At 39.9% G+C, this 138759-nt stretch overlaps 1 protein-coding gene across 9 annotated transcripts; it reads left to right on the top strand.

Annotated features, from left to right (window-relative positions):
• Positions 1 to 26733: 26733 nt before the first annotated feature.
• DNAAF11 (dynein axonemal assembly factor 11) lies at positions 26734 to 130615 on the top strand. 9 transcript variants are annotated; one of them, XM_063816028.1, is made up of 13 exons: positions 26734 to 26867; positions 39376 to 39581; positions 40630 to 40797; positions 45257 to 45334; positions 63983 to 64155; positions 69096 to 69319; positions 76606 to 76788; positions 79354 to 79431; positions 86943 to 87002; positions 90676 to 90745; positions 91780 to 91875; positions 118862 to 118947; positions 130207 to 130615. In XM_063816028.1, the coding sequence occupies exons 5-13, from the start codon at positions 64087 to 64089 to the stop codon at positions 130379 to 130381; spliced, it is 1041 nt and encodes a 346-aa protein (XP_063672098.1). In that variant the 5' UTR covers positions 26734 to 26867; positions 39376 to 39581; positions 40630 to 40797; positions 45257 to 45334; positions 63983 to 64086; the 3' UTR covers positions 130382 to 130615.
• Positions 130616 to 138759: the final 8144 nt, after the last annotated feature.

Genomic DNA, 138759 nt, shown 5'->3' with positions numbered 1-138759 from the left:
GGCAAAAATACAGATTTTGAGGTCAGATAGACATATATGTAGACTTAGACACAGACACAGACTCTGGCAGTTCCACCATTTCTAGCTTTGTGATATTGGACCTATTAGTCAACTTCATTGACCCTCACTTTGCTCATTTATAAAACAGACCTAATTTCACGACTTGTGGCCGTCTCTGAAGTGCTTGCTGCAGTGTGGAGTGATCGTGTGGCTTTATTGTCATAGAGAAGACCAAATAAGAGAAAGTAAGCTTATATAGTGGCATGAGAAAAGATGGGCTGTAAAAATAACTTCTTTAATTCAATTTTCTTTATTTTGAAAGTGACTCACCATCATTTTATTTAAATAGGAAGGAAAGAATTCAAATAAGCAAAAGAGAAGAAATTACACATCATCCCTCAACTCAAGAATAGCCAAGGCCAACATCTTGATGTTTATCCAAGAAAATTATCTTGGCTGCAAGGTTGATGAGATATGAAAGCAGGCCACCTAGAGAGGGGGACTTTGGGCCTAGGAGCTGCCACCATCTGGGGTCAATCATGTGGCCATTGCTCTGGTGGAAGCAGAGGGCTCTACCAGATGACAGGCTCAACCCCCTGCTATGATTTATTGTAAGGGAAGTGCCATCAGCTGTCACACTGCACCAGTGTCATCCCACTTCCCATCCCCAACCTGGGGGCAAGATGGCCACACAATAAGTTAGTTTTAAAGACACTTTATCCAAAGGGAAGCAGGACATAAACTAAAATCTAGTGCATTCGGTGTGTCTTCCCACCTTCCTTTTCTTCCTCCCTTATTTTTTGTTTCAACTCTCAGGCCTTTGTTAGTTCTGGGGTCCATGCAGCTCAGGAGCTCACAGTCAAGATGGAGACAACTCCAGGTAGCCCTTCCCACCTCTGCCTGAATAACAGAAAGGCAGACAGAAAAGCTTCCCAGGCATCCTCTGTACTTCACTGCACAGTGCTCAGCACACTGGTCTAAGTCCAGTGTCCATCTTTCCTCATGACTACAAGCTCCAGGAGGGAAAAGATCATTTCCTCTGTGGTCATTACTCTATTCCCAGTGCCTCTGGTGAGGCACTCAGTAACTGTTGATCAGAATGCTGCTATTGAAAGAATATATGAGCCGGGTGGTATTTGTAGTGAACATTTGTTGTCCTGTTCTGTATCCCAGTGCTATGGTTTGAATGTTTATCCCCTCCAAAACTCATGTTAAAATTTAATTGCCATTGTAACAGTGCTAAGAGGTGGGACCCTTAAAAAAGGTGATTAGGCCATGAGGGCTCCCTCTTCATAGACAAGGTTGGTGCCATTATAAAAGAGTAAGCCCCCTCTTGTTCATTCTTGCCCTTCCATCTTCCCCCATGGATACCAAAGCAAGAAAGTTCTTGCAAGATACCAACCCCTCGATCTTGAACTTCTCACATTTCAGAACTGTGAGCCAATAAATTTCTGTTCATTTTAAATTATCAAGTATGTGGTATTCTGTCATGGCAGCATAAAAATGAGGAAGACACTCTATCACTTTGTTTTCTATTCTGATTCCTATAACACCCTTTTCTTTGGGCAATCACTCCTCCTCAGTCCATACATTTTGGTAAGGCTACTGATCTCAAACCCAGACCCCAAACCTTGGGGACGATGGATGTATAAGACACAAGCTTGGGCAATCAGATTCTGTTTCTATTTCTTTTTTTACAGACAGGATCTCCCTCTGTCACCTAGGCTGGAGTGCAAGTGCAGAGGCACAATCCCAGTTCATTGCAGCCTAGAACCCCTGGGCTCAAGCAATCCTCCTGCCTCAGCCTCCCAAGTAGCTGGGACTACAGGTATACACCACTGCATCTGGCTAATTTTTTTTTTTTTTTGTAGAGGTGGGGGTCTTACTTTTTTCCCCAGGCTGGTCTTCAACTCCTGGCCACAAGTAATGGTACCACTTCAGCCTCCCAAAATGTTGGGATTACACATGTTATTCATTAACATGAACTGCTGCGCCCAGCTATCAATCAGACTCTTTTTCTCCCAGAGCCAGCTGGTGATGAGAGGAAGGCCATGACCAAGTCCAGGGGATTGAGGGCTGCACTCATTCCTGCTGGCTTCTCCCAAAACTTGGTTGATTGGGTCTGTCAAGGAGTCTCTGAGGAATCTCACTGCCTTTCCCAACAATCTCTCCTTTTAAGTTAGTCAGAACACATTTATCTTGCTTGCTACAAAAAAGAAAATAATATATATCTAATATGCTCTTTTTGGCTTTAAGAAGTTTAATTGAGGTGAAATTCATATGGCATAACATTTACCACTTCAAGGTATACAATTCAGCGTCATTTAGTACAGTTGCAGTGTTGTGAACCACAACACTGTGGTTCCAGAACACAATCTATCAAGTTCCAAAACATTTTTGTAACCTGAAGAGAAAATCCTGTACTCATTAAGAAATCACTCTCCATTCTGTCCTTCCCTGGCCCCTGGCAACCACTAGTCTTCTATCTATGGATTTGTCTATTTCATATAACTGGAATCATATGATATGTGACCTATTGCATTTGGTTCGTTTCACTTAATATAATGTTTGTGTGTTTATCCTACTCACATCTTAGCATGTATTAGCACTTCTTTCCTTTCCATGGCTGAATAATAGTCCACTGTTTGGATATAACACATTTTGTTTATTCATTCATCCACTGGTGGATGTTTGGGTTATTACCACTTTTGGGGCTATTGTAAATGGTTGTGAAGTGCTCTTGAAAAAAAAAGAGTGACTGAGTGAGTTTGGCAGGTAAGGAAAATAGGAAAGGATATTTGAAGGAAAGGGAGCAACTTATTCCAGGGCAGAGAAAGTTTTCTACCTGGCCTTCCCTCTTTTCACTCTTCCAGGCTGCAGTCTCCACACAGCAATTACAGTGATCTCTCTAAAGCTGACATCAGGCCACATGGCTTCCTTGTTAATTACCCTCAATCCCACCTTACATTTCCTCTTGCTTAGTACATCACAGTGCCTAGCACTGCTCCCCTTTCTGTTCTTATAACGTCACCAAGCTCAGCTCTACCTCAAGGCTTTGGCACTTGTAGGACACTCAGGCAGAAACATTCTTCTTTCTGAACTTCTCAGGGCCAACTTCCTCTCATCACGCAAATACCTCCCCCACAGAGAGGATGTCCCTAGTGTCTTAGGGATGTTCTCCCTATTCATGCATGCCACCCCTGGTCACACAACTATATCATTATCAGAAATTATCATTTTTTTTTTTTTCTTTTTGAGATGGAGTTTCACTCTGTTGCCCAGGCTGGATTGCAGTGGTGTGATCTCAGCTCACTGTAACTTCTGCCTCCTGGACTCAAGCAATTCTTCTGCCTCAGCTTCCCAAATAGCTGAGATTACAGGCATCTGCCATGGTGCCCGGCTAATTTGTGTGTGTGTGTGTGTGTGTGTGTGTGTGTGTGTGTATTTATTTATTTAGTTTTTTTTAAGTAGAAACAGCGTTCGCCATGTTCACCAGGCTGGCCTTGAACTCCTGACTTCAGGTGATCAGCCCGCCTCGGCCTCCCAAGTGCTGGGATTACAGGTGTGCACCATCGCGCCCAGTCAGAAATTATCACTTATTCATTTGTGGTGTGTGATTTTTGTTGGTTTGGTTTGGTTCTTGGTTCCTCTCTGTTCTGCTCTATTTTTTTCACCAGAACAGAAGCTCCAGAAATAAGTAATTGCTTAAGGAGTGGATGGCTGGATATGACCCATTAGTGAACTGGCAAGGAATATATTGTGTCTGGTGCAGAGGAAGAGAGCTTCAGGTGGCATGGCGTGTGGTGGAAATATTGACTGTGCCCAGATTATTCAAGATGCCCTCTTTATACCAGGCACATTGTAATTTAGCTTTAGAAATTCTCTGGTGTGATGATTTCACAGTACCAAAGGGAACTGAATGCTTGTCTATTATTTATGTTTCAGAGTCAGCATAGAAACCCTGGAAGAGAGTTGCCCCTGAGAAGCAGCTTTGCAAGGGGTGGGCAGCTGTCTGGGAGGGGTCAGAAGATCTATGTTCTCTTGTAGTGCTGTGTGGTTTTGGGAAAATCATCTAACCTCTCTGAAATTCAGGTTTCTCATTAGCACAAATGAAGAGTATATGAGGATAAGAGCTTTCCATGGTCTATTACGAAGTGTGGGATAGGACTTACTCTAGTCTCATGCTCAGAACACTCTGCCTTATGTTGTGCTGCGAGGTTGATAGGAATTATAGTTCTCATTTTACAGGTGAGGGTCCAAGAGGGTGAGTCGCTTGCTTGAGGTCAATTGTCAACCACTGGAGGAGTCAAGGTGAGGTCTGCCTCCAAGCCCAGGATGTTTTCCACTTGTGCTTCCCTGTCTATCTCACAGGGGTGTTGTGATAATTAAAGACAAGTTATAAATACATACATTTTATTAATATTTTCTGTCCCATTCTTACTGTATCACTGGCCCTAGAAGTAAGATTGAGGTCCTCCTTGCTTCTCATTGCACCTACTGGATGATTATCCCCTCTTCTCCCCTAAAACCTCCAGTTTTGAAGCTCATGACACCAGACTGCACCATCTGCTGCCGCTTCTACGTGCAAATACTAACTCCTCATTTCTTGAAGACTTTAGCACCTATCTCATTGTCAGTCTCTCTACTACAATTCCAGTCATTCTTGGTGAGCTCCACATAAACATCGATGTCCCCTCTCATACTCTGGCCCATCAGTTTCTTTATTTTTATTTTTGGATTTTTTTTTCTTTTTGAGATGGGGTCTCACTCTGTCTCCCAGGCTGGAGTGCAGTGGCAAAATCTCAGCTCACTGCAACATCTTCCTCCCAAGTTCAAGCGATTCTCCTTCCTCAGCCTCCCAAGCAGCGGGGATTATAGGTGCACGCCACCACACCCAGCTAATTTTTGTAATTTTAGTAGAGATGGGGTTTTGCCATCTTGGCTAGGCTGGTCTCGAACTCCTGACCTCAAGTGATCTGCCCACCTCAGCCTCCCAAAGTGCTGGGATTATTTTGGATATTTTTTAAAAACTGCTTTATTGAGTTACGATTTATACGAGGTAACATTCAGTTGTTTCAAGTATACAATTTAATGATTTTTAGTTTTACAGTTATGCAGGCATCACTGCAGTCCAATTTTAGAAAACTCATACACCCCCAAAAAGATCCCTCTGCCATTTGCAGTCACTTGTCATTCCCATCCCTCAGCCCCAGGCTACTAACCACTAATCTACTAACAGTCTATAAAATTGCCTATTCTGGACATTTCATGTAAATGGAATCATGCAATATGCGGTCTTTGTGTTTTTAACTTTTTTAACTTTTGTTTTAGGCTCAGGGGAACATGTGCAGGTTTGTTACATAGGTAAACTCATGTCATGTCATGGGGCTTTGTTGTACAGATTATTTCGTGTCCAGGTACTAAGCCTAGTACCCAATAGTTATTTTTTCTGCTCCTCTCCCTCCTCCCACCGTCTACCCTCAAGTGGCCTCAGTGTCTGCTGTTCCCTTCATTGGGTCCATGCGTTCTCATCATTTAGTTCCCACTTATCAGTGAGAACATGTGTTATTTGGTGTTCTGTTTCTGCATTCATTTGCTAAGAATAATGGCCTCCAGCTCCATTCAAGTTCTTGCAAAATACATGATCTCATTCTTTTTTGTGGCTGCATAGTATTCCATGGTGTATACGCACCACATTTTCTTTACCCAATCTTGTCATTGATTTCATGTGGCATAATGTTTTCAAGGCATACCCATGCTGCAACATGAATCTCTACTTCGTTCCTTTTTATAGTAGAATAATATTCTACTCTGCAAATATATCACATTCGTTTATCCATTCACCAATTGATGGACATTTTGGCTGTTTCTACCCTTTGGTTATGAAAAATGCTGCTATGAAATTCACATACATGACTTTATGAGATACCTAGGAATGAAATTGCTGGGTCATATGGTCAATTTGTGCTTAACTTAAAAAAAAATGCCAACTGCTTTTCAAAGTGAGTGTACTATTATGTATTCTCAGCCACAGCGTGTGATTGTTCCAGTTTCTCCACATCCTCTCCAATGCTTCATAATGTCTATCTTTTCTATTCTAGCCAACTCTGAGTGGATGTGAAGTAGTATATTATTGTGGTTTTGATTTGTATTTCCCTGATGGATAATGATGTTGATTATCTTTTCATGTGCATTTTTCCTGGCCACCCACTTTCTCTGCTTCTTTCCTGCTTATAACTTTGTATCCTAACCCCAAGTTAGGCATATGCACTCACAGTCAAGCCTGGACCTTGTCATTCCCATAACTGCACCTCCCCCATGCCATCAATATTGAACATTCCACTTTTAACCATCACCATCTTTCCAGCTCATTCTTTCTCCCAATAATTTTTCAATGACTGGGATCAAATTCCACTGGTCCTGACACCTTTTCACTTATCCTCAATCATATATTCCTTTGTGTTCTTATTCAGCTTAGATTCCATGTGCTGTCAATAAAATCATTCCCTTGTATCTCTCTTCATTCATTGTACTTTCCGGGTTAAACTCTAATTCTGGTTGAATCGAATACTCTATCTATTATTCAGCTTTACCCACATGGTAAACATGCCTTGTGAAAAAAACACACATCCGGGCCTTTCTTTGAATTCATAACCACAGCCTCCTGGTGTGTTTGGTGGTGCCTCGCAATCATCTTACTAAGTCCTATTAATTCACTCTCCCATTCCCTGGGTGATTATTTCATACGTATCCTCTCTCCTCAAAGCTTCAGTACCTCCTCGCCCAGTCTCATTCTTAGATGATGTCCTTCGTTTCTATTTTACTGAGAAAATAGAAACAATTATGAAGATACAGCTAGCTATTGCCACCTCATATATCCCACCTACGGGCATCTGTTCCTACTCTGCCTTCCTTCCTGTTTCTATAGAAGGAAAGTTCTTGCTGCTGTCTAAGGCCAATTTACCACTCATGCATTGCAGCCCACCCTCTCTTATCTACTTATAAAAATGGCTCCAGGAATTGTCCCCTCCCTCCTACAGCAGCAGCATGCCAGCGTGTTGTCATAATACCTGTCTTAAATAAGACCTCTTTTGATTCTTCGTTGCTTAGAACAATTCCCCTCCTCCATTCCTCTGCTTACAGTAGCAGCAAAATTCCTTGGTAGACTTGAGTTCTGTGCTTATTTGTCTCCATTTCTTCTCTTTCAAGTCTTTCTCAAACCCACCCCAATTAGGATTTGACTCCGACCGTCCATGCAAGTAGCCCATGTTAAAGACGTCAACAACCTTCAATGTTGTTAAATCCAATGCTCAGTTCTTAGTCCACATTTTGACTTGACCTAGCAGTATTTGAAGTAATGACTCCCTCCTTCTTAAAGCACTTTTCCCACTTGGCCTCTCAATTTACCAAACTCGTTTTATATCTCTTTTGGTAATTCTTCCACATGTTTTCAGCATTTAAATTTTGGAGTATGCCAGACCTCTTCTCTGCCTAAACTCACTTCTAGAGTGGTGCCATCCACACTCACGATTGTAAACACCTCTGTAAACCATGACTCCTCCAACTAGATCTCCAGCCTGGACCTCTGTTTCTCATGCATATGCCAAAGTTAATTCTCAAAATTTCCATCTGGATGGCTAAGACATATCTCAAACTTGACATGTCCAAAATAGAGTTTGTAGTTCCCACTTCCTCCAAACCTGTCCCTCTACTGTCTTCACTATCTTAGTTAATGGCAGTGGCATCATTCAATTTTACAAATTAAAAATTTAGGATTCATCTTTGCCTTGTATTAGTTTGCTAGGGTTGCTGTAACAAAGTATTATAAACTGAGTGGCTTAAACAACAAAGCTGTATTTTCTCACAGTTACGGAGGCTAGAAGTCTGAGATCAAGGTGTCGGTAGGGTTGGTTTCTTCTGAGGCCTCCCCTCTTGGCTTGTGGATGGCCATCTTCTCCCTGCATCTTCACATCATCTTCTTCCTTATGTGTCTGTGTCTGTGTCCAATTTTCCCCTTCTTATGAGGACACCAGTCATATTGGATTAGGCCCACACTGATGATCTCATCTTAATTTCATTAACTCTGTACAAATTTGGGTGGGAGGACACAACTGAGTCCACAACAATTCCTTTCTTTCTCTTACAACCTATATCCACTCTAATTTCTTTTCTATATTAATTTCCATATCCACATCTGATGCACAGGATCCTTCAGTTGGGTCCACCTTGAAAATATAGCTTACCCCTGCTTACCAACTTCACGGTTATTATCCCCTCTTGTTTAGTTTACTGCAATTGCCTCTTCAGCTGATGTCATTGCTTCTGATCTTTGCTCCTAGAGCATACTGTCAACATAGTAGCCACAGTGATCTCGTTATAATAAAAATCAGAGTATAACATTCCTTTGCTCAAATCTTCCAATTGCTCCCATGTCCCTCAAGGAAAAGCCAAAGTTCTCAAAGCCTTCAAGTCTCCACATGCTGTGTCTCCAGCTCCATCTCTGTGCTCATCCAATACTCACTTAAGCAGGTGGGTCACCATGCCCTTCCCTGGGCATGTTTGAGCACTCTCCTCATCAGGCATTGCCATTTGCTGCTCCCCTGTCTGGAACTGTCTCCCAAGACATCCATACTGTCCATTCTCAAATGTCACCTTCTCCTAAATAAGGAAGCAACCCTCCCAGCACTCACATCTCCTTCCTCTGCTTGCTTTCCCCCACCCCAATAGCACTTAGTAGTACCTGACATGCCATGAAATTACCTGTTTATTAGTTTGCTATATCTTCCTGTATTAATATAAGCTTCTTGAGGGCAGGCACTCTTTTTTGTTGTAGTTGTCTTACTGCTGTATCTCCAACACCAAGAATAGTGCCCAGTACCTAGTATAACTATGTAATATACACAGGCACACACACACATACACTCACATACATTACATATACATAAAACATGTTTTTATATACTTATATACATTCGTATTGTGGATATACATAAATATGCACATACACATGTATGTATTCTATATTTGTTGAATAAAGCAATGGCATCTGTCCATATGGAAAGAATGAAACAATAGTAGTGAAATGCTTTCTCCCTCCATTTTTCCTTTGTCTTTTGTTCCTGTGTGCATATGCTCACTCTGTATCTGTGGCTTTTTTTCATCTCCCATGTCTTGCTTTCTCTCTGTCCCTGGGTCCCCTTCTCCATTGCCCTTCATTCTCCTTCCTGGTTCTGCAGTCATCAGAGGGAGGGCACTTCCAGCCTGCTGCTGCAGCCACCTGCATTCTTCGTCCCCACCTGGCTCGCTCACCAGCATAATGGACTTGGAGTCACCAGGATGTGATGTGGTTCTGTTCTAGAGTTGTTGATGTGTCCATTTTCCATTGATGGAAGCTGCTCCTTATAGATACATGCATTTGTAGATGAGAAGAAATCAGGAATGCTTTTTTGGTTCTGAGCTATAATAAGCTCATGTGTTGTAATCAGCTTAGCATGTTTCTATTCCTTCTGCCATCATACACGATTGGTTCAAATGGACACTTTTCTCCCCTCAGGGAAACAGGGAGGAAAGGAAAGTCAGGAATGAGTAATGCTTGCCCTTGGCAAGGTGGAGGTTGCGAATGGACCTGGGAAAATAGGTAGCTGGGAATTGGGAAAGGGTCAGGTTGGAGATAGAAGACCTGCACAGGGTGAAGAAGTGGTTCAAGGGTTTGAGCACCTTCACAAGGCACTGGGTCAGAGCTGGATTTTGGCTGCCTAATGACTAGGGTATATCAATACCTACATGTCAGAAATACCACTTGTTCTGCGTGCATTTGTCTTCACCACTGACTCCTTACTCCTGGATCAAAATCTCTCAGTGCTAACAATTTAAGAGCTGTGCCTGGCTGCATGCAGTTCTGCAGGTTGGCCAGCTTGGAAGCTCATCAGGCTGATGGACACTCTAAAATGATCTGATCCAACCTCCTCTTTTATTGATAAGGTAACTCGAGCCCAGCAGGGGAATTGAATGACTAACGTCCCTGGGAGAGTTAGGCATATTTATGATACAAATTGCTTTTTAAAAGGAAATTAGTTCATTTCCATGACTTGGGTGGTCATCCTTGAGTTCTCTCTTTACCTTAACCTCCAATCAAATAATCAGGAAGCCCTGTTGGCTCCCTACCCCCCCACCCCAGTTTATACAACAGTCACTACTTGTCACTATTTTCTCTGTCACTACTTCCGTAAAACAGTATCATTAGCCTCCAAACTGGTCTCCCTACTTCTACTCTTACTTTCTCACCCAGCCCCCTACTACTCTCTTTTTCATATAGCAGCCAGAAGAGTCTCTTTCAAAGTAAATTATATTACATCACTCTCCTACTTAGACCATGGGTTTGTTTCTCCATGTTCCAAAAAATGATCTCCAAACATTTTGATACGGACCATAGGCGAGGCGGCTGCATCTCCCATGTGGTCTGCTCTGTAGTCTCATCTAAAACCACTCATCCCCCTTGTTCATAATCCTCCAGCCACATGGGCCTTCCTCTGGTTAGGCTTGTGTCCCCACCCAAATCTCACCTTGAATTGTAATCCCCAGGTGTTTAGGGAGAGACCTGGTGGGAAGTGACTGGATGATGGGGGTGGTTTCCCCCATGCTGTTCTCATGATAATAAGTGAATTCTCACCAGATCTGATGGTTTCATAAATGGTAGTTTATTTTTTAAAAAGTCTCTCTCTCACCTGCTGCCATGTAAGACTGTGCCTGCTTCCCCTTCTACCATGATTGTAAGTTTCCTGAGGCCTCCCTAGCCATGAAGAACTGTGAATCAATGAAACTTTTTTCTTTATAAATTGCCCAGTCTCAGGTATGTCTTTTTAGCAGTGTGAGAACCCATCTTGGTTTCCAATACCATTCTCCAATGAAAGAAACCAAGGATCCTTGGAGAATAACTGATTCTAGGACTGGAGATATGAAACATACAAGATGAGCCTGGGCTGTCTTGTAGTGCCAGAAATTAAGGAAGTGATCAAAACAAAACAAATAACCAAACTCATAATGACAGGTGTAGGTCAAAATGACCTAGAAACCAACTGAAAGAGTTTCTAATGGTCAAAGATGAACTAATTTGAACAATAAATTAAAATAATAGTGGATTCTAACCCAAAGTATAAAGTAAATATCCATGAGTCTATACTGATATAAATAAGTAATAAAATAACTAAGTTAATGGAGAAGAGTAAACTCTTCTCCTATGGAGAAGAAGTTCAAATAATCTACATACACTACACACTGAGGAGTGCAGCACAACTTCCCACTCCTTAAGTGTGGGCTACACATAGTGACTTTCTTCCAAAGAATATAGAATGGAAAGGAGGCAGGGAGGAGGGAGGTGGAAAGAGTTACTTTACAGAGAAGAAATCTGACAAATACTACTTTAGCCAGGTGATCAAGGCCAACGTAAGCAGTGACACGTCATGTGGCCAATACCTGTGATGTTATGAAAATGGCACTTTATCTCTGCAGTCTTCCTCTCAGAAACCCATTACCCCAGTTTAATCACAAGAAACACAGCAGTCAATCCCAACTGAAGGACATTCTACAAAATACTTAACCAGTACTTTGTAAAACTGTCAAATATATGATCAAAAACAAGAGGAGCCTGAGAAACTGTCATGGCGAAGAGGAGCCTAAGGAGATGGACTAAATGAAATGTGGTAATCTGGGTTGGATCCTGAAATAGAAAACTGACATTAGTTAATGGCTAAGGAAATCTAAATAAAATGTGGAGTTTATTTCATAATAATGTATCAACATTGATTATTTGATTGTAACAAATATAGTATGCTAATTGTATTAGTCCATTTTTACACTGCTATAAAGATACTTCCTGAGACTGGGTAATTTATAAACAAAGGAAGTTTAATTGACTCACAGTTCGGCAAGGGTAGGGAGACCTCAGGAAACTTACAATCGTGGTAGAAGGGGAAGCAGACACTTTCTTCACAAGGCAGCAGGAGAGGGAAGAGTGAAGAACTTCCAAACACTTATAAAACCATCAGATCTCATGAGAACTCACTATCACGAGAACAGCATGGGGGAAACTGCCCCATGATCCAATCAACTCCCTTCCTCGACATGTGGGGATTACAAATCAAGATGAGATTTGCGTGGGGACATAGAGTCAAACCATATCACCAATGTAAGATTTTAATAACAGAGGAAACAGAACACCTATATAATGGGACCTCTCTGCACTATCTTTGCAATTTTTCTAAAAATCTCAAACTGAAAATCTAAAAATTAAAATTTAATTAAAAATAATTCAGGTAACATAACTCAAACTAATGCATATTAAGCAGTTTTTAAAAATATGAGTCAAGTGTGTGGTTCATGCCTGTAATCCCAGCCCTTTGGGAGGCTGAAGCAGAAAGATCACTTTAGGCCAGGAATTTGAAAACAGACTGGTCAACACAGTGAGACTCCATCTCTACAAAAAGGAAAAAAAATATTCACAGGATGCAATGGTGCGAGCCTATAGTCCCAGCTACTTGGGAGGCTGAGGCAAAGGATTGCTTGAATAAGGCTATAGTGAACCATGACTGTGCCACTGCACTTCAGCCTGGGTGGCAGAGTGAGACACTGTCTCTCTCTCTCTATATATATACACATACACACACACACACACACACACACATACATACACACACACATATATGTATATGAGTCAAATCACTATTTCTTGTCACAGAGAATGGTCATAGTATATTTTAATTTTTTAAAAAAGCAAATTTTAAATTAATGTATATAGTATATTCCTATTGTAATAAAAACAATAAAAAGAGTGTGGAAGATACACAAGAAACAATACAGTTCATTTCAGGGAATGACATTGAATTGCTGAGGTGATATTATTAACTTTTTCCTTGTGTATCTTTGTATTTTTGACATGATATAATAAGCATATATCAATTTAAATTGGTTAAAGTCAATAAACAAAGAAAGCAAAACCCCAGATGATTCTGATAATCAGGTTTGGGCACCAAAACTCTAGTTCCCCCCATCTCTATGATTTCAAGTACAAATAAGGGCAGCTGACATTCGTAAGTACTTCATAGCTTCTAAAACCCGTCAATAGAAATACTCTAATGTCCAACCAGCTCCTAAAAATAAGTTTTATTATCATCCCATTTTACAAAAGAGGCTACTCAAGGACTTGCCCTACAACTCATCAGTTGGAGAACAAGGAGTAACTGTAGATTTTGTGACATGTGCCATCTTTCCTCTCTAATCACATCACCCTGGCACGAATACCTCCTAGTAGCCTATACAACAGAAAATAAAGAACAATTTCTGAGACAGATTCAAAATCTTCTAGAAAAAACAGGCAATGCTATTTTAAATTATCTTGAATTAAACTCCTAAGGAAACTGGCAAAACACTCTTAGTTTCCTTACATGAATTAGAATAAATATCCACCAGTCTTTTAAACGGTATTTTTAACGTAAGTGATTCTGAGTATATTAATAAGGGATCTGTCAGTTGCAAGTTAGTGACATCCAACTCAAACTAATTTAAGGGAAGGAACATTAAGATCTCATATATACAAAAAGTCCAAGAGTGACTTTCAGGTACAGCTTGATCCAGATGTGCACACCATGTCCTCAGGGATCTCTCTCCACCTTTTTGTTCTTCTCTCCCATATGTTGGCTTTATTCTCATGCAGGCTTCTCTACTTCAGTGGTCAGAGAGCTGCCAACAACCTCAGGAGAAAATAAGTGTCCCTAAGAGTTCTAGCAATAGTCTCAGGTTTGACTCTCATTGGTTGTCATTATTTGAGTTGTTGTCCCAGCTTGGGTCATGTGTTCACCCGTGAACCAAATACTGTCATTAAAGAAAGGCAGAATTGTTATTGGCCAGGCCTTAGAGAGGGTATTTTTCTGCAGCCTGGAGTGGGGTCAGCCATACAAACCCTCATGGAGAGTAGAGGGGAAGCTCCTTCGTGAAAATTCAGGGTGCTGTTACCAGAAGACAGAATGGATGCCAGGTAGGCAGAGCCAAGATATGTCCTCAATACTGAGTGTAAAATATTCCCCACAGGGAACCAGATGTCTAGATTACTGGGTTGGATAATATCTAAAGTGCGAAAGAGAAATTGCTGTGGTTTGAATGTGTCTCCCAAAGTGGCTGTGTTGGAAACTTAATCCTCAATGCAACGGTGTTGAGAGCCGGGACATTTATGAGGTGATCAGGTCATGAGGGCTCTATGTATTAATGCTGTTATCGCAGCATTTGAACCAGATTTGAACCAAAACTTTATTATTTGCACGATATTAAGAATTAGAAAAAAAGAATTACAAATATGAGTGGTAATGGAGTAGATATCAGGATGTTACATTTTTATATTGCTTCATTGTTTACATGAAGTAACTTAGTATCCTAACTTAGCGGTAATTTAATGTCCTATATGATTTGTATCTAGCTTAAATACTCTCAAGAAAGCTAAGAAAACCATGCAGTTCCTGGGGGACTACTTCACAGTTGCTGTGTAATGGGCTCTGTGGTATATTACCATACAGTTAATGCAGGTCAATATCGAAGCCAAAAGCAGCATAATTTAGTGATTGAAAGCATGAGCTTTGGAGTCAGGCAGATTTGAGTTCAGGCCCTGAGCTCTTACCTTGGGCAAGTCACTTATCCCTTAAACTTCCATTTCCTCATTTGCAAAACAGAAACAACAATGCCAACCACACAATGGGTGAGGATTAAACAGGAGAATGCACAGGAAGCTTGCAGCACCTGGTGAGAACTCAACGAAGGTGTGGGTCCGCCTTCTGATGACGGAACCTGTTACAGCCGTCTGTCTGAAGCGATGAGATGAGGCAACCCTTGCTCTGGGAAGGCAGAGTCACCTGGCATCATCAAGGTATAAGAAAAAAGACTCTCTGGAGAGCAGGATAATTATGACTTCATTATTCTGCTAGAATGTAAGCTTTCAAAGGGCAGAGATCTTTTTCTGTGTTATACATTGATGCCCCCAAGTGCTTAGAAGAGTGCCTGGCACAAAGTGGCTGTTTGGAAATTATATGTTGAATGAATCATTTCCATTCTGATATTTGATCACTCATGTAAGCAGGCACTAAATGGAAATAACTGTAAATATATATAGCCAAAATCTAAATATATTGTCAGTATATTATCCTTTGTAATTTTTATTAGCTTTCCCTTCTTGATATCTGCTTTGCAACAGTTAGACTACAACTGGGAGTAGACTCCTTCATGTATTCTTTTATTTAATTATTCATTCAGCAAATGTTTCCTGGTTCATTGAGTGTCTTCTATGGGTGAGGCACTGTGCATGGTGCTGGGAAAGTGAAAATGGAAAAAGCAAAGTTTTCTGTCATCATGAAGTTCACAGTTCAGCAGAGACAGACTAGTGATGGGATAGTTAATAAGCCAAATGTGATCAATGCTACATATAATAGTAGCAATACAGGAGCCAGTGGGAGGACAGAGGCAGGCATCAAAAACTTAACATGTTCCAAATCTTCATTTACACACCTTCAAATCCATTCCTTCTCCATTCTTCCCCTTCAATCTTCATTTCAGGAAACACAGTCAGCAAGAAAGTAGGAGGCTTCATTGATTCCTCCTCTTTTCTCAAAGTAAGTTCCAGGGTCTCTTCTCTCAAAACTGTCCTAAACATCCCCACTTCCCTCTATCACCACTGCTATCCTCCTAGTCCGGCTGACTCATGATCTACCTGGGTGTCTGCTGCAGAAGCTTCTTTCTTGCTCTCACTCCTCCCAGCCTTTCCACTCATACCCACCACCATAGCATAATCCAGTTTCCACAATGCAGTAGTGTTGGAATACTGCACTCCACAATCCAGTATTGTGGAAATACTGCATTGTGTAGTAAAACAATATTTTAAAGATGTGAATGAGAACAAATCATCTCTAAACCATGTAAAGATGTCCCATCCCATTTGGAATGACACCTTGTCTCCTTACAAACATGATTATTTGCTTCCTGCCCAACCCTTCCATTCCTCCCTGCTCCCCTGCCTCACCATGTTGGGCTCCTTTTTCTGTTCTTTGAGCAAACCAGGCTCTCCCAGTCTAATAATTTTTTGCATTTTTCTCTCTCTGGGAAAAGTCTTCCTTTGTTCTTCACATAACTATTTCCTTCTCCTTCTCAGGTCTCACTCCAATTGTCATCCGTTCAGAGATGACATTTGATGACCTTCTTTGACTACCCAAATAAGCTCTTCACTCTCGTTCTATCATCACTCCACTTTTCTTTCATAGCCCATATCATCATCTTCAGTCTTTTCTTGTGGTATTTATTTGTTGACTCGTTCATTTTATGTTCACTCTGAATGAGTATAGAAATTTCAGGATGATCAAAATCTTTTCAATCTTGGCTACCACTTTATTCCCAGCCCCCAGGGACTCAATACTATTTGCTGGGGAAAAAAATGGGTCATTGGATTAATGGGACCCTTATGCCCACCCAAATTAGAAATCTTTACACTAACTACACCATGTTCTTGAAACACAATTATTTGGACACACACACATATTCAAGTAGGTGAGATACAGCGCAGGTGGAAAATTAGATTAAAAGTAGAGCTCAGAATAAATATTGTCAGTCTTCTTCATTAAGGCAATGAAAGCCTTGAAAATACGATTCTCTCTAAGCTGGAAGGGGCAAGTGTGAACTGTAGAAGATTCTGGCTAAGACCTCTCTCTGCTTTTGGACAAATGGTGCCTAACAGAGCTGTGTGACAGAAAAAGGTGAGATCATTTTTAGCAGATGCCAGCCAACGTGAGAAGGGTTGACTGATATGACAAAGTCTTTTCATAAAAAACTCAAATCAAAGAAGACAACTGACAGTGAAGTAAACATTTTAAAACTAGAGTAATTAGAAATATATTAGCAATTAAAATAAACTCATTATCATTAGCAAAATTGGCAGTTACTGGCAATTTCCCCAGGGGCCTCATTTCAAGTTTATCTTGGTTGATTATATTAAAACGGATTAATGTGTTCAGAGATATGGTTTTAATTTTTGTGGATTTCATGTACTCACATCCCTATGCATAATTAGTTGAACTTAATGGTTCTGAAATAATAATCTTGTGGATACCACGTTTTCTATGAGCTGGACCCAGGTGTTCTAACACTAAAACTGAATAAAGCTATTGTTTACTCACTTCTCAGAGAAAATTAAATTAGTGGATATGTTTCTTAGTTTTTTTCTGTTATAATTTCTTTAGGCCTTTAGCACCTGCTACCACTTCTCTGCTAGGAAGTACCAGAAAATGACAAAAACCTCGGACTTGAAGCAAATAAACTAACTAAGTAAAAACTCTGAACACCACCCTTCTCGGATTAATAGGGTCTTCATCGTGTGGAAATGTGTGTAATGGATGAGACACCACATAGTAAGAGGGAAAGGATTGAACTCTCCATTTCCTTCACCCTTTGGTTCTTCTCTTCTCACAATGGGGGTGCTACTTTTTAGCATCATAGGACATCAATGTTTTATCACTTAGCATTCTTTGTTGTTAGCAATGAAAATGACCCTGGCAACAGAATCAAAAGGATTAGAAGAATACTGGGGAGCTCATATGAATTATGGAAATCTGAGTAGGTTTGTAGCAAAGAATTTGTCCTTCACCAAAGAGAAAGACTGGCCTTTGTCATCAGTTTCTAGGAGGCAATCTCTAGTGTCTTTATTTATCTGGGTACATTGGGTCACAGTGGTTAGTCCAACAATGTGATCTAGGGCAGGTGCTAAGCAGACTCATGTAGTCTTAGGTTGGGGATTTTCCATGCCAGAAAGACCAATCATGTAACTTAGTGTGGGGGGGGGCGGGGTGAGGGCTTTGGATCACATGATATCAATCAACCAAGAGATTGAGATTAACTACATGGACTATCAATCAGTCAATCAATTATGCCTATGTGATGAAACCCCAGTAAAAAGTCTGGACAATGAAACTCAGGTGAGCTCTCTTGGTTGGCAGTGCTCCATACATGTGATCAAACATTGGTGCTAGGAGAGTAATGTGGACTCTATCCCATGTATCTCTTCATTTGGCTGATTTAATCTACATCCTTTTTCTTTAATAAACTGTAGCTGTTTCTGTAACAACTTCCAGGAAGTTCTGTGAGTTCATCTAGTGAACTGATGAAACTGAGGGTGGCTTTTCAAAACCCCTGAAACTGCAGTTGGTGTCAGAAGTGAGGGAAGTGTTGTATGGAGAAAGTGCCCTCTAAAACTTTGTAGTTGGTCTTAAAAATTTGCTGTAGCTGCACCAAACCTTGCAATAGGCAAAAACAGGGGGTGCCATGGAGTGCCAAGAAGGTAGAATCAAGAGGCATATCAACCAGGTAAAACAGTCTGGCCAGGATGCCATGGGGATGACTCCACTAATCTTTCTGTCTACAGGTGTTCCCTAAAGAGAAGACCTACATGACCTCACCATATGAGCAAAGTAATGTCATGTATTCTCACACTGGCCATTCTTCCAGGGGTGGGAGGAAAATAGGAGGGGTCACTTGAGCTTCTCCAGCAGAAAACTGGCACCTGGACTTGCCCTCCAAAGAGATCCAGGAGAAAAGATGCTGGGTACCAAACATGGCAAATTTCTACTTCAAAAGTAACACATGAGAAACTATCAATAGCAGCAAGATTTCATTTTGTGTTAGAGATACTCTATGCAGAAGAACCTGAAGGCTTGGTCTCCTCCCACTGAGGCTGTGTAGAGGCCAGAAACAACAGCTGCCTTGACCCCCAGGGGCACTGGCAGGATGGAGCTGGGAGGCAAAGGAGAAGGCTAAACTGAGGGGCAAATAAGAAAACAGGCCAGGAGACCAAAAAGGAAGAGGGAGGGCATGTTATTCCAGGTGCCCATACAAGAGCAGCTGACCTGGTGGGAGGCTGTGCTGGCTGGGTCGTTCTGGTCACATTGAGGACGTGCCTCAATGGGCTCAGAGGGGGCCAAGGGGAGTCTTTAGCTCAATGATTTTCCAACCCTATTTTTGTGGAGTATCTCATGAGCTGGGTTCATGTGTTCCCCCTTCAACATCAAACAAAATCCAATACTTCTCTTTTCCCAGGTCTACATAGACAAGTCATTGATTAGATTGTCTCAGTTCTCCTCAGGTTGGTCCTCATGGTGATTGACCCCTGCTTTAACTGGAAAAGATCCTTTTTTATTTGTCCTATATATTAGGATTTGAATAGAAGACTTAGGCTGCTAAATCAAAGCTCAAATACCATGGAATCCAGCTGCTATTATGTGGATTTGATTTTTTCCCCTCCAAACCTCATTTTTAAAATTTGATTCCCATTGTTGGAGGTGGGGCCTAATGGGTGGTGTTTGAGTTATGGGAGCAGATCCCTCATAAATAGATGAGTGCCTTCCCTTGGGGGTGAGTGAGTTCTTACTCTGTTAATACCAGAGAGAGCTGGTTGTTAAAAAAAGCCTTGTCTCTCTTGCTTCCTCTCTTGCCTTGTGGTCACTGCACATGCTAGCTCCCCGTCATCTTCTGCCATGAGTGGAAGTGGCCTGAAGCCCTCACCAGATGCAGATGCCCAACCCTGAACTTTTCAGCCATCAGAATCATGAACCAAACAAGTATTTTTTCTTTATAAATTACACAGCCTCATGTATTACTTTATAGCAACACAAAATAACTAAGACACTAGTTTGTTACCTAAAGTGTCACCTTCTACTGGAAGAGTAATGTGTCCACACTACTGACCCATCCTATTAAACACAGTAGTGAAAGGTGCTTGTTCACTTCCCAAGTCAGTGAGTGTATTAAAATTAGTCGCATATTTAAAACAGATATTTGACTACATCTCATGATTCTGTGGGTCAGAAATACTAGCAGGAATCAGCTGGATGATTTTTCTGTTCCTTGTGGCATTGACAGTGGTCAGTCATTCAGGGATATTCAGCTGATGGATGAAATGGTTCAGAGAGTCCAAGATAGCATCACTGATGTGTCTGGTGCCTTGGCAGGAAGGGCTGAAAGGCTGGGGCTGGGCTGGAGGGGGCATCTACATTGGCTTCTCCAGCACGGCGGCCTCAGGGTGGTTAGACTTTAACATGGAGGCTCAGGGGTCCAAGAACCAGAGTTAATTAAAGTGGAAGCTGCAAGGATTTTTATGAACTAGTTTGGCAGATGACTTGGTGTTTCTTCCCTTGTACTCTATTGGTCAAAGTGGTCAGAAGCACATCCAGATTCAAGGGAAGGGGAACAGGCACCATCTTTCAATTGAAAAGAATGTATAATAATTTGCTGTCATGTTTTAAAACCTTCACATCTCAAACTGAGATGTATCAAGCACTTACTAAGGGCAAACTTTTTACACACCATCCCTTTAAATCTTGGTAAAATTCAATCAACTAAACACTTTAGTGTTACCCATTTTATAGATGAGGAAACTGAAAAACAATGAGGGTAAGCAGTTTGCTTGAGACTCCTATACTTGAGCCCTCAGTGGTGGAGTAGGATATCCTAGTTACTCTCTTCTGAGTATATTCAAATCAGTAAAGTCCTAACTAAAACATCAACTCTTGCCTTTCTTAAACTAATGGAGATGGGCAGAAGTTTGCACAAATAAATTAAGACAATCATTTAAAATTAATTTCATCTTCGATTTTGAGACATGCTTTTCTACTTCCACTTGATTACTAGAATGTCTGATGTTTGGAGAATTCATATCCAACAATACAAATTTATACCTATAGATATGGGTAAAGAAAGCACTGGAATTTTCCAGTGCTCTCTTTATATTCCACTTCTCTTCCAGATGGAAAAAGAAGTTACCCCTTATGTTGGATGCAGTAGATCAACTTAAGTATTGCTGCCCTCCTCCAGTCTTCTCTGTCACAAGCGATACAGTTAAGTTTGATTTTTTCAGATCTTTTTCACTAGGTTGGTAGAAAGCAGACTGAATTTCTTTATCTGTAAGATGGAGACAGTAATTGTACCCACTTTTTAGGGTAACCAACTATGGATTGCTTTGTTTGCAAAAAAAAAAAAAAAGGAATGGTTGGCTGGGTGTGATGGCTCACGCCTGTAATCCCAGCACTTTGGGAGACCAAGGCAGGTGGATAACCTGAGGTCAGGAGTTCAAGACCAGCCTAACCAACATGGAGAAACCCCATATCTACTAAAAATACAAAATTAGCCAGGCGTGGTCATGCATGCCTGTAATCCCAGCTACTTGGGAGGCTGAGGCAGGAGAATCACTTGAACCCAGAAAGTGGAGGTTCCAGTGAGCCGAGATTGCACCATTATACTCCAGCCTGGGCAACAAGAGTGAAATTCTGTCTCAAAAAAAAAAAAAAAAAAAAAGGAATAGTTATTGGGTGCAAAAGTAATTGCGGTTTTTGCCATTACTTTTAAATGGCAAAAACTGCAATTACTTTTGCACCAACCTAATAGCTCATACTGAGTACTTTCTACATGTCAAATACTCTTCTAAGGGTTTTACATGTAACGTGTCAATTAGTCCTCAAGGTGCCTGGTATATGGAAGGTACTCAATAAATACATGCTGATGGAAATAAAGAAGGAAGGAGGGAAGAAATGAACCAAGGAGAGAAGGAAAGAAGGGAGGGTAAAAACGAAAGGAAGGAAGGGAAGAGAGGAGGGGGAAAGGGGTAAGGAAAAAGGGACAAGGGAACAGGACAATGAAAGGAAGGAACTGAGACTTGCAGTGGTGCTGGTAAACTTGGCAGCTTGGTTTACCTTTCATAAAGTTGCAATGTAGAAACTTTTCTGAAGAAAAATAAATGCAAAGTATGGTGGAATTCTAGTCACAATATTGGTTACATATCATTAAAAAATACGAAATTATATCCGTTAAAATGAAAATAAAAAGAACTAAATTGCTTTCTAGGCAAATGTCCCTAGAATTTATCCAGCATAAAAGAAGTAGGAGGACTATTTTGCTGTTACTGGAATAAAAAAAACACACACACACTCTCTTTAAGATTTATTTTTTCTACTTGTATACACAAAATGTCACACCTGTTTTTTCAGGAAGCATAGCTCATCTTGCTATAGTTCCAGCAGCCAAAGAAATAAGTCTATTTGGAACAATGATTTGCATAAACAGACACACACCACAACTCTTTAAACTCTTTCATTCACTTTGAGTGAAATGAACTTGACTTTACTTAGAGCTGTCACATAGTGATTTCCCAATTGTCCTCCCTGTCAGTGGACTGTGACAATCACAGCACATTGTACACATGTCCTTCATACCCCCTGGGTCCTCTGTTTCTAAGAAACACAGTGACTGTGATGTTGGGTTGAGGAAGGACACATCATAACCAGCCAGCCTGGCCTATGATAAACTGCAAAGAAGATATTGCTGATTTCCCTGCTTTATCATCCAAAGCTTTTCTCTGCTTGTATTAGTCTGTTTTCATGCTGCTGATAAAGACATACCTGAGACTGGGCAATGTGCAAAAGAAAGAGGTTTAACTGGACTTACAGCTCCACGTGGCTGGGGAGGCCTCACAATCATGGCAGAAGGCAAGGAAGAGCAAGTCATGTCTTCCCTGGATGTTAGCAGGCAAAGAGAAAAGCTTGTGCAGAGAAACTCCCACTTTTAAAACCATCTGGTCTTGTGAGATCCATTTACTATCACGAGAACAGCAAGGGAAAGACCCACCCCCTGGTTTAATTACCTCCCACCAGGTCCCTCCCACAACACGTGGGAATTATGGGCATTACAAGATGAGAATTGGGTGGGAACACAGAGCCAAACACTGCTCCACCAGAGTGTCAGGACAATCTGTCAAGACCTTGCCCCTGGAACCAGATCTTATCCTAGATTTTGGTGAAAAGATCCCAAGAAAAAGAACAGTCCAATAACCAGAGAATGAGGTACACTTCCTGGTAAGCCTGCTAGATTCCTTTACAACAGGGACACCTCTGTGGTTGGTGATCCTACTGAAGTGACAAGATGTAGGCCTTACACCCAAGACAGCCAAGCTCTTGAAGAAATTGGCTCACTGACTCCTCCATTCAATCATTCAACAAATATTTACTGAGCACCCAATAAGTGTCAGGAATTTTGCTGAGAGCTAGGATTCAGGGATGGAAACAAACAAACAACAATAACAAAATTCCCTCTCTGCCCTCGAGTAGCTCTCGGTCTAAAAAAATGATGCAGTATAGAATTAAGGTTTAGGCACAAAATTCTGATTCACTATGCTTTAGTAAAATAATATCACTGGGCTTCAGTTTCCTAATCTGTAATATATTCATGACAATATGACCTGCTTGAGGGTTACTGTGAGAATTGAGTTAGTAATTTCAAAGTACATGGGCAGTGTTGAGCGCACAGTGCTTAAAAATATCTTAGAGATTTTTCTCCAGTAGAATGACGGCCCAATTGTTTATTCACTTATGAATGAATGAACAGAATACTTGAGTCCCACAGATATAACATTTCACAGGAAATATCCAAGGCACATGTCCTAGTCTGTTGGTACTTCTATAATGAAATATCTAAGACTAAGTCATTTATCAAGAATAAAAATTTATTTTTATTCTTATAAATTCTTATAAATATTAATAAATTATAAATTTATTCTTATAAAAATTTATTTTTATTCTTGATAAAAGTCCAGTATTGGAAGTTCAATATAAGGGCACTAGGCACCAGTCGCGGTAGCTCACACCTGTAATCTCAGCACTTTAAGATGCCCAGGCAAGAGGATCTCTTGAGGCCAGGAGTTCAAGACCAGCCTGGGCAACACAGTGAGACCTTATCTCTATAAAAAAATCTAAAAAAAAATTAGCCAGGCATGATGGTGCACACACATAGTCCCAAGGTTGAGGACTGAAACCTGGGAAACGCTGGGAAGTGCTCTGGAGAACAAAGTTGAGGTTCCAGTTTTAAAGAAAAAAGGACTAATCAGGAAACGGGTGACTACGAAAGTTGCTTGTTAGGAATTCTCACTGGTTTACAGAAATAACATTGATTAGTTATTGGTTGTACATTGTTAAACTATAGGGAATGAGTTATGATGTCCAGTGTACAGCATTGTTAGGTTTATTTATAGCCATTGGTGGCAACACGCAGTCTAGGGTCCATACGGCAGGCAGCTTTGAAACGATTACTTAGCTTAAGGGGATGGGGGACTGGAACTTGACTGCTGTCACATTTCAGTGCCTCTCTGGGCCTGATAATTTAAAGGGTGCTCCCATTCCTCAGATAGAAAGTTTCTTTTCTTTCTCATCACTCTTAAACTCTCAATCTTACTCTTGAACTCTCTAGTTGTCAAAGGGGCTGCTGTGGTTTGAATGTTTTTGTCCCCTCCAAAATTCATGTTGAAATTTAATCCCCAATGTAGCAGTATTAAGAGGCATAGCCTTAAGGAGGTGATTGAGTCATAGGGGCTCCACCCTCATGAATAGGATTAGATGCCCTTATAAAAGGGATTGCCAGATGGAGTTCACCCCTTTTCACCTTTTCTATCCCTTCTGTCATGTGAGGACAGAGGGCTCCTTTCCTCAGAAGAATGCAGCAATGAGGCACCATCTTGGAAGTGGAGACCAGGCTCTCACCAGCACCCCGATTTTTTTAGACACAGAGTCTCACTACGTCGCCCAGGATGGAGTGCAGTGATCATGGCTCACTGCAGCCTCGAACTCCTGGGCTCAAGCAGTACTCCCACCTCAGCCTCCCAAGTAGCTGGGACTATATATATTAATTTTACCTCAGTTTCTTTTTTTAAGTCAACAGTGAGTAGGTCTGAGAGTGAGGATAGAAGCTTAGAGCCAACATGTCAAATACCTGGGTTGCAATTGCTCTTGAGAACTTTCTGCGGTTCTGGAGTGGCTCCCTTTGTCTCCTGATCCAGAGGCTGAGATCCTTTATTATTTTTTTTTAATTTTTATTAAGAGACATCGTTTCTTTGTGTCACCTAGGCTAGAGAGCAATGGCGCAATCCTAGTTCACTGCAAGCTGAGATCCTTTATAGTAGGCCTGACCTCATGCTTTTGTCAGCTTAGAAACTAATCTTTCTGCCCAGTAGTAGCTTCCTTCTAGAAGCTAGATCCTTTTTAGCCTTGATGAACCCCTTGTTGTTAAAATGCACAATTCAAGCACAGGCGAATTTGCTAAACTTGCCTGCTGCTAATAGCATTTCATCTCCTTTGTGAGTAATCAGACATCAGCGCTCAGTGTCACGTGTCAGTGTCAGCGTGTCAGTGGCACGACCACAGATGTTTACCCATATTGTCATCATCATGTGGAAATAGAGAAGTTTCAGCTTTCAAAGGTGAAGTCATCTGTCTGATGCCACACAGTAATAAATCTGTGTATTTAATCTATGTTTCCAATGCCAGAGCTAATACTGTTCACCTCACACTAACCTGCTTTCAGAAAAATAATAGTGGATGTCAGGTAAGTTTATAGTTTGAGTGCCTTTTGAGAGGCCTCCTTGGAAATCCAAATATTCAGGGAAATAGTGCCTGAAATCCCACTCTTCCAGTTCAGTTCCTTTGGCCTGGCATTTAAGGCCCCCATTACCCCCGATCTAATCTCTCATTCTTACTGTTCGAAGATCCCTTCTATCTAGCTCTCTTTATTGCCGAACTGATGTTTCTGCTTCCCCCCATCACCTCACTCTGTTAGACTTTCCTGCCTCTCTATCCAAGTTCATGACCTTGTCTCTACCCGGCAAACTCTAATAATTGCCAGCTGTAAATGCTTAACAGCTATTTGCTAGAAAAATTAATTTCTTTGCACTCAGCATTGCTCTAGGAATCTTCTTTTAAAATGCAAACATAATACACACATTAAGATAAGAAGCACGCACTCCATACTGTTTAAAACGACTGGGATGGGAGAAGGTTTTACCTTTTACATATTGCCCCCCTCCTTTTTCTGCAAATGGAGTAAAGAATAATAATTACTTTCATAATAATGGTACCTTTTAAAAATTCTTGGGAAGCTAACGCATTAAAGTGCTAACACTAAGATCTGAGGATGAATGAGCTTGCTGATGTGCTTCCTAGTTTAGAATGGGAGAAGGCGCGTTGCACACTTTTGGAGAAGGGTCTGGGGAAACGTGAGGGGAGTGTGGGGCTGTAGGAGATATACTTCCTACATTTTACAATTAAGAGAGTGGAGAATAGGGAAATTGATGGAGGGGGTAATGGGTGGCGTTTTTGGAAAGCTTGTTAGCCGGAAACGAGTGTTGGGGAGTGACTTTAAAAAGCTGGAATATGACAACGACAACGAACCTTTATAGTGAGCCTGTTGTTTTCAGTGTCTTTCATTCACTCAAATTATCTAATTAAAGCTTCACAGTGATCCTCTTAGGTTATTTCTCATCTTACACATGTGCAAACTGAGGAGAAGGAAGTGTAAGGTCACGCCGCTGGTAGAGTTGGGGGCCAAATCCAGATCTGTTGGCTCTGGAAGCTGTAAATCAAACACAAAAAGGAAAAAGTCAAGGCGGTCTGGAAGGCAAGCCTGGAAGGCACAGAAAAGAGAAGCGTCCTCATACTTTGTTCAGTCTAAACCATTGATTCAGGGAGAGGGAAGCAGTCTGTGGCAAGTCGGAAGTGCGACGAGGACGAAGACTGGGTTTGGGTTGGGGAACCCCTGTCTGCTGAGCCCCTTCACTGCGGTCTCCTCTGCTTGCTCCGCGGAGCTCAGGAAACGCGGCTTGTTTTGGTCCCGCGCGGCCGCCGTAGAGTCCCCGTTGCCATGGCTCCTGAATTCCGACGGGGACGCGCTGAGGAGCAGGGGTGAAGGGTGAAAAGCGTCATTCGAGGTCCGGGTCCGGCTTGCGGGGTCAGCGAACTGGAGAGGCGCCATGGGCTGGAGTAAGCCCCCCTCCACCTTCCGTCCTCGATCGTTCCTCTTGTGGAAGTAGTCCCGGGTCTCGTGGGATCCTCGCCGCCCGCTCCCGCCCTGCGCTGTCGGTTCTCCAGCGCCTGGGCGGACCCCAACCCCACCCGGCCCTCCGCCCCGCAGCCCCGGCTGCACCAGGTCCTCTGCAGACGGGCCGGACAGCCTGGCCTTTTCCAGCTCAGGTTCCTAATCTGTAAAATGGGCGGGGCCGTGGGAAGGGGAGGAAGAGGCAGAAAGGCACTGGACTCCAGGAAAGGGGTCGGGGAACGTGCAGGGGTTTTGGCGCCAGACACACCAGGTTCCGGCCAAGTGGCTCCTTACTGGCTGTGAACGTGGGCCAGTCACTGTCTCCAAGCCGCAATCTTCGGACTCATTCCGGAAGGCAGTGTAGCCTAATGGTGGAAGGTTCCGACTCTGGAGCCAGGGTTGAAGTCCTCCCTCTTCCTGTGACTTTGAGCGAGTGACTTCACCCCTTGGGCCTCAGCTTCTTCGTCTCCAAAATAATGGCAATCATACTACTGTTTTAGACACAGTAAATGTTATAAACGTGTTTTTGTTTGTTTGTTTGTTTGTTTGAGACAAGAGTTTTGCTCTGTCGCCCAGGCTGGAGTGCAGCGGCGCGATCTCGGCCCACTGCAGCCTCCGCCTCCCGGATTCAAGCAATTCTCCTGCCTCAGCCTCCTGAGTAGCTGGGATTACAGCGTGCACCACCACGCCAGGCTAATTTTTGTATTCTTAGTAGAGACGGGGTTTTGCCATGTTGGCCAGGCTGGTCTCGAACTCCTGACCTCAAGTGATCTGCCTGCCTCGGCCTCCCAAAGTGCTGGGATTACAGGCGTGAGCCACTGCGCCTGGTAGTAAACGTGTTTCTTTAAAAATATACTAACAAACTGCAAGGTGATGCGGGTAAGTTATTTATATTCTATGAACCATTTTGATATCGACAACGTTTTTGAGCTCCCCATATGGCAGTTTTGTACAGCTCTACCTAATTGATCACTTATTATTGTAAAAATGTCATAATTAACTTTTTTTAAATCAAGAGACTGCTCCAGATGATGGGCTTTCTGCCCTGGAAGACCTGACAGCCTGCAAGTGGGAGAGGTGGGGGTCGGGGGGGAGTGATTTGTAAATGTTGAAACTCCTTTCCTAAATCAGCTACTGATATTTCTTCCTCTCTTCTCAGGGCTGTTTCCCCATCCCCTGGTCTCACCCTAGTTGGTTTTTTTCTTCTTCTCCTTCTCCTCCTTCTCTTCCTCCTCCTTCTCCTCCTCCTCCTGCTCCTGCTCCTCCTGCTCCTTCTCCTCCTTCTCCTTCTCCTTCTTCACTTTTTTATGTCGTGAATTTTCCTTTGCCCTCTTTCTCTGAGTCGTGCCCACTTTGATTTGTTAAATCATTAACTTGTCAGACTTGCATCGGAGTGTCTACCTTGAATCAGGTATTGAATGCAGGATACAGTGAGGAAGGAGGCAGATGTGGGCCTACCCTCCTAGGGAGGGAGAAGACAAACAGAAGTATAGTGGTTACAGCCAGGAGAGAGAGGGGTGCCTGTGCCCTGAGGGTGTGGGCAGGGGACCTAACCCCAAGGTGGGTGGAGGCTTCTCTGAGGAAGCAGTGCTGTCTGGAAAGGAAACAGGAAAGCTCAGTGAATTGTCCAGAGGTGAGAAAGAGCAGGGCTTCTTGGTGGCTAATTGTCACTGACAGGAACTGGTGTGAGACAGAAAGAAGGAGTGGAGAGCAAAGAGATAAGGAAGGCCTGACAGGTAGGCAGGGATCCGCTCATACAGGTTTTGTACTTAGGATTTAGAAATTTATCAAAAGAGCCACAGAGAAACCAAAAGGTTTTGTTCACGGGCATAGCTTGGCCCTGTAGGAGTTCGAGTGGGAGATAGTAGGCTGAACTGAGGTCGTGGCAGCAGGACAGATGACAAGCACTCCTCCAATGAGTAGCTCTGATGTGCCAGGCTTGGTTAACATGCTTTACCTGCATTCTCTTGTTTGATCTTCCCAGCAGCCTTTTAAGGCAGGGAAGGATTACTGACATCTCCATTTCTTTGGTGAGGCACAGAGAGTAAATCACACAGTAACTATCAGGGCTGGGAACAGAACCCACGAAGATTTCCTCTGGGTCCTGCATTACACCGCACTGCCGCCCACAGGACTGAGGCGAGTGGACAGATTTGAAAGATGTGGGTGGAGAAAGTGGTCCTCTTTTGCTGTGCCACAAACCCTTTTTACATGTTCTCTCTCCCCCGTGCTTCCCAATAAATGGCCTTCTGCCTCTTGCTAACATCTCCTGACTGCTCCTGTGTGCCCTTTTTTCCTCTGCCTTTCCTGTGTTTTCCAAAAAAAGATGCAGGGATGTCATTAGTACAGGTTTTAGAGAGACCGTGCTCGAGAGTTCATCTAGTGTACCTGTTCATTTTAGAGATGACGAGGGGAACATTGATTCAGCCAGTGTCACATCCCGTCAGTCAGGAGAGACGTCGAACCTAGGATACGAGCTTCCCGGCTTTCGCGGCTCTTTCCACAATTCTCAACCTCCTACAACTAAAGGAGAAATTTGGGCTCCTGAGAAAGGATGATAATAATAGCTCACTCACACTTATTGAGCTGCTTGTTGCCTTCTAGTCAGTGTTCTGAAAGTTTCTCTGTGTGTGTACTCATTGAATTCTCACAAAAATCTTTTGAGGTAGACACTAGTATCATCACCTCCATTTTGCAGATGAGGAATCTGGAGCACAAAGAGGTTAAGCAGCGTGCCCAGTGCCACACAGTAAGTGGTATATCTGGGATGGTAAGCAGAGCCCGCACTCTTGTGTATGTTTGCTATATTGTCTGTTAGGAGTAAGAGACAGTTTGGTGAGAAAAGGAGAGGTCATGGTGCAAATTCTCATGTAAAGTTGAAGAGACCACTATTTTTGATGTTTGTGTCTGCTCAGGAGGACCAATATTGAGCCTGGGGATGGTGGCAAGAGGAAAATGAATTAGTTCCTCTCTGTGCATTTAATCTGGTGTGTGTTGTGATTTAGAGAAGATCTAGTGTCTTTATTCTTAAATTTTATACTATTGAATGCATTTTGTATTACTGGGACACATTTGTCATCTATAGATCTTCTTTGGTGAAATGTCTTCAGATATTTTGCCCATTTTATACATTGATTTGTTTTCTAATCTTTGAGTTTTAAGAGTCTTCTATATATTCTGGATATAGGTCATCAGATACATGATTTGCAAGTATTTTCTCCCCATCTATGGCTTATATTTTCCTTCTCTTAATTATTTTGAAAGAGAAGTTTTAAATTTTGAAGTTTAATTTATTATTTTATAGATCTTGCTTTTGATGTCATATCCAAGAAATCTTTGCTAAGTTTACATAGATTTTTCTCTTTTTTTCTAGAAATTTTATAATTTTTGGTTTTATGCTATTCCATCATTCATTTGACTCAATTTTTGTATATGATGTGAGATGTAGATTACATTGTTGTTGTGTGTGTGTTTTTTTTTTTTTTTAATATGGAAATCCAGTAGTACCAGCCTCACTTGTTGAGGACTATGCTCTCTCCATTGAATTGAACCTTTGGATAAACCAGTGGCATGTATATGTATGTTCTCGACTTTCTTTTCTGATTCATTGATTTATTTGTCTTCCTCTGTGCCAATTTCACACTCTCTTGATTACTGGAGCTTTGTAATAAGTAGTCTTGAAATCCGGTAGTGTTTTTCCTCTAAATTTTTTAATCTTTTAAAGTTGTATTCAGATCCTTTACATTTCTATATGAATTTCAGTAGTATCTTGTCAATTTGTACAAAAATAAGTCTGCTGGGATTTTGACCTGAATTGTGTTAAATCTGTAGCTCGATTTGGGGAGAATGAGTATCTTAACAATATTGAATCTTCTGACCCAAAAACAAGGGATACATCTTCATTTATTTAGATCTTACAAAATGTCTACAATATTTTTGAAGTTTTCAATGGACAGACTTTGCACATATTTTTCTGATTTATCTCTAAGTACTTCATATTTTTGATGCCATTATAAGTGTTTAGCATATAGAAGTATACTTGATTTTTTCATATAGATCTTATATTCTGCAATCTTTTCAAACTTTCTTATTCAATTAGCTTTTTATGTGAATTCCATTTGATATTCTCTGTAGACAGTCATATCATCTGCAAATAGAAATAATTCTACTTCTCCACCACCTGGATGCCTTTTTTTTCCTTGCCTATTGCTAGAACCTTCAGTATAATGTTGAAGTGGTGAGAACAGATTTCCTGGCCTTTTTTTCTGATTCTTACGGGAAGAGTCTTTCTCTGCTCGATATAATGTTGATTATAGGTGTTTTGTGGATACTCCTTGTCAAGTTGAGTTCCTTTTTATTTCTGGTTTTCCGAGTTGTTGTCTTTTTAAAATTGGGAATGGATGGTGGATTTTGTCAACTGCTGTTTTGCCTCTACTGACATTATCACTTTGTTAGTTTATTAATATTGTATGTTACTTGGATTTCTGAGCATTATATCAACCTTGTATACATTGGATATATCAACCTTGTATACATTGGATAACCCCCCCCTTAGTTATAATGTATAATCTTTTTATTATGTTGTTGGATTTGATTTGCTAAACTTTTGCTTAGGATTTTTACATATGTGTTCATGAGGTACATGGATCTGTAGTTTTCTTTTCTTGTAATGCATTTGATTGGTTGTAATTCTGACCTTATAGAATATAATGGGAAGTATTATTTCCTCTTCAATTTTCTACAAGAGTTTGTGTATATGGGGTATTATTTTCCCTTACGTTTTTGGTAGAATTAATCAAAGGAGACATCTGTGCCATAGTTTTATTTGTGGAAAGAAAGGTTTTTAACTACATATCCAGTAGATATAGGGCTGTTCAGCTCATCTATATATTCTTGAGTGAGCTTTTGTAATTTGTGTCTTTTAAGGGATTCACCCGTTTAATTGACGTTCTTGAATTTATTGGCATAAAGTTACTTATAATATCTGTAGAATACATATGATGTCACCTCTCTCACTCCTAATATTGGCAGTTTGTGTCTTCTCTCTTTTTTGCTGGTAAGTCTGACTGAAAGTTTACCAATTTTATTTTCTTAAAGAGCCAGCTTTAATTTTTATTAATTTTTCTCTATTTTTTTCTGCTTTTCATTTCATTGATTTCTGTTATAATCTTCATTATTTACTTTCTTCTGCTTATTTTGGGTTTAATTTGTTCTTTTTCTAGATCCTTAAAGTGGAAGCCAATATTTGAGACCTTTCTTTATTCCTACTATAAGTATTTAATGCTATAAATTTACCTCTAAGTAATGTTTTAGCTGTATCCTGCAAATTTTGATATGTTGCTTTTCTGTGTAATTTTTTTTTTTTTTTTTTTTTTTTGAGACTGAGTCTTGCTCTGTCGCCCAGGCTGGAGTGCAGTGGCACGATCTCGGCTTACTGCAAGCTCTGCCTCCCGGGTTCACGCCATTCTCCTGCCTCAGCCTCCTTGTAATTTTTAACTCTGTTCAAAATGCTTTCTAATTTTCCTTTTTATTTTCTTATGCCCAAGTTTAAAAAATTACTTTTGTATGTTTTGTATAGATTTTTAGGCTAGAGGGTAAACCCTGTTTTATTACTCTATTATGTCCAGAACCTGATGTCACTGCTAATCTTATGATGAAGTACTGGTCCTAGCCCTCAGCTTTCTCTGTCCTCTGGTTTCAGGAAATGAAAACCTCTTCATAGTGCTCCCAGTCCAGTCCTCTGGTTTCACACTTCCTCTCTCAGCCTTTCCTGATCAGTTGTGTTTAGCAGCAGCCTTTATACAATACAATATAATTGTCCTTTAAGTTACAGTTTCTCTCACATTTCTCTAACACCTGACATGTTACACTTACTAGTACATTCCCTTCCACTTGTATCCTATCTCTGTTCAACACCAGTGCAAGTCTTTACAATTGCATAACTGCCTTGGGCCAGGCACTATCTATGTTCTGCCTACCAGGAATAACAGTGTCCTTGCCACTGTGGCAACATGTAGTCTGACTCCAAAATCCTATCTTAGCTAGCATCTGCTTTCATGCACCACTTCTGGTATCAACTCTTCCAGGTTAGGCTCCTCAGGAAGCTGATATCTAGGTGGGAATTAGCATGCAGGAGGTTTATTAGGGAGCATTGTTGGGGTGGGTAGGAAAGAAATCAAAATTGAGCAGAGGGGGAAGTTGGGCTGTGATGTGTCTAACAAAGGCCTTAGGAAACCAACCAGGAGATCTAAACTTGGAATGAACCTTCTGAGTTGCCCAAGTTGGGGTGAAGAACTGGGCCTTTATAGCCCCTATATCAACCAGTCATTGAATGTGGACTTTCCCAGGAAAGGAAAGGCCATGACCTTGGCTGAACAATCTCTTCGCTGAGACAGCTCATGAAGAAGGTGGGCAGCGGAGGGCTGTCTGTCAACAGAGCCCCCAGCAGCTAGAGGAATTAATCCTTCAGTTTTGAAGAGAGACCTGAGAAGTGCATCATGTCATCCACGATGGCCTAAGGTGCCCTTTCCTGGTTTATCTAACAAACATCTACTCACATTTCAAGATTCAGCTCAGTGCCGGGTGCAGTGGCTCAAGCCTGTAATTCCAGCCCTTTGGGAGGCTGAGGCGGGTGGAACATGAGGTCAAGAGATCGAGACCATCCTGGCTAACACGGTGAAACCCCGTCTCTACTAAAAATACAAAAAAAAAAAAAAATTAGCCAGGCGTGGTGGCAGGTGCTTGTATTCCCAGCTACTGGGAAGTCTGAGGCAGGAGAATGGCGTGAACCCGGGAGGCGGAGCTTGCAGTGAGCCGAGATCGCGCCACTGGGCGACAGAGCGAGACTCTGTCTCAAAGAAAAAAAAAAAAGATTCAGCTCAGACTCCTCCTCCATGAAGCTTCTTCTGACTTCCCTTTTCTCAGTAGCACCGATCACTGTCTCCTGTCCGCTCATCATACTTTCTATGTGCTTCTCTCAGTGCCCCATAGCACTTAGTGCTTTTCAGTAGCACACTCCACTAAGTAGTCCCTAAACATATCAGTAGATTGGGGTATAGTACGGCTGTTGCCGCTCATTGTGATGAGCCTGGGTCAGCAAGAAAAGACAGGCAAGTGTACAATCCTGCTTTTAAGAGTTTCCATTGAAAATGATTAAAAAATATTTTAGATGCTGCAAGAGGTGACCTTCACCTGTTCGTAACCCCTTTATTTCTATTAACTCTCAATTTCATATACATATCTGATAGGTCTTTCAAGATGTCTGAAAATGCTACAAAATCTTCAATAAATACATATTAGTTGATTTTATTCTAATCTAGTAGGAAAAAAAGAGTTGTTTACAAAACATGATGCAAAGCCTGAAGGAATGAACACTAAATTATTGGCTTTGGGAGTTTTGAGAACTTTGCTCAATGTAATGAAAAACTTTAGAAACAAACACAGCAGGACAGCCTCCAGTATCCCAGAAACCTCCTCACCATGCCCTCTGTCCCTGCTCCCTGCAAAGTCATTTTGCTGATACACCCTCAAATTTTGGAGAACTCATTCATATTAAGGAATTGGAAAGAAACTTAGGTAAGCTGATGTGTTTTGATTAAACCCTCGGATTCCTCCACAGCATCTTTTAGTGAGGGGAGTATGTATCTGTGGTTGAAGCTGTCAATATCCTTCATCAAGAGCTTATTTCTCCAGTCAGACAGATATTGGTTAGCACTCAACCATCTGCATCTTGTATTTTGCTATTTGAAATTTCCTAAAATAAGGAAGTGAAAGCAATATGTTTTATATTGTGCCTTGGCATATTTTTCTTCTATACCGCATAGTAGGTACTATAATACCATTTCTCTTGAAATAGTCTTATGATAACATATTAATGCTTCCAAAGCATTTTATTATTTATTTCTTTACTTATTTATAGAAGGAAGGGAACTGACATTTATTGACCAATGACTGTATACCAGGCACTGTGCTAAGGGCTTTACTTAATTATTTAATCCTCAAAAAAATTTTAAGAAGTAATGCTAACATTATCTCCAGTTTACAGATGAGAAACTGAAAATAGATGAACAGTTTTGCCCAAATCTATGTATCATAAACAGGTAGAGAATGGTGGGGCAAAGATTTGACATCGTCTTTTCATGACAACACTACACATCCCATCCCTTAGGTTATGTTCCAGTTCTAAATAATAGTACAAGTTCATTCTAAGTCCTTAGCTCTCCAGGACTCTTTACAATGGACTCAAACTTGCCTAGCTTTTTTATATCTCCCAATTGCTTCAATGCTGTGCTGTAGCCATAATGAATGCCGCATAATTTATAGAATCTTCTATGGCCTCTCTCCTTCTGAGCTTGCTTCTTGGAATTGTCTTTTATCTGCTCCATTCTCTTGAATAATCTTAATCATCCTCTGTGTCTCAGCTGAAGATAGGAAGCTTTCCATCTTCTCCGAAGTCTTGATTAGAAGCTCTGGGTATCCCTGACCACCCACATGACCCGAGTGGTATGCACACTGTGCTTCTTTCCTGCCTCTTCTACCAGGCAACCTCCATGAAAGCAAGGACTGTCTGCCGTTGTGTCTACAACATCATTACTATATTGTTGCTGCAAAGTGAAAGAAGATACACTTGCTTCCTGGCCTTTGCACTGTGCTGTTTCTTCTGCTCCATTCTCTTCTTTTTTTCCTGGTTAATTCTCATGTGTGCTCTGTATCTCTGTCGACATTGCCTGCTTCTGAAGCCGCAGCTGGGTTGGGTGCTTCTCCTAGATGCTTCATGGTATCCAGCTCTTCTCTCAAGGTCATCATGCACTGTTGTCACTGCCTCTCCTTAATTCTGGACTGAAAATTCCTTGAGGGCAGAGTTTGTATCTTTTTTTTTTACTTTTTAATTTAATTTTGTTTTTATTTGACATAATTGTACATATTTATGGGATACATAGTGATGTTTCAATACATATACTCTATAGTAATCAGATCAGGGTAATTAGCATATCCATTATCTAAAACATTTATCATTTCTTTGTGTTGGAAACTTTCAATATCGTCCTTCTAGCTATTTCAAACTATATATTATTGTTTTTAATTTTATATTCAGAGGGTACATGTGCAGGTTTGTTACATGGGTATATTGGATGATGCTGGGGTCTGAGCTTCAAGTGAACCCCTAACCCAAATAGTGAGCATAGTAGCCAGTAGGTCGTTTTTCAACCCTTGCCTCCCCTCCTTCCCCCATTTTGGAGTCCTCAGGGTCTATTGTTTCCATCTTTATGTCCTTGTGTACCCACAGTTTAGCTCCCACTTATAAGTGAGAACATGCAGTATTTGATTTTCTGTTCGTGCATGAATTCACTTGGGATAATGGCCTCCAGCTGCATCCATGTTACTGCAAAGGACATGATTTTTTTCTTTTTATGGCTGCATAGTATTCCATGGTATATGTGTACCAAATTTTCTCTATCCAATCCGCTGTTGATGGGGACTTGGGTTGAATACATTACTTTGATATTGTGAATAGTGCTGCAGTAGCACACGAGTACAGGTGTCTTTTTGATTGAATGATTTATTTTCCTTTGGGTAGATACCCAGTAGTGAGATTGCTAGGTTGATTGTTCATTCTATTTTTAATTCTTTGAGAAATCTCTATTCTGTTTTCCATAGGGATTGAACTAATTTGCATTCCCACCAACAGAGTATAAGTGTTCCCTTTTCTCTGCATCCTTGCCAACATCTATTATTTTATGACTTTCATAATAATAGCCATTCTGACTGATATGAGATGGTATCTCATTGTAGTTTTAATTTGCATTTCTCTGATGACTAGTGATGTGGAGCTTTTTTTTTTTTTAAGTTTGCTGGGCACTTGTATGTCTTCCCAAAGCATTTTAAAATCTCTAGAATAATCTCACGTAAGTGCAGTGCTATATTATTTGGAGTAGAAATTTCTAAAGGTGAATAATGCTCCTTGGACTTAAAGAATGTTTGCTCTAAATTAGACAGTATATAAAACCGAAAATGCTTTCCTGTTCAAAAGCATGAAACACTATAATCTCCATGCACCATGAAGATATCTTTACACATTTCTTCTTGGGGGCTCTGGTTTTTGTTCTGATGTTTGCCATTACAGGTGAAGCAGCACTGTGTAACAACAATTTCCTCAGCACTATAAAATGGTAAGCCACACGGCAGTTTGCTTGTCATAGGAGAGTTTAGAAAAGATCTGCTGGGAAATTCCACATCTTCACAGTTCTATCCTCCTCTGTGATTATGCATTTTCTTTTAATGTATCCTAATTGTATATAATCATTGCTGTCCAGGCAAACTTCTCTGTTGTGTCCCTTCTTTCCTTTGTGTGTGTGTGTAATTTAGTTATTCATGCTAAGGGAGGCTCCCTAAACTCCACCTCTTTAAATTAATAGGGATTTTTCTCATCTTAATTCTCATGGTTAGAAGATATGAATCAATATAATTCTTTCCTAATACTTACATGCCTTCGAAAGAGAAGATTTGACAGTTGCATGAAGTGATTGGTTTTACACACATAATACCTTGATGAAGAGAGTTTCTTGGTTGGTCGCAGTGGCTCACACCTGTAATCCCAGTACTTTGGGAAGCCAAGGTGGGTGGATCGCTTGAGTCCAGGAGTCTGAGACCAATGTGGGCACCATGGTGAAACCCTGTCTTTACAAAAAAAAAAAAAAAATTAGCTGGGTGTGGTGGCGCATGCTTGTAGTTCCAGCTACTCAGAAGGCTGAGGTAGGAGGATCCCTTGATCCTGGGCTGCAGCAAACTGTAATCGTGCCACTGCACTCCAGCCTGGGTGACAGAGTGAGACCGTGTCTCAAAGGAAGAAAGAGTTTCTTAAATGTTCAGAGGTATAGCAAAAGAATACTACAAGGATATTTGGTACCAGTAGAAACTTTGTCAACCCTGGAAATCTTTAAGAGTGGGCAATTTAGAAAAGCCTTTCACAGTGTAGACTAGAGGCGCCTGTGATACCTTGAGCAGCCCTGAGAGTCAGAAAGTCCCACATGGCAGTATGAGGCCAGAGACCAAGTGATGCTTAAGATTCTATCAGAAGTCCCCTAAACACATTCGACTTAACCATGGATGGCATCTCCTTTGGAGTTCAAATTATATCTTCATTATGGATACAAAACTAAGCCTTCAACTAGAATCTGGGGCAAGAGTATAAGTAAAGGCCTATGTATCAAGTTATAAACCAAACTGCTAAATAAAATACGTCTTCTTCCCTTGACAAGTATACTTTCCTAACAACCTGAGGGCTGCATTTCCTATGCTGGAGTTCTATGACAGAGCATGGTGGATTGGGGAAATCTTGCCCTCTGGCCCACTCTTCCCTTTTCTTCCCATCTCTGACTCTATCCTGGCCCCTAACACCCATGTATGAGCATGGACACTCCAGCCTATACATCCATGCCATCCACCTCCCTGACAAACAGCTGACCCTTGGACATCCCTTAGGCGTTGGGATATGTACCTGATGTCATGGTCTGTCTTCAGGAACGAACCTGGAGAAGCTGCCATTGCAAGGTTTAGAGTAAGGCTTGGAGCCCCTTGAACAGAGAATCCCATTGTTCCCTCCATGGGCCATGGTCTAGAGAGGAAGACTTGGGCTCTGGATGGGCACGTCCTCCTGGCCCCATGGACTCCAGTTCTAATAGTAGCAAGGCCTCCAACAATCCACCCCCTTGCTCTATGGATTTGAGTAGTTTAAGTTACAGATATACCGTTAGTCATTGAGGGTCTTATTACTAGTGGTCAGTAATTTCCACATTTTGTTAAATTACAGATAACAAGGTTGTGCAATCTCAACCCCTTGACCCATGTTGCATCCTTGCTAAGGGAATTATTATAGGTAAATTACAGATCTAGATTATACATTTAGTTTACACAGGAGCATTGCTCTATCCTCTGGCTGTACCCATTTATTCATTATCAGTTGATTTAAGCTGTTAGAACCAACTTTGGTTAGGAGGATAGAGAGTAGTTTTAATGCTCTTCTCTTACAGATTTGGTTTTTCTCTTTTCCTTGATTATAGCACCCTATTTAAGCTGGTTCACAAACCATTATTGGAATTCCAGGGACAGCTGAATGGTGCTGGCAGCATTCAGGGGTCCCAGTGAGCCAGGCTGGTGGTGGTGTACTGTTAGCCTCCTTCCTGGGCGCTTTGGGCTGTCCCTTACCAGGATCTGGTTTGTGACCATCTCTGCCTGTTAGTTGAGCCAAAGCTTAGAGCAACAAGGACTTTCCCCATGTATGGTATTTTAATCTCTCAACCTCTACATTACTCTGGTCCTTCTTATAAAGAACTGTCATTGTAAGCACCTGTATCTCCTACCACTAGAAGTAGCAGAGAGTTTAGCTAACTCCACATGAATGATAAGTTCGTACATGTTTTTACATTTAATAAAAAGGCAAATTCCACTTTTAAGGATGTGACATAGAAGTGTGGTAGCAGAAGTTGCTGTGAAGAACTCTGTCTCAGCTAGAGGAGTCTGCACCTTCAGGAAACCTGGAATTTCTAGAGGCTGTTATTTGCTTATGCTTGAGACAGTGGAGCATAGTGGTTAAGAGCAGGTGGTCTGGCACTGAACCGTGAATTTAAAACCTGGCTCTAGCACTTATCACCAAGACCCAGGTAAGTTATTTAAACTCTCTGTGCTTTACTTCCTCATCTGACAAATGGCAGTAATAACTCCAGATAGTCATATATTAATACATGCAAAGCATTTAGAATACTACCTGGCACCTTGTAAGTGACAGTGAGTCTTTATTATCTCCTGGGGTAGACATACAATATTTCCACATCCTACAGAAGATGTGGGGGTTCAACAAATACCAGTTTTAGTGGCAGTGGAAAATGCCTGGTTCCTCCTTGTCATTACCTTTTTGGTTTCAATGCATCTTTACAAAGATGATTCATGATCTTGTGCTTGGCTCTGACTGTGGACCATAGATAGTGCTGTGTCCAGTCTCCTGGCGCCGTCTTCCTCACGTACTGCTGACCTTCTGTGGCAGGTGAACCCAGCACTACACATCACTCTTGTCAGAGGGATGGGAGCTCCCATTACACCTCCTTCTGTGAGCAGCTTTCAAAAATACTTCTCCTGGAAACAAAACAAGTGGTGGCTGCTTTATAAGAATGCAGTGCAAGATCTAAAGTGTTCCTTTTCTTTCTTTTAAGCTTTAGTTAAATTAATAAACATTGGTTAAATGAATGACCTGTGACCTTTATTTTCTGAATGGTGGAAGATGCTTTCATATTTCTGCCCTCTGACAGCCCAACTGTGCCTCTCAGTAGCAAGTTGCTCTGTCTCAGATTAGTTAGTGGATCTCATCCATTTTAACATGGTACCACCATAAGATTCCATGTAAACGTTTTTATAGCCATTAACTCTCAACTCCATCTCCATCCATACAGCAAAATGTATGTAGACCCTTCACATTCAAAGGCAAATACAATATCATCATGTCTTCTTCTTCCCTCCAGCTCACATCATGGCATCACAAAAACTCCAGGAGGAGGTACCATTCTCTCTCTCACTTTGAAAATCGCTTGGGCCTGGAAAATTGACATTCAACTGCAAAAACAAACAAACAAAAAAAAAACAAATGCGTTAACAACACAATAATCTTATATTGAACAATGGGGACAGAAATGTAATATGTAACACATTTTCTTCCAGTCACAGAAGATCTTATTAGACGGAATGCTGAACACAACGACTGTGTCATTTTTTCCCTGGAGGAACTCTCGTTGCATCAGCAAGAAATAGAAAGACTAGAACACATTGATAAATGGTGCCGGGATTTAAAAATTCTCTATCTTCAAAATAATCTTATTGGGAAAATTGGTAAGTTTCAGTACTTAGTTCTCATGGTTTCTTTAACATTGTGAATGAGATAACTTTGGAAAGTGCTGTGTTATTTTTAGAAGACAATCACTGAAAAATAATTCCATGGGAAAACAGACACAGCCATCTCTCAGTGGTTGTGTGGGGGGCATTTCCCTGAACATTTCTGTGTGTAATGAAAACAATTTCCAGCAAGGAGTTGGGAGAGCAGGTAAAGGTGAGGAACACATTAGTTGACCTGATCATCTAAAAAGGCAGAGAACACATCAGACCTGATTTTTTTTTTTTAAGTTTGAAAGGGAGGAGGCATTTGTCATCATTTTACATCACACTGCAAAACAAATTTATATGAGAATTGAGGGAGTCCTTGTCAGGTTACTGCAGAATTCAATAGCTAGTTTTGCTATATTTATTGTGACCATATATGTGCAAGGCATTGGGCTCAGTATTGGGTATTGAGGGGCTTCCGATTTGGAATGGAAATTAGAGGTAAATGCAGGAATCAGGTCAATGAAGATAAAAATATCAGTATTATAACTGATAAAGCTCTTCTAAGAAAGTGGCGTAGACTTGCAGCCAAGTGGGCTTGCTAATATTGCCCTCAGAATTAACCTGCCCACCCAGTTACATGCAGAATTGAACAACCGCAAGTTTCTCCTCCCCAGGTGGGCCTTTGCTTTATGTCAGGAGGTAGGTTGAGACCATGTGCTCTCTGCTGGCAGGAAGATCCCAGAAACCAGGAAAGAGGGTAGGACTGGGCATGCTCAGTTTCTTCTCCTGATTAACCTATCAGATAAATTGGTCTTCCTTCCCCCACCACACTTGACTTCTCTCACAGAAGAATGATGAATTAAAGGGAAGAGGGAAGGGAGGCCTGTGGAGTTACTCTAATGGAGGTCCTGCCACATGGACACAGAAGGAGAATCCCCAGCACCCGGAAAGAGAAAGCACAGGCTCTGGCATCAGGTAGACCTGGGTCAGAACACTGCCTCTCCCGCCTCCCTCTATGCAGTGTGAAATTTGACAAGTCAGTTACTTGCCCAAGTCTTAGTTTTGCCATCTGTAAAATGGCTAATAATGCCTAATATGTAAATTGGCATAGGGATTACATGAAATGATATGCTTAGTGCTTGCTCACCATAAGATAAGTACTCATTACAGGATAGCTGCTGTGCTGCTGCTGTTACCAATTTGATCATTTACCTCATTGTGCCCCAGGCTAGCCAAATGAAGGTAGGAGCAGAAAGGAGATGCCAGTGGAGTTGGAGGAAAAGGGATGGAGTCAGGGCTGAGGAGGCAGAGTGAGTGCCAACCCCTGTGTGCCCTGGCACGAGAACCCAGAGGTCAGCTTGCAGGATTATATTTAACTTCCCGTGGTGATGTACAGTGGTTCACAACAGGGGCATTTGGCAATGTCTGGAGATATTTTTGGTTGTCGCATGTGTATGGGAGGATGGGGAGAGGATGCTGTTGGCATCTAGTGTATAGAGGCCAGGAATACTGCAAACCATCCTACAGTGCTCAGGATGCCCCCCCACCCCCCGCAAGAAAGAATATCCAGCCCAAAATGTTAGTATTGCTGAGGTTGAGAAACCCTGGTGATGTGGTTGCTTCTAGTTTCGTGGATAATTGAAAATTAGCCTCAGGCTTGCAAAAAGCCTAGGTTTGCATCATTTTTGGAAGATTTACTAAAATTCTCTGTATTTTTTCAGTTAATTATTTTTGGCATCTTTAACTTGACCAGAAATTAGAAACTCTGGCACATTGTTCAATTAAAAAGGCTATTACAGAAAACCACCAGCTTTTATGCATGGGGGCATGAAAGAACGGTTCTAATTGTACAGATCTAAAAGAGTTCCCAAAATTTTAATCTCCACAGCTGGGTCCATCACAATTACTAATTAGGAGCATGGTATTTCGGTCCTTTTCAAAACTGTGAGAAAGCTTAAATTTTTGCTTCCAAAGTACTCTTAAATTAAACACTCTTTTAAATCCTAATAATGGGATTTTTCAGTGCTACTCCACCCATGGGCATTTAGGCACTTATTTAGCAAGTAAAACCACCCCTCTAGGATTCAGACTTGCTCTTGTGCCATTGAGGTAGAAGTTTGTGAAGCAATTGCCTTTCCTAAAGCCCTGTTGCCCATGGGAAGACATAGATGGTCTGCAGAGGAAGGCACTGCTTAGAGGTGACCCAAGAGGGAGCCCAGGGGCTGTGTGGGGTCTTGTCAAGTGCCCCGTGCCCAGACCTACTGAATCAGAACCTGTGGGCTCCTGGAATCAACCCTTTCAACAGCTTCCCAGTGGGCTGCATGCCTGGGCCAAGCTGAGGGCTACAGAGCTGCTTAAATCCGAGAAGGCAGAGGGTCTACTCCAAGTCGGTGGGCCTGCTTAGTTGATGAGAACTGTTACTAGAATGGTCTGGCTAGAACTCAGACTCCCTTTTCCCTACCCAAGAGGCTCTTCCATTTTGACTTACAGAGGCTTTTTTTTAACCCGCTGTGTCCAAGTTGGGCCCTGGGGTTTTGAGGAGTTAGCTTAGGAAACCGTCCCTGAGCAAATTCTTACTTTTCTATCATATGACTCCTTTAGCGTTTAGAGGGTGATGCGTATAACAAAGGTGGGGAAGGGAAATCCTGTTTTGAAGAGGTATTTTATTGTGGGCTGGCAATTTTAACAATAATAAAGTATTTTGTTCAGGATGTGGACGAGACTCTCATAGTTCTTAGCACATAGAAACCTCCAAATCTGCTGGGAGCGGTGGCTCATGCCTGTAATCCCAACATTTTGGGAGGCTAAGGCGGGTGGATCACGAGGTCAGGAGATCGAGACCATCCTGGCTAACACAGTGAAACCCCATCTCTACTAAAAATACAAAAATTAGCCAGGCGTGGTGGTGGGAGCCTGTAGTCCCAGCTACTCAGGAGGCTGAGACAGGAGAATGGTGTGAACCCGGGAGGCGGAGCTTGCAGTGAGCTGAGATTGGGCCACTGCACTGCAGCCTGGGCGACAGAGTGAGACTCTGTCTCTTAAAAAAAGAAAAAAGAAACCTCCAAATCTTTGACTATTGAATGCTCAGATGTTTCTAAAGAGCTTTTTCGAACATTAGGATTACTTAGAATAATTTAAATTCTGAGGGAAATGTTTGTAATTTTTTTCCCCCAAATCCTCCATTTAAACAATGCATAAATTGAGATTCAGAGATGTGAACTGTTATGTTCAGGTCTATGGAAACAAATATATGATGTTTTGTACATTTTAGATTAACTATTAGTGGTGATAAGGGTGATGATTATAAATCACCATCTTTGAGCTTCATGGTGTACCTGAGAAATGGGCAGAGGTGGCACTAATTGAATGAGGCTGCCCCCAGTGCACATTCCTTAGCAAAGTTTTCTACATTCCTGTCATCTTAGAAAGGACTGTTCTTTTAAGGTGTACTATAATGATTTAGTTCCAGGTTCTGGAGTCAACTTTCCTAGCTCTACCACTTAACCTTGGACAAGTGAATTAATTCTCTGTACCTTGGTATTCTGATTTGTAAAAAGGAGACAATAGTTTTGACCTCATAGGGTTATTATGAGGATTAAATAAGGTAATATATACTAAATGCTGAGAACATTGTGTGACATGTGATAAGCACTCAGCAATAGTTGCTATGGTATTATTAACTATTTTTCAAAGGCCCCATTCTGCAGCAATTCTGTGACTTGTTTATGCTTGTTGTTTTGCCTGTATTGACTTTCATGTTTATTAAATAAGATAATCCTGTATCAGGTTGATTTTGGCTTCAAGTCAAAGAAACCCAACTAAATGTGGTAGAACAGTAAGGAAATCAATTATCTTACCCAACTTTAAGTCTACAGGTGGAGCAGACTCCAGAATCAGTCAGGGTTGGTTGATTCCTTCTCTCTGCTCTACCAGCTCTCAGGCTTTGTCCTGCAGCTGTTTCCCTTATGATTGAGTATAAGTATCAATAGAGATAGTAATTCCTTATTAACATCCAGCAGGAAAAAGAGATAAGAACCCCTCAAGCATGGAATATAGATCCTTCCCTTTTATCTGATTAGGAGGACTGGGTGTGCATGTCCTCTCCTGTATCACACGGTTGCCAAAAGACTGCCATGGCTTTTTGGCTTAAACCTAGGTGCCTGAGCCACCACTAGCAAGAGAGATTGGATTGTCATGCACTGGCCCAGCTTGGCTAAACCTAACTGCCTGGAGTTAGGGCTAGGTAAAGACATGAGCAAAACTGGGTGTCATTAGGAAGGATGGAGGGAGAAATGGGTCCTCCTTAGGCAGCCACCATGTCTGATGTACAGGTATAGATTTGGAAAAGCGACATGGTTTTGATAACCATAATAATAATCTTTAGATTTTCTTTATTATTTTAGTAATAGATTACATAAAAGTGTCTTTATTTTGAAGATTATCTTAACTACATTATCTTGTATTTCAGAAAATGTTAGCAAACTCAAGAAACTTGAATATTTGAATTTAGCTTTAAACAACATTGAAAAAATAGAAAACTTGGAAGGTAAGACTGTTTCTTCTATTATGCTATTATGAATTAAAATTGAGATTTTAAGTTAGAAGGCCAGGTGCGGTGGCTCACGCCTGTAATCCCAGCACTTTGGGAGGCCAAGGCGGGCAGATCACCTGAGGTCAGGAGTTCAAGACCAGCCTGACCAATATGATTAAACCCCGTCTCTACTAAAAATACAAAAATTAGCCAGGCATGGTGGCATGCACCTGTAATCCCAGCTACTCAGGAGGCTGAGACAGGAGAATCACTTGAACCCAGGAGGCGGAGGTTGCAGTGAGCTGAGATTGCGCCATTGCACTCCAGCCTGAGCAACAAGAGCGAAACTCCGTCCTCCCAAAAAAGAAAAAAGTTAGATTTAAACAGTCTTGTATAAAAATAGCTATGCTTTTAAAATTCACATTTTACATACATCTTATAGTTATTCTTCTTATAAAAATTCAAGCAATAAGGTGATACATAAATTCAAAAATGGAAGTCCATTTCACTCTTTCCTAACCTAGCCTCCTCAGAGGTAGCCAGAATTAACACTTGGGTATATACAAAGTGGTTTTGTTTCATTTTGCTTTCTATTAATGGAATCATACGATGAGTATTGTTTTGAAAATTAGGTTCTTCCCTACAATTACCTTGCTTTTTTGATATCCAGGAAAGGGGGCGTGGGGCTACGTACTGGAATCATTGTAGACTGATTTATCTAACCATCTGTCTGCAGGTGGACATTTGGGTGCGTCCCAGCATTTTGCTATAATAAGCATGGCTACAGTAAGCCTCCTTCTACATTTTACTTTGTGTACATGTGCACAGTTTTTTCTAGGACAGACACTTAGAAATGGAATTCCTGCATTTAAATCACCATATTTGGAAAGATACTGCCAAGTTGTTCTCCAAAATATTTATTGTATCGATTTGTACTTATACTGATAGTCCATGTGAGTACCGATTTCTACACAACTTCACTAATACTTTCTATAAACAATATTTTTTAAGATAGGAAGATATTTTTGTTTGTTTATTTTTATAGTAGCCATCCTACCCTAATAGGTGTGAAGTGGTATGTTATTTTGCTTCTGACTTGCGTTTACCTAATGATTAATGATGTTGAGCATTTTTTATGTGCTTACTGGCCACTTGCATATCTTCTTTGGAAAAATGTTTATTCAAAGGTTTGGCCCATTTTTAAATTAGTTATATTATTTGTCTTTTTACTGTTAAGTTGCAAGTGTTCTTTATATATTTTAGATGCTAGACTTCGATCAGATATTTGATTTGCAGATATATTCTTCCAATTTGTGGGTTTTCTTTTCAACTTTCATGATGGTGGCCTCTGAGGCACAGTTGTTCTTAGTTTTGTCTATAGTTTGTTTGTTTGTTTTCCCTATAGGTGTCTTTGGTTTTACTGTCTGGATAGTAGGGGCCTTTATAGAATGAATTGAGAAGTGCTTCTTGTTCGATTTTTTTCAGAGAGCTTGTAAAAAATTTGTGTTAATTCTTCTTTAAATATTTGTTAGAATACACCAGGAAAGCCATCTGGTCCTGGACTTTTCTTTGGGAAAGTTTATTGATTATTAATTTAATCTCTTTACTTATTATAGGTCTATTCAGATTTTCTATTTCTTCTTGACTCAGTTTTGGAAGGTTATGTCTTTCTAGAATTTATCTGTTTCACTTAGGTTATCTCATTCTTTACCATACAGTTGTTTTTACTGATCCCTTATTATCTTTTTCATTTTTTTTAATGTCAATAGTAAAGTCTCATCTTTCATTCCTGATTTACTAAATTTGAGTGTTCTTTTTTTTCTGGTTAATGTGCAGCTAACGGTTTGTCAATTTGGTCAATCTTTTCAAAGAACCAACTTTTGATTTTGTTGATTTTGTCTATTGTGTTTGTTTCCCCTGTAATCCTTATTATTTCTTTCTCTTTGTGTTTTCTCTTTTTTCTAGTTTCTTAAGACAGACAATTAGGTTATTGATATGAGTCGTTGTTTTTTATGGAGGCATAAATAAAATTCTATGAATTTTCCTATGAGCATTACTTTTTTGCATCTAAGTTTTGATATGTTGTGCTTTTGTTTTAATTCATCTCAAAGTATTTTCTGATTTTTTTTTGCAATTTTTTTCTTTAACCTATTGCTTATATAGCAGTGTTGTTTAATTTCCACATCTTTGTGACTTTCCCACATTTTCTCATTTTACTGATTTCTAGTTTCACTCCATTGAGGTCAAAGAAAGAAATACTTTTTTTGATTTTAATTACTTTAAGCTTATTGAGACTTGTTTTATGGCCCAACATTTGATCTATCCTAGAGGCTGTTCCATGTACATTTGGGAAGATTGTACATGCTGCCATTCTTGGGTTTATTGTTCTGAATATGCCTGTTAGGTCTAGCCTTTTGTTTCTTTCTTTCCTACTCTTCTATTTCCTTGCTGATATTCTAATTGTTTTATCTATTATTAAAAGCAGGTTATTGCTGTCTCCAAGTATTATTGTTGAATTGTCCCTAGCTCCCGTCAATAATGTCAGTTTTTGCTTTAGATATTTTGGGACTCTGCTCTTAGGTGCATATATGTTTATAATATTTTTATCTTTTTGATGAATTGATGTTATTATTATTATAAAATGTCCTTTTTTGTCTATAGTTACAATGTTTGCCTTAAAGTCTATTTTGTCCGGTATTAATATAGTCACTCCAGCTCTCTCTTTTTCTTTTTGGTTACCATTTGTATGGTATAACTTTTCCTGTCTTTTACCTTTCCAACTATTTCTATCTTTGAATCTAAAATGCTTCTCTTTAAAAGGCATATAGATGAATCGTGTTTTGATTTTTAATCTATCCTGTCAATCTCTGCCTTTTAATTTGGGAGATTAACCCATTTACACCTAATGTAATTAGCAATAAGGCAGAATTTGTGTCTGTTATCTGCAATGTGTTTTCTATATATCTTATGTCTACCTTGTTCTGTTTTTGGATTACTCTTTTCATTTTTGTTATTTTTGTGTGTACTGTTTTAATTCCCTTATTATTTTACTGTATATTTTTGAGTTATTTTCTTAGTGGTTTCCCTGGGAATTACAATTAATATCTTAATTTATAACAATCTAGTTCAAATTCATACCAACTTCATTTCAATAGTATACAGACTTTGCTCCTGTATAGTTTAGTTTTCCTCGCTTCGTTTATGCTGTTATTGTCACATATCACATCTTTATATATTATGTGCCTATTTACATAGATTTATAATTATTTCTTTTTGCAGCCATCTTTTAAATAATTTAGGAGAAGAAAATAGGTACAAACAAAAATAAATTTATATTGTCTTTTATATTTACCTATATAGTTACCTTTAGTAATTGTTCCTATTTTATCAAATGCATTTGAGTTTCTCCCTAGTGTCTTTTCATTTCAGCCTAAAAAACACTCTCTACTATTTCTTGTAGCACAGATCTGTTAGTGAAAAACTCTCATTTTTGTCTATCTAAAAAATCTTAATTTATTTTCCATTTTTGAAGGAGAGTTTTCCCAGATAGAGAATTATTCGTTGACAACTACATTTTTACCATTTCTTCTTTCCTTCCTCCCTTCCTTCTTCCATCTATCCATCCATCTACCTGTTATCTTTTCCAATAACTTTCTTTTGTGTTTTCTAAATCTCCCCAAGAACTTCTTTCAATTGGATTTTAGTAGTAGTATACTGATCTTTTGTGCCTTTTAACCTGCATCTTTTATTTAAATCCATTTTTCTTGATATTGTACATTTTGAAATATTTCACCAGATTCAAATTCCAAATAATCATTTTCTTTTCATCCCTGTTCATTTTATAGTTCAGTCCATCTACAATTAACTCTTTATTTTGGCTGTACTTTTTTTTATTATACTTGAAGTTCTGGGTGCATGCACAGAACATGCAGGCTTGTTACCTAGGTATACATGTGCCATGGTGGTTTGCTGCACCCATCAACCCGTCATCTACATTAGGTACTTCTCCTAATGCTATCCCTCCCCTAGCTCCCCAACCCCCGACAGGCCCTGGTGTGTGATGTTCCCCTCCCTGTGTCCATGTGTTCCTGTTGTTCAATTCCCACTTATGAGTGAGAACGTGTGGTGTTTGGTTTTCTGTTCTTGTGTTAGTTTGCTGAGAATGATGGTTTCCAGCGTCATCCATGTCCCTGCAAAGGACATGAACTCACCCTTTTTTATGGATGCATAGTATTCCATGGTGTATGTGTGAATTTTGGCCATACTTTTTATTCTTCTAAACTTCTATGTTCTGATTGCTTCATTCCTGTGATGTGTATTCTTATTTTATGGATGAGATATCTTCGAAATCTCTTTGGAGATAATTGTTAGAACTTTTTGCTGTCAATTTTTTTCATCCCCTGAATTATCTTCTTCATCTGAGGTTTCTGTTTTATTTTGCAGGCTTCTATCTTGTGCTATTTTTCTCTAAATGTCTGGTAACATTTGGTGTCTGATTACAGTCACAAAGGATTTGGTGTATTAGGTGGCTTGTGTGACTTATTCCACAGTTGTGAGGTTCTGCTTGCCTATCCAGCCTCAGCCTGCCTGGCAGAGCCACTGTGTACTCTGCGAGTGGGTGGGGCGTGCTGACTAGCAGACTTCACTTTAGAGTGCAGGGCCATGGAATAGAGGCAGACAAGCTGCTCTCCCCACCCCAATGCCATCTGCTAATAGCTGAAGTTAGGAGGACTTTACTTAGGTCAGTGGTTTTTAGCCTATTTGCCTACTAGGGTAAAAATGGATATTCCAGTGACTATTAAGATTCTTTATTAACAATTACATAAATCTACATCATGTATTTTTATTTTTCATTCTCAAAAATTACCATTACCAAAGTCATCAAACCTGGCCTCAGTCCTGGGATCAAGATGATGCTTTTCATCATTGGCATTTTTCTGCATTAGAAATGGAGTCATTACTCTCTCCCAGCTAACATTTTACGGCCCTGTTCTCCTGTGAACAAATGGAATAATAAAATTTACTGTATGTCCATGTTTTGTGGTAATGAAGTTTCTATCTAAAATGCCAAAGAAATAATTAAAACTGGGACTCTTGGCTGGGTTGTCCAGCGCTTGTTAATTTTGTGAAGTAAGTATTCTTACACCGTATGAGTTCTGTTTGTGTGATTTGTTTTATTTATGTACCACTAGAGGGCAGCATCGTCACTATTGTCTTTTTGAGCTTGGCAAACTGCAGGACAACCCCCCTCCTGCCTTTTACCTGAACAGGTCTTTTTGTGCTCTGCTTTCCAGCTTTAACATGGATGAACTGGGTGTAGGGTAGCCTGAGGATTGTTTGGTAAGGGCGGTGGAGGGGGATAGTGGGAATGGAGAATGCATCCTATCTGCTGGCAAATATGTACTTTTGTTTAATTTTAAGGGATTGAGGTGACAGAGGAGGAAGATGGGGGTACACCTTCAACCCACCTGCTTAAGTAAAAATAAATCGTTTTGCTTTTTACTGTTTTTCCTTGGATGGCAAAAAAAAAAAATAGCTAGTATCCTTTTTTTTTTCTTTTTCTCCTGTTGAAGATTCACCAGGGTAGAATAAAGTGCTTTTGTTTTCCATCCCTTACCCTAACCTGGAAGGAGAGGTGGAATTTCCCATAGCATGAGCTCCCCCACCCGCCTTTGGCAGTCAGTGTTGGTGATTTCCAAGATTTTTAGACCCCAGAGGGTCACTGAGCTGGATCTCCACAGAACAGGAGATAGAGGCTGGGACTCCACTGAAGGAAGCAGTGCCGAACTCCAGAGATGAGATTTTCTCAAGCTTGGCCAGTTTGGCAACAATTGTTCATATTTGGGATGACAAATGTAGTTTAATTTCTTAATTGCAGGCCAAGTGGACATTAAAATTTGACACTTTGAAAAATATAATGAACATTTGGAGGGTTTTTTATCTACAAAATTATAGCAACATCCAAAGATATATGACATTTTCACCTCATTGGAGGCTTTCAAATGTCAGTCTTTTCTTATATGAAAGAAAAATGTAATTAAAATGTCTTCCGGAGCCTCCTAAATTAAACTTAAGAAATGCCACCTAACCTATCTTAAGTCAGATTACCCCAAATATATCTTCTACGTTTATAAAATTCATCTTTCATTTTTGCCAATGTAAAATAAACATAAAAACATAGAGATATAGACTGTTTTATTTGTAGATGTAGTTTTGTACACATCCTTCATATAGTGCCTGAGCCTACATTTTTATAATTTAACAACTGCATTGTCAAGTTTATTAATGTGTTTTATTTTTTATTTTTATTTTTTATTGTACTTTAAGTTCTAGGGTACATGTGCACAATGTGCAGGTTTGTTACATATGTATACATGTGCCATGTTGGTGTGCTGCACCCATTAACTCATCATTTACATTAGGTATATCTCCTAGTGCTATCCCTCCGCCCTCCCCCCACCTCATGACAGGCCCCAGTGTGTGATGTTCCCCACCCTGTGTCCATGTGTTCTCATTGTTCAATTCCCACCTGTGAGTGAGAACATGCAGTGTTTGGTTTTCTGTCTTTGCAATAGTTTGCTCAGAATGATGGTTTCCAGCTTCATCCATGTCCCTACAAAAGACATGAACTCATCCATTTTTTATGGCTGCATAGTATTCCATGGTGTTGATGTGCCACATTTTCTTAATCCAGTCTATCATTGATGGACATTTGGGTTGGTTCCAAGTCTTTGCTATTGTGAATAGTGCTGCAATAAATATACGTATGCATGTGTCTTTATAGCAGCATGATTTATAATCCTTTGGGTATATACCCAGTAATGGGATGGCTGGGTCAAATGGTATTTCTAGTTCTATATCCTTGAGGAATCACCACGCTGTCTTCCACAATGGTTGAACTAGTTTACCGTCCCACTAACAGTGTAGAAGTGTTCCTATTTCTCCACATCCTCTCCAGCACCTGTTGTTTCTTGATGTTTTAATGATTGCCATTCTAACTGGTTTGAGATGGTATCTCATTGTGGTTTTGATTTGCATTTCTCTGATGGCCAGTGATGATGAGCATTTTTTCATGCATCTGTTGGCTGCATAAATGTCTTCTTTTGAGAAGTGTCTGTTCATATCCTTCACCCACTTGTTGATGGGGTTATTTGATTTTTTCTTGTAAATTTCTTTAAGTTCTTTGTAGATTCTGGATATTATCCCTTTGTCAGATGGGTAGATTGTAAAAATTTTCTCCCATTTTGTAGGTTGCCTGTTCACTCTGATGGTAGTTTCTTTTGCTGTGCAAAAGCTCTTTAGTTTAATTAGATCCCATTTGTCAATTTTGGCTTTGGTTGCCATTGCTTTTGGTGTTTTAGTCATAAAGTCCTTGCCCATTCCTATGTCCTGAATGGTATTGCCTAGGTTTTCTTCTAGGGTTTTTATGGTTTTAGGTCTAACATTTAAGTCTTTAATCCATCTTGAATTAATTTTTGTTAAGGTGTAAGGAAGGGATCCAGTTTCAGCTTTCTCCATATGGCTAGCCAGTTTTCCCAGCAGCATTTATTAAACAGGGAATCCTTTCCCCATTTCTTGTTTTTGTCAGGTTTGTCAAAGATCAGATGGTTGTAGATGTGTGGTGTTATTTCTGAGGGCTCTGTTGTGTTCCATTGGTCTATATCTCTGTTTTGGTACCAGTACCATGCTGTTTTGGTTACTGTAGCCTTGTAGTATAGTTTGAAGTCAGGTAGCATGATGCCTCCAGCTTTGTTCTTTTTGCTTAGGATTGTCTTGGCAATGCGGGCTCTTTTTTGGTTCCATTAAAAAGTTCCATAAAAAAGTAGTTTTTTCCAATTCTGTGAAGAAAGTCATTGGTAGCTTGATGGGGATGGCATTGAATCTATAAATTGCCTTGGGCAGTATGGCCATTTTCATGATATCGACTCTTCCTATCCATGAGCATGGAATGTTCTTCCATTTGTTTATGTCCTCTTTTATTTCGTTGAGCAGTGGTTTGTAGTTCTCCTTGAAGAGGTCCTTCACATCCCTTGTAAGTTGGATTCCTAGGTATTTTATTCTCTTTGAAGCAATTGTGAATGGGAGTTCACTCATGATTTGGCTCTCTGTTTGTCTGTTATTGGTGTATAAGAATGCTTGTGATTTTTGCGCATTGATTTTGTATGCTGAGACTTTGCTGACGTTGCTTACCAGCTTAAGGAGATTTTTGGCTGAGACAATGGGGTTTTCTAAATATACAATCATGTCATCTGCACACAGGGACAATTTGACTTCCTCTTTTCCTAATTGAATACCCTTTATTTCTTTCTCCTGCCTGATTGCCCTGGCCAGAACTTCTAACACTATATTGAATAGGAGTGGTGAGAGAGGGCATCCCTGTCTTGTGCCAGTTTTCAAAGGGAATGCTTCCAGTTTTTGCCCATTCAGTATGATATTGGCTGTGCGTGTGTCATAAATAGCTCTTATTATTTTGAGATACGTCTCATCAATACCTAGTTTATTGAGAGTTTTTCACGTGAAGGGCTGTTGAATTTTGTCAAAGGCCTTTTCTGCATCTATTGAGATAATCATGTGGTTTTTGTCTTTGGTTGTGTTTATATGCTGGATTATATTTATTGATTTGCATATGTTGAACCAGCCTTGCATCCCAGGGATGAAGCCCACTTGATCATGGTAGATAAGCTTTTTGATGTGCTGCTGGATTCGGTTTGCCAGTATTTTATTGAGGATTTTTGCATTGGTATTAATCAAGGATATTGGCCTGAAACTCTCTTTTTTTGTTGTGTCTCTGCCAGGCTTTGGTATCAGGATGATTCTGGCCTCATAAAATGAGTTAGGGAGGATTCCCTCTTTTTCTGTTGATTGCAATAGTTTCAGAAGGAACGGTACCAGCTCCTCTTTGTACCTCTGGTAGAATTCGGCTGTGAATCCATCTGGTCCTGGACTTTTTTTGGTTTTTAGGCTATTATTGCCTCAATTTCAGAGCCTGTTATTGGTCTATTCAGGGATTCAACTTCTTCCTGGGTTAGTCTTGGGATGGTGTATATGTCCAGGAATTCATCCATTTCTTCTAGATTTTCTAGTTTATTTGTGTAGAGGTGTTTATAGTATTCTCTGATGGTAGTTTGGATTTCTGTGGGATCGGTGGTGATATCCCCTTTATCATTTTTTATTGCATCTGTTTGATTCTTCTCTCTTTTCTTCTGTATTAGTGTTGCTAGCGGTCTATCAATGTTGTTGATCTTTTCAAAAAACCAGCTCCTGGATTCATTGATTTTTTGAAGGGTTTTTTGTGTTTCTGTCTCCTTCAGTTCTGCTCTGATTTTAGTTATTTCTTGCCTTCTGCTAGCTTTTGAATTTGCTCTTGCTTCTCTAGTTCTTTTAATTGTGATGTTAGGGTGTCAATTTTAGATCTTCCTGCTTTCTCTTGTGGTCATTTAGTGCTATAAATTTCCCTCTACACACTGCTTTAAATGTGTCCCAGAGATTCTGTTATGTTGTGTCTTTGTTCTCATTGGTTTCTTTGTTCTCATTGGTTCTCATTGGTTTCTCATCTTTATTTCTGCCTTCATTTCGTTATGTACCCAGTAGTCATTCAGGAGCAGGTTGTTCAGTTTCCATGTAGTTGAGCTGTTTTGAGTGAGTTTCTTAATCTTGAGTTCGAGTTTGATTGCACTGTGGTCTGAGAGACAGTTTGTTATAATTTCTGTTCTTTTACATTTGCTGAGGAGTGCTTTACTTCCAACTATGTGGTCAATTTTGGAATAAGGGTGATGTGGTGCTGAGAAGAATGTATATTCTGTCGATTTGGGGTGGAGAGTTGTGTAGATGTCTATTAGGTCCACTTGGTGCAGAGCTGAGTTCAATTCCTGGATATCCTTGTTAACTTTCTGTCTCATTGATCTTTCTAATGTTGACAGTGGGGTGTTAAAGTCTCCCATTATTATTGTGTGGGAGTCTAAGTCTCTTTGTAGGTCTCTAAGGACTTGCTTTATGAGTCTGGGTGCTCCTGTATTGGGTGCATATATATTTAGGATAGTTAGCTCTTCTTGTTGAATTGATCCCTTTACCATTATGTAATGGCCTTCTTTGTCTCTTTTGATCTTTGTTGGTTTAAAGTCTGTTTTATCAGAGACTGGGATTGCAACCCTTGCTTTTTGTTTTGTTTTGTTTTCCATTTGCTTGGTAGATCTTCTTCCATCCCTTTATTTTGAGCCAATGTGTGTCTCTGCACGTGAGATGGGTCTCCTGAATACAGCACACTGATGGGTCTTGACTCTTTATCCAATTTGCCAGTCTGTGTCTTTTAATTGGAGAATTTAGCCTATTTACATTTAAGGCTAATATTGTTGTGTGAGAATTTGATCCTGTCTTTATGATGTTAGCTGGTTATTTTGCTTGTAAGTTGACGTAGTTTCTTCCTAGCATTGGTGGTCTTTACAATTTGGCATGTTTTTGCAGTGGCTGGTACCGGTTGTTCCTTTCCATGTTTAGTGCTTCCTTCAGGAGCTCTTGTAAGGCAGGCCTGGTGGTGACAAAATCTCTCAGCATTTGCTTGTCTGTAAAGGATTTTATTTCTCCTTCACTTATGAAGCTTAGTTTGGCTGGATATGAAATTCTGGGTTGAAAATTCTTTTCTTTAAGAATGTTGAATATTGGCCCCCACTCTCTTCTGGCTTGTAGAGTTTCTACTGAGAGATCTGCTGTTAGTCTGATGGGTTCCCTTTGTGGGTAACCCAACCTTTCTCTCTGGCTGCCCTTAACAATTTTTCCTTCATTTCTACTTTGGTGAATCTGACAATTATGTATCCTGGAGTTGCTCTTCTCAAGGAGTATCTTTGTGGCATTCTCTGTATTTCCTGGATTTGAATGTTGTCCTATCTTGCTAGGTTGGGGAAGTTCTCCCGGATAATATTCTGAAAAGTGTTTTCCAACTTTGTTCCATTCTCCCCATTACTTTCAGGTACACCAATCAGATGTAGATTTGGTCTTTTCACATAGTCCCATATTTCTTGGAGGATTTGTTCATTTCTTTTTACTCTTTTTTTTCTAAACTTCTCGCTTCATTTCATTCATTTGATCTTCAGTCACTGATACCCCTTCTTCCACTTGATCGGCTACTGAAGCTTGTACATGCATCACTTAGTTCTCATGCCATGGTTGTCAGCTCCATCAGGTCATTTAAGGTCTTCTCTACGCTGTTTATTCTAGTTAGCCATTTGTCTAATTTTTTTTCAAGGTTTTTAGCTTCTTTGCGATAGGTTCAAACATCCTCCTTTAGCTCAGAGAAGTTTGTTATTACCGATCATCTGAAGCCTTCTTCTCTCCACTTTGCCTAAAGTCATTCTCCGTCCAGCTTTGTTCTGTTGCTGGCGACGAGCTGCGTTCCTTTGGAGGAGAAGAGGCGCTCTGATTTTTAGAATTTTCAGCTTTTCTGCTCTGGTTTCTCCCCATCTTTGTGGTTTTATCTACCTTTGGTCTTTGATGATGGTGACGTACAGATGGGGTTTTGGTGTGGATGTCCTTTCTGTTTGTTAGCTTTCCTTCTAACAGTCAGGACCCTCAGCTGCAGGTCTGTTGGAGTTTGCTGGAGGTCCACTCCAGACCCTGTTTGCCTGGGTATCACCAGCAGAGGCTGCAAAACAGCAAATATTGCAGAACAGCAAATGTTGCTGCCTGATCCTACCTCTGGAAGCTTTGTCTCAGAGGGGCACCTGGCTGTATGAGGTGTCATTCGGCCCCTACTGGGAGGTGCCTCCCAGTTGGGCTCCCCGGGGGTCAGGGACCCACTTGAGGAGGCAGATTGTCCATTCTCAGATCTCAAACTCCATGCTGGGAGGACCACTACTCTCTTCAAAGCTGTCAGACAGGGACGTTTAAGTCCGCAGAAGTTTCTCCTGCCTTTTGTTCAACTATGTCCTGCCCCCAGAGGTGGAGTCTACAGAGGCAGGCAGGCCTCCTTGAGCTGTGGTGGGCTCCACCCAGTTCGAGCTTCCCAGCTGCTTTGTTTACCTACTCAAGCCTCAGCAATGGCGGACGTCCCTCCCCCAGCCTTGCTGCCGCCTTGCAGTTCGATCTCAGACTGCTGTGCTAGCAGTGAGGGAGGCTCCATGGGCGTGGGACCCTCCAAGTCACGCATGGGATATAATCTCCTGGTGTGCTGTTTGCTAAGACTGTTGGAATAGCACAGTATTAGGGTGGGAGTGTCCCAATTTTCCAGGTACCATTGGTCATGGCTTCCCTTGCCTAGGAAAGGGAATTCCCTGACCCCTTGTGCTTCCTGAGTGAGGTGATGGCCCCCCTTGCTTTGGCTAATGCTCCGTGGGCTGCACCCATTGTCCAACAAGCCCCAGTGAGATGAACCCAGTACCTCAGTTGGAAATGCAGAAATCACCTGTCTTCTGTGTCGTTCACGCTGGGAGCTGTAGACTGGAGCTGTTCCTATTTGGCCGTCTTGAAACCTCCTCCTATTGATGTGTTTTAAATGCAACCTTATTGTTTGGTGCTGGAGGTGTTTTTAATTATGTTTGTTATTATGAATATAACTGTTCTGAGCAGATTTGTATGAGTTACCTCTGTTTCCAGTTGAGATATTTGGCTGGGACTTTTTTTTCCCCAGATGAAATTCTAGCAATGGAGGAAAGAAGAATTTAAAAGCCTATTTTATGTATTGACAGACTGCATGCTGAAAGGTATAACTCTTATGTCACAGGCTTGCTGATATATGTATTTAATATTATCCATGTTTTTATTAATTTAATAGAAATAATTATTTTGTTTCCCCTTTTCATTTATATAATTATTTTTAAAGATGTGAGGTTAATGAATTTCTTTCACCTATATAGTAAAATCTAGAATATATAAAAGCATTTATTTGTTCTTGTAAATTCTGGATATTTATCTGTTACACAATTTATATTTTTAGCATAGTAATATAATAGTTCAAAAGGTCACAGTGCTATACTTATGTCCCTTGTCAATCCCCTCAGACCTCTAAGTCCTACTGCCTAGAGGTAGCTACTCACAATTCCCTTTGCTTCTTCTATTACAAGTGTCTAACGAATGCACTCAATATTATGCTTGTCTCCAAGTATTGCACTTACATCATGCTTATCTGCTGTTTCTTGATATTCCTATTTTTGATGTCATCTATTGACTTCCTGATGTGGATGATGCAGATTTTGTTCTCTCACACCATCTGCAAGGTTCTCAATTTTCTCCTACCCACCCTCCGTGTATTTTCATATGACATTGACAGGATATCATAATGAAATATGGCATATGGACCCATTTACGGGGACTGGTCTTTTGAATTAACTGTGTTGGGAGAGGATATTACACTTGCTCCCCAACTCTCCCACATCTAATCTCTGGCCTTTCTTATCCTACCTGCCTCCTCCTGCCTTCTTCCAAGCTGGTCTCTCCATCTCCACCTGTGTCATGAATTCCAGGCAGGTCAGTCCTGGGCTACACCTCTGCTGGGTGGTGACAACTACTTTTACTTACAGACTCAAGTATGTGTTCCACAGAATTGTAGCATGAGAATTTTAAGGTGAAGATGATGATGATATTTTAATAATAAATGGCTAACACTGGCAAAGAGACTCTCTAGCACAGGGGTCCCCAAACCCTGGGTAGAGGACCGATACCTCTGGCCTGTTAGGAACCGGCTGACAGCAGGAGATGAGCAGTGGGCCAAGAGGATGTTAGTGCCTAAGCTCCGCCTCCTGTCTAAACAGCTGCTGCTTTAGATCCTCATAGGAGCGGAGCCCTATTGTGAACTGATCTTGCGAGGGATGTAGGTTGCGTGCTCGTATGAGAACTAATGCCTGATGATCTGAGGTGAAACAGTTTCATCCCGAAACCATCCCACCCCACCATCCGTGGAAAAATGGTCTTCCATGAAACCAGTCCCTGGTGCCAAAAAGGTTGGAGACCGCTGCTCTAACATATCAGTTCAGAGAATCTTTTCAGGTGGGCCAACCTGGGTCCGCATCCCAACTCATCCATTTAGGAGCTATGTAAACTTTGGTAATTCCTTAGCTCATTTGCGTTGCAGTTGCAAGTTGCCAGATAGATTCCGGAAGCAGCCGTTGCTGGAGGATCCACCTCCAAGATGGTTGCTTCAGTTACCATCTGGAGCTGCTTCTGGGCGTGTTTCTTTCCACAGAAGCAGATTTTGTTCTCTCTCACTGCCTTTACGATTCTCCAGGTGGCTTAGGGTCTCTGAGCGTGGTGGAGTGAAGGTAGCCAGACACTTGATCTGGCTTCTGACATGTCCCAGAGCAATTATTTGCAGGGCAATCCTTCCAGTGTGAGCATTTCAGACATCTAGGCAGCCCCAGAGCTTCACTGGTTCCACAGTCTGTTGGTCAGGCAAGTCCCTGGGGCCAGCCCCAATGCAGAGAGAAGGAGAAGGATTCGATGCCATCTCTCCATGAGAAATAGCATGAGTGCACATGATGGGCATCTCAGAGCCAAGTGCCCACGCTGAGCTATCTGACCTTCAAATAAAGATAGTAATTGTGATATTTCTCTCATAAGCATGATGTTAGGATTGAATAAAATAATGTGTATGGAAGAGCTGAATATAGTAAACAGCAAATAAATATTAGCCATGTAGTTAATAAGCATATTATATACCTGGAGCATACTTATGACATTTGAGAAAACTATGCTAACTTATATCTTAGTTTTCTATCAGTTTCATGTATTTTCTCTATTTGTATACTTTTAAAAATTCTCAACTCTAACCATGTTGCAAAATTTTGAAAAATAGAATGATGTTTAATCTTAATTCCACCATTGCTATTATCATTTTGCTATATTTATTTTTTCTGTCTTTTACATTGTCGTAATTTTAGCACATGGGTGATGTTATATCTTACTTTTTCCATTTTCATTATATCATAAGCTCTCCTCCTCCATGCTGTGATCGTTTTCATAACCATCATTTTAAATGTCCTTATAACATTAAACATTGAATAGATGTATTAGAGTTTGCTTAACCATTTTTCTACATTGAGTCTCTTCCTACATGTGCTTATTTATTTTATATCATGTAATTATACTTACTAGAATTTAATGTCCAACTATAATAGTCACCTATACTCAGTCTTGTCAATTCCATTTTTTCCCTCAGTTGCTCAATTATCTTTAAAGTTGTCTGTCCTTTAGTTTTCACCTGAGCCAACTAACTAATCTACCTGTTGACTTATCTGCTGCACTTACCCATTTTCCTTCTTTGTCTTTCTCCCTCATTCTTTCTTTTCTCCTTCCCTCTCTTCCTCCTCCCATCTCTTCATTTCTTCAACAAGTATTTCTTGACCTTCTATCTTACGCCAAGGAATCTTTTACGTGTGGGAGATAAAGTAATTAACAAGCCAATCTTCCCCTCTTCATGGAGCTTAAGTTCTAATGGGGAAGACAGGTCATAAACACTCAAACAAAAAAAGAAAAACATCAAGTATGACAAAGGATGTACACAAAATTAAAATGAAACAGTATGTATGTTAGAGAGTATCTGATGACGGTAAAAGGAATCAAAGAAAAGACAGTGTCTACCAGGTTTCTCTACTGTAACATTACTATATTTCACTTTTAACTAATGAGTAATTTGTGGGAAGATACTTGAACATTATGTAAATATCCTATTCCTCATCATACTTCCATGCACTGGTTTTAACATTCTAATGACTTGTTTTCATTCCATCATTCTTTTTATATTTATTAGATGACATTCTACTTTAAGAAAAAACTTTTCCTTCTCCCCCAATTTATTTGTATTTCTTATATTGGCATGAACTCATGGATTCTTGTTTTATTCAATGAATAATGTTACCACTATTATTTAGTTTAATGATCAAAGTGTCCCAGGTTTGGCTACAGAAGCCCTTCCAAGTAGACTCTTCTGATGTTTTAAAATGTTCTTATCTTTCTTTGAGTACTTTCTTGCTTAGTGGTACATCAAGAAGTTCCAGACTCCTCTTTTCTTTTCCTACTTTTATCTATTCTTTCCTTCTTTCAAACTGTTTATATTCTTGGATATAATCAGTTTATAAGGAGATTATTAATGTATTTTGTTGCAAAAGGTGATAAGAACCTGGGGTATGGATAATAGGATTATAGTAGACAGGAAGTATATGATAAAATTTAGGAGTTAAGGTCTCTGGGGCTTGGTTAATGACATGAAGAAGTTAAGAGAGTAATTTAACTTTTAAATTTATGACTTCACCCTTAGATGTATCAAATTCATGTCTAAAACCAAAATAATGATGGTATTGAGAGAGTTTAGACATAAACAAGGCAGAGAAGCTGTGTTGAGGAATGGAGAATAAGAGGAAATAGGGAGAATTCCATTTTGAACATGTTGAATGTAATATGGCTTGCAGACATTTGGAAATAGGAGTACGATATTCAGATAGTGGGTTATCATTTGGAAATCATCAGAATCTGGGGTTAGTTAAACCAATAACCATGACTGTTGTCATCAAGAAGATGATGACAGAAAATACTGGGCCAAGGGTGGAACTCTGGGATATATCACCATTGAAGGGATAGAGAAGTTTATAAAAGAGATGAAGAGGAACAGACTACAGTATAAGGAGAACAAGGAGAGAGTAGTATCACTGTTACCAAGATGGCTGAGAATTTTAAGAGATAATTCATGATAAATTGTGCCATATGCAGCAGATTGCTAATATCATGGTTTTTGGTAACCTTTAGAGAAGCAAATCTTGTAGAATGCCAGAAACAATGGGTTGAATGAATATAGGTTTAGGGTAGCTTACAATGTCTAATGGGCATTGCCTACTTCTGGATTCTGTGTTTGCACATTTAATTTTCTTTTCCTTGTATTTTTTTCTCGTTTTATCTTTTCTCTATGTTAGACATAAATGTGAACTCAGGGACCATGATTTTTTTTTTTTATCAGTTTATCCTAAAGAGCTTGCTCAGCAACATCTGTGTAGCAGGCAACCTGTAACTCCTATGTGGGTGGATGAATGGATGGATGGATATAGAGAGGTCCTATATCTGGAAGTTCTAAGATAGAGGTAACTTATTTGGAGGAGATTGGCTTGGGATCTGACTTAATAAGAAGAAAACGTGGAATTCTGGACAAGATTGAGTCAGGTGATAGGATCTAGGAACACGGAGAGAACACCATCATTTAGTGAAGTTGGTTCCATTATACAGCCTTCAGAATTGAGGAAACCTCACCAAAGGTGATACAGTTGCATAGCTATGAACCAATCTGAATCAAATTCATATTGGTGACGTTAATCTATCAGGAACCGAAATTCACTCTAAATTTATATAGCCACAGAAAAATTACAAAAAAGTGTATAATAAGAAATGATAATGGAAGGGTGTGTAGAACTTTGAAGAAATAAATGCAGAACAAGGTGGACCTGGGGTATTAGCTGGGGAAGGCTTTCTAGACATTGGAGGTTGCAAAATCTGCCATGTTAATCCCACAAGCATGAGGCAGTCATAGGGAGAGATAATCTTATATTGAACCAAGCCCCGAAAGGCTGCTGCGTAAACTAGGTCAACTCTTCTTAGTTCACAGAAAGAAACTGCAAGGTTTCTGCTCATGAGACAGCTGTGCTTACTTCTTTCCACGTAGGTACATTGTCCGAGGAGAAGTCATATGATAATTAGAGTGCTCATTGAGCTATTCTAATCATAGCTCATGTTTACCGACACTCTAGGTGGCAAGCATTATGCTAAGCGCTTTACATGAGTCATCGTATATTATCTTCGCAACTTCTGATACCAATACTATTATAATTCTATAGATGAGCAGGCTGAAGCTTGTAACTTACCCAAGGCCACATTAGCAAGGATGAGGTAGAGGAAGCACTTGAACTCATATCTGTCTAATTCCCAAGTCTGGACTCCTAGCCTCCAAATTTGCATGGAATGTGAATGAGGGGATTAATTCAAATTCAAATTTAGATTCGATTCAAGTTTCTATAGCATCTGGCTATCTCTGTAATGAAGGTGGATGGGTCAGATTTACTATAAAACCCTACTTCAGTGACTCACCCTTTTTCTATTATTCCTTTGAACATCAAAACGTCTTATTCTTCACTTTTAATACCTTCAGTTCAGTTCTTGGTGGCCTTAGAGCCATTCTCTCTCTGCTAGGTGACTTTGCAAATATTGGTTTGGATGCACTGGTTTTATGAAATGCCTTTCTTTTTGGAGAATCTTTCCACTATCACCCTCCAAGATGAAATATGTCCTACCGACCTGCTAAAACTCAAGAGGACAGGTTCCAGGTGCCCTCTGTAGTAGGAGTTTTGTTCTGAGGTAGCATCCACTGTAGTAGCAGCTTATACTTTTCCTTTTTTCATACCAGATAGTGACCAAATCAAAAAAAATTAACCAGCCTTGTAAGTGTGAGCAGGAAAAGTGATTTCCCCTGGCTGGAAGGACTCAGAGGGTGAAAATAAGGAGAGACAGAGATAGAAAAATGAGTTAAGATGAAGCCTTTGAGTTGACATTTCTGAAGAATCACTTCATGATGAGCAATGCAATAAATCAGCAGACTGAAAATACTACAACTGTTACTTCTGTTATGTGATGTTACACACGTTTTGTTACCAGTGTGATTTTTCTTTGTTTGCTTTGTTTTCACTTTATTTTTCTCAACAGGATGTGAAGAGCTGGCAAAACTTGACTTGACTGTAAATTTCATTGGAGAGCTGAGCAGCATTAAAACCTTGCAGCACAATATCCATCTGAAGGAGCTCTTTCTCATGGGGAACCCATGTGCTTCCTTTGACCACTATAGGGAGTTCGTGGTAGCAACTCTTCCACAATTAAAGGTATGGTTCTTTTAATGGTGCAGAAATCACAGATAAATGAGAATGAGCAACTACAATAATTCCTGCTTTACTGGCAGCAACAGTGAATGTGTTGCTTCAGATAATGGAATATTCCACAGAGCCCAAAGTAATTATTTGAATGGCTAGACCTTTAATATTGTTTGAATAGTTTTAATAAATCCCTGAAAAATAAATTGCATACTTTTCACCTTTCTCATCCAAAACACACAGAACTTAATTTGACTTTTTCTCAATGAGTTCAAATCACAGTTACGAAGAACATTCATCATTACTGATAAGAATTCATTATTACTTGTTTTTTTTTTTTTTTTTGAGACGGAGTCTTGCTCTGTCACCCAGGCTGGGGTGCAGTGGCACGATCTCGGCTCACTGCAAACTCTGCTTCCCAGGTTCAAGTGATTCTCCTGCCTCAGCTTCCCAAGTAGCTGGGATTACAGGCATGTGCCACCATGTCCGCCTACTTTTGTATTTTTAGTAGAGATGAGGTTTCACCATGTTGGACAGGCTGGTCTTGAACTCCTGACCTCAGGTGATCCACCTGCCTCGGCCTCCCAAAGTGCTGGGATTACAGGCATGAGCCACCGCGCCCGGCAGGTTCACAGTCTTTGGTGTGCATCAGAACACATGGAGGCCTTTTCAAAACACAGACTGCTGTGCTCCTCCCCCAGGGTTTCTGGGTCAGGTCTGACATGGGGCCTGAGATTTCACATTTCTAACAAAATCTGGTAATTCTGCTGCTGGTGCAGGAACCTCATTTGACAACCACTACTGCGTATGTTACTCTTATACCATATCCCCCCAATCGAGTAATTTTAGAACTGAGGAAAAAATATTATTTCTTGAGAAATCATACAACAGAGAATATTAAGATAGCAATGTTCAGTTTCATGTAATTCTAAGAGTTCCCAGCCTGCATGTGGCTCCATGTTCCTGGAAAGAGAATGCACGGATACATCGCCTGTGCAATAGGCATTTTTTCAGTTCTCAAAGGACGTTTGTTTCTTAGACTTCTGTGTTCTCTGCAGTCAAGAGACTGCTGACTGCTGGATTAATGGAACACATTTCTTCTAATGTAAAATTTCTCAGATTAAGAGAATGAGTGATTCAGGTAATTGAATATAGAATAAATGATAAATTGTCTCATACATAACCTAAACTGATCATTATTATACAGTGATTTCCTAGAAAATGAACTGATGAGACCCAGACTATCATAGAACTAGATCTTGTAGTGTAATGCTGTGAGCCATTCCCTTGGAAGGGCTAAGGGTCCAGGAGTCCTCATGGCCACCGCAGCTGAGCCTGGTCAGGCTAGAGGTGTGAGAGCCATCATATGGCTGCAGCAGACAGGGTCAGAGGTTGTGCCAGGTACTTTGGGCACAGTGTTTTTGATCCTCCCAGACCCATTCAGGGAGACAATTAGGTACATTCAGAGATGAGGAAGTCAGGGCTCAGGGAATGAACGCTGCTTGTTTAGGCTGACATATCTGGCAAGTGACACAGGTGGGATCTGAACCTATGTGAGTCGGACCTTGATGCCTCCACCATTCACACTATACCCACACTCACCGCTTCTCTCCGGGTTAAATTATAGGCTTTGGATCAAGTCTTTCCTTTCAGAAAGACTTCTCCAAATTAACTGCTTCAATAGAAACAGCCCCTTTTTGAAAAATTGTATTCATATGTTTACTACTATGTAAAAATAGGTTGATATGCTTTAGAGTCTTAATTACCATTTCATTGAAAGCTTGTGAGCTGCTTGAAAGGAATTGTGTTAATAAATGTATTATTTTCCTAGGGCTGCTGTAACAAAGTACTGCAAACTAGATGGCTTAGACAACAGAAATGTATCATCTTGTAGTTCTGAAGGCCAGACGTTCAAGTTCAAGATGTTGACAGGACTGGTTCCTTCCAGGGGCTGCGAGGGAGAATCTGCTTCATGCCCTCCCTCCTAGCTTCTGCTGATTTGCTGGCCAATCTTTGGCATTCTTGAGCTTGTAGACACATTACCCTGAGGGTCTCTGCCTTCCTCTTCACAAGACTGTCTCTTTATAAAGACACCAGTCATATTGGCTTGGGGCCCGCCTGCTCCAGGATAATTTAGTCTCAGTGAATTATATCCATAATGACCCTGTTTCCAAAAAGTCCCTGATTTGAGCTACTGGGGGTTAGGACTTCAACATCTTTTTTTGTCAGGGGACATCTATAATAACCCTATTTCCCAAAAGTCCATGATTTGAGCTACTGGGGATTAGGACTTCAACATCTTTTTTTTGTCAATTCAACCCAAAACAACAGAGTAGTTATTTTAGATAGTCACATAGAAGAGGTGTGAGGAGAGTCAGCCCTTTTCAAGGTTTTTCTTCCCAGTGTCTGAGCCACTCCAGAAGTAGGTAGGCCCTGCAGTATAGTGGGAAACAGATTTGTTAGCAGACAAACCAAGGTCTGACACCTGCTTCCACTGCCTGTGAATTGTGTGCCTCATTTTACTCATGTATAGTAGGATCATAATTCCTACTTCAAGGGAGTTCTGTGAGGCCTTCAGTACATCTTAGTGTCCCTCTTTCTGCTTCAGCACTTGCACAGTTATTATCAATAAGTGTGGACACTCCACCTTTGTGCTGCAGGAATCCTGGGTGAAGAAAGATCAAGAAACGCTTAGCTTAAAACTGGATCTCTGATTCTTAGGCCTTCTAAACTCAGACATGATTTTGGATTGAAGGAAATGTGGGCCAATTTCAAAGACTGACAGAAATCACTAAAAAAGTGAGGTTCCTAGAATAGGTGCTGGGGTACAGTCCCAAATTTGTCATCAGTTATTAATATGAGGTCTTTTGCCTCCTGTCAGTAAAGTGACAGAGGGTTCAGTTGTCATAGCCTTTTAGGAATGTAGTTCTAATTAAATCAAAATAGACTTACATCATTTATAAGACAGAAATCAATCAATCAATCAATCAATGTACTTCAATTACAAGGAAGAAAAGATCACCTTGCTCCCCAGGGTTCTGTTGGGAAGAAATCCCAGTTGAAAGAAATTATCTTTATCTAGAGTTTTCTAGCTTGTTATAATATACAGTTATATATAATGTATTTATGTTAATATATATTTATATATAAATTATACTATATAAATTAATATAACAAAGTACCGCAAACTGGATGACTTAACAGAAATTTATGAAAGTGCTTTATTTATATAGTATTAGTTATATATAAATATATTTACTTTTATGTTGATTCATATATTTATATCAGTGTATTTACTTATATATACTTACAAAATAAGTAAATTTCATTTATCCAAAAATTTCCAAATTGATTTGATCCCAATCCTGTATTAAATTAGATCAAATTAAGTATGTGGACCACAATTACTTAACGCCTTAAATAATAGGTTTTATTGCATTGAATTTATCATTATGGTCTCATAAGTAATGGTATGAAGATACCTTTATTGAAGGATACTACAAGAAACAGCCTTATGAAACCTGTGACTGTATGGCCATATTTCTACAGAAACAATGCTTGACATCTCTCAATATCTCCATTATGAAACTCTGCGCTAGAAATGTGTTTTAGAGCTGCATGTTAGAGGAAAGCTACAAACTGTATTTTTTCCTTAAAGACCATGAAAATTGTGTAACTAATTATGTTCTTCTATTTCGCTTTGGCTGCCAAGAAGCTCAGAACCAAATCTGCAGCCCATCTATAGCAACCATATGAGTCCTTATGACCAGAGCATATGTGGCATTATCTTTTTTCCAAATCTCTACATAATTTTGTCTTATAATTCAGCTGATTCTAATAATTTTTTAATTTATATTTGACTAAATCTTTGTGTGTTTTTTTTTTTCCTTTTTTATGTTTCTTATTGCTGCTGTAACAAATTGAGACAAACTTAGTGACTTCAAACAACACAAATGTATCACCTTATGATTCTGGAGATCAAAAGCCTGAAATGGTTTCACTGGGCTAAAATGAAGGTGTTGGCAGGGTTATTCTTTCTTCAGGCTCTAGGAGAGAATCCCTTACTTTGCCCCTTTCAGCTTCTAGAGGATACCTGCATTTTTAGGCTCATGGCCTCAACTTTACCTCTCTCCCTAACGCTGACACTCATGTCTTTCTCTTTTACTTATAAGGACCTCGGTGGTCCTTATAAGAATCATCCTGATCATTCAAGATCCTTAACCTAATCACACCTGTAAAGCCCCTTTTGCCATGTAAGGTAACATTCATGGAGATTAGAACATGGACATTCTTGGGGAACCATTATCTTCCAACCACCCCTTCCTAAATACCTCGCCTCATTTTGCAGAATAAGGCAGGGTAGATAAATAGGTATCTTTAAACTGTTAGCTTTAACATTTTAGAACTTTAGTTGATGCTTTTATTTTAATATTTTACTTTGGAAAATCATAATTGAAGTATCAGATGTAAACAATGCTGTAACAATAGCCTGTTTGTCTTGTTGTTAAGGGTGAAACATGGGCTCATTTGTATTAGAGACCAATCATGTGTAATATTCAAGGCCTTTTTTTTCTGTAGAGAGCTTTTGGGAAGTGCCATTGTTGTACTTTGAAGCTATGATTTGACTTAAGCATTGACATTTTTGACATAGTGAGCAATTATAAAATTAATATAAAATATTTTGAGAGCTTGTATTAATTATCAGTTTTAACAGACCTAATTATTATTATTACTAGTAAAGGTATTTTTTAAACTGTGTAAATTGTATGAAATAAACATTGATTTAGAACAATGTTCTGATATTTCCCATTAATTATATTGTTTTAATTCTCTATCACTATCGGGTATATTATTATTTCTAAGTTTAAAAAGTTCTAATCAAAATCAACCTGGGGCTGATTCACACTGCTACTTTTGAACAATTGTACTATATTTATTGTTTTTTGTTTAAGTGGTTGGATGGTAAAGAAATAGAGCCTTCAGAAAGGATTAAGGCATTGCAGGACTATTCAGTAATTGAACCACAAATCAGAGAGCAGGAAAAAGATCACTGTCTTAAACGAGCCAAACTCAAGGAAGAGGCTCAGAGGAAACACCAAGAAGAGGATAAAAATGAAGACAAGAGAAGTAACGCAGGCTTTGATGGACGTTGGTACACAGACATCAATGCTACTCTGTATGTAAATTATTAGTTTACTTTCTAGTTAACTTTTGTTAAAAGCAGCAAACTGTATTCTCTTTCCAAGTTGTTTGCAATACACTTATATTCCAGATTAATTTGAAGAATGAAATATGATGTGAATTTTGGATGGAAGAATATGAGCATCCCATTGCTTGTGACAATTCTGTAAGGCTTTCTTTCCTTGGGGGAAAAATTCCTTTTTAAACTAGCAACTTTAATTTGCATCTAAAATTATTCTCAGAGAAATCCATAAAATGTGTACAGAAAAGATGAATTAACAGGTGTACTTTGATTTACGAACTAGGAATATTTTAGAAAAGTTAAATACAAATCACATTATTATAATTTGAATAATTCTAATTGCATCATAAAACATTCTATTTTCTGAATTGGAATAGATTTCAGAAAAATACTGAATACATTTTTAATGTGATTAATAACTCTCTAATTGGCTTTTTAAAAATTAAATTTTTCATGTTTGTTTATTTTAAGTGAATTGCAACTATAGTCAGTTGATTTGATTCCATACAGTGAAAGTATTAAGTATTTAGATAACAGAATCCCTTAAAATTGAGAAAATAATAATTATAAAATATTTCAGACATACATAAATGTTTGAAAATAGTTATATAGGCAGCTTGTAGTTCTACCACCTAGATTTAATAAATGACAATAGTTTGTATGTTTGCTTTGGATCTTTTTTTTTTTTTTTACTTTTTTTTAAATTATACTTTAAGTTTTAGAGTACATGTGCACAACGTGCAGGTTTGTTACATATGTATACATGTGCCATGTTGGTGTGCTGCACCCATTAACTCTTCATTTAACATTAGGTATATCTCCTAATGCTATCCCTCCCCCTCCCCCCACCCCACAACAGGCCCCGGTGTGTGATGTTCCCCTTCCTGTGTCCACGTGTTCTCATTGTTCAATTCCCACCTATGAGTGAGAACATGCGGTGTTTGGTTTTTTGTCCTTGCAATAGTTTGCTGAGAATGATGGACCTTTTTTTAAATAAGAAATAAAATATCATTAAGAGAGCAGACACTCCTTAAAGACTTCCCCTTCATCCCATTCCTCTCTTCATCCCAGTGGCGTCTGCTATCCTGAAGCTGGTGTGTGTTTGATATATGTTGATCCCATCCGTATTTTTAATACCCTTATTTCACAAGTATGCCTCCTTAAACAATAGTAGTTTGAGTATGTGTGTTTAGCATGAATGATACCTTTCTATAGCTTTGCTTTTCATGCAACATTATGTTTTCGAGATTTACGCACATGAAGACATGCAAAACTAATTCATTGTAAGTATAGAATAATATCCTGTTGGATGAATATATTACAATTTATCCCAGAGGTAATATTCAAAGTAGTTAATGACCAGTGTTTCATTTGCCCTGACCCATCAGAATGTGCAGCGGCTCTAACAACACATGTGGTCTTCCTAGTGGTGCCAGCTGGTCAGCCTGGACACAGCCATCCCTCTTTGGATGGCCATGCACGTTGTTTTCCCTATTCCCATTTCCTATTCTCACAGGAATAGAATCTCCTGAAAGTAGCATCATGGTCTCTCTTGGCCAGGGCTGTATCTCTGGTGCCTGGCACAACAGAAGATGCCCAATAAATATTTATTGAATCCATGTTGAACATTTGTTGAGATATTCAAGCAATGTTGCCCTTGTCTCCTTGTTCAGGTATGAAAGTTTCTCCAGGGTATTTAGCAATGGCATTGCTACAATCATGACATCTTTTCAACTTTTTACATATTGCCAAATTGTTTTCTAGAGTAGTTGTAATAATTTATACTCATATATCAACAATATACAAGAGTTTTCAGTCTTTGCCAATACTGGATAATATGATATTTAAAAATATTGGCCAATCAAGTGTGTTGTGTAGTATATAGTATCCTCTATTTTTAAAAAAATTAATTTGCATTTCTGTAGTTACTAGTGAATTTGAATATTTTAAATATCTTTTATATGTTTATTTGTTATTCAGATATCCTCTATTCAAGTCCCCTACTTATTTTAAATAAGTAGTTAAGTTTTTTTTCTTATTGATAGTTCTTTTAGATTCTGGATACAAATAAAAAAATACATTCTTTGGTGGTTTTGTGCTTTACAAGTGTCTTCTACCAGTCTGTGACTTGTCTTTAATTATAAATGCTTATGTTTTATGAAGTTTAAAAATATTAATGTAGTTAAACTTATTTGTACATTTTTGTCTTGTTTATGGAATTCTTCTTTATCCCCGTGCCACATCTGTTTGTATCTTTTCATCTGGAATTAACCTTTGCCAATGTATAGGGTAGGGTACTAATTGTTTTTTCATATGGGTAGCTAATTGTCTGCACCATTGATTAAGGTGCTATTCTTTTCCCACTGATCTGAAATGCTACCCTTACTATATCCCTTCTAACCATGTATTCATGGGTTCATCTCTGAGTTCTCTAGACTGTTCCATAGGAGTACATCTGCCTGGTTTTAATTTATATAGATTTATAGCATATCTTGATATTTGGTAGGAGATATTCTCATTTTTCAAAGTTGTCTTGGCTATTTTTAGTTCTTTACTTGTCTGTATGAGTTTTAGAATCCGCTGCTAATCAAATTCCTTAAAAATCCCTAGTGGAATTTTGATTGAAATTACATTTAATTTATATGTTAATTGGGGGAAAGTTGACATCTTCATGACATTGATTCTTTCCTTGCTGAACCTTGGAAGAGCTCTATTTATTTAGATCTTCTTCTGAGTCCTTCAATGAGGTTTTAAATTTTCTCTATAAAAGTCTTAAACCATCTTTCATTGTATTTATTTCTAAGTATCTTGTAGAATGAGATTTTAAAAATAGATGTAATTGGTTTTGCTGATATTTAAAGGGACAAATTATTTCTGTATACTGATATTGTGTTAATCTTGCTAACCTTTATAAAAGAGGCAATCCTGCATTTTCTAGTTGGAAAAACAATTGTTTGTAAGGAGTAACTTGAAAAATTGTTTCCTATCCCTCTCCTTCTACTTTATTTTCTTCATGGTGCCTGCAAAGGCCTCCAGTATGGAGTGGAATAGTAGCGTTAAGAATGGGTATCTGGGCCGGGTGCAGTGGCTCATGCCTGTAATCTCAGCACTTTGGGAGGCTGAGACGGGCAGATCACGAGGTCAGGAGATCGAGACCATCCTGGCTAACATGGTGAAACCCCATCTCTACTAAAAATACAAAAAATTAGCCGGGTGTGGTGGCAGGCGCCTGTAGTCCCAGCTACTCGGGAGGCTGAGGCCGGAGAATGGCGTGAACCCAGGAAGTGGAGCTTGCAGTGAGCCGAGATTGGGCCACTGCACTCCAGCCTGGGCAACAGGGCGAGACTCCGTCTTAAAAAAAAAAAAAAAAAAAAGAATGGGTATCTGTATCTTGTTATCTTGTTTCTGACTTTAAAAAGAATGTTTGCAATTTCTCATCATTAAGTATAATGTTTGCTATGGGATTTTGGGTCATGTTAAGTAAGCTTCCTTCTATTCTCAGTTGATGAAGAGCTTTTATCATCACATGCATTATATTGATTTTTATTAAATGCTTTCCTTTAATCTATGGAGACAATAGTGTTTTTCTGTTACTGTGTTGAATTACATTAATAGAATTTCTAATATTAAACCATCCTTGAGTTTCTAGGATAAGCATCCTTTGTCCATGATTATTTGCTAATGCATTGCTCCATTGATTTTGCTAATATCTTATTTATAATATTTGAACCTGTGTTCATCAGTGAGTTTATGCTATAATATCCTTGTCTGATTGTATTTTTTCCTGGTGTTTTGCATCAAAGTTATGTAATAGGCACATACAATATCTTGGAGATAATTTACTATCCTTGGTTTATAAAAATTTACAAAAGTTAAAATGGTCTGTTCCTTGTACTTTAGTAGAAGCTTACAGTGGGGTTTCTTGCAGGTGCCTTCTTGCCTCCCCTATAGGCCTGGCTGATCCTTGAGTCTTCATCATTCTCACTCTATTTAGCCTATTTGAACAGAAAGGTAGACATTCTGGAGGAGAATCATTGAAATCCTGAATCATTGAATTAGTTGGGGAGGAGTAGGAGGTTATTCCCCTCTCAAGGCTTCAAGAAGAAACACTACAGAGAATTAGAGGCTGCAAGAAAGGGAGATGAACATCTACCTCTTGACTAGGTAGAGCCTGCCTCCAGCCTGGAGAATTGAAAAGATAGAAAGTGGCCTGGAGCAGCCTAAAGCAGAGGGATCAGGGAAGAAGGTATTAATGGAAACAGCTCACACTTCACATGGCAAGGATTTGTGAATATCTTTTTTTTTTTGAGACGGAGTCTCACTCTGTCACCCAGGCTGGAGTGCAATGGCGCGATCTCGGCTCACCGCAATCTCTGCCCCCTGGGTTCAAGCGATTCTTCTGCCTCAGCCTCCTGAGTAGCTGGGATTACAGGTGTGTGCCACCATGCCCGAGTAATTTTTGTATCTTTAGTAGAGATGGGGTTTCACCATGTTGGTCAGGCTGGTCTCTAACTTCTGACCTCATGATTTGCCCACCTCAGCCTCCCAAAGTGCTGGGATTACAGGCATGAGCCACCCCACCCAGCCAGATTTGTGAATATTTTATAGACCAAGTAGACATGGTAGAAGGGGCTGGGTTTGAGCTGTCTTGAAGAGATGCTGTCCAAGAGGACAGCAGCAATAAGACACTAGGGGGTGGATTATCAGTGGCAGAAGCTGGGGATTTATCACAAAAGGAGCCAGGAAGTATATTGACCACCTCTACAGTGAACAGTACACTTGGAGGGCTCTTGTAGTGTCTCCAAGAATGACAAAGGTGCTTGCAGGAAGAGAAACCAGTATCTGGATATTGGTCCCAGTGAGGGTAGCAGCAGCCAGGTTATAATAGGAGTGGTCATATAAGCATGTTCACATTCTTCTCCTCATTCATCTTCCCAAGCCCCAAATTCTCAAGGCAGGAAGACTCTGAACCTAAGAGGCCCAGTGGTATGGGATTCAGAGGAAGGAATGGATGACAATGAAAAGTAGAACGAGAGGGTGTCCCTCTTCCCGTGCACACCCCAATCTGGAACAGGGCCAGGAGAGAGAATGGGTTGGAGAGGGAGGGAATGGCTTCGATTTGAAATTTAGGTCTGAACTTTTATTTAAACTTTAGACCCTTTAGTACCTGAAAATGAATGTTTAGCTGAGATCATGCTGTTCTTAAAAGTGACTACAGAGCTGTGGGATCTGCTCATGGATGGGAAGAGAGTTCTGAGAGAGCAGGTTTGAAGGCAATGGTTGAAGAGAAAGTTTTTTTGATCATACACTAATGAGCTCACTCTGTTTCATCAACCAGTTACACACATTTATATGCATTTTTCCTTGGAGACTTATGTTATTTAGCTCATATCTCTGATGAATTTCTTAAGTACTGTTATTTTTATGTTTTTATAATTATTATTTTGGATTACAAAAGGCCAGATTGAACCAATTAGTCACTTTCCAGGAAAAATATAATTTAAATGGTTAAATGAGAATGGAACCAATTATTTCAGTGGCAATTATCTAGAATATTGTAGAATATTATAGATACCCTTTATAGATTATTCTTTCAATACCATAAAGAACTGTAGCTGTATAGCAAAGCAATTTATTTATTTTCAGCAATTTGCATTATTTTGCTTATTAAAATATTTAGTTGCATTGTATCTGTAAAGAATCTAAGCAGAATTTTACTCTATATTCTATTGATGCTACTTAAATTTCATGTTCTAGTATTTTCAGTTCATCCCTTTGAAAAGTATCTTTCACAATATTTTCAAAATAAAGAAAATATATTTGAAAAGATACTTTCAAAATGAAGAAAATATCTTTAGTTTGAAGATCAACTAAAGAAGCCTTTCTTGTCACCTCATTCATTAACAAAACCCAACATGTATTGAGTACCTATTATTTGCTGTAGTTGTATTAAAGGCTTCATGTAATTTTTTCATTTAATGTCATCTAATAAAGTGTCTATTCTAGGGAGAGGTGAGGGGAGAGAGACTGTACCTAATGTTTATTGCTTAAATGATGTCATTTTCTTGCCACAAGAATAGAATCTCCTGAAAGTAGCATCGTGGTTTATGTAGGCCAGGGTTGTATCTCTGGTGTCTGGCACAACAGAAGATGCTTAATAAATATATTTTGGATCCATGTTGAACAAATACTGAATATCTCATATAATACCCATTTGATGACATACAGAGACGTTGTTTAATTCTCTGACAGTCCACAAAACATGAATAAAAGGAAAGAGAGAACTGTTACCATGTAAAGCTACATAATCAGAAGTTATCCATGAAAAATAAACTAGACACAGGCCATACTATAAAAAGTGCCGGCCGGGTGCGGTGGCTCATGCCTGTAATCCCAGCGCTTTGGGAGACCGAGGTGGGTGGATCATGAGGTCAGGAAATCGAGACCATCCTGGCTAACACGGTGAAACCTCATCTCTACTAAAAATGCAAAAAATTAGCCGGGTGTGGTGGCGGGCGCCTGTAGTCCCAGCTACTCGGGAGGCTGAGGCAGGAGAATGGCGTGAACCCGAGAGGCGGAGCTTGCAGTGAGCAGAGACCGCTCGCCACTGCACAACAGCCTGGACGACAGAGGGAGACTCCGTCTCAAAAAAAAAAGAAAAAAAAGAAGCTGCCATAGGTCCCACAAGCGAATTTTGGAGATAAGAGAATCATTTAAAAACCTGGAAATAACATGATCCAATTTGCCTGCTAGAAAAGTCCCTCTGGGAGTAGTGTGGAGAGTGTAATTGACAGGTACAAGATTAGAAGTGGGGTGATTTCTTGTCTGATAATCAGAATCTCTTGCAAAATATTATAAAACACAGATTCCCAGGCTTCAGATCTACTACTTCAGATCTACTGAATAGGCTTTCTGATGAGAGCTCAGGAATCTGTACTTTTTATAAAGCTCCCCAGGTGATTCTTAGCAGTCAGGTCTGTGAACCCTGGAATCTGATTACAGCAATATTCCTGATGATAGAAGATGAAGGCCTGCCCTATTCAACCTTTCAATGTAATGAATGCTAACAGCCTTGGGTTGATCTCACTACATATCCATGCAGGGTAACCAGGCCTGGTTAAACTGTCTTTCAGAGTCACTTTGTCATTCGAAGGTAAGAAGATAACATAAGAAAAGTGTATAGATATTAAAGGGCCAGCATTAAGGATGAAGCTCATGAATCCATTATTGTTCTTAAGTGCTCTATTTGTTTTTCCTAGTTCCTCTTTAGAGAGCAAAGACCACCTACAGGCACCAGACATAGAGGAACACAACACAAAGAAATTAGACAACAGTGAAGATGACTTGGAATTCTGGAATAAGCCCTGTTTGTTTACTCCTGAATCAAGATTGGAAACTCTTAGACACATGGAAAAACAACGGAAAAATCAGGAAAAATTAAGGTATTTCATTCTTTCCTAGGAGAGGGAAGCAGTAGCCACTTATGAACTATATTTTCATGATTGCCCATTTTTTGACCCATTATTTGTGTTAAACCTTTAGCACTCATATATAGATTTTGTTTTTTTCTAAGTATAGCTTTTTGTTGAATTGTATTGGCTAACATTCATTAATATCAAAGTACCTTCTTTAGAACATCATGAATTATGACATTTTAGGTAGAGCTTTGTTTGTATATCTTTAGCTTTTTACCACTTTTAATATGCCTAATAACAGTGTATTAGGTTACACTAATACATTAGTATTTCTAGCCTAGAAAAAGGTCATTTTGTGGAATGGATGGGCTCCTTTTTGAGTCTTTTCTATTAATTTGCAAAGTGAAGAATTGGAAACTAGTTTCATTAGACATTTTATTTTCCTAATACAACTTTCTTGGACATTTAACAGTGTGATTTCACTTTTGAGTTGTTTACATATAATTTGATGATTTGTTAGAAGCTAGGATTTTTATGCTATTATCTTCAGAGTAGCTTTTTCAGAAATAGATTTTGTGTCATTCCATTTCATGTCATTGCTTAAGTCTAGTATGTAAAATATATAACTTATGGGAATACTTATTATTCATGAGCTTGAGAATGTGATAAATTAGCCCTGAAATATAGTAATCTACATGGCAATGACTCAAGTGAAACAAAACACAATATCTCTCCTTGTGATTAACAACTAAAAGCAAGAAACTAGAAGTAAAAAAGATTTGAAATCTCAGCTGCTTTCATGAAGTTTTAGGGAGGTATAACAATCAATGCTAAGGGAGTTCCCTTAGCATTTGCACACTAAGGGACCACACAGTCCATTGGGAAGAGCATTGAATAAGATTATGTATGCATGTCTTGACTCCACTATTACCCTCTGTGTGATGTTGGCAAGTACCTAACTTCTCCTCATCTGTTTCTTCATCTGCTAAACAGGGATTATCATACCTGTCTTACCTACCCCACTGTACTGTTAAGAAAATCAGATGAGCCTATACATGTGAAAGTGCTTTGCAGACTCAAGAGCCCTTTGAAATGGAAGTTCTACATGTTTATAGAATGTGAAATATTTCTTACATATATACCCATACACACATATGTTATATTTATATATCTGTGGGTATGTATAAATAATATCTAATCTATTATGAATTGAGCCTGAAATAAGGAGAAATTTTTTTTTACTCCCTGTTACCTAATAAAGTAAGGCTGAATTGGAGGGAGATCTGAGTCACTATGTTTTGGACACCTTAGATTTCCCAATCCAGTGAGTCCGTGAGATGTTTGCCTCTGATTGTGTTGCCATTTTTATTAACTCGGTGTAAGCAGGGACAAAAGAAATCTTTTGTTCCTAACTCTGATCTGCTTTACACTGAGTAGGGTGAAGCCAAGGGCTTGTGGATGACCCTTAATTGTCCTGGGTCATTGAAATATTAACTCCATTGGATCTGGAGGCCCAGTTTAAAATGCAGAAGAGTGTGAATGATTTTTTCCAAAGTAAAGTTAACTGACACAAAATCTGTATTAAAAGTACAATAGAAATTTAAGGCAAAGAATTGCCAACAGTTCCATCATCTAAACAGATTTGTTCATCTGATCTAGATATTGGCCATATTTGCCTATTTAAGGTTCTATATACTTTCAGTAATCTTTTAAATAGAATTTACATACTGAATTTTAATTTCCTATTACTCCATTAATCTTCTATTATTTGCTTCCTTTATTCACCTCCTATCCAACCCTTCAATGTAATGAGTGTTAACAGGCTTGGGTTGATCTCACTACCTTTTTTTTTTTTTGCCCTTTGTAATTGTATAACTTATCTCTGCAAATGTAGGATTTGGGGTCTTTTTGTAAAACAAAAATGGATTTATATTTTATATATTTTTTCTCACTAAATACATCATCAACACTTTTCTAAATCAATAGGTAATGAGCAAACACATTTTTTAATAGCTGCAAAATATTTTATAGCATGAATGAAGCACAGTTGATCCAACCATTTTTCCACTGATGGACATTCACAACAGTTCCAGGGGTTTGCCACTGTAAATAATGCTGTGAGAAATATCCTTTTATATAGATTCTTCTGTGCTGGTATTTTTATTTCTATTGAATAGATTCTACTTGGTATGCTAAATGTTGTACTTTAGCTAAAGCAGAAGCTCTGTACACAAATGGAGAGTTGACAGTTATCTGGGTAAATCATGTATAAAATAGACTTATTTAAATATTAATAGACAGTCATGAAAAGGAATTTTCTTCCCTCATTCAAATTATCTGGCAAATTGTCTTGGTCATTTTTTTGCTGTACAGATACAGATACAACCATATAAAAAATCTGGCTTGATTATCAGTTCCCAGCATAGAATTAAAGGAATGGACTTAAGAACAAGGAATTGTTGATGTGTTCATAAAAGTCCAATTAATTTTTTTAAAACTGTTTCACAAAAATGTATTAATTGCTTTTATATTCTCTTTGCTTGTTTTTTCTTTCCATGCTGCCCATTGTTCTCATCCACCACCAATCTTAAGTGAAAAAAAGAAGAAAGTGAAACCACCCAGGACTTTGATCGCTGAAGATGGGAAAGCCCTAAATGTGAATGAGCCCAAGTATGTGAGGCCAAATAGAGCATTAAAGACCCAAAAGTGTCAATCAATGGTGTTGGTCAATCATTGTTTCAATTCCAGGTTTGCTCTGCAAAGAATATTTCTGACTGCTCTTAACAAGTTTGATGAGTCTAAAAATAATGTCATTTGGTGCATATTTAAAGGCAAAACATCTATTATGTTTTCAAATGCATAATTTTCTTGGCATCTAGCAAATGATCTTGACATATGGAGATCTTAGTTATTTATGTACCCCATGAAACTTTGGACCATATACAGTTTTATGCCTGAAAATTGCCATCACATTATTGTTGTATTTATGAATTTTTAAAACTCTGCCATGAGCAAGCTGCTTGAGAATACTGATGTACCTTCTATACATCTACTTTATACTCTGGAGCACATCTACAAAGCACTGGAGAGCTAGGGAAGGAAATCAATATAATACCCTCAATGAATTTAATGAGAGGACGGATACTCAAACTGGAAATCTTCAAGTATAATAACATCTGATCTACCGTCTTTGTCTGTCTTAAAATTTGAAATTAGAAAGCAGGACAGAAAAGCCTTTTGTAGCCAAAATACAGCCCAGAGAACCTACAGACTAAATCTCATTTACTTCATTTTGTTACTCAAACGTATTTTCTGTCATCATTTCATTTGCTCTGTCATGACCATGGTGAAGGTACAATCTAGAATTATTCCTGGGCATCATTTATCTTCACAGCAATCACAGGTGGTAAACAGTATTTCTTTTTTACATGTCCAGAACCTGGGCCTGAGAGAGGTGGAGTGACTTGCCCGAGGTCACACAGCTAATAGGTGGTGTTTCTGAGTTGCTCATGCTAACCTAGTTCTAGTGACTTCCATGATAAACTTTATAATTCCTTCCCCTTACCCACATTCAGCAGACAGGAATGCAAGACAGAACACTAGGCTAGGCCCTGGGGATAGAGCAATGACTGTAACAGGTTTCTTTCTCACCTCATGGAGTTCAGAAATCGACTTTAGGCGGTCTCTATTTAGCCTACAACAGAACTCAAGGGAAACTCTCAGAACTCCATGTGTCTCTGGTAAGACCACCACTCTTCCCACACACTGCAGCCTCACCTGCCCCGAAAACCAGTTCTACTGAGATTGATTGTATGAAGAACTGATTACCCACCACCTCCTCACTAGCACTGCCTCCCGACATGTGATCATCCCCTGTTCCTCCCCTCCCAGGTCATGCACCACTGGCCAGAATCTTATACCCAAATGGCGCTGATCCACTTCAACTCATTGTCACCCCTTTTGGACCCCTGTGCCCTCTGGAGCTTGAGCTTGGACAGCAAAGCCTGAAGCTTCCACCGTTTCTCCTCTTTCACTAACTGAAGTGGAGGGTTCACTTCTGTGGCTGACCACTGTTCTTCCTCACCACATACACCACAGGGGCAGTTACAGCCCATCGCCACTTTCAGGCCATCTTTCTCCCTTTCTCTGTTGAAGCACAAGCCATCTAGATATAGCACCCCTGCTCCTTCTTCCTGCAGTCATCTACATCACCCTGATCAACCCTCAACCCCAGCCCTGTCAGTTCATTGAAGATCTTTCACCCACACCCGTGTCTCTCTCTGCCTCTCCTGCTATTATCAGTCTTGGTGATGACTTTATCAAACATGTAGGTGATCCACCAGAAGCCCTGGCCTCTCAGTTCCCCAACCGGCTCACTTCTCCAGCTCAGCTCAGCCACATGATTTCATTTTCATTCCTAGATTTGCCACTGTCAATATCTCTTCCACCTCAGAAACTTCACCTCGAGTGTCTCACTAGACACCATTTCTTATGTTCCTGGGGGAACTCCCTCCACTCCAACAACCAAGTGCCCCAATGAAGACCATAAGATAATTCACTCTCCTATTTTTCTTACTGTCCCCTAACCCCTCATCTTCTCTTGCTGTGCTTTAGTTTTATGGTTCATCACAGGAGTCAGTCCTTGGGCCAGGTGTAGTGGCTCACGCCTATAATCCCAGCACTTTGGGAGACCGAGGCAGGCAGATCACTTGAGGTCAGTAGGTCGAGACCAGCCTGGCCAACGTGGTGAAACCCCATCTCTACTGAAAATACAAAAATTAGCCAGGAGTGGTGGCACACACCTGTAATCCCAGCTACTCAGAAGGCTGGGACACGAGAATCGCTTGAACCCAGGAGGCAGAGGTTGCAGTGAGCCGAGATCACACCACTGCACTCCTGCCTGGGCGACAGAGTAAGATCCTGTCTCAAGAAAAAAGGAAAAGAAAAATGAAATCAGTCCTTGTCGTTTGTCTTCAGCTTTCTTGTTTTTTTCTCTTTCCATCATCCTCACCTCACAAAACCCCAACCTATTGAAAATCCAGCACACTACCCACTCTTGGGCTGGTCCTCCCGTGTGGCTGGAGGAGACCATTCACCTCTACTTGCTGGTCTTACCTTAAATTCATAACCACAGGTCTCAGATGGACTCTGGCAATCTTCCTGTATTTTCTTGGGCCATCCATTCTCCTACTGTCCTACAAGCTGCTCTCCTACCTTCTCTCTCCTTACTTCCAACATCATCTGACACTTCCACAGTCTTAACTGAGGACCTTGTTTCCTATTTCGTTGAGAAAAAAAGCAATCAGGAGATTTCTTTTCCTCCCAACATCCAATTTACCAGTGTATCTGGACCTGTCCCATGTACTCCCCTCTCTCCTGCTGCTGACGGTGAACTTCCCATCCAAAATCAGTCTGTGTAAGCACCCTGACTCCATCCCCTCTGCCTATCAAGGACTTAGTTCCTCAGTTATCCTTGGTCTTCTGCACTAGTTCTCTCCACTCTGCTAGATCAATCTCACACATGTGCAAACAAATTCTAAAAGTGTTTGTCTTAAAGAAAATTAAAGCAACAACCTCCCTTCCCCTGGTTTTCCTTCCAGCCGCAGCTCTTTTTCTCTGCCCCCATTTAATGGAATTGTCTGCACTTGGTCTCCAGTTTCTAACTTCACATTCCTTCTTGAAACCACTTCTGTGCATTCCATCATCCTGAAATTTCCTTAGCCATATTATTTCCACATTCAGTGTTCGATTCTTAGTCTTTGTCTTACTGGACATAGCAGATTTGGATCACATTGTTCAGTACCATCCTTCTTTTTTTTTTAATTTATTATTATTATACTTTAAGTTTTAGGGTACATGTGCACAATGTGCAGGTTAGTTACATATGTATACATGTGCCATGCTGGTGCGCTGCACCCACTAACTCGTCATCTAGCATTAGGTATATCTCCCAGTGCTATCCCTCCCCCCTCCCCCCACCCCACAACAGTCCCCAGAGTGTGATGTTCCCCTTCCTGTGTCCATGTGTTCTCATTGTTCAATTCCCACCTATGAGTGAGAATATGTGGTGTTTGGTTTTTTGTTCTTGCAATAGTTTACTGAGAATGATGATTTCCAGTTTCATCCATGTCCCTACAAAGAACATGAACTCATCATTTTTTATGGCTGCATAGTATTCCATGGTGTATATGTGCCATATTTTCTTAATCCAGTCTATCATTGTTGGACATTTGGGTTGGTTCCAAGTCTTTGCTATTGTGAATAGTGCTGCAATAAACATATGTGTGCATGTGTCTTTATAGCAGCATGATTTACAGTCCTTTGGGTATATACCCAGTAATGGGATGGCTGGGTCAAATGGTATTTCTAGTTCTAGATCCCTGAGGAATCGCCACACTGACTTCCACGATGGTTGAACTAGTTTACAGTCCCAACAACAGTGTAAAAGTGTTCCTATTTCTCCACATCCTCTCCAGCACCTGTTGTTTCCTGACTTTTTAATGATTGCCATTCTAACTGGTGTGAGATGGTATCTCATTGTGGTTTTGATTTGCATTTATCTGATGGCCAGTTATGGTGAGCATTTTTTCATGTGTTTTTTGGCTGCATAAATGTCTTCTTTTGAGAAGTGTCTGTTCATGTCCTTCGCCCACTTTCTGATGGGGTTGTTTGTTTTTTTCTTGTAAATTTGTTTGAGTTCATTGTAGATTCTGGATATTAGCCCTTTGTCAGATGAGTAGGTTGCAAAAATTTTCTCCCATTTTGTAGGTTGCCTGTTCACTCTGATGGTAGTTTCTTTTGCTGTGCAGAAGCTCTTTAGTTTAAGTAGATCCCATTTGTCAATTGTGGCTTTTGTTGCCATTGCTTTTGGTGTTTTGGACATGAAGTCCTTGCCCATGCCTATGTCCTGAATGGTAATGCCTAGGTTTTCTTCTAGGGTTTTTATGGTTTTAGGTCTAACGTTTAAGTCTTTAATCCATCTTGAATTGATTTTTGTATAAGGTGTAAGGAAGGGATCCAGTTTCAGCTTTCTCCATATGGCTAGCCAGTTTTCCCAGCACCATTTATTAAATAGGGAATCCTTTCCCCATTGCTTGTTTTTCTCAGGTTTGTCAAAGATCAGATAGTTGTAGATATGCGGCATTGTTTCTGAGGCCTCTGTTCTGTTCCATTGATCTATATCTCTGTTTTGGTACCAGTACCATGCTGTTTTGGTTACTGTAGCCTTGTAGTGTAGTTTGAAGTCAGGTAGTGTGATGCCTCCAGCTTTGTTCTTTTGGCTTAGGATTGACTTGGCGATGCGGGCTCTTTTTTGGTTCCATATGAACTTTAAAGTAGTTTTTTCCAATTCTGTGAAGAAAGTCATTTGTAGCTTGATGGGGATGGCATTGAATCTATAAATTACCTTGGGCAGTATGGCCATTTTCACGATATTGATTCTTCCTACCCATGAGCATGGAATGTTCTTCCATTTGTTTGTATCCTCTTTTATTTCCTTGAGCAGTGGTTTGTAGTTCTCCTTGAAGAGGTCCTTCACATCCCTTGTAAGTTGGATTCCTAGGTATTTTATTCTCTTTGAAGCAAAAAGACAGGGATCCCTCTCTCACCACTCCTATTCAACATAGTGTTGGAAGTTCTGGCCAGGGCAATTAGGCAGGAGAAGGAAATAAAGGGTATTCAATTAGGAAAATTTGCAAACGACATGATTGTATATCTAGAAAACACCATTGTCTCAGCCTAAAGTCTCCTTAAGCTGATAAGCAACTTCAGCAAAGTCTCAGGATACAAAATCAATGTACAAAAATCGCAAGCATTCTTATACACCAACAACAGACAGAGAGCCAAATCATGAGTGAACTCCCATTCACAATTGCTTCAGTACCATCCTTCTTAAAGCAATTTCTTCCCTTTGCTTCTGATTTTTCTTCTATCTTACTGACTGCTCATCTTCCTAAGCTTTGACAGATCCTTTTGGTTTTGTTTTTTGGGTGCCCTATAACAAACTCCTCAGCTGTCTTCCCTTTTCACATTCGCTCTTCATGGCTCTCACCAAATCCCATGGCTGTAAACACTCCCTTTACATTTCTCCCAATTCGATCCAACCTCTTCTCTGAGCTCAAGACTTGTCTATTCAGTTATGTTGTTAAGAATATATAGTTCCTCTTCAGAGGGTTTCGGTTCCTGGTTCTTTGTTCTATTCTAAAAGAAAATTGTACCCATTCATCTGTCAGCCCTCCCTATCTCTGCTGTGCCCAAACACCCCAAGATATACCGTACCTTTCCTTCCTGTGAAATGCCCACCCTTGCCTCCTTTGATGATGTCAACAGTAGCCAATCAGAATTAGCCTAGATTGAGCGGTCCAACCCCAGCCTGCAGTGGGAGGACATAGGAATAGGGTCTGTGTTAGGGAAAAAAAACTCCTGCTCTCCTTTGTTTTGCTCACTCTCCCTTGCCTCTGCCTTGCATGCAGGAAGTGCCCTTCTATAGAAGTATATTGCCTTGCTGAGAAAACTTTTGCCTGAGTGCTGGTTTCACTTTGTGGCATCGAAAATTTGTTTCTAACAATTAGCTGTTTGACATCACTGGGTGGATATAAGAGAGTCATTGCACACTTATGATGGCTAAAAGAGAACCCCTGATTTCCAGCCTCACTAACACTCTCCAGCATCGTGTGCTTGTGTCCCTGTGTTCTCCATCTCAGTAACACACAGTCACCCCTTGGCTAAGACCAGAAACCTTGGATTGTCCCTTAATTCTTCTCTCTCTCATTTTATCAGTGAGTCCTATGAACTCTTCCTTCGATATTATCAGAATCCAGCCACATCTCACTGACCCCACCACCACCACTAGTGGACACTAACTCTTGCTTGGACAGTTGCAATTGCTTATTAAGCAGTCTCCATGGTTTATCTGTTGGCCTCCTATATTCTGTTCTACTCAGCTAAATAAGAAAAAAGGGAAGAAAGGATACATGCTCCTTTTCTTAAGGGACATTCTTAGAAAGTGCCATACAATGACTGTCCCTCACATGACCTCACCCACCTGCAAGGGAGGCCAGAGAATGCAACCTTTATTGTACATAGCTATGCACCTAGTTAAAACCATGGTTCCTGTCACTAGGAATAAAGGGGAAGCAGATAGCAACTAAATAGCAATCTCTGCCATAGGAAAATTCTCTGAAATTACTTTACAAGTAATAAGCAATCGAGGCAGAGCAGGAGCACATAAAAAGGCTCCTGAGATGAGGTTCTACAAATGTATGGGTCATTTGAGACACTGAAGAAGTCCCACAGGCCTGACTATTGAAAGCAATGAGACAGTGCCTGCCACAAGCAGAAATGGGGCGAACAGCCAAATCTATCGCTAACTTCACATTTTCCTAAACAGTTTAGCTTATGTTCTTTAATATTGTTGAGTTGTATGTTTTATAGAGTAATACAATAAGTGAAATGTTCAAAAGAAAATTGACCAGGCAATTCTGATAGTATGTTGTTCAGTGTGGAAGCTAGACCTAGGACTCAGCCTCGGGGTACAGTTGAAAGATGGTGGAGCTTTGAAATCCTGCCTAGCCAGGCTCGTGCAAAGAAAGTGTAAAGGCATTTATTATAATTCAGCTATGCCAACCTCTTTGAACCTCTGTTTCTTCATCTATAAAACAGAGGTAATAGATAATGAGCAGTGTCTCAGCCTTTTTCAGGGCAATGGAAAGGTCAGCGATGAAAGGAGAAGAAAAAAGATAGCAAGAAAAAAGAAGGAAGACAGGACTCTTTAAAACTTAAGGAATAGAATGCAGGATAAAGGGGAGGCAAAAGCAACCTTTAGTTCTCCATAAATAATTCCAATGTTTTAGTTTGCTTCTGGCAAACTCATATGAGATGGAAAAGAAAACTTTAGCCACCAGATGTCTCTATCTCTGCACCAAAGCTAATTTTTTGTATGTAATTTACCTTAAGATTCTCACATTTAAACACTGTAAACACAAATAATTTATTAATATGTTGTAGGTTTTGCTGAAATTTTAAAATTACCATTGATATTTGATTGTCCAACCACTAAAATAAGTTGTCTTTGGATATTATTATAGAATTATTATCTAATCTGCTTATGAATTTGTGATGGGATTTTCTATACAGTATCCTAAAGACATCTCTTTTTTTTCCCCCAAATGTGTTATTCTTAGAATTGACTTCTCTTTGAAAGATAATGAAAAGCAGATCATCCTGGACCTTGCTGTCTATAGGTAAAGACATTTTCTACGTATTTATTTATGACATTTCTGTCTGTTTTCATTCTCAGTAGTAATTTTTTAGTTTGAAAAAATTGAAATGGAATTGACTTAGACCTATAGTTAAATGAAGCTTATTTGTTAAGACAGAGAAGTTACTATAATTTTTAAAAGCATGAAAATGAAAGGAAAGGTAAATAAAGCCACAATTTCATGGATATGAACTCAGGAATATCTAAGGCAGAGTTTAAATAATTCTCAGACCTGTGCTGTTTTCGGATGCTGACACTACAAGGACCCCACTCTGTCTTTGCTGGTATAGTCCTCTGTTTCTGTCTAAAATGCCTGCCTATAGTAGTAGGTATCAGGTGGTCGGCTCCCCTCCCTCAGTCCCATCTCAGAGGCCTGGGGGAACACCTAGCAGCCTCTGTCACCAGTGGACCCTTCTTCCCTGCTGCCCTCTCACATCCTGCCTGTTTTCTCACCCATGGGTAGGAGTGGCACAGACCTCCTGCCTGCCCTCATCACTACACCCAAACTGTTGTCCTTTTCTCCTCCCTAAAGCTCCATGGCTTTGACACTCAAACCTTCAGCCTGTATCACCTTCTTCTCTTCTTTGTGGAAGCATCTAAAGGCAGCAGGTCACTCTGCCTCATTCCCTGAAGATTTTAGGCCCTGGTTCACTGTGCTGATACATCCTTCTGATGACCTCAGTGTCCCCTGGCACCATCTCAGAGGCTGCTTGCCTGTGCTTCCCTCTGCCTGTATCACCCTCGGTGTCCTTGTGGCTTGCTGCCTCGTGTCCTTCAGGCCTCTGCTCAGATGTCACCTCATTAGAGGGGCTTCTCTGCCCCACCATCTGACATAAAGCAGTACCTACCCCTGCCCAGCACTTCCTTCCACTCTTTCTACTTTTTGACTTCCTGCTGACAAAGTGTAAATTTACTTGTATTCTTAAAAGTTTGTGATCAGAGCAGGAAGCTTGTTTTGTTTGTTCTTTCCTCGCTACATCTCCACACCTAAAACAATACCTGGCACCTGTTAGGTGCTCAATAAACCCAAGAATGAATGAATGAATGAATGAACAAATACTGATGATGGGAGTATGACATTGACATGCATGAATGAATGGATGAATGTTTACATGCATGAATTATAATAAGTGCCTTTCTCTTTTTAATGGCTTTTGATGTGCTCCATTTTATTTAATCTCTCAGTAACCCTGGGAGGTAGGAGGGATTATTACCCAAGAGGGGGTAAATTTTCCAAGAGTGAGTCTTGTCAAAGTAAACAGGGACCGAAGGAGCCAGAATATCAGTCCTCAGGACTTCAACCAACTTTGCTGCTTTGATTGTGGTAAAATACACATAACTTAAAATCGACCATTTCAACCATTTCAAAATGGACAACACCATGGCATTTAATAAATTCACAATATTATACAACCATTACCATTGTCTAGTTCCAGAAAATGTTTATCACCCCAGAAGGAAACCCCATGGTCCTTAAGCAGTCACTGCCTATTCTCTGTCTTCATGGCAACCACTAATCTGTTTTCTGTCTCTATAGATTTGCCTATTTGGGATATTTCATATTAATGGAATCATACAACATGTGGCCTTTGTGTCTGGCTTCTTTCACTTACCATAATGTCTTCAAGCCTCATCCATGTTGTTGCACGTGTCAGAATTTCCTTCCTTTTTATGGCCAAATACTATTCCATTGCATAGATATACCACATTTTGTTTATCCGTTCACCAGATGGTAGGCATTTGGGTTGTTTCCACCTTGGCTCTTGTGTACCAGGGCTAGCCTTAGTGTGGTCCCTTCCTCTCCACACCAAGCTGTCTCAGATCAGCTGTGTGCCTCTCCACAGAATTCCTGTCAATTCTTCTGCCTGCTTGCTGCCAGGTTATCTGCCTTTACAAAGACCCCAGCTCTTCTCCAGCTAGCTTCATATCCTCTGCTCCTCCAGCTTCCCAAGCTGCCGTTTCTACTGTTTTTCAGACAAATCACTGTTTCATCCTTGTAAGTCCTTTCCATTTTTAGGCCCTATGTCTGGTGTTTAATGAATGTATAACCCTTTCTTTTTCAGCTCTGTTGGCTGCTTCCTGTTCAGTCCTCAAATGGAAACATTCCTCATTCCCATGCATGTGCATTTTAAGGGGTGGTAATATTTCTCCAGTCTATGTAGTAAAACTCTTTCATTCCCATGATTCTGTCTAAATGAATTATGCTATAATTCCCGGTTATCTTTATGGGCACATGGGTGTCTACTTGAAAGTTAAATTCATTCGTTCACACCTGCTTCCTGCCTTTATTCAACAAGCATCTATAGAATACCTACTATGTGCCAGGCATGGGGAGACTGTAACTGTCTCCCCAGTCATGATCTCCTATCACTTAGAGCCCTGTGAGGGAGGGCAACAGACAATAAATAGACATCTGATGAGTTACAGAGGAAGAAGCCTGCTGTCAAGGAAAGGGACAGTGTTCAGGGATGGGAATAATGCTGTGCGGGGAGTGGTCAGGGAAAGGGGGAGACATGAGCAATGATAATTGAAAGATAAGAAGCAGCTTGCTCTGCAAAGAACTGTCAGACAATTATTTCTGCCAGAGAAAGGCCATGTAGGTAAGGACAGATGAACATTTTAGGGGGCCCAAGCATGGAAAATACTACATAATCCATTAAGGGTAGATATCACACGTGAAGCTGTAGAAAACCTCATCTCTATTATTATTATAAAAATTGTTTTTAAATGGCATATAATAATGCTTTATTAACACTAGCTATGTACTGGGCACTATACATGTTCCTTCCTAACAATCTTAGGGCTAGATGTTAGTAGTATCCCCATTTTACAGAAGAGGAAACTGAGGCCTAGAGAGGTTAAGGAATGTGGTCCCAGGTAATAAAGCAGGAAGGCCTGGAGCCAGTTCCCCACAAGCCTGTGTGACTCCAAACCTATGCCTGTAACCCTTGTATTAGCTTACCTGCCTTAACATTTGTGATTTTTAAAGCAGCTCTGCAGTTTCTAATGTTCACAATTAGTATTTTGAAGTATGTGAACATAATTATTTGGCCAAGCTTCTGATTTAATGAGTGATATGAAATCTAAATCTTTAATTTGCTCATGAGTGGAGGAGAATAATTGCCACCTGATCTTGGGGTCACTGCCATAAACAGAAGGGTTTGCTTATTCAGCAGGATGTGCCTTTGAGGGGAGAAGCAATCTAGTCTTCCAGGAGAGATAGTATTAGGGCAGCTGCAGAACAGCTGCAGGGGATCCAGAGCCGCCAAGGAAGCAGGAGCTGGTGGTTGCAGGCCTCAAGCAGAGTAGAATCAGCATTCCTGGCTATTCAAGTCTTAGGGGCTTAAAATAAAATATTCATGAAAGAGCATGGCAAGCTGTTTTTTGCAAACCTCTGGTGTTTCAGACCTCAGATATTTTTGGGTTAGGGGCAATCAATGCCAAGTGTACTTGTGGGTCTAAAAATGAAATTGCTGATATATTGAATTTCCTTTGGTCTGGGAATTAATTTAAAACTAATTTTTTAAAGACCCATTTTGCATGGATATTTTAAACGTCCTTCATTTAAATGGTCCTGTAAGTGTGAATTTATATTTGCACTTATTCAAACTTGATATTTTTTAAAATTGTAAGATTTTGTGTGTTTAATTTTGAAGGTATATGGATACCTCTTTAATCGATGTTGATGTGCAACCAACTTACGTGCGAGTAATGATCAAAGGAAAGGTAAGTAGAACCCTGTAGACTATTACAATTTCAAAAGCTAAGCTTTGAACTAAGCTGTGGTGCCTCAAATTTTTTTAAGTATTATTAAAATAGACAAAGGGCCTGGGCGCAGTGGCTCATGCCTGTAATCCCAGCACTTTGGGAGGCCAAGGCGGGTGGATCACCTGAGGTCAGGAGCTGGAGACCAGTCTGGGCAACATGGTGAAACCCTGTCTTTACTAAAACTACAAAATTAGCCAGGCATGGTGGCTCATGCCCGTAATCCCAGCTCCTCGGGAGATTGAAGCAGGAGAATTGCTTGAGCCTGGGAGGCGGAGGTTGCAGTGAGTTAAGATCACCCCACTGCACTCCAGCCTGGGCTACTGGAGTGAGACTCTGACTCAAAAATAAATAAATAAATAAATAAACAAAAATAAAACAAAACAAAATAGAAAAAGGGAAAGCAAACAGAGTGCTATTTTTTAGCACATGGTTTTATATCATGGGAGTGGTATAAGGTGGGAATGGCTGCTGACCATATGTAGTTGGATATCATTAATATTTTAAACCTGTGTCTATTGTGTTACACTTTTTTCAAAACTAATAACATAATTATATGTGTGGGAGCCTATGCATGAAATTAAATTGTACACCCATTCTAAGTTGTCAATGATTTCATTCATAACAACTATAATTTTATTATTTCTAAAATACCATTTTTTGCTAATTTGGGCTAATATGGGCTTGAAGATTAGCTTAAAGATTTTTAAATGGAAATATGTTGATGGTTTTTTGACAGGGCTTTCTCTATAAATTACATGAACCCATGAGCATGTCACTGTTTGTGATTGATAACTGTTCTTTAGACTACTTGTTAAAATAGGTAAAATAGTTTGTGCATAGAAAGCATAGCTCATATCAATATTTTTAATAAGCTTAAGCACATTTTTTAATTGAATGGTGTATCTTGAATTTGTAATGAAAATGCCCCTTGTAGTAACCCTGTCATGTAACGTCCTTGCTCTCAATGATACTTTCTTTCTACTTATTTTCAGCCATTTCAGCTTGTCCTTCCTGCAGAAGTGAAACCCGATAGCAGTTCTGCTAAAAGATCTCAGACAACGGGTCATTTGGTCATCTGCATGCCCAAGGTAGGTCATGTCATTTGGGTCAATTTCAAGTCTGGATATGAGGGTTCCTGAAGGAACTTGACCTGTCAGGACTAATGATGACTTCTGATTAAAGTACATTTTAGTTGGGAGCACCAGGAAATCTCACAGCAGCTGAGGTAGGAGAACAACGGTCTGTGAAAACAAAGAACTCAGACTGGGATGTGTTTGGGGCCTAAGGTGGTTTATCCTTTCCTGAAAGAACTTAAGGAAATTAAACTTAAAAAAATTAATTTGTCCATAGAAAGAACTTGGATTCATCATTACAGGCCATATGAATGAGTTGGGATATTTCCTGCTGTAAGCTGCAGAAACCCCAAATAAAACTGGCTTTTATCATAAATAAATGGTTCATTTCTTGTATCAAGATAGGAGAAGGTGGGGAATAGGGGATCGAGGAACACTGGGTCAGGATCTTTCTGATGTGTCAACTCTGTCCTCAGACTGGTTTTCTTCCATAAGATGTGCACTAGCAGTGACTTGGGCAGCATACTTTCATGTTCCTATCTTGCATGAGATAAAAAGACAGAGGATCAGAGAAAGAAACACAGAGAATCTGTCCCACCACAATGAAACAGAAGTTCCTCTGGAACTTCTTAGGTCAGTTTAGCTGAAGAGCCCACCAAGTCTTGATTAGCATAATCCTGAACCATTAAAACCAATCTCTAGCCAAAAAGATGGTAGTACTATCAGCCTTCCATGGGTTCACCATCCATGGATTCAACCAACCAGGGATCAAAAATATTCAGGAAAAGAAGTGTGTCTGTACTGAACATGTACAGGCTTTTTCTTTTTCTTGGTTCCCGAGACAATACAGTATAATAACTACTTACATAACATTTACATTGTATTCGGTGTTGTAAGTAATCTGGAGGTGATTTAAAGTGTACAGATGTTTGTGGGTTATATACAAATACTATGCCATTTTTTATTGGAGACTTGAGCATCTGAAGATTTTGGTGTCCAAGGGATGTCCTGGAACCAGTTCCCCACAGACGTATTTCGATTGGTTTCTATTAATCATACCTCATCCCATAAGCTAGGGGTAGGGTCAACTTTGCCCAAGTCATTTAGATTTCAAAGGGGAATTGTAGATAAACCAGTCAAAATTGGGTTCTGCTGATGAGGAAAAAGAGTAGAATGAGGGAATGTCAGCTATGAAGAGTACAAACTTGATTAACCAAAAAGATTTCTGTAATAATTTAATAATTCTGCGTTTCCTGTAGCCAATTTCCAATGGATTCATTATAGGTAATCAATTATGTATTTTTACTCGGAGGCAATAAAATAGCAAATACAATTTGTTGTCAAGTAATAAAATAACAAACACAGCTGTAAGAATTGTATTGTTCTTGATGACTATAACAAATTAAAGAAATGCTTCTATAGTAACCAGAATATTCTATAGGGAAATCTAAGATATAAGTTAATTACCTCAGTACTTTGATACAGACATTTGTATAACACTATGATTAGCAGCCTGTTGTTTTTGTGTCTGTGTGAAACTTCTAACTGGAAAGCCAAAGATTAAATAGAGACTCTGCTAATTCCTAAAGGGAAATCAAGACAGATGATTTGTGTATCTTTTGCAGGGTACCAACCAATTGATGAGAAAAGCTCTACTGTCACTGTTTATGAGTCTTAAACAACTGCAGCATTCTTTTCCCCTTTTCCTTTATGTTTTTAATCTGTCTAAATTTTTCACATCAAAAACACATGAAAATAATAATAAATGGCTTATTGAGGAAAGAGCATTTTAGAAGTGCTTGATTGGAGATGAAATAATTTATATATATATGGACTAGGAATAGTTCTATTTTCATCATTAATAAATTATGAATAATATTTTCCCTTGAGGGATATATTTTTTAAGATTTTCGACTACTATGTTAAAGTAATATTGATGTATAAGTTCTTCGTTTTCTATCATTATTCTTTTTAAAAGGTAGATAGTAAAAACAAACTTTGGGGAATAATTTCTTGCTGAAAATTTGTCGTCTTTTTCATCCATAAGTAGTTATTTGCAAGGATCTTAAAAACCACCAAAAGTTTAAAAAATTCTAATTTCATTTATACTTAATATTAAAAATGTATATTTCTGAAAGTTAACATCTTTCCAATTATTATTGATTGAAACATTTTAAGTACCAAAGTTTAACCCATGGAGCTATTCTGTATTAGTCTGGACTTATGAACTTACTGTGGAATTGTGTGAGTCTGACCTGCATTATAATTACTGAGGGAAATTCTTGGAGTTATGAAACATACTGTAAGAATCAACATTTGTCCATCATCAGACAAGTTGATGAAGAAACTGTGATATGTGTGTGTGTGTGTGACCGTTTAATATGATAAAATATCATTTAGCCCTAAAGAGAGTGAGATTTTGCCATTTGCCACAACATGGATGAACCTGCATATTATGCCAAGTGAATTAAGCTAGACACAGAAATAGAAATATTGCTTGATGTCATTTATATATGGAATATTAAAAATAAATTCAAATATACAGAGATAGAGAACAAAACAGTGGTTACTCAGCGTTTTTTCATGATGTCAAATTAATATTTTACTCTTTTCTTACTCCTAAATGAGGCTGGATCTATACACTCTGGGTATTGACCAATATGCAAGTTTCATCAGTTTGTCTCTTCCCTGTCATGTGGGTCATGGTTATGTTTTGTGTTGCTGCCATGTCAGTGGATGTTCCCAGCTCAGCCCGTTGTTCCAAGAGGTTTCACTTTGTGCTAGCTCTGCAATCCTAGGTGCTTCCCAACACTCACCACTGGGTCGATGGCATACTACAGATTGCTGTAATACACAAATATCACAGTCCCTAGTATACAGCCACATTTCCCAGAAAGTCAGTTGTCACTGTACTTCCTTTACCGTTTTAACAAGGGTCACTGTCTAGGCTAGAAGTGGCAAGTGAAGTAGTGGAAGAGGTGTACTCTGGCCATCTCATAAAGATAGCATCCAGCAACGGGGGAATCATAAAAAATGGTACACCTGCATAGAGCACTTACCAGGAATGGAGGCTGCAGGACTGGAAGTTGCTCTGGGTGAGTCAGCAAGTGAGTGGTGAGTGAATGGGAAGATCCAGGATGACTATACACTACTGTGGCTTCAAAACACTGTACCCTTAGGCTACACTAAATTTATTTTTGAAGTGTTTCTTTCTACAACAATAAACAACTGTAACATTTTTACTTCATAAGCTTTGTAGTTTTTTTCCTAAGTTTTGACTCTTATAACACTTAGCTTAAAACCCAAATACATTATACAGCTATACAAAAATATTTCCTTTCTTTATACTCATATTCTGTATGCTTTTTTCCATTTCTAAAAATTTTTGGCCAGATGCAATGGCTCATGCCTGTAATCTCAGCGCTTTGGAAGGTTGGGGCAGGAGCCCAGGAGCTTGAGACCAGCCTGGGCAACATAGTGAAGCCCAATTTCTACAAAAATAAAAATAAAAATTAGCCAGGAACTGTGGCTCATGCCTCTAGTCCCAGCTACTCAGGAGGCTAAGGCAGAAGGATGGCTTGAACCTGGGAGGTAGAGGCTACATTGAGCCTAGGAGGTCCAGAGGCTACATCGAGGCTGCATTGATTGTGCCACTGCACTCCAGCCTTGATGACAGAGCAAGACCCTGTCTCGAAAAATAAAAATAGTTTAATATTTTATTTGTTTACTTTTTAAAATTTTTTGTTAAAGACTCAAACACACACATTAGCCTAGGTCTACACAGGGTCAGGATCATCAGTATCACTGTCTTCTGCCTCCACATCTTGTCCCATGGGAAGGTCTTCAGGGACAACATTATTTTTTTAAATATAAGTAGAGGGAGCACACTCTAATATAATGATAAAAAGTATAGTACAATTAAACATATAAACCAGTGACATAGTCATTTATCATCACTATCAAGTATTACGTACTGGACATAATTGTATATGCTATACTTTTATACGACTGGCAGTGCAGTAGGTTTGTTTATGCCAGGATCACCACAAACATGCGAGTAATTCATTGTTCTACAACATTAAGATACTTACAGTGTCAGTAGGCAATAGGAATTTTTCAGATCCATTATAATCTAATGGGACCACCATTGTATATGACTGTATATGTAAATCAGACCAAGTCACTCTTCCCATTTTATTCAGAGTGAGAAACCTTAGAAAAATATAACCATTAAAATAGAAAAACACTTTAGAGAAACATTCTAGAAAAACACTTTGGGAAAACAAGTCAGAAAAACATTTACCAGATGGACAGTACCCCACCCGGGTGTGTCAACAGATGGACAGGAGTCCGGGTCCGGGTGTGGTTATCAGGGACACCAGATGTCCAGGGTAGTGTCCCCTACATTCCCAGAACCAAAGTAGAAAAACATTTCCAGGAAATACCCCTTCCCGCCTGTGAGCCCCAAGACCAACCAGTGTGGGACAGCTGGGTCAGGCCATAATTGAAAACCAATCAGTTGCTTCCAAACCTCGCGCCTTGAACCTTTTCAAATGTGTGAACCAATCAACTTATTGTACCCCACCCTGTTCTAATTTGTAACCTCCCCCTGTGTGACTTTGTGGTTTTTTGCCTTTATAAGCAGTGTGTAACAGCCGTTCGGGGTCTCTCGGCCTCTTGTGCTGGGGACCCTAGCGCACTAGCAATAAAGGGTATCTCTTTGCTGTGACCCCCGTGTCGAGTGGTCTCTCGCGGCGACCCCTCTCGAACTTGGAATCTTGAGCAAGGTTCCAACAAGAGTTAAAGGCAGAGTCCCCTGATAAGCTGTCCCCCCCACCCCATTATCTCCCTGACATCATCTTCTACCACTTCCTTCCTAGTCATTGCAGCCACATTGGCTTCCTTGCTATTTCACAAACATGACAAGCATCTTTCTACTTCAGGACTCTTGCACTTGCTGTTCTTTCTGCCAGAATGTCCTTCCCCAAGATGTCCTCATAATTTGCTTTCTGCTCAAGTGTCATTATATCACTGAGGCCCTTCCTGATACCCATATTTACAAAACATCTCCTCCCAACCTCAGCATTCTGTATCCCCTGTTCCTGCTGTATTCTAAATCTCCTGTTCCTGCTGTACAGTCTAAATATTTAATTGTTTATTTCTTTTTCTATTTTCCCCAACAAGAATTTAAGCTTCCTGAGAACAGGGAATGTTGTCTGTCCTTGTCAATGGCACCTAGAACAGATCCTGGCAAAGAGTAGGTCTTCAATAAATTTTTGTTGAATGAGTGAATACCTTAAATGTATCTTTAAAATACATTTTAATATTTAGAACATGCATCTCCCCTAAACTACTCTCCCTCTCAACTATTTCCTGATTATTTTTCCATATGTATTTTTCTGGGTTAACTTTCAAATGAGTTTCTCAAATTCCGCCTCTGAAAAGACCATTGGAATTTTTATTGCCATGGATTTAGAGGCAGTGGGAAGAAATGATTAAGGGAATGGGCTCTGGAGCCAGAGAACCTGAATTAAATTCTGGTATTTCACTCAGCAACTGTGTGACCTTGGCAAATTATTCATCTCTCTGTGCCTCAGATTCCTCATTCATAAAATGATATCAGTAGTAATTCAGACCTCAAAAGGTTATTTTGAGGATTATGCAAGTGAATATAAATAAAGTACCTAGGACAGCGCTTGGGACATAATACACACTACATTAATGTTTACTGTTAATATTATTCATTGCTAGTAATGCATATTATTAAATAATATCAATTGCTACTAGCTAGTATTTTATAATTATTAAGATTGCATTGAATTTATAGATTGTAATAGGAATGAATTGATGTATTTACATTATCAAAATTGGATATTCAATAATGTGTCTCTCCATTATTACTCTTATTTTATGTCCATTAGAAGGTTTTCTTTGTGGGTAGTTTTCTCTCTATAGTTGCTACACATGTCCTAAGTTTATTTATAGATATTATATGTATGATTTTAGTTTCTATTTTGGTTGGGGTTATTCCTCATCACATTTTCTAGGAGTTTATGTCTGGCCTTCATTCCAAGTTCTTTAAAATGTGTAATCAAACTAAGTTCTATGTACATAATCTTTTCATCATCATCCGGAGGATATCTAGCATATGATTTTACCACAGTCCAACTTAAAATTTAACTGGAATTTTGCATGCACTGAGAGACTTGTTCACTTGCATCAAGTCATTAAATTAAACTGCCATCTCAATTCTTAAATGACAAGTTACAGGAACACTCCAAGAATATGCTTCATGATTTCCTTTGGGTGTTTCTTCAGAATAATTAACTGAGATTAAGGAAGTTGCCATGTGAACTGAACAGCAAAATATATTTACTACTTCAGTGGGTGAATATCTTGCTTAATTCTGTTTATACTGAGCATAAGAAGTGAAGATCACATATTAAGGTCAATAATACAGACCATACTTCTAAAAAACACAATCTCAAACCAACCTCCTCCTTATTAGTTGCACACATTCCACTTTTTCTCTGCTCAGATATACTGGTGATATACCCAACACAAATGCACTTTTATTCGCTGATTGTCAAGTGGGTCTATAGTGTTACCTGGGCATCTTGCTAGGTTTTCTTGTTTCATCCGTACTTCTGCTCTTTTATTTCTCATTCTCAGCTCATTTATAAAACTTCCAACTGAAGCTCATTCCTGAAATTTCTAACTGAAAAAAGTGGAAGCCTCAAAAGATAATTTCCACAAACTTTAACCATAATGGCTACCCACCTATCTGCATTTATATCCTCTTGTGCAACCTGGCCTTCCTTCCTTCCTAATTCTATGAATGAACTGTCTGTGGTGTATGCAATCCCTCTAGATGTGTATTGGATCCTATTTCCACTTGCTTTTAAAAGACTTCCCATTCCGCCCCCGCCTTTGGCAGTTCTCTGCTCTCTATACTTTTTCTTTGAATGTCACCTCTCTGAATCTTACATTAGAAAACATTCTGAAAGGTCTCCCCTCTTAAAAAACAAAGACAGAGCAAAATAAAAACATCCCCCTCTATTTACCGCCCTGGTCTACTTCATTGCAAAATTTTTAAAAAGACGCCTCTATTTGCTGTTTCAAATCTTTTCTGATTATCTCTCAAATCAACTCCAATTAGGCATTATCTCCTCCCCACACCCCCACCCCCCACTAAAACATCTCTCTTTGATGTCTCCAATAACCTCCAGATTACTAAACCTGGTGATCATCCCTTGTCCTCCTATTTAACCTTTTAGTAAGCTTTTTACCCCTTATACAGTTCCTCCATATTTAAATCCTTGCTCACTTGGCTTTCAATACACAGCTTTCACTCTGCCACCAGATACTTCTGTCTGCTGGAGTCCTTTGCCACCAGGTGCTTCATTGCTGGTTGTTTCTTATATCTAGGCTTCTGCAAGTTGGTGTGTGCAATAATTCAATTCTGAGACCTCTGTTCTTCTCTATTTGTACTCCTTCCTACATACTACCATCTTCTCATAATACCTCTAGAGCTCTGTCATCCGCTAAAGGCCAACTAAGTCATAAGGAACAACAATCACACTGAGAACTTAAGAAGATGGACTACATATTTTAAAAACATCTTAACAGTACCAGTACCTACCAAGATAGTGAATAGCCACTCTCCTCTGAACAAAAAGAATCCTTCAGTGACCACACAGGTGGGAAGAAAACAACTAATGTCCAGAGCCTGCGAAAAAGGGAACTCTAATAAATCGCTCTCACTTTGGGGTGTGATTCTGAAGGATTGTAACCTTTTAGTAAGGTGAATAAGATGTAAACCAGTCATCAGAAGGCCTCACAGCCTGTCTTCACACTATCTAACTTGGACTTGAGCTTGAGTGAAGGTTGTCTTGGATAAGTAACACCCACACATGCCTGGCAAACCCAGTGAAAATCCTTTCTAGAAGAGGCAGGCTCAAATTATATATATTACAAACATACACACATATGTATGTATGTGTGCTGTGTGTGTGTGTGTATATATATATATATTTCAAATTAAGTATCCAGTATGCAAAGATAAACTAGATACACACAGGGACATGAGTAGGATTCAGTAGAAACCCAGTCCAGTTTTGGAATTTGATTATGGCAGGTTGTTGCTCTTCTTCCTTGAGGGCAACCTTGAGGGTCCCACAGTTGCTGTAGGCATTAAATTGTTAGAAACAGACTGTAATACACTGTTTTAATTTGGTGTCTTTCAGAAGCAGAAATTTACACAGGGATTGCAGTAGAGTAGTTTATTTGGGAAGTATGGGAATGCTGGAAGGGAAGGCGGCCAATAGAGAGTTCTCTGTTAAACCACCTTCCCTGGTGGGAAAACTCTAGAAGACGGTGCTAAACACATACCTCAGCACAACCCTACATAAGGGGCGATGGAACTGGGACATTTTTGCACCAGCTCCTGAGGATCCTTGGTTGATGGCTGCTCCCTGTTGTGGGGTGGTAGTGACATTGATGTTGATGCTGATTATGTTAGGAGGCAATAGTCAAGCATGAAATATTTTATAAGGAAACAGAAAATACAAAAGTGGTTTAATACTTGAAAATGAATGAAATAAAAATGTTTTAGAATTGAAATATGATAAATTTAAAATTTAATGAGTAGATTTAACAGCAGATTAGACATAGCTGAAGAGAGCACTGCTACACTGGAAAGTAAGAAGATAAGATCCAGAATGAAGCATAGAGAAAGAAAATATTAACAAAGACAGTAAGAACATGTAGAATAGAGTGAGAAGGTCTAACATGTTTAGTTAGTGTCATATGGAGAATAAAGGAAGAATTTAGCAGAGATAGTTTATTATTATTATTATTATACTTTAAGTTCTAGGGCACATGTGCACAACGTGCAGGTTTGTTACATATGTATATATGCACCATGTTGGTGTGCTGCACCCATTAACTCATCATCTACATTAGGTATATCTCCTAATGCTATCCCTCCACCCTCCCTGCACCCCATGACAGGCCCCGGTGTGTGATGTTCCCCTTCCTGTGTCCAGGTGTTCTCATTGTTCAATTCCCACCTATGAGTGAGAACATGCGGTGTTTGGTTTTTTGTCCTTGTGATAGTTTGCTGAGAATAATGGTTTCCAGCTTCATCCATGTCCCTACAAAGGACATGAACTCATCATTTTTTATGGCTGCATAGTGTTCCATGGTGTATATGTGTCACATTTTCTTAATCCGGTCTATCATTAATGGATATTTGGGTTGGTTCCAAGTCTTTGCTATTGTGAATAGTGCTGCAATAAACATACATGTGCATGTGTCTTTGTAGCAGCATGATTTATAATCCTTTGGGTATATACCCAGTAATAGGATGACTGGGTCAAATGGTATTTCTGGTTCTAGATCCTTGAAGAATCACCACACTGTCTTCCACAATGGTTGAACTAGTTTACAGTCCCACCAACAGTGTAAAAGTCTTCCTATTTCTCCACATCCTCTCCAGCACCTGTTGTTTCCTGACTTTTTAATGATCGCCATTCTAACTGGTGTGAGATGGTATCTCATTGTGGTTTTGATTTGCATTTCTCTGATGGCCAGTGATGATGAGCATTTTTTCATGTGTCTGTTGGCTGCATAATGTCTTCTTTTGAGAAGTGTCTGTTCATATCCTTCACCCACTTTTTGATGGAGTTGTTTGATTTTTTCTTGTAAATTTGTTTGAGTTCTTTGTAGATTCTGGATATTAGCCCTTTGTCAGATGAGTAGATTGCAAAACTTTTTTCCCATTCTGTAGGTTGCCTGTTCACTCTGATGGTAGTTTCTTTTGCTGTGCAGAAGCTCTTTAGTTTAATTAGATCCCATTTGTCAATTTTGGCTTTGGTTGCCATTGCTTTTGGTGTTTTACACATGAAGTCCTTGCCCATGCCTATGTCCTGAATGGTATTGCCTAGGTTTTCTTCTAGGGTTTTTATGGTTTTAGGTCTAACATTTAAGTCTTTAATCCATCTTGAATTAATTTTTGTTAAGGTGTAAGGAAGGGATCCAGTTTCAGCTTTCTACATATGGCTAGCCAGTTTTCCCAGCACCATTTATTAAATAGGGAATCCTTTCCCCATTTCTTGTTTTTGTCAGGTTTGTCAAAGATCAGATGGTTGTAGATGTGTGGTGTTATTTCTGAGGGCTCTGTTGTGTTCCATTGGTCTATATCTCTGTTTTGGTACCAGTACCATGCTGTTTTGGTTACTATAGCCTTGTAGTGTAGTTTGAAGTCAGGTAGCGTGATGCCTCCAGCTTTGTTCTTTTTGCTTAGGATTTTCTTGGCAATGCGGGCCCTTTTTTGGTTACATATGAACTTGAAAGTAGTTTTTTCCAATTCTGTGAAGAAAGTCATTGGTAGCTTGATGGGGATGGCATTGAATCTATAAATTACCTTGGGCAGTATGGCCATTTTTACAATATTGATTCTTTCTATCCATGAGCATGGAATGTTCTTCCATTTGTTTGTGTCCTCTTTTATTTCGTTGAGCAGTGGTTTGTAGTTCTCCTTGAAGAGGTCCTTTACATCCCTTGTAAGTTGGATTCCTAGGTATTTTATTCTCTTTGAAGCAATTGTGAATGAGAGTTCACTCATGATTTGGCTCTCTGTCATCTGTTATTGGTGTATAGGAATGCTTGTGATTTTTGCACATTGATTTTGTATCCTGAGACTTTGCTGAAGTTGCTTATCAGCTTAAGGAGATTTTGGGCTGAGATGATGGAGTTTTCTAAATATACAATCATGTCATCTGCATACAGGGACAATTTGACTTCCTCTTTTCCTAATTGAATACCCTTTATTTCTTTCTCCTGCCTGATTGTCCTGGCTAGAACTTCCAACACTATGTTGAAGGAGTGGTGAGAGAGGGCATCCCTGTCTTGTGCCAGTTTTCAAAGGGAATGCTTCCAGTTTTTGCCCATTCAGTATGATATTGGCTGTGGGTTTGTCATAAATAGCTCTTATTATTTTGAGATACGTCCCATCAATACCTAATTTATTGAGAGTTTTTAGCATGAAGGGCTGTTGAATTTTGTCAAAGGCCTTTTCTGCATCTATTGAGATAATCATGTGGTTTTTGTCTTTCGTTGTGTTTATATGCTGGATTACATTTATTGGTTTGCATATGTTGAACCAGCCTTGCATCCCAGGGATGAAGCCCACTTGATCGTGGTGGATAAGCTTTTTGATGTGCTGCTGGATTCGGTTTGCCAGTATTTTATTGAGGATTTTTGCACCGATGTTCATCAGGGATATTGGCCTGAAACTCTTTTTGTTGTTGTGCCTCTGCCAGGCTTTGGTATCAGGATGATGCTGGCCTCATAAAATGAGTTAGGGAGGATTCCCTCTTTTTCTATTGATTGGAATAGTTTCAGAAGGAATAGTACCAGCTCCTCTTTGTACCTCTGGTAGAAATCGGCTGTGAATCCATCTGGTCCTGGACTTTTTTTGGTTGGTAGGCTATTAATTATTGCTTCAATTTCAGAGCCTGTTATTGGTCCATTCAGGGATTCAGCTTCTTCCTGGTTTAGTCTTGGGGTGGTGTATATGTCCAGGAATTTATCCATTTCTTCTAGATTTTCTAGTTTATTTGCATAGAGGTGTTTATAGTATTCTCTGATGGTAGTTTGTATTTCTGTGGGATCAGTGGTGATATCCCCTTTATCATTTTTTATTGCATCTATTTGATTCTTCTCTCTTTTCTTCTGTATTAGTGTTGCTAGCGGTCTATCAATTTTGTTGATCTTTTCAAAAAACCAGCTCCTGGATTCATTGATTTTTTTGAAGGATTTTTTGTGTTTCTGTCTCCTTCAGTTCTGCTCTCATCTTAGTTATTTGTCGCCTTCTGCTAGCTTTTGAATGCATTTGCTCTTGCTTCTCTAGTTCTTTTAATTGTGATGTTAGGGTGTCAATTTTAGATCTTCCTGCTTTCTCTTGTGGGCATTCAGTGCTATAAATTTCCCTCTACACACTGCTTTAAATGTGTCCCACAGATTCTGGTATGTTGTGTCTTTGTTCCATTGGTTTCAAAGAACATCTTTATTTCTAGCAGAGATAATATTTAAAGAGATAATGGCTAACTGCAGGATTTATACTTAGGGTTTTTACATGTATACCCACTGTACAAACTGAAAACATTTTATATACCTTCAGTCTGGGAGATACTGTGCTATACTTTTTATGAATAGAAAAATAAAATTGGCTTGGCCCCTGCCCTGAAAGACTTTACCACCTACATTCATATATCTACAATTATGACTATTTAGCAAAAATTGTATATGCTCTGTGATAAACAGTTTAAACAACTCACTTTCTGCAATAACCCTGTAACCTGGGGATTTTTATTATCCAGATTATTTAATGAGGCTTGCTGAGGTTATATACATTTCCCAAGGTCATAATTTAATAAATAGATGTGTCATGTCATAGAAAACACTAGATTGGGGTCATTAGTTCTCTTCTTTCAGAATCCTGTAATAAATGTGATAAGTAGACACACCATTTAGGCTCTTGCTTTTATCCTTATACCAGTTAATAATAACGACAAAGACATAGCTACTATTTATTGAACATTTACCATGTGCCACACACAGTGTTGAATACTTTGAACATCTTATGGAGTAGGGGTGATTATCATTTTGCAGAACAGGAAATGAAATTCTGATGTTGCCTTAAATCATAGGGTATGTTTCCAAATGAACACAAACAATGCCTCATAATTTTCATCTACAGCCAGATTACTTTTGGATCATTAGCAGCTTAATATAGGAAAGTGCTTCACCTTTAAAATTTTGTTCCCAATATTTCTACTCTAAAATAAGGAAGTGGTTTAGGATATTTCATGAGTATCAGTATCTTAGCAGTCTTTATTCTCCTGTGAAATTCCTCCCCAACCCCACTAAGAAAATTGTTGAGGATCAAAAGTAGATACAATGAAATGTATCCTTTCTTCCATGATTCCTCATACGACTTTAATTGGAAGATAACCTGCATAGTTACCCAGCTTGTTGTCAACTGGGGGACAAGGAAATACACATTATTTGCAGATAATTGTTTTCTTCAAGGTTATAGAGAAGCCTCTTTTCCAAATCATGGGCATCCTCTCTAAAACCTTGCCTGGCCTCCTCCCAGAACAAGGGGTTGTCTTTTCTCTTTTCTGTGTTTCCTGGAAGTGAAATAAACAAATGCCACTTAAATAATGAAATCTATTGCTGCCAACTTCATACATTCTTGTCAAAATAAACATATAGTAGATACCAGATGAAGGTCAGGCCCTAGCTGCTCAGAAGGTAAGTCAGATCTCACCAGGAGCTCCCTGCACAGCTGACCTTGATCCAAGAATGGAATCAGCTTTGCGGGCACTGGAAAGTCACAGTCCCCCGTTGCGAGGTGAGGCTCCTAGGTATGAGGGAGAAGGCTCCTCAGGGCTACACACAGGGCAGGTGGTGCTCTCAAGAATGGCAGTGCTCGGTGGGCTCTGGGGAACAGCCACGTCTTGAAACAGACCCATCAACTGCATCTTTCTTGTATTCTTTATATCCATGAATCTGTATACGGTTATTTTAAAAATAAAATAAGAGGTGACCCAAGGCTAGCTCTCCACTGGTCAAGTGATGTCTCTGTCCCTGACTGCAAAGGCTCCCAACACAGTCTTTCTGTGACTTGGTTTCATAGCTTCTGCAGAACTGCAAAGTTGCCACTTAAAATGGGCTTTGTCCCTTTTTCCCATTGGCCAGTTGGCGTGGGTGACAGGTCATTCTTCTAATTGCCAGCAGTGAGGAGGAAAACATAAGACAACATCAGACAACAATTCAAGACAACTGGGAGAAGCCATAGACTGTGGCAATTCCCTGCACAGCTGTCCCTAGTCGGACAGATCTCATCACAGTCCCTTCGAGGCTGGGAACCAGGCTGATGCCCCCATCACTCTGGATCCTTACAGGGGGCAACAGGAGAGGGAGTGTCGCTCTTTGTTTCATTCCAGTGTTCCTGATATTGAAGCTTTCTCCTAGGCAGTGAGGCTAAAGTAGCCTAGGCAAGTCAGCCTGGTTATTTGCTCACTTTATCACCTACTGTGAACACCACTACTGTGAGTGGGAGAAGCCTCAGGTCCTGGGTACTTAGCCTGCAGGTCAGACAGAAGGGTTGAATTCAGGATGTCATTTTTTTCCTAAGGCACAAAACCCTCTCCAGCATGTTTAGAGACTGTCTCTAGCAAGATTGTAAAAGAAAATTTTATTTTCATTTTATATATTATTCTCAGTCTTAATGTTTGTCCTAACTTAATAAAATATTTTCAGTTTTAGACTGCAGTGTGTGGATGATCTTCTATGGGGAACTGTCAGAAGAGTGACCTTCCAAGTAGAAAATAATTTTGAAGGAATCAGTTGATAGTTAGATTTGCTCTCTGGTTACTCAAGGCCACATAACTGCCTTATGTAACTGTCAGTGTTGATTTTACATATACATATCAGTAACTACATCTTTAAAAATTTTCCTCATAATGTAAATATTAGCAAATTATGGGCCTGAGAATCAATGACATTTTGTATGCACCTGCCAATTGACGGGCCACATGAATTCATGGTCAGCATGGACTTCCTATCCTGCCATCTTGCTGATATCCAGCCTCAATAATTTAAAATAGCCAAATGAACCCATGATTTCCTTCTGCAGACCTGCTCCTCCCATAGTCATCCTTGTCTCAGGAAATGGCGCCATCAACTGATACACAGTTGTTCAAGTCAATGATTAGGAGGCATGCTTAACTACATCTTGCGGGTACCACTACCGAAATACATCCTGAATTCAGTTTCTTAGCACCACCTCCCACCATCACCTCCCATCAAGCCAGTGTCCTCCCCCAACTGGACTACCTTGGACAGCCTTCTCACGGTTTGCCCTGCTCTGTTCTTTCCCCTCTTTGATACTTTCTCCATAGAGAAGCCAGAATGCCCTTTTATTTACTTTTTTGTTTATAGTTGTGTTTTAAAATATTTTTTCTTTCCTCTTATGAAATTATGACTGTAGAAATAGAACACAATGTAAAGAAAAAAATAACTCATGGTCCCACTATCTGGATAAACATTTTGTTTTGTTTCTTTTCAGTCTTTTGTCTGTGCTCAGGTGTAATTATTTCAAAGTGGTTGTTATTTATTTTTTTTAAAGAAGTAAATTTTGTAAAATAAAAATATACATCTTGCAAATAATAGCTTTATTCCTGTGTTGAAACCTACCAATGGCTTTCCATGGCACTTGAAATATATTCAGACTTCTTGTGGCCCAGAAGGCTGTGTACAAGGTAGTTTCTGCCTATGTTTCTGATACCTTCTTCCACTTTTCTCCTCTCATATTTTGGACACAGCTTTTTTTTTTTTTTCTCTGTCTCTCTCTCTTTCTGGAACACAGAAGATTCCAAAAAGGTTCTGAAACACAGGAGGTTCCTATAACGTTCTGGAATACAGAAGGTTCCAATAAGTTTCTGGAACCTTGTTCCCACCGGCAGGACTTTTGTGTTTTCTGTGCTTTTTCTGCCAAGAGCATTTCTTCCCCTTTCTCTGTTTACATCTGTATTAGTCTGTTTTCACACTGCTATAAATAAATACCCAAGACTGGGTAATTTATAAAGGAAAGAGGTTTAATTGACTCACAGTTCCACATAGCTGGGGAGACCTCCAGATCGTGGTGGAAGGTGAAGGGGAAGCAAACGTGGACCATGGCAGCAGGAGAGTGTGTGAGGGAGCCAGAAAGACTACCATTTATCAAACCATCAGATCTCGTGAGAATTCACTCATTATCACAAGAACATCATGGGGGAAACCACCCCCATTCTTGGTACCAATTTCCTTTGTTAGTCCGTTCTCACACTGCTATAAAGAACTGCCCCAGACTGGGTAATTTATAAGGAAAAGAGGTTTAATTGACTCAAAGTTCTGCATGGCTTGGGAGGCCTCAGGAAACTTACACTCATGGTGGAAGGGGAAGCAGGCACATCTTACATGACAGCAGGTGAGAGAGCCTGTGAAGGAAGTGAAGGGGGAAGAGCCCCTTATAAAACCATCAGGTCTCCTGAGAACTCCCTCACTATGAAGAGAACAGCATGGGGGAAACTGCCCCCATGATCTAATCACCTCCCTCCCTCCACACAGGGGGATTACAGGTCCCTCCTTGACACATGGTGATTACAATTCCAGATGATATTTGGGTGGGGACACAGAGTCAAACCATATCAACATCTGTCTCCTTTGTATTATGCAGGTTTGGGCTCAAATGTTACATTTTTAGAAGGACTTTTCTTTTTAATACCAGAGCTAATATAGCCAGTCACAATCTCTCAGTCATCTTTCTCAGCCATATTACTTGGTTTATTTGATCACAGTATTGATTACTGTATGAAATGGCCTTATTTGTTAAATTTTGTATGATTTGTCTTTACCTATCTAAATGTGGGGATTATGAGAGTAGAGACCTTGATACAGCCAATGACTGGAATAGTACTTGCCTTCTGGTAAATAAATATTACAACAAATAAATATTAGTTGAAGAATGAAACCCCCAAATGTCCTTATTCATTCCTTATCTGATTTTTTTAATATTTTCTGTCAGCCAGCCAGTCATTTGCTTATTATTTTATTCTGCTTATTATTTGTATAATAAGCAGAAGTTTTGGCTTTGGTGAATTCTCATATGTTATTTTATTTCTATTTTGGTGATTACTTCCTTTTTCCTATTTATGAAATCTTTAGCTTTAAAGATATCCTCCCACATTTTCTTTTAGAAGCTTTACCCTTTTAGCTTTTACCTTTAAGTCTGGGATTCATTTCAGTTGGATTTTTATGGGTGGTATATAGTAGTGGTTAAGGGTCATTTTTTTCTCTTATGGATTTGAAGATCTGGCCCAAAAGATTTTACTTTCCCCATTGAGTTGCTTTGGCACCTTTGTCAAAAATCAATGGCCTCATAAAGAAGGGTCTATTTTTAGACCTGTGTTTTTTCCATTGATCTCTTTATTATTATGCCAATACTACCCTATGCTAATAATTTTAGCTTTATAATAAACCTTCAAGGCTGCAATTCTTACGACTGTTTCTTTTTGATGATCATTTTGTCTATTATTTGTATTTGTATATAAATTTAGGAATCAGCTTATCAATTTTCATACAAAAACATGGTTGGGATGCTAATTAGGATTTTATTGAATCTGTAGGTCAATCTGGGAAGATCTGACATCTTAACATTATTAAGTTTGCCAGTGTATGGTCATGAGATTTCTCTCTATGGGTGTTCTAAGATTTGTCTCTCAACAGCAATTTGTCATTTTCAAGGTAAAAGTCATTGGGCATTGCATATATATATATATATATATATATATATATATATTTGTGTGTGTGTGTGTGTATATATATGTGAACATATATATGTATGTATATGTTCTTTGAAGTTTATTATTTTTATCTGTCAGAAACTTCTATCATACTGAACAAATATCTTTTTTTACTGAGCTCAATAGGAAGTTTGGAACACTTACTTTACTTGATTTCTCCATCGTATGAGATATGGTTGGATTCTCCTCCTCCTTCTAATCTTGCTCTTAGTTTTATATAATCACGTACTACTTTCTTCTACCTTTCTGTCCATTCTTTTGCAGTCTTTTTTTGTAAGTACGTCTTCCTTTGCTCATTCCTTAAATGTTCACTTTCTTTTGTGTTTCTTACTCAACTCTCCTCATTCTTACCCTCTCCTGATTGATCTTATCCATTGAATTGGCTTCTGTTACTTCCTAAATATGACAGACTTTTAAATATGTATCTGCAGGATTTTCAGTTAAAATCTGAACTCTATTTCCCTTCCAAACTTACTATACCTCCCAAATCCCTTTCATCCGCCCACTTGACATCATCTTTGTCCTCTCCCTCTATCTTCACTCTTTACATTCAAGTCTGCTAGATTTTACCTCCTTCATACCTCAAATTCATTCTTTCTCTTTATTGCCACTGTCTTTGTCTTGGCAGAGATAACAATCATCTCTTACCTTATTACTACAATGGTATTATAAATAGACTTCCTCTTTTCATATTTTATTTCAATATATACTTTGCTTTCCAGCAACCTTCCAAAAATGCAGACTTTATGGTGCCAGTTTCTCCTTTTATAAAGCCTGTTAGTGGGGACCCTCTCATCTTTAGAATAAAGTCCTAATTGCTAAAACAGCCTACAATTCCTGCATGCTGTAGACCCTGCTTACATCCACAACCTCAGCTCCTACTGTCTCCCCTTCTAAAGCCCATACACTAGGAATATAGAACAACTCACAGTTCCAGGAACTTGCTATTCTCTCTTACCTTTGTGCAAGTTTTCCTTCTCTGTGAGAGGCACTTTTCCTCCTTTCAACTGGATATTCCTTTTCTAGCTCAGATAACACTCCCTCGGGAAATTTCCCTGAGCCCCCAAAGCTAGGATATGTCTGTCCACAATGCTCCTACAGCACGCTGCGTTTATCCTCTTGGTATTGATCTCACTGCCCTAAAGCTGTGTGCTGACTTGTTTTCTCTTCTACTAAACCATAAGCTCCCTGAAACAAGAACTGTATCTAGTTCAGTGGCGTGTTGTAAGAACTCAAAAAAATACCTGTTGATTGAAATTGAGTGAATACATAAATGCATATTTTATAATAAAATTGGAGGATATTGGCTATTTGGAAAACCTTAGTTCATCAAATACACCAGACACCAAAATAAATTTCATATGGATTTTAAAGAATTGAGTATTATTTTAAAAGCATTAAGAAAATAAATAAATATAAATATCTACTTTCATTCTTTAAAGGATTTTCTAAACATAAAATATTTTTAAAAATCACCAAGGAAAAGCAATAGTTTTAATTATTTACAATCTACAATAATTAAATAATTATTTCATTATTTACAATCTAAGAGTTGTATGTCAAAACCTACCATTCAGTAAATACTTTTTGTTCACTTGCATTTCATCTATGTATTTATTTATTCAACAAATAATTGTTGAGGGCTTACCACGTGCTCAACAGAGAACTTCCTGTCCTCATGGAGTTTACATTTTAGTGAGGTAAAATAAACAAGTTAAGATACAATTTTTAAAATGGTGATATGTCCCATTGCCAGAAAAATAAACCACAAAAGACTAAAAAAGGATAATATGTGTAAATTCATAAAAGTATTTCAGAAAACAATTAAAACTCTAATAGAAAGGTGGGAAACAGTTACAAAACAAACACAAAAGATATGAGAAATTTCCATTACATATTATAATAAAATATTATATTTTTCATCTTATTATCAAACATTTAAAAAAATTTTACGGCTTATTTATTTTTAAATAGATAATATATATTTACAGGACAGAATCCAAAAGTATTAAGTAACTTACAGTACAAAGCAAGCCTTCCTTTCATCTCTCTTCTTCAACCATCTAGTTCTTTCTAGAAGCAACCACTCCTGCCAAATTCCTATTTTAAAAAAAAGTTTTTTAGTTTAATGCTAATGAGGGTTCATTGAAAGAGTACTCTCATAAACTGCTAGAGAAAATAGGAAATGATTTAATCTTTTTGGGAATAAAATTATTGACACATATCAAGCCTTAAAATGTACATTATGACTTAATAATTCTAAATTTTGATTCTCTCCTAACAAAATAGTTACATATATCATACAATATACAATTTATGTACATGGGTAGACACCATGATAAAAGAAATTGGAAACAATCTAACTATTCAAAACCAGTCCATTAAATGATAGTGCACACATAAAATGGAGTGTTATACAATTATTAACTCTCATCTGTAGATCAAAGTATATAATTTTGAATAGCAATGTAAAATATTTCAGCATTGCAGTGACCACATTTTTCTGGTTCATCCACAGCATCCCAGCTCCTAGAACAATTTCTGGGACACTATAGGCATCTTGTAAATGTGGGTTGTATAAGTTAAATTGCATTCAGAAAAGCCTAGAAGCTGCAGTATCAGCTAGGACTGTTTTCAAAACTCACCTAATCTAAGAATCACCTGGAGAGAGCTTGCTAAAAACTAGATTCCCAGGCCACTATCTACAGATTCTAACTAGAAGGTGTGGGAATCTTGTTTTAATGAGCAGCCCAAGGTGTGAGAAACACAACATAAATAAGAAAGTGTCTAATGAGAAATCAGGAAACACTTGAGTATCGAAATGTATACAGTACAGGATTTATAAGGGAATTTATTGTTTAGGAGTAATTCAGGAAACATATTACACAGGTAATAGGAGATTTGAGAAGTCAAAGAAAGGAAAAAATGTGTACCATCAGGAAGTTACCACTATTCCTGGGACAGAGGGAGAAGTTGGTGTCGGCAGAAAGCAAACACCAAGGTCACCTAGAAAGGTCACCTGAAAGAAACCAAAACTGCAGTAACCCTGTTGGGCAGGGCCTGGAGCCACAGAGTAGACGCTACCACTGCTGGAGAAGTTGCTGATGCAGACAGGGGTTGTGAAAGCATGTAGGGTTCTTGGCCCTCCAGCTTCCCTCCATTACCTCCCATTGGCCAGGCCCAGGTGGAAGCCAGTTAACATGGAAGGCCAGCAGGGTTCTGTGGATAGTGATAGTGAAGCCAGCAGGGTTCTATCTTCCTGTGATTTACAGAGCAGAGCAAAGACAGGGCAGGCAATGGATATGAGGACAAACAGGTTCAGCACCTGTACTATGCGTTAAGACACCATGTCACACCCACATGAAAATACTGCAAAGCTCTGCACTGAAGAGTGTAAAAATCATTTATTAATGTTCAGTTCATTTTAAGAAACCATCCCCTTAACCTTCATGTTAACTTTCATGATCTTCCACTCTGGGGCACTTGTGGATAATGGATTGTATTTCATGCAAATGACCCCTTTTAAGAGGATCTATAAATGCTAAGTGATCTTAAATGCAGAGTCCAAGACCTACCTCCTATGAGACAGTGGTCTTCTAGAGAAATGGTGGTCTGTAGGCAAATAAAGCCCAACAGAACAGCACAATTAGCCAATGATTCGAATGTGTGAATTTGTAGAATCTCTGTGGCAGTCATTATGCACATTTAGACAGTTTCCCAATAGGATTGTGTGTCATGAGTATTTTCAGAGTGAGGTTGGGTGCAGGAACAGAAATTTGACTAAAATAGTCTAAACAGAAAGGAAAGTATTTTTATCTATCTAGGCAAGAGAAAAAGACACTTTTCAAAAGCTATCACTCCACTGGAGTTAGTATTTTTGTTAACATCACACACCTTGTCTAAGGAAAATAAGGACGTGTGTAAAATACTACTCTTGAGCTGAGGTGAGTAACTGTGTGACTTGGGAAGAAAGCACTGCAAAGTTCTCATCACCACTTACGCAAAGTCCAAGTGCCATGAAATAAATTCCCCCAAATCTCTCTTTTGTCTGTTTTTCAGCCTTCTCTCCAGCTACAGTCTGCCACATATTTCGTGCTAGTTTGTGTGGTCATTTACTTTCCTGTCTCTGCTCATGCTTGTTTTCTCTTTCTAGAATATTCCTTATCTACTACATGACTTACATCTTCTGGAAAATTCCTGCTTATCCTTTAAAATTCATATCAAACCTCACAGCCCCCAGTAAGTCATCTAATGGCCATTAAGCACATTTAGACAGCATCACAACAGGATTGATTGGGATTTGTTTCCCCACCCAAATCTCATGTTGAAATGTAGTGCCCAATGCTGGAGATGGGGCCTGGTGGGAGATGGTTGGATCACGGGGGCAGTTTCTAATGGTTTAGCACCATCCCCCTAGTGCTGTGTGATAGAGTTCTCTTGAGATCTGGTGGTCTAAAAGTGTGTGGCACCTCCTTCCTCTCTCTCTTGCTCCTACTCCTGCCATATGAGACATGCCTGCTTCCCCTTCACCTTCTGCCATGATTGTAAGTTTCCTGAGGCCTTCCCAGAAGCTGATGCCACCATGTTTCCTACATGGTCTGCAGAGCCATGAGTCAATTAAACCTCTTTTATTTATAAATTACCCAGTCTCAGGTATTTCTTTATAGCAATGTGAGAACAGATTAAAATACCTTATTTGATTTCTGCTCTCTATCCTTTCTAGCACGGCTCCCTCCCTTGGGCTTCCATAGTAGTCTATGCATATATCTAGCAATTCTACTTTTTTCAAAGTATTTTAACTGTTTGTATATCTTTCTCCCTTATGAGATGATCAGGAATAATTTTTAATCCATCATTCCGTATCTGCCTCTCAGTCCTATGCTTGGCATATAACAGATGCTCAGTAAATATTTCTTGGAGCAGATTTAATGGAGGTAATAGTTGAAACTGTGGGAGAAAGTGAAATATCCAAGAGAAAGATAAACTTATTGTGATTTTCATGTACACTTTTATTTAAGAAGCCAGGCTAAACTCACAGGAAAATGTTAAAGTAGATTGATTTATGTTTTCTTTCTTAACAAGTATTCCTGATTACATTCATTTCCTTTGTTCATTCCCTCTTAATTTACAAGTAGCATGTCTTCATCTGAAATGGAGTTATTGTTTGCTCATTTTTATTTAAATTCACTTAAATATTAAGTTGAACCATAAGAAATTATTTTTTATGGGTCAAACATAGATATTGGCAATTTTTATGGTTCAACCCAAAGTATAAGGATTCAGAGCTAAGTAGCTTCATTGCATCAGTTTACTGTATTTTTACACAGCTCACATAGTCTATGTTTCTTGGTATGAGTAACTTTTATAGTTGATATAGATCGTCTCAATGCAGGTGCTGCCTCGGGATGTAATGAAACTTCAACCCAGGTACTATTTAAGCAAAAGTTGGAAAGTCATGCATCAGAAAAGCCTCAGAATGGACTTTTGTATTCTGTAGAAAAGTGAACTCTCGTACTGCCTCTATGTTCACTCCCAACTTTCAATTGCATGGCTCTATGAGAGTTAAAATAATGTAACATTATTAAAATGTTAATTTGTTCCTTTATGCCTATCCCACAATTGAATTTTCAAGTAGTTGATTACATTTCTCTCTGTGGATTCAGGAAACTGTTAGTCTCACATTATCTAATTTACTAAACATATTTTGGCCCTTACAACTTTTCCATTAGTCATTCCTAAACACATTTAGCACAAATGAATAAGACGATGTTTGATATTAATGAGCATTGCTTCCTGGAGGAAGAGCAACCCAGGACTGCAGGTACAGTGGGAAACCAAATGTTACGATTCCAAAACCTTGGAACACTGAACCTATAGTCCTCTGCTTGGGCAAATTCGATCTTATCAGAAAAGGTAACCTACTATTAATATGAATGTTGGCATTAAGATGAATTTCAGTGTTATTATGAATGTTGGCATTAAGATGAATTTCAGTGTTATTATGAATGTTGGTGTTAATATTTTGCTTACAGCTGACTCCTTAATTCCTTCTAACTTTTAAGCTTAAAACAATCTTTGAAACTAAATGAGCTGAAAATACCTTTTAAAAAGAAGAAACACATTTAGATTCTGGTGCACAGCAAATTCCCTGTGAATAAAAGTTCCAAATTTGTGATTCTATTTGCATTTCCATAAACACAGAGTCTTTGTGCTTATTATGTGACAAATAACAGTGTTAGAAATGGGGTGTTTTAAGGCTCTAATTATGCATATGCTCCCATTCTCATTGGTGCATGTATTGCAATGTAAAGCTGTACAAAACTTGTACTTTGGGTTCAAGAGCTTTCTTTTTTTTAAGCTGATATTTTAATGAATTTTAACTAACATTGACCTCATTTAAAGGAGTTAAAATATTAAGAAATTTAAAAGGTGCTAAGGTGCCATTGCTCCTTGGGAAGCAGATTCTGAAATGCAGACGAGCATGCAAAATATTTATTAAGAAGTGCCCTGGGGGTCAACACCTGGAAAGGGAAGGAAGAAGCCAAGAGTGGGGAAAGGGAGAAGTTGAGCTATGATGCAGGCCCAACAAAGGTCTCAGTCAACATCTCAGTGAGCTCCCTGGCCGACCTGAGTCTTTTCAATTGGCCAAATCAGGCACAGGGGAGTATCCTCTAGATCTCACATTGATCAGAGAGATTGGATTGTAGACCCCCAAGTTCTCACACTTACATGAGAGTTACAGGTCCCAGGCATGGTAAAGAAGGAGCAAAGAGTTCCAGAACTGAAAAGACCACGTGGTCTAGACCACAGAGGAATTACGGGTAGTTGGTATGGACAAGGTCATTCACACCTGAAGAAGAATCCCGGTAGCCCATCACATGACCAACACACACGGGTTTGAGGCTGACTGTGGTTATGTTCCTATCTCTCTTGCTAAATAAACAAATTCAAATTAATTAAAATTTAATAAAATCAAAACTTTAGTTTCTAAGTTGCACTAACCACATTTCAAGTGCTTAGTAGCCACAGGCAGCTGGTAGCTATTGTGTTGGTTAGCACAGAGCATTTCCACCAGACATATTGAGATACTAGGAAATATTGAAAAACAGAATTGCAGAAAATTTTGCTGGACAGCACTGCTCCACATGTATTACACAGCCACATCTCTTGGAGGTCTTGCTGCCTCCCTGGGATACTTCCAGCAGGAGGCCCCTTCCCCCCATTCTCTCTCTCCTTCTCTAAATCTAGGGAGAGTCTCTTTTTAGTCTCCATAAAACATTAAAAAAATCTTCTTAATTCTATTTTTTAAATTTATAATTGACATGAATCTGATTTGGTTAACTATAACTGGAATCAATAGCAACTGAAAAGTGTTGTCATTCCCTTAAGGGAAGGCCAGGATATCAGGAAATATTTAGATTCATCCCACTCATTCAGTTAAAGAAAAAGAAGAAAACAAGTTGTTTTCATATTTAAACCATATAGACATTCATACCCTGCCAAAGTAACATCCACAAATATAACATTGGTCAGCAAAAAATTAATGGAAAGCAATAAAATTACATTAAGTCTATTTTAAAACCTAGAAAATACAACATTTTAGACTTAGCCTACTCCAAAATAAACCATGTTTGATAATGCAAACCTTTCCATGAGTCACCTTCTATTGAAGAAGTAAACATTGTTTTGGTCGCTTTAGTTGCCAATTCTTCCATAGCATTCTTCTATGAGTTTTGTAGTGCAGACTGCATCGCTTTTGAAACATTTCTGAACAAACCCTTCTAGCCTTGGTATTTAATGTCTTTAGTAGCATTCATTATTTTTTTCTTCTGGAGCTTCAGCAAAAGTCTTGCCGTCCACTTGTGACGTTAAGGGTATTATTTTCCCCCAGTCTAGTGTTCAAAGCTTATATTGAAAGGGTGGAGCTGAAGATCTTCCCACAATGCACATACACCCTCCCAAGAGACCCATGGGAAGAGGAAGATGTACTTCTTATGTTCATGGTCTCCAGTGAAAGGGAGCTGCATGGCATCACACATCCATACACGTGTTGCATTTTTACAAAATATATTGAAAATTATACAGCTGCACCATGTAAAAGACTAGTCTTGCACCACTGTATGATGTTGACACAGGAAAAGGACTGCCATCTAGGAGTGGGCATCCATCAGAGCCCAAACCTCCCCGAGTTTGATGCTGGGGTCTCAGATGGGGAATCATTTCTTCATTGGTTCATTCGTCATTTATTTATTGAAGCATACACATGATAAACAATGGGCTAGGCTTTGGGGATTTATTGGAGCCTATAACCAAGAATCTCTAATTAAATAAGAAACAAATTACCCCATGTATTAATATGATTAAGTGCCCAACACTTCTGTCTAGTAAAGCTTAGATAGGAGAATGTGGCTTAATGTTAAGGCTAAATTGGGACTCCCAATGCCCTTCCCAAATATATACTGTAAGTCGAGATACATGCCTGAGCCAGTAGATGGGAGGCAGATGATGATAGACCCTTGAAGTCCAAGCCTAGTCTTTTCCTTAATCAGTTGCATGAACCAGGATCACAGCTGTGCAGCACACCAAGTCAGGCAGAACAGAGAAAGGCAGATAGCCCTCACCCTTGAGATAATGACCCTGCCCATCAGAGAGATGTGGCAGGTGAATGAGTCATTCCCCTGCCATAGAGAAGGACCTGGTGAGGGTGGAGAGGGGAATGGACACCCACTCCAGGTCACTCCTTGAAAACAAAAGGCAGACCCCATATTGGGCAGACCCAGGCAACATGAGAAGAGAGTTTTTAAACTTCTCCTGCTAGCAATCCCTGTCTCATAGGAATGTTGAGGGGTGGAGAAATTAAGTGAAATACAGTGTTGATATTGGTAGGTGTGTGCCTAGCACGTAGTGGAGTCTGACAAGTAGCAGCAGGTTCTCTTTTCCTTCCCCTCTCTGATGTCTTAGGAGTTCCTTGAGAGGAGGTACTGGGTCTCAATAATTTTTGCAGTATGTTTGTTGAATGGAATCATTTTATTTATTGAGACTTCAACATGCTTAGCATTGAGCTTATTTAGTTTTAAAAATATTAGAATTATAGGACTTTTTAGACCAAAAAGGGGCCTTTCAGATCATAAACCGATTCCTTCATTTTGCAGAGGAAGAAACCATGGCGCAGTGAGCCGGGAGAATGAGGATTCAAGCTCCCATCTCAGAGTGCTTTCCACTTTTCACTAGGAGCACCCCAAAGGCAGTGTTTCCATCACATCTGTATCCCCAACACCCCACAAAAGTATCTGGCATGTTGTTGTCTTGTAGATAATATTTGTTAAATACATTAATTCACCATATCTCCTGCTTGGCCTTTGGCAGTTGTAGATAGCTTGTGGCTTCGCGAGACTCTTACAACAGATACAATTCGTGATATAACCTTCTCTACACTGCATATAGGGGCTTCAAGTTTGAGTCTTTCATGGAATATGTAGAGAAAAAATTAAAATGTTTTAGTATCTTTTAAAATACATATATGTATATTTTTTAAGGTACATCAAGGAGTAATGCACCACTTGGTGTGTGTTTCATTTTTATTTTAGGTAGGAGAAGTAATCACAGGTGGTCGGCGAGCATTCAAATCTATGAAAACTACCTCGGACAGGAGCAGAGAACAAACAAATACAAGGTACCACCTTCCCAGACTGTCCTTAGCTGTATTATATTGTTCTCTTCATTGTCATTTGTTGGTTGGAATGCAGCTTCCAAAATTGTACAATTATTTAAAGTTCTGAGATGATTCATACCATGAATGTTAATGTTTATTTCCCAAACCGTAGACTCTTGCTTTGTAGGGCTCCTCATCCCTAAAATCAAATCTGTGTATATACAGGTCCCAATGTCTCGTCATAATATAATGACTAGTAATGTCAACACCAATGACGGCTAACATTTACCAAGTGCTTGCTTCGTGTCAGGTGCTATTCTGTGTGCTTTACCCATATTAAATACATTCAATCCTCATAATTTTTATGCTCAGTTTCCAGTTAGGGGAGCTGAGGGAGGAGGAAACTTAGAGTGTACTGAAGGTCATGTAGCTATGACATGCTGGGACAACCTTGCTGGTACCGTTGCTGTCACTGCCTCCCTTTTATGATCCGTGTGTCACTCCACAGATGCCTCAACTCTCAGGGGTACTAGCGCCCCTCCTGTCAATCTCCTGACTGTTGGTCATTTTCTGGCTTTTGCTTAAATTCCTTTCCCAACAGGACCCTCACCCTCTCAAGGGAGTAGTCATTCCCTTCTTGGTATCCTCTACTGTTAGACAGCCTCTCTCTGTCTCTCTTTGATTCCTAAATGAAGGTCCAGGCTCTGCTTCCTGGAGACCGTCAGAACCAAGCCAATCTCCCTTAAGCAATGACATCCCTTAAAGTAATTTGCACAAAGCTCTCCCCTTTCTCAGTTCTTCTCTAGAATGAGATCCCAGTTCTTCCAACTGTCCTTCTGCTTCTTATGATTTTCAGACTCTTATCATCCAGATGGTAAAATCTATTTTGAAGTAAGGCAAACTATCTTTGTGATACAAATGTATATGCTAGAATTACCATCATAAAAATACCTGAACAAGAGCTATATATATGTGTTGCATAATAAAGCAGTCAGGCATTGGTATATTCAAAGACAACTGCTGAAGTTTTGTAGAGATTTTTAAACATGGGGTTTGTTTGAACAACAGGTATGCAATTGAATTCCTACCGAAAAATGGGTTGCTGTTTTTAACCTTGGAAATCCACTCTATTTCCCAGCTTAGTGATTTCCATTGCACATACAAGATTCATGGGTATTATGTCTATTATGAATATTCACAGTCATAATTAACCCCCAGCAGCATCAACACATGGAAAGAGTCTGAATCTAATTTGTGAGGAATCAGCAATGGAAAGCCAAATCATTGCAAACAGTTCGGAGCTGGTTTTCAGACCCCAGGAAAACTATCATTACTGTGATTACACTTGAGGATTCAAGATGTCTTAGCACGATTCTTCATAGCAGTCCCTCCTGTGGTATTTTTGCAAAGCCTTTCTTTTTCATTTTGATTACTGAGAAAGGATCACACCACAATCACATGTAAAATGCCTGTGTGAAGGTAGTTTATGGTGCTCCTTAATCATTGGCAAACTCTATTGTGCACGTTATCCCAGCTTCAGGCTGGGCAACCCCATTAACCAAGCAGCTGCCCATTAAAGCTGCTCACAGGGACTGGGGTCAGGCAGGATTGTTGGTTTTAGGCAAAGGACTGTAGATGCAGCCGTCCACCGGGAGGGCCACAAGAGGCCCCTTGCCCATCTCTTGGCAGAGTGGTTTGTTTCTCATGCTGGGGAGAAAGTGAATGGAGGGGGAGGAGCAACTGGAGTAGGGTTTTATTCATCAGGTCATCAGTGACCTCTTGTGGTCCCACAACACTGTAAAATGAAGGAAGATGCACAAATTCCTCCAAACGAAGGGATTTATTGAGTGCTGACTCTGCTACATGATGCTATGTGTTGTCTGTCTTTCATCTTCAAGAATAACACTGCAGATAAGTGCTATTATTTCTAATTTACTGAGATTGAGAGATGGCATTTGCCCAAGATGTCAAAGTTGGTAAGTGGTAGAACCAGGATTATAAAACTTCAGGCTTGTTCTTCTTCTTCTTCTTTTTTTTTTTTTTTTTTTTTTTTTTTTTTTTTTTTGAGGCAGAGTCTCGCTTTTGTCAAGTGCAGTGGCAAGAGGCTGGAGTGCAGTGGCAGGATCTCGGGTCACTGCAACCTCTGCCTCCTGGATTCAAGCGATTCTCCAGCCTCAGCCTCCCGAGTAGCTGGGACTACTGGTGCCTGCCACCATGCCTGGTTAATTTTTGTATTTTTAGTAGAGACAGGGTTTCACAATGTTGGCCAGGCTGGTCTCAAATTCCTGACCTCCTGTGATCCCCCTGCCTTGGCCTCCCAAAGTGCTGGGATTACAGGTGTGAGCCACCGCACCCAGCCAGACTTGCCTTCTTAATCTCTTCCTGGTGTCATTTGATGAACAGAAGATTTTGATTTTAAAACAATCAAAATTATTAAACTTTTTTATGGTTAATTATTTTATGTTTGTTCTTTTCTAGAAATTCCATCCTGCCCTGAGGTCATAAAGGTAGTCCTTTATGTTGTAAGGCTTTATACTTTTGCTTTTCACATTTAGGTATAATTTGAGGAAACGTCTAATCCATCAGGAATTAAGTTTGTTTAAAGTATGACAATTTAATTTGTTTAAAGTATAACAATTTAATTTTTCCCATTGTGGGCACCCTACTGTCCCTTTGTTTCTTATTAAGTTGGTTATTCTTTCTACATTTGTTACTAAGGCCACCTCTGTCGTAGACCGGGTGTCCACATCTGTATGGGTTTGCCTCTGGTCTCTATTCTGCTCTACTTCCTTAATTTCCATAGTCTTATAATGAGTTTTATAACTGGTAGGAAATGTCTTCTCACCTTATTCTTGAAGAGTGAGTTGGCTAATTTTATCCCTTTGCACTTACATATATATTTCAGAATCAACCAAGCAATTTTTACTCACATACAAACACACACACAGGTATATATTGGGATTTTCTTTGGAATTGTATTGGCCATATAGATCAATTTAGAGAGAACAGTTCTTAATAGTATTAGTATCTCTCTGTCCTTTTTTTGATCTTATTTGGTATCTGTTTGTAACTTTTGCATAAGCATACCAATGTTTTATTAATTTTTAGGTGTATGATATTTTGATGCTATCACAAATGTATTATTTATTTTATTTTTTTCTCTGTTGCTGGTATAGAGATTGCAGTTTACTTTTTCATTGTGGTAAAGTACACATTACCTCAAATTGACCATTGTAATCATTTAAAAGTGTACAATTCGGTGGCAGTTAGTATATTCACAATGTTGTACGACCATCACCACTAAGTAGTCTACTTTTGTGTTTGATTTTGTAGCCAGCAACTTTACTAATCTCTCTTATTATTTTATTAATGTATCTGTGGGTTCTTTCAGATTTTCTGTATGCCTGCAAAGAACCACAGCTTGCTTGCTTGCTTTCCGATTGATCCTTATCTCTTGTATTTCCTCTTCATGCCTCACTGCACAGGGAAAGGCTCCAGGACAGTGTTGAGTAGTGGAGTGAGGGCAGCATCTTTGTTGTTCTGCTAAGTCCAGAGGGAAGCGTTCCAGTTTTCCATCTTTTACTAGGAAGTCTGAGACATGTTATTTAAACAGTAATTGTAGTGGTTTTATAGTTCATGTTTTCATATTCCAGTATCTGAAGTTTTTATATTTCTATTTCTGTTCTTGTTCTATTGGTTCTCGTGCTTTTTTTTTTTTTTTTTCCTTGAGTAGTCGTCTTTTTTGTTCATTTATTTGTTTTTTTGAAACAGAGTTTCGCCTTTGTTGCCCAGGCTGGAATGTGATGGCATGATCTTGGCTCACTGCAACTTCCGCCTCCCAGTTCAAGCGATTCTTGTGCCTCAGCCCCCTGAGTAGCTGGGACTACAGGCACCTGCCACCACGCCCAGCTAATTTTTTGGTATTTTTAGTAGAGACAGGTTTTTGCCATGTCGGCCAGGGTGGTCTCAAACTCCTGGCCTCAAGTGATCCGCCCGCCGCAGCCTCCCAAATTGTTGGGATTACAGGCACGAGACACTACGCCTGGCCTAGTTGTTTATTTTTTACTGTGAGCTACTGCATATAGAACCATCTGAGTGACCTTGGACCAACCCTTTCCCCCCACTTTCTTAGTTGTAGTTGACAAGAATAACTGTGGAATGTGCTGGGAATACAACATCTTGAGATAAGAGGGAGCTGGCTAAAATAGCCTCAGTTCTGTTTCAGTTGCCTTCCCCACTCCGGAAACATACATCCTTCAACGCTTTAACCCACTGATCACGTGGTCCAGGGGTATACAATCTAGGATGGGCTGCTTCCTGGGGTCCTTGTGCTGTGGTACAAGTGGGGCATGTGCAGAAGAGCTGCCATCTCCTTCCCAGGCAGCTTCCCTGAGCCTTGGGGTGTAGCTCCCAATGCACCTGCGGTTTCTGTTGTCCTCTGCTGCCTGTCTATAAGTAATAAATCTGCTTCATGTAGCCTGTTGTGTATGGGGGTGTTCTGTTTTACTGGACTCTGGCAAGTTGGTAACCAGTGCACAGGGAACTTGCTTCACACTCCACTGCCTAGGAAAGTATTCTGGTGGTTCCTTAGAGGCCTGGGAGGTACTTGGCCAGGGAACATTGGCATGTGCTGCAGAGAAAAACACTGCCAATTTGGAACCACTTTCATCTAAATTCAAGATTGAGGATTTTTAACCAACAGCTGCTGTAAACTTTCTAGCTTGTGGTGACAACTCAGTTTTCCTCTGCCCCACTGAAGCAGCTTTCCTCGAAGTGCCTTGCGGAGGTGAGCAGTGGGCATTTACTTCTCAGAGAAGCTCTTTGGCACTGCACCCTTATTATGGAGAGGGTGTCCCGTTAGACTGCCCACCTGGCATGCTCAGGGCCTTGGCCTCTGTCTTCAGACTCTGTAAGGTCAGATTGACCAAAGCACAACTTCAAGGGCTCCCCAAGTGCTCTCAGGGCAAAGGTGACTTCAGGCCTCTGCTCCTCCTTCTGAGTTCCGACTTTCCTTGATTTGTGACATTGCAGTTCCTTGTGATTTTATCGAGTCTTTCATGATCTCAAGAAAGTTTTCAGTGGGAGGTGGGAGTCTTTGGTCCAAATATGCTAGCTTACTAGGAAACCAGAAAAAAGTTCTTTCTTTATGTTTTTTGATAAAAGGAATGAATCTCTGATGTGTTTTGCACTTAGTGATTAATTTTAGGCAATTTCTTTTTTCTTGCTTACTTCCATGATGCTAAATCTGTTGATTTTGTCTTCCAGCTATTCTTACTGGATTCTAGAGGTGATGTTTCTGACAGTCAGGTCGTGGGTAAGACCAGTGATGGGCGTCTGTCCTAGAGGCCTCTGACATTAAGGCGGGGAAAGCAACGGTGAAAAGGCCCCTCCCCCCTTTGTTTTGGAGATTATTGTGATCTTCAAGTGCCCCAGGCTTAGCTGCTTACTGTTTTTGACTCCAGAGATCCATGAGTAATTAAAATCCTCTATTATGATTTAGTTCATTCCTCACAACATCTGAATTAGTTGTGCCACAGATAACAATATACTAGCTAAGTTCATGGCTTATTACTGAGACCAGAAATCATGGCCCAGGATATATACTGGGAAATGAGGTAGGCTATTCTTCCTCAAAGTCAAGGACAAAATAATTATACTAGATGAACTTAGATATATACTTAAAACACAAATATCATAGCCTTTTAAGTAAGAACATAATAATTAAAAAGTAGGGCTTTATTTAATAATGACTATAATGAAGGTGTTTGAACTTCCTACGTTTGTTTTGGAATAAATTTTCCAAACTAGAAAGTGCCTGGCCAGGCATGGTGGCTCACATCCTTAATCCCGGCACTTTGGGAGGCTGAGGCAGGTGGATCACCTGAGGTCGGAAGTTCAAGCAGCCTGGCCATCTTTTGGCAAAACCCCGTTTCTACTAAAAAAAAATACAAAAATTAGCCAGGTATGGTGGCATGCACCTGTAGCCCCAGCTACTTGGGAGTCTGAGGTGGGAGGATCACTTGAACACAGGAAGTGGAGGTTGCAGTGAGCCAAAATTGCACCACCGCACTCCAGCCTGGGCAATGGAGCAAGGCTCCATCTGAAAAAATAAAAATAAAAAAGTGCCATGTCAATGTCAGTGGCTATTGTTATTAACATCATTATTAATTATTTGTACAACTGAGTAACTGTACTAAATGATAACTATAATTATAAAAACTTAGTCATAACTGGTCTAATTTACCTATGTAAAGATTTACGTTAGGTTATGGGATTCCTGGTTCCCAGGGAGATGTTGGCATTCTTTTCCCTATATTTCTGTATGTACTGATAGATGACATTTGGACCTGACTTGTATAAGGATATATTTGGCTACGAGTAATAGAATACCTAAGATAGACTTAAAAATGTAGGATGTTTTATTACCTCAAATAACAATTATTCTGGAAGAAGGTGTTTTTGTAGGTGGTTCGGCAGCTTAGCAGTTAAGACCCCAGGTTAGCATCTTTGTATTCTGTTGGCCTTTCCTTGAGTGTCACAGATGAACTCTAGAGTTTCAAATAGCAAATCCCTATACTGGCACCCCCCATAAGAAGGAAGACTTGGTAGGCAAAGTGGTAGCCTCCAGGATGGTGGTTTCAGTGGGGCATCATGGCTGGAAGGGCACAGTAGGAGCTCCTAGAATGCTGATAATGTTCTGCTTCTTAATTCACGGTGCATTCAATTAATGAAAGTTTCACTCTTATGATTTGGGCATTTTGCTATACATGTATTGCACTCAATAAAAAGGCTTAAAAAGTTATTAAAATCACCACATAATAAACGAAATATCTGTGCTTGCCCCAATACTGAGCCTGACCCTCAGTTTCAGCCTCTAATGGACCCCTGCCCCTCTCCCTTCTTCCACTTCTGCATCAGTGAGGTGGGGAAGGGATGCGGGGGCTCAGTGATGGGTGTGAGCACCAGATAAGACTGTGAACATACAGGTTGAGTATCCCTTATCCAAAATGCTTAGGACCAGACTTGTTTTTTATTTTGGATTTTTTTCAGATTGTGGAATATTTGCATGATACCAGTTCAACATTCCTAACTGGAAAATCTGAAGTGCTCCAATGAGCATTTCCTTTGAGCATTATGTCAGTGCTCAAAAAGGTTTAGATTTGGGGGCATTTTGGATTTTGGAACTTCAGATTAGGGATACCCAACTTATATTGAGAGATGATTAAAAACAACAACACATCCCTTTCAGTTCACCAAAACAACTGGGTCAATTTGGTCAGTCAAATCGTCTCACCTGGGCACATATCATATAGCTTCTTTAAGTACAATAATGATTATATAACATCTCTTTTTGCTAATAACAATAATATTATTTTATCTACTTAGTAAGGTTATTGAGGATAGGAAGACAGCTTTTCATTTTCAGTCTCCAGGACACACACAAACCTGGGTGCATAGTAGGTACTCAGTAAACACTTATTGAATGAACAGATTCATGAATTGTGAGCAGCCAATGAAAGAGAAGGTAAATTATCTTGTTTGTGACAAATAGCAATTAAAGAAAAATTGGAAATTTAGACAACAGGGCAGTAACAAGGAGTAGTGTCAGTGTTCTGTTTTCTAACTACATTTACATGACACTAAATATAGTAAATAGGTTGTTAAACATCATTCCCTTACTTGAAAAAGAAATCAGTCTCTAACTTTCCTAAAAATAAACACACTCCCTACTGCTTGAGTATCTCAAAGCGAAAAGAAAAATGTAGTGGGCGAGGTACCCCAGTTCCCAAGAGTCGTGGCACCGGCACTTGCCGCAAAGCCAAAGACTTTCAGCGTCTTACCTTAAACAGTTCTCCAGGCGGCCTCCCCAACAGATTACCTTACCCAGCCATCCAAGCTTCCCTCACTTACCCAGCCCTACCCTCACTGGACTGGGCCAGACACTCCCGCTCCTTCCCCCATCCCCACCTTGGGTACCTCACTCTCTGAAGATAACAGGTTAAGAGTAAGCAGAACAAATGTTTTCTTACCTTTTGTCAGTGTTACCTCTCTGGAATGTTCTTCCTCCTCAAAATCTTGGAAAATACCAGCCCCACCCCGCGCCCAGTGCCAGGTGCCAAGTTCCCTTACTCTATGATTCCTACCGTAATTCTTTCTGGGCCTTGGTGATGGTTGTCTCCTTGTGCTTCAACCTGGCTTGTTTATCCTACTTGCAGAGCCCTTGCCACACTGGTGCAAAATAGCCCAGTATATGTGTGTCCTCCTCATTTGATTGTGGGCATACACCATGTCTTACTCATCTTTAAATTCCTAGCACTGATTACAGCACTGGGCACCTAAAAGATGTGTGCTGAAAAGCATACTGAATTTCATAACGAACTCTTATCCATATCCTAGTACATATTGACTGATGCCACCCTTTTCCTACATGGCACTGACACTTACGGAATGCCTGCTGTGTTTCTGGCACTTCTCTACGTCCTTTACATGGATGAACTCATTTGATCTTGACAACGGCCTTATGTTCATTGTCATCCCTATTTTAAAGATGAGGTCTTTGAGGCACAAAGTGGCTGAGTAACTCACAAGGGCCAGCAGCTTAGCAGGTAGGAGCCAGGATCTTGCAAGCTACCCTAGACACTCTACTGCCTCTTGACTTGCAGTAATGAACTTTGTTTCTTGATTACCAGGAAATAAATGAGATGAAAGAGGGCCTAGCAGGTTGTGGGTTTACTGTGTCATAACACAATTGGTTTCAATATTCATGCTGACCTGGAGAACTGTTTGTTTTGATGGATATAGGCTTATGTGCCAAATGTCAAGAATAGAAAACCCCTCTTTATGCTGTGTGTTTGGTACCTAATATTCTATGAGGAACAGTATGGGTGATGTTAATACCAGAGATTTGGATTCAGTTCCCAGCTAGTTCTGCCTATGTTTATCTGTGGGAACTTGGCTGACTATTCCTCTTGTCCTCCCACTGGGTCTGAGGATTTGATGACACAAGTAAAGGCCTTAGCATGGGGCTCAACAAAAGGCAGTGTGTCGAGGGTCCCCAAGATGACCCCAGGTTCAGAGATTAATTAGAGGAACTCACAGGACTTAGCATATAATCACACTCATGGCTAAGATTTATTGCAGCAAAAGAATAGGAGGCAAAATCAGCAAAAGGCTAAGTCCAGAAAAAGCCAGGTGCAAGTTTCTAAAAGTCCTTTCCCTGTGGAGTCACACAAGACATGCTTAATTCCTCCCGCAATGGGTTGCAACAACACATATGAAATGTCCATCAGGGAAGCTCATTAGAGATTCAATGCTCAGGGTTTTGTTGGGTGCTGGTAGGCACCCTCTGCCTAGTGGGTGCCAATGCTATGCAGTCCCAGAAGGAAAGCATAAACCAAATTGACTGCACACATTGCAAGGCACAGTGAGCTACCCTGATTGTTTAGGGAAAGTTTCATGTGGCTGTAGGGAACAGCTTACCAGCCAATGCCCAACCTTGCAGGGCTACCTTCTAAAGATAGTCATCTCTGGCCTGCCATGTTTACTGTTTTCTGCACAGTCAGCCACCAACCTTATGATGACTGACTATGCAGAAAAGAATAAGCAGCATCATAGCTGATGCCACAAAACTCTATTCTTTTAAAGGCAGGTGGTTCAGTGAATACTGTGGCACCGAGGCATCTGAGAGGAAGGTGTGTTCAGGATATGACCATTCATTTCTCTGGAGCATTAATTCTCCCTTTATTGCTCACCCACATTCCTTCACATCTTTCAGGGCATCTTCGGATTCCCACCTCTTTCACCCCTTCAGAGGCTACACAAGCCCCTTTTCCATTTCTTCTCCTTCCTGTGGCATATGGAGTTTATGGTATGCTGTTTGGGCTTCTGAATATACTATTTTATATTCTTTGTATATTTTGTATTTTTTGTTCAGCAGGTCCTTGTGTATTAGTCAAAATAGTGTGAAGGATCAAAAACTAAAATGACTTCAAGGACTAGGCAGATTACACAAATGAAGGGAGATGGTTGCAAGGAAAATAGAGAGTTGACACTTTCAGAAGAACACCCTGACAAAGGGTGTTCATGGAATGAGCTTAGTCTGAGGACATCAGTTTAGAGCTCCTGAATTTGACTGACTGTGATTTTCTTTAGGTCAGAGATAATTTCTTATATAATTTCATTATTTCCCCAATAGAAAAATAATATTTTTCATCTATTCAACAATATTTATTCAATACAGCCATATGCCTAGGATAAAAGATGAAAAAGACAAAACCTTTGCTTCAAAGATACCAGTATTGTATGAAAACAGACAAAGAATGAAACAGGTGTATGAGAGTGTCATTAATTCTGTGTTCAAGCACTACACTGTGCTATTAGATATTATCAGGAACATTGTCTATTTGCACAGACCGTGGTTTCCCTGGTGCCTATACAGCACCTGGAATATCGTAGATATTTAACACGTATCTGTTCAATGAACATTTGAATGAACGGTGCAGTGATTCCAAAACAATTTGACTGATTATCAATATCATTTGAGGGAACATTATAAAAATACAGGTTACTGGCCCCAACACCAGACTTATTGAATCAAAATTGCGGAGAACGCAGCCCAGAGACCTAATTATCTACATCTATATCTATATCTATATCTATATCTATATCTGACCATGATATTGGGAACATTGGCCAACCGAGGTGCCCCCTTCTTCTGTTTCATGCTTGCTATTGCTGAGAAAACTGAGTGAGTGCAGAAGGCTCAGGTTCTTGTGAGAGGAGAGGTTGGTGGGGCTACACTTTACTATGCACCTGAACTTGCCGTGTAGATGCCCCTGCCAAACCCCTACAAGTTAGATTGTCTGAAGCAGGAGGGTCCAGAAGCCTGATGAGCTGCATTCAGGAATAAGAGCTGCCTGGAAGGATTCAGTTATTGATCTTGGCTGTAGGGCTTTGCCTGCTGTATCATTTCAGTTATCAAATACAAATTCTTAACGAGGTAGAGTTTCACAGGTGACATCTCCTCCAACTGCCTGTGCATTAGTAGAAACCCAGTGACTTTTTTTTTTTTTTTTAGAACTTTTCTTCTCCACAGGTCAGAATCTTGATTCTACAAGGCTCTAAGCTTCTTGATGCTAGGGACATTCTCTCCTTTTATTTCTGTGCTCCAGGCATATTACTTGCCAATGTTTGCTGAATAAATGGATGGGTGAGTTGAATCTATTTGAAATTTTAAATGATGTAGTATCAGTTTCTGTTTGTCTTTTTTTGTTGTTATAGAAGCAAGCACATGGAGAAACTAGAAGTAGACCCTAGCAAGCACTCATTCCCTGATGTGACTAACATAGTTCAAGAGAAAAAACACACACCCAGAAGACGACCTGAACCCAAAATTATACCAAGTGAGGAAGACCCAACCTTTGAAGACAACCCTGAAGTGCCTCCGCTGATTTGAAACATCTGGCTGCGTTGCCATTGGCTGAGACCCACCAGGTCCAGTTTTGGTTGGTGTAGAGACCATATGCATATTATTCCTGGGATAAACACAGAGTTATTTGTCAATATCGCTGCTCCAGTGTTTTAAGTCTTACTTTGCATAGTAATATCCTTAAGATAGCTTAAAATTAAAATGTATGTCTTAAATGCTATAACTCATCATTTACCTATAATAAAGGGTTGGTATTGAAAATGTTTAGTAAGATCATAGAACTATTGCATAAAACACTGATTATAAATACTGTCTACTTATGCAAAGTATTAATTCATAGATAAAAGGACTGAGTATTAAATTGGTACTTCAGCAAAGTGGTCAAGCTTAGAAGTTAAAACTGTAATTTCAGACCCAATTGGAATACTTTAATATGATTTTAAACAGCATTTCCATTTTCCTTCCCATGATGTGTCTGCTTTCTCTGGTGGCATGGTATAATGGCAAGAATATGAGTTTTGAAACCAGACACTCTATATTTGGATTCCAGCTCAATCACTTTGTAAAGACCTTCAGCAAGTCCTTTAATTCTCTGAGCCTTAGTGGCTTCATGTATAATCTGGGAATAATAACACTTGCCTCACAGGTTTGTCTCAAGATAAACTGCAGAAAGCACTTAGTACAGTGTCAGCCATACATTTAGAGCCTCTTCTCTCTCTCCTTCTTCCGTTTCTCCTCTCTCTTCTCCTCCCTTTCTCCTGTCTCTCCTCCTCCCTGCTCCTTCTTCCCCTCCCTCCCCAATTACTTTTCTCCCCTTATTCTTTTTCTTCACCTCTTTACTCTCCATCCCACTCCTTCTCCTCTATTTCCTTTTTTACTTTTTTAATATCCTACCGCTTCTTTATCTAGAACATTATGAATTCAATATTTCACATACATTGTAGGACAAATTACTGTTACTCTGATCATGATATAGCAACATTTAAGTCAGTTTCCCCAAATATTCATTCAACAAATACTTATTGAGCAACTATTGAGTGCTAGCCCCCTCTCTGTTCATCAGGGATTTAGTAGTAACAAAGCAGACAAATACATACACACAGACTATGTCAGGTGGTGTTCAGAGCTGTGAAGGAGAGTCAAAGTGAGGGAATCAAGGGTGATGGGTGCTTTTTCAGACAGGGCCTTTCTCTATTAAACAGGCTTCCAATGGAAGACTCTGCTAATGTTTAGCAGATAACCAAAATGCATCAGTTAGAAAAAAATATGATGAGAATGAGGGACTGGTTATAGGAATGCAATTGGGCACAAATGTGGGAAGAGCTGAGTAGTGAAGCTCTAGAAGGGAGAGGTAGAGAATTGGAAGAAGCAGCACTGGTACAGGTAGACAATTCAGAACTTGCACAGAATCTGAGAAGCTGAAGTAGGACTGTGATTGGGAGCTTGTGGAGAGGTCTATGGAAATTATCATGCTGCTGAAATTGTTGCCTCTATTTATCTGCTACCCTTCTGGTCCGTGGCCAAGATCCTGGTGGGTGGGCTTGGAGCCAGCCTTCGTCAGCAGGCCTGCGGTAAGAAAGATGGGATGGACACACAGTGGTGGAGATCAAGGATCAGCTGCAGCAGGCTGGGTCCCTCTGCATCTGTCCATCACTGCGACTGATGGCAATGACTGAGTATAACACCTTTCTTCATGGTCAACTCTACCCAGGAACCACGTAGGGAAGGAAATTCTGGAAAACAGCTCCCAGCCTTAGCCAACTTGACATATCATAATCCAACAGAACTCAACCTCTACCAACTTGGAAATCATGTACATTTGTCAGGACTGTATTTAATTTCCACATAGAGAGAAAGCAAAATTATACTTTTGACCAAACTAATACAATTATCCATTAAACAAACAAAACTGTGCTATCTGTTATGGACTGAATAATTGTGTACTCACAAAATCCATATGTGGAAGCCCTAACCCCCAGTGTGATGGTATTTGGAGGTGGGCCTTTGGGAGATAATTAGGATTAAATAATATCATGAGGGTTGGTTCCTCATGATGGTATTTGTGTTTTTAAGAGGAAGAGACACTGGAGACCACTCTCTCTCAGCCATCTGGCCATCTGAAGACATAGCACTAAGTCAGGAGGAGATCTTGGACTTCTGGCCTCCAGAACTGGGAGAAATACATTTCTGTTGTTTTAAGCACCCAGTCTATGGTACTTTTTTGTGGCACCCCAAGCAGACGAGGACATTATCCCTCTCCCAAAAAAGATACACAGAGTCCTGCATGTGACCTCTTTCATCCGTGACTGATGGTTATTTCTCTTCTAGAGGACTCACACTCTCATTTTTATATCCTATGAATTAAATATGGAGATATAAAGTTAACCACTGTTAACACATCTTGTATTAGAATGGAAAAAAAAAGAAACAAAGTGAAGGGATTTACGTATATAGATAAATTCATATGTGGATGTACATATGTGGTCCACTCTAACTGTGGACCATGGTGTTGTTTTGGGTCCCCAGGAATTTCCATTGGTTCAGAGCCAATGTCCAGTAATCCCTGAAATGTCTGGGTGTTTCTTTCCTCTCAGTGCACAGTCACCCTCGTAAATGTGGGCCCCTTTGCAGAAAGCTAAAAGGAAGATTTATAGAATAAAATTTTGGCAGTATAGCAGGGTTCTTCCCCAAGGAGATCCAGCTGTCAGGTAGTAAACCAGGAAGATGTCTGAGGGAAGAGTGTTCCAAAAACTAGACAGATCTTTATATATGGATATGTGTGTTTACACACATATATATTCATATCGAAGCAAGGAAGAAATACCATCACTACTGTAGATCTTGTTTTTGAAGCTGATCATGTGGCTGCAGCTGGTAACTGATATTTATAGCCTTCTCCTTCCTCTACTTATTTCATGTTACCTTTCCTTCAGCAAGCACTTCCACAGGGTAGTTCCTGACGTCATGGGGCAACCCAACCTTCATTCCTGCACATTCTGTGCCATTGAAAGTCCTATCTATATTGGGTGGTTTAGTTTTCCATTTACTGTTACCACAAAACTGGAGGTACTAAAAAGATGCCCCAAGAATTATCTGCATTTCAGTTAAATCCCTCCCTCTTCTCTCCTACTGCCCGTGAGCAGTAGCTATTCATTTTCTTGTCATGGTGAAATCTCCCAGCCAGTACACTAACTTCCTTCTTTGCCTGTTAGTTCACTGGCACAAAGGCCCCAACATGGCTAGATTTGTCTCCACTTGCAATTAGAAGGCAGCATTGTTGTGTTTTCTGATGAAAGCACTCTTTCCTTTGGAACCAATCTCTCTAAACCAGCAGAGCCCCAAGTTCCAGAAGCAGGAAGTAAAATGTTGTCGAGTTCATTAGTAGGGGCAGTAGTGAGTGGGCCATACTCACTCCCATCCCTTGGTCCCAGATCTATGCATCTTGGCTATGAAAGAAACAGCACCATATATTGGATGGGGATTCAGATTCTAAATTATATCCAAAGGAACATTACCTCATCCACAAAAAGCATTATATCACATGCTGACACTTTAATTAAACCTTCAAAAGGCCACTTCATTGTTCTGTCAGGCCAGCTGCTCCAGGTAAGTTCATTGAATTCTATAGCATCATTCTATTGGCATGCTTCATTTGCTGGAAATTGAGTTGCTTGGTTAGAAGTGACACTCCATGAAATACTATGACAGTGAATACGGCGTTTGTTAGGTAAGTCCACAGATAGTGGTTTTGGCAGAAGCCTTATAGGGAAGGAAGAAAGATTTATGTTCAGAATAAGTGCATTTTCCAGTGAAAATAAGGGTCTTTCTCTTCCATAATAGAATTATTATTGTGTAATCAACTTGCCACCAGGTAGCTGGCTGGTCCTATAGGGCCTTTAAGTGGCTGCTTATGGGACTAAGTGTTGGCTTCTACTTTTGTCGTATTTGTCACTGTGAAAGTCTGAAAACATCTGCAAATTACCGGACACTCCTTCCATCAAGAGGTGGAGTCTCTGCCCTCTTACCTTGAATCTGGGCTAAACTTGGTGACTTGCTTCTAACCTATAGAAATGATGCCATAAGGCTTTCACGGCTATACCACTAGATGGCTGTCATAGCCATACCAATTCTGCTTGGTTCTCTTGGGACACTTGCTCTGGGCAAATCCAGCCACCATGTAAGAAGTTCAACCACTCTGGGACTGCCATGCTGGAAATGCCAGACAGGGGCGTTCCAATCACAGCCTCAGCAGTGTTCCTGGCTACCGCATCAACTTCCAGACAGACAGGTCTGCCATCTTTGATATCCAGTCCAGTCAAGCCTTTAGATTACTGCAGTTCTAGCCAACATCTGGCTGCAACGGCAGGAGAGACCCCAAGTGAAAACTGTCCTGCTGAGCTTTCCCAAAATGGAACCCACAAAATTGTGGGAGAAATACAATGGTTTTAATTTACTAAATTTGGGGGGTAATTTTTCTTTTGGTAGCAATAGCAATCAGAACATATTTGGCATCTGGAGATGGGGCTTTACCAAAACAAAAACCTAACACATATGGTTATTGCTGGGGGCCAGGGAGCAGTCAAGCTGGAAGGACCCTGAGGAGGCTGATGCATTTGGATGCTCCAGGAAACAGACACCAAGAAGAAGTTAGAACTGCAAGAGATTTATTGGGGGGTAATGCCTAAGGAAGAAGGAGGAAAGGGGGAGCAGAAGTACAAATGGAAAGCCTTAAGACTTTCAAGCTTAGATGTGACTTTGACACCTGTAAAATGAGACAGAAGGAAGAGGAAGGAGGATTGGCTAGAAGGATCCTCTAACTGCAGCTCTGAGAAAATGTCAGCCAATAGGTAGCTCCAGCACAAAGATTGTCACAGAAGGTGGGCATGCTGGGCAGAAATGGCCAAGCCTGGATGCCCATGCCATGTTGAGTTATTGACTGGAAGCTGCCTTGAAGAGTGTAGGGGCCTCCGCCCGAGTGCTGCAGTGGACCTGGGAGGCACTTGCCGCTGAGGTTTTCGGCTCTTTGCACTCCTTGTGGTAGGTTCTGTCTGGAAGAGATCTCAGCAGTGCATCTCTGTGGCTACACAAGACTATTAAGGAAACTTGATAGGCCCCAGGAGGCTGTCAGTGAGGATGTATAGGAAACTAAGGAACATGCTCTTCCCTGATGGAGGAAAGGAGGTCCTCGTTATGTAATAGAAAAAAGTTTAGTAACTGTTGCCTATGGTAACATGAAAAAAATTTTTAATGTACCTGCTGACTTGATGCATTTAATGAAAGAGATTTCCAAATAGAATGCTGCAAGTGTCCACTAGGGTCTTGCAGCTGCAAATCACAGGGTACAAATAGTGATAAGCTAAAGAGGACATGTAAAGGAGCTAACCTGGCTAGGTTCAAAACGAAAACTTTCTCATCCCAGTCTCTTTCAGCAGAGTGAAACTGGCCTCACTGTAACTGTGGGCCACTGTGTTGTTTGGTGTCCCCGTGGGTAGTGTTTCCTGAAGTTGGGGGTACACAGGCTGGTATGTGACTCATGCCTGAGAAGCTTCTAAATGACAGTGGGCCGGGGTCTGATCCTGCAGGTGGAATCAGTCCAGACGGCCAGAGAAGGGCCGTGCTGGGGCAACAGGAGAATGCGGCCCTCTCCTAAAGCTGGCTGAGGTTCCCGGAGCAAAGGATGGCCTGGGTTCATCTAGGGCACTGTTCATTTGCACTACTGGAGGGGTGAGGAGCTTGGGAGAAGAGGCTGGACTGTGCTGCAGGACGCCAGGGACTGAGGATGGAATCTCAAAGGAGTGGAAAGAACAAAGGATGTAGGAGAGAGGGGCAAACAGAGAACCTCTGAAGAGGCCAGGAAAGAGTCTCAGGAGGGAGAAAAACTGCCTCCAATTCTCCCCCAACCCCGCAGAGCAGGAAGCCTTACCAAGCCCTTAAGAACAGTCAAGGTCCTGTTTTTCCTAGCCTTTGACTTGAATGAATAAGGGAGGGGGTGTCACCAGGACCCAGAGAGACAATTGAGTCCAGTAGGCAACTGACAGGAACTGAGACCCCCTTCCAGGGGCAGCCCACCCAGTACCACCCACAGGGAGAGAGCTGGGGGAATGGACATCTTGACCTGATTCCCTTCTTCCCTCCCATCTCTTGCTAAAGCTTCCCAGTGACCAAAACCCACTGGAAGCCAGAGGCAAGGGAGCCTTTTGATGGGGTCCTTCGAGGTCATCTTCCTGGGCACACACCATGGTGAAGGGCAGGGGAAGGAGCCAGCATTCTCCCTTTTATCTTCCTTCATCCCCCACTCCACCTCTCCCACACTGGAGGAGGCGGCTAGAGATCCAGAGTCCAGTAGACCATGATGTAAGCAGGATGAGAGAAGGGAGAGGAAGAACCACATTACTGCCACCTTTTCTGTTGCATTTCTAACTTCAGCATCCTGAGAAGGGGACAGAAGAGGGAGAGGAGACAGAGGATGCAATGTCAGGGTTTTGACCATTATAGGGACAATCTCATCTCTGAATAGAGACGAAGAATATGAGTCCAATGGCTGAAGGGCCAAGAAGAAATGCCACGGGATCTGCCTGAATCTTCATCCAGGGGCAGGAAAGGGCCACCCCCACTGAAGAAAGATGAAGGCATAGTGGAAGACAAATCTGTTGTGTTTGGATCACACTGACAAGGTTAACATTCATGCTTAAAAGTTCATGGATAATAAGCAGTGATTCCAGAAACTGGCACTCCGGCTGCTCCTTCCAAAGTCCCTCATGCCACCCTCTCATGCTCTGCCACTGATCCTTTTTTACTTCCAGGGGCCTGGTTTGCTTATGGCTCCCATGTGAGCACCGCCAGCAGCAGGAGAGGCCTTCAGTTCTCCTCCCAGTCCTCACGACGAAGAAACTCATCAGGCGTGATGCCCAACACCCTGCATGCCATGCATTTTCCTTCTGATTTCCTTCTGATTTCCTTTTCTTGAGCAGGGTGAACCGGCCCTGTGGTATCAATGCCCATCCTGGTCACCATCCCCCACACAGCTGTTTGTGTCTGCATTCTCCTCCTGGCTGCCATCATGAGCCTGGCAGCTGCATGCCCCTGCATGTGAGTGGCCTGCAAATGTCCAGGGGAGACCACTGACAGTGACCACTGAGGAGATGTGAGTCTGGCTCAAGCCCCCCGGGCTTGAGTGGCCATGTCCTCCTTCCTTGCTCATGGGAAGACTGCCCCCCATGTGACAGCTGATTTGCAGCATGTGGTGTGTGTCTGTCACCCTTTGCAGCCTGTCACAGCTTTCCTGATGCATTTGGATGGAAAGTGCTACCCCATCTGCAATTGACGCATGTCAGGCCAATGTATCTACTACTCTGTGGCAGACCCAAGTTAATTAGCGGTTCTCTTCTACGTCTGTTCCCTAATTATTGCTGTTTGCATTTGGTCTGGTGTTTTCCTTGTATTCGAGATCAGCTGCAGCTTGTCCAGCTGCTAGGGCTCTCCACTCAGCACACATTTACCAAGCACCTAGGAGGCACGAGGAACCATATCAGGTGCCAGGGAAGATTCGCTTCAAAGGTCCCATGATTCCAGTTCTAATGTTCCTTCCACTGAGGACTCTGCTCCCTCCAGTCATCACATGAAGGCTGGTCACTGAGGGTCACCTCTCCCCTCCACCCTCTACTCCATGTGCACCCGCTCCCAGGGCCCAGTCTCATGGCTTCTGCCACCAGCTCTGGGTGGATGCCTCTGAAATCTCTATTTTAGGCCTTGAGTTTGTGCCTAAACTTCCTCTCTCTTCTCCTGGATGTCTTATACGTAATTCTGTATAAAGTTCAGTGTCTTCCTCCTCATTTTTTCTGCCACTTCATCTTATTCTGCCTCTTCTGGCTTTTGTTTTATGGATTCACTTTCCAATCACCCAGATTAGAAAACCCTGTCACTGCTTCCTATATTCAACATTCAATTGGAAACTAACTCCTGTACACTTTACCTCAAAGAAAGCAGCTCCAATCCTCTCCAAACCCTGTCTGCATTTAATCCCCATCATCTGCTGTGCCAACGTGGCCCCAACCTCAGCCCTCCTTGATATAAATGCCCCATTTGAGTGTTACCCAAGAGCAAGGCTGAACACATCAGATCTGGGCCCCAACCTGCTATGTGCCACACCTCTCCCACGGCACTCATCCTGCCCACAGCACCAAGGTTGTCACCATCCCTGACAGCCAGTGTGACATATCCCCTGACCCCCTGCTGGTGGTGTGCCTGGACTGAGGCTGGTGGTGTGTTGGATCTGAGGGGCCCAGGGGAGCTCTTCTCAGGCTTGGGCAGGAGTGGGGAGTGCTGCCAGGGCCCAGGGACACAGTGAAGGTCCTGCTGGTGGAGGGGAAGGCAAGACAAAGTGCACAAGACATCTCTTCCTTGAC

The sequence above is a fragment of the Pan troglodytes genome, chromosome 7, assembly GCF_028858775.2.
Source record: "Pan troglodytes isolate AG18354 chromosome 7, NHGRI_mPanTro3-v2.0_pri, whole genome shotgun sequence".
NCBI lineage: Eukaryota > Metazoa > Chordata > Mammalia > Primates > Hominidae > Pan > Pan troglodytes.
This window is presented reverse-complemented; position numbering and strand designations above follow the sequence as displayed.

Bases quoted from the DNA above. Each gene is read 5' to 3' on its own strand.
- DNAAF11 (XM_054656402.2), top strand. The intron at 45,335-63,982 runs GTAAGACTGTTT...TTTTCTCAACAG, and splicing joins AAAAATAGAAAACTTGGAAG to GATGTGAAGAGCTGGCAAAA. The intron at 64,156-69,095 runs GTATGGTTCTTT...TTTTTGTTTAAG, and splicing joins CAACTCTTCCACAATTAAAG to TGGTTGGATGGTAAAGAAAT.